This window comes from Zosterops lateralis (assembly GCF_965231275.1).
Source record: "Zosterops lateralis genome assembly, chromosome: 14".
Lineage (NCBI taxonomy): Eukaryota > Metazoa > Chordata > Aves > Passeriformes > Zosteropidae > Zosterops > Zosterops lateralis.
Genome location: NC_139774.1, coordinates 7,242,586 through 7,386,764, shown reverse-complemented (window position 1 = coordinate 7,386,764; position 144,179 = coordinate 7,242,586). Strand labels below are relative to the sequence as shown.

General features: G+C 40.1%; 1 protein-coding gene across 1 annotated transcript; it reads right to left on the bottom strand.

Moving 5' to 3' along the window:
• Window positions 1–44,574: 44,574 nt before the first annotated feature.
• On the bottom strand, window positions 44,575–92,844 carry ATP10B (ATPase phospholipid transporting 10B (putative); the record flags this gene model as incomplete). The annotated part of the gene is made up of 21 exons (XM_083871513.1): window positions 44,575–45,073; window positions 48,011–48,198; window positions 48,629–48,733; window positions 48,841–48,921; window positions 49,524–49,724; window positions 51,515–51,640; window positions 52,184–52,260; window positions 54,135–54,447; window positions 57,700–57,884; window positions 59,380–59,506; window positions 60,165–60,271; window positions 60,783–61,368; window positions 65,934–66,169; window positions 67,337–67,589; window positions 68,726–68,853; window positions 71,233–71,364; window positions 74,907–75,013; window positions 77,633–77,718; window positions 80,072–80,276; window positions 90,581–91,020; window positions 92,773–92,844. 21 exons carry the CDS (start codon window positions 92,842–92,844, stop codon window positions 44,575–44,577), a joined length of 4,254 nt encoding a protein of 1,417 aa, XP_083727639.1.
• Between the last annotated feature and the right edge of the window lie 51,335 nt (window positions 92,845–144,179).

The window sequence follows — 144,179 nt, the reverse complement described above, 5'->3', positions numbered from 1 at the left end:
TGGCAGGAAAAGGCAGGGCAGCTCCCCTCCCTTCACTAGCATGATTAGAGACAGGCAATTACTCTTTCATTTTTCTGATTACTTTGCTTACTGAAAAATGCAGTTTTGACTGAAGTGAAATTATTTGCAAAGCTCACCTGAGTACAGTAAATAATTTAAAAATTTTGTTTTAATATTTTGAGAATGAAACTTTCATTTTTTTCTTTTTAAAAAATACCTGTTTGCATTTTCTTAATTGCTCACATGGAAAAATAATAATGGCAAAAGAAGTAACATTTTTTTAGGCCAAAATATATTATGTAATATATCTTAAATGTATGTTTTATTTTCAGAAAATAATTTAAAAAATTATTCCAGATTTAGCCAAATTATTTTTTTTCATGATTTCTTATTCTTCCTTTTGGCTAGTGGATTAAAAAAATACGAATTGCCATAGCTTTGGTTGTGTTTCATCTTCATCTGGGAAATGTTGAAATGAATGTTTTTCTGTGGGAAACGGTGATGAAAATGTGAATTATTTTGATTATAATTTATTCTGGTCTTTTGAAAATGTCTTTTTATCAGTCAAAATGAACACATTATACATCTTTTCCCAAAAGAGAGGATGAACATCAGTTTTCATGATTGAAATTGATTTTGTGTATCATTGTTGAACCAATTCCCTAATTTCATGAGCAAATCCAGCTGCTCTTTCTTCTGCAGCTTTTCAATACCTGGACTCCATCGAAATTTGCTTTGGGCTTCACAGTTCTTAAAACAGTTGTTGAATAAGCAGGGTCTGGAGTTCCTGAGAAGAGGGAGTTTGAGGACTGCCAGCACAGCAGGACAAGGGCCCAGGGTTCTCTTTTGGGGACTCTTTGCAAGACAGAGGTCTCAAATATATCAGTGATTGCCTGGGATGGTCTTGGGGGATTCATCGAGGAGAAGCCTGAAAAAAATTGCTTCAAAGCTGTATTTAAACCTTTAATATGCACTGGGTATCCAAGTCCCTTTTGGCAACTCTAGTGATCTGAAGTTATTAATGGAATTATTGGTTGTTGACAACATACTTGCCTAAATATTCTGGATGCGATCATGTTGAATCTAAATAATACCTAAATTAATTTCTTTAAAATGAGATCTGATGAGTTCAAGGAGAACAAGATTTAAAGTTTTGACTAGGAGGTGAGTGTATCCCAGAGGAAAACCCTTGGTGCCCACAGGCTGCAGGGGAACATTCCTCAGCCTTTGCTAATGGACACCCTTCAAAACAGAAATCTTGTACCATTTCACATGCCCAAAAAGAAGCCATCTGTACCTGCAGGCAGTCCCTGGAAGCTTCCAGAAGCTTCCCAGTTTTTCATCTCGTAAACACAATGGCTCATGGGCTGGTTTCCAGGGTCTGGCAGCAGTGTTCTGAGCTCATAGGCTGAGCCATTCCATGGGAATAGAGTGCAGGGCTCAGGTGCCTTATCTGGGTCACAAACCATTGCTCTCAGACTGTCAGGTACCTCTGAACTAACCATGGCCAGTTCCACACTGCTCGAGCTGTTTCATTATTCTGATATTACACTAGTTTATTTCAGTGCATTAGTATTGCAACAAACCATGCATGTATTGAAAGGTTATTTGCTCTTCCTAGAATACTTTATTTTCAATAACTACAGTACAGTTACAATATAAATACAGCAACCTTTTGTATTTTAATTGTTTATATATAAAAAAAAAACTGTTTGAAGAAATCTCTGGCTTCTAATGGATTACTAACTTTACAGTTGTTTATTACAGTGTGCTTCCCCAGATAAATTCCTTGCTAGGTGATGATCACATTCTTTTTTTAAATAATGGAAGGGTTACAAAAAGGTGATTAAATTATGCTTGCCTGTTTGTTTTTTAACTGCTTATACAGAGTGTGACCATTTTTCTATTAGTAATATAGTCTAGTAGTTATGTAGTGACAAATACTGTAAATAACTGTGTGGTTTCAACAGAAGAAATATTGCCAGTACTCTTGAATTATTAAAAATGTGTAAATTGGGAAGGAATAAGGAATGGTCATTTTCTCTCTCCTGTTTATAGCTTCCTGTTTTGGATTATTTGGATTATTTCTGAAACATACTGATTGATCAGCCATTTTGAGCTCGCTTTGTTCCACTACATTTATCAGGAATTAGTTCATGAACACTCACCACCCTGCTGGAGATAGCTCTTATGTCACCTCCAGCATCTGCCCTGGGCACGGTTATCAGATATCCTGACCAAGGAAGGAAGTGTCACTGGGTTTGGGACAGCTCTGTATTCGAACAGTTGGCTCTTCTCCTTTGTCCTCAGTCAGCTGGTGTGAAACTTCTTGTTTACAGTAAAATTTTATTGCTGAAATTAGAAAGAATGGATAGAGGTTGAGCAGTTGTGAGGGCTTTTAACATCTCAGTTCTCATTGCCCTTGTTAGCAAACTGAAAATTGGCTTTACAGTTTTACATCTGGGCACTGTTAGTACAGCTCTTACTGCAGTTGTGTCAATGTGCAGAATGTGTGCTTTAGACTGCTACAGTCTTCTAGACTAAGTTTCATCCCGTCATCTGAAAGTATACACAAAAAAACCAGAGCATGGAGCCCACAGCAGTTTGTATTTTTCGATACGTAGATATTTCTCAAATTGTTTCCAGGGCTGTGACTTATTTTGGCTGAGTATAAATGAAACTATTCTATATTGTAACTACACTGTAAGTAAATTGTATAGTGATTACTAAAAATAATACTTAGTATTAGAAGTCCTTATTATGGCTGTTAGCCAGAACTTTTTGAAAATAGGAAATAACTTTTCATTATGTACTTCTGATACTTGTGTTTTTACTAGCTGTAATGTATATAGATGGCTGATGGTGTAAATTTTGTTTTTCTTAGTGATGTATTGCTAAGTGTGAATTTTGCCATGTATTCTTTCTCCGGTTTAGTGAAAAAATGCAGAAAAAAATCAGTAAGTTCTAGATCAAAAAATGAAATGGAATATGCAATCATTTTTATCTTCCACAAAGAAAAATGGTTTGTTGTACAAAGTACTGTGTTGAAAAATGTGATTAAAATGGAGACAAGAGAATTGAACCTCAATATAAGTAGAGTGGAATAATTCTTACAGCAGAAGAAATTGAATGTTTGTTATTTGTGGAACAGGCATTGGCAATAGAAATGTAACTGTCTCTTAAAATTAAAAATGTAGCCAGAAAAGAACTGGAAGTTCCAGAAAGCATTTTGGGCACAAATGCACTTGTTTCTGGAAAACCTAAAACACATGTTTGGGCTAATCTGATTCATCATGAGATGGGATTTTTTTTTTTTTTTTTTTAATATAAGAATTAACCAATCTAGATTATTAAAAAAAATAAATTCTCTGTGCTGTGGGAACAATGAAAGTGTCTGTGTAGTTGCAGGGCCAAAGGTGTTATGGAGTTGTTCCATTTTTCATCCTGAAGAGTTCAGGGAAAAGATTTACAGTTCCTCCTCTGGCATTGCCTGTGATCTTCACTGGTACAGGGAGAACCTGGGAGCAGGGCGTGCTTGACCCACTGTATCTGTGTCTGATACACTGGGTGAGCTGCTTGACTGGCAGGGCTCAAGACCAAAGCTTAGGTGTGACTTTTCTTTAAGCCTGAGCTGAAACTTTGGCCTTGGGTTTTCCGTGGGTGAACATGATCTTTACAGAGCACAGAAAGATCTGTGTGTGAGCACTCTGCCTGTAAACTTGCATATAGGCTCTACTGAGAGTATTTAAATATTTAAAGTTAGGATCTGGGCAGTGTTTGCCTTGCACCAGAGTAAAGACTTTCTTGTGGGTTACTAATCTGTGGCAGAGCTGCTCTGCTGACAAGAAGAATGATGGAGGAGACGTGGTCAGTGTAGGAGGGATGTGTGTGATTTGTTTTTGGTGTGAGGAAACCCTACGTGAGGGCAAGGCAGGCTCCTCACAGCCCAGCACAGCAGGCAGCTTCTGCAGGAATTGGAATTACTGTGGAGAGCAAATGAGGCTGCCTGTGCTGGGCTGAGGGGGAAAAGGTGGGCCAGGGTGAAATCAAAGAAATATGTAATTTTTAAATGGAGAAGACCAAACGTTTGGGTTTTAAAGGTTGAGCTCTGTGTTCATGACACTGGGCAGAGGTTTTCACAGTGTGATGCTCAAGGTCTGCCCAGTGAGCAGAACTGCCCTGCAGAGCTTTGCAGAACACACAGCCCATGGCCTGCACTGAATTTTCAGCTCTGCCCTGCAGCACAGCCAGCACGGCTGAACTGAGAGCTGCTGCTGGGCTCGAGGCTTTGCCTGCCTCTGGTGCCACTGTGCTTCTTCCTGCCTCACAGTTTTCCTCTTTTTAAAAAAATATCAAAATCTCTAGAATAACCTAATCTTCCATTTCACCCTCTTGTTTCAGCTACCCAGCTGTCAGTGTAGCTGTGAAACATGTATTTTTCTGCTAGATGCGGGGAAAATGGATTTAACAAAATGAGGGTGAAAAAGATGCTTTATACTCCTAATGAAATGTGACCATTTTCATATTTTATTTCAAGTTCCCTATCTGTGTTAATTAATTACCACCCATGATGAGCTCATTTGGGTAGTATCTGGATTTCATGTGAAGCTGCAGTAGATAATTGATTGGTTAAAAAGCATTAAAATCTCACTCTTTGGTTATAAGTTTGGATAAATGTAGATGTTTTACTAAAAAGAAAGGTTGTAATGGCAACATAGAGAATAAAATTAGGGAATGAAAGGAAAGTGCAGAGAATTTACACATTGCAGTAACTTGATGGCTTTAGGATCTTTATGTTCTTTTCCTGTTAAAACATATTTAATTAAAAATAAAACTTATGGAAGAATAATCTTCAGACAGTTAACATCATTCAATCACTCTAAAAAGGTTTGCCTTTTGATGTAGCAGTAAAACTTTATAAGATGATTGTCTATTAAGTATCTGTCCTGTAGGAATTGTTAAATCTGGTGTAATAAGATCTCCAAGCTATGAGGAACTAAGGGACCTTCCTGGAATAGAACAAAATAGTGTTTTTCCAAGTAGATTTATGGCCCATTGAAAAGACTCACCTCCTGACTGCTCTTGCAAAAGCAGAACGATATAATTTTATGGGCTGTCTTCTTGTTTGCAAATGCATGAGTTTAATCCTTGAGTAAATGGGTTCTCAGAGGGAGGGAATTATTCCCGGAAGGACAGTGAAAGGATAGAGAATGTCACATATGAAGTTCATAAAGGGTCAGAGCAGAATGTGGCTGGAACTAGCATCATTTTTTAAAGAGAGATAACTAATGCACTGCAATGATATTAAACTCTGCAGGCAAATTGAAAGAGAGAATGTGACCTTTTTTTGTACTTAGTTAAAAAACCTGTACAGCCAACTTACCTGCAATATGGCTGTGGGATTAGGAGGATGTGCCCTTCCATACCTTTCCTTAGGGATGTCACTAAAACATCAGGTGTGCTGCTAGAGACCTGGGCTGTTCTGTCCTCCATGGGGATATCCATGGGACAGATCCATCCTGGAGTTCTGAGAGGGGGAGGAGCAATCTTGGAGCATGTTCACCTGGCTCCCTGCCTTGGGGCTGGCTGCTCTCCAAGCAGAGGTGGCTCCAAGCCCATGTCCCTGGGAGGAGGCAGCTCTGCAGGACCTCACCCAGGCAGGGCCACAGGGGAGTTCAGGTTCCTGTGAGAACAGGGCTGGGGAGCACCCCAGTGCTCAGCTGCTCTTCTGGCCTGGGGTACCTTAGGGCTACTGCAGCTCTTTTACTGTGTTTCATGGAGGGGCATGTCATGTTTTCCCTTGGCATTATGTGCCTGATTGTGCAGTGGTGAGTGTCACAGCTGTCTGTCCCCAGCTGGGTGCTGCCCACGCCAAGGCCCAGGTAGTAACAACTCCTCTGTAGAAATGCCATGCACTTTTCATAGGATGGGGACTGTCCTAAGGGATAGACACTTCCACCCTTTCTTCTTCCATACCTTTTCTCTACTTTAAGATATGATGTTTTGTTGATGATTGTTAGAGGTTTTTCCTGCTTGGGGTTGGAAGAGGGATTGCCACAGAAGAGCCACGCTGCTCGTGAAGGTCTTTCTTAAACAAGTCAGCAGTGACCTTAGTAAGCAGTGTTCCAGTGAGAAATTAGAAATACCAGACAAGCAAAATTTATTGCTACAGTACCTTATTTTAAAGTTGCAGATGAAGTTTTGTCCTAATTGAGGGCCTTAGCAAAATGTTACTTTTGTTAATTTGATTTTTCTTTCCTGTCTCACAAAGCCAAGTGACAGATGGGCAGGACTGAGCTGGGCTGTGGGTACCACAAGGCAGTTACTGAGCAAATATGTTTGTTCAGAGGTTTCCCTCTCAGCAAGAGAAACAGTTAAAGAAGTATATTTTTAATTTCTGTTGTTTGGTTGACTGGTTCAGCAGCCTGAGAAGACAATTAGAGCTGTAAAGATGTGGGCACACTGTTCCCTTTTCTGCCAACACTGCTGGGGCTGCATATGAGGCTGATGTACTGGGAAAGTGGCATGGGGTGTTAGCAGTGGTTGTTCACTGAAAAAAATACTTATAACTTAATAAAATCAATGCTAAACCAAAATAAATTCTATTTGAACCATTCTGTTAAGTAAATTTCCTTAAATTTAGTTTTTAAAGCTAAAAGATTTAATCTAAAATCCATTATCTGAAATAACCCCTTGACATCCAAATATTTTATTTCAGACCAAATATTTCTTTAATTGAAACTGAAGAGATTTTTTTCTGAGACCTCATCTCACTGAAACAAAAAGAAGTATCATTAAAATGTTCAAAAAAAATCTGTTTTTTTATAACTTACCCAACACTGTTATATATAGTCCTATATGCATCTAACATCTAATTAACAGATCATCCAACATCTTATCTAACCTATTTCTACCTCAAAAATTCCCCATTTGGGGCACGTAGTTTAATGAAACTTGTGATTTCTCTTACATTTGTCAGAAGTGACGAGGTGTTTCCTTGTGGGAGATGTCAGCTTTGACCTCCAGCATGTCTGAGCAGTGTTTTTCTTTGGCCCAGGGTACCTTTGGGGGTGGGATTGTCACCCTGGGATGAGGTTGACAAAGTTGTGTCAGTGCACAACCATGCAGCTGTAATGCTGAAGGCTTCTCTTGCCTTTTTGCCACACGGACTCTGATGACTCTGCAGAGCTGCACCAGTGCCAGATTTCCTTCTTTTGAGTTTCTGGTTGGATTATTTTGTTAAGAAGATTGCTGAATGACTCTGGAAGATTCTACCTCTGTGTCTGTGTTGTTGTATTTAATAAAACAAAACCCAAAGAAACAAAGAAGTAAATTTATAACTCACCTCTTTAGAATTCTCAGAGGCTTCCAGAAAAGTAAGAAATGTTTTACTGTTATATTCCTTGGCTATACGTTTTGGGTTATTTTTGTTACTAGTAATTCTGCAACGTGTTAGGGCACATTGTGCCCATGTGTGTGGCCACTTCTGGTGTCAAAGGAATATATAAAATAGCTCATTTTTAAAATATATATCCTGAAGCCATTATTCTGCTTCTGACCTACAGTCTGCGTACAGCTGATTTGGCTGCAGTGAAGTTTTCACTCTTGTTTTACAGCTCCTGGAAGAAGGCCAGGCAACTGGAGAGAGGCAGCAGGAGTATGAGATACTGCCGTGTGCTGGGACAGCCTGAAAATGAATGTCATTTATTCTCAGCTTTGAGAACTGAATTCCATGGGTTGTAATTGAATCTGCTGTCAGACCCATGGGGCTCAGTTCTTCAGCTTGGATATTTCTGTCTTCACACACAGGAGATGAAAGAAGCACTTGATCATTCGCTGCCTCCTTGGGATGGTGATAGCAGCAAGCAGGAGAGGAAGCATGACTGATGTGAATCATTTCAACAGGGAGGGGTCACTGCAGAGGCCTGGCTCTCTCATGATAAACAGCTGTGGAGTGATTGAAGCTCTTCTGAGCTCAAAGGCTCTGTGTTGCTACTCACTGTTTGATTAGCTTGGTTCTTTCCTCTCATTGTTATCAAGGTGACATATAAATCCCTGAGATATTGTTGGTTGGATGATGGTTCCCAAACACTGCTGAGTGGTACAATTCTCCTATGGACACCTGTGGTGAGCTCCTTTAGACCATGGAAAACCTGCACCTCCCTTGGGCTGAACACTAAATTTGCCAGCTGATAATCCCCTGCTCTCTTGGTACCACTGCTAGGCACTTACTGCTTCATTTGCTTTGTCTTATGCCAAATACCCATTTTTGACAGAAGCTGTGACCATAAAGATTGTTTATTTGCACCAGCCAACCAGCCCACTTATATAAACACAGATTTCCTTTCCTGAGGTTAGTGATTTGCACCCAAAGTTTGGTTTAGGGAGTTTCCAGTGTAATTAGTGATGGCAATGTAAGTGCCATTTGAGGGCTTGGTAGCACAAACATCCCTCTGTAGGGGAATTAATTCAAGTCACAGGTTGATGGTTTTTTTCTTGGAGAACCTATGTTACATTTTTTCATTCACGGATCAGGAAAAGTAATTGTTGTCTTTAAGCAGGCAAAGAGTTATGATTACCAATGAGCTTTCCACCTCTTTCCTGCAATAATAACACCTAAATTACATTTTTCCAACTCAGTAAAGTGGATCATACACTGGTCTTATCCCTGTGTTACAAAGCTCTTAAAAGAATAGAAATGCTAAAATCCCACAGGTGCAGGAAGAGCACGTTCAGCTAAGTAGCTTAAAATGGCCATGTGCCTTTCATTCTGGATATGTGTTTACAGAAAAAAATCAGATGTTATCACTGTTGCCTGTGGATACAAGTGTACCTTCATACTGATATACTTTTCATATAAATTTTTGTCCTGGGGGTTGAATAGTTTCAGTTGTGGCTGTCTGAGATGCATTGTGCTCACCAGTTTAGAAATTACAGTTTGTGAAAGAGCTCACTGGTTCCACCAGCTCCTGCTGTGGGAATATCCATTAAACAAGATGGAGAAACAGAGCAAAGGATTGTACTGAAATTTTGCCTTTTATTTTCCTTTATTATCCCTGTCAGGAAGAGGAAATGAAATTTGAGGTCAGAGTTGGCAAAATCTTTAAAGGAAGAGAGACAAATGGAACAATTTACAGTATATCTGATACAGGCAGTGTGGTGGATATGAGATGCCTGAAGCTGCAAAACTTCATCCTCTTCCTTCACTGTGAAGCTCAGCCTCTGGGCAGGGATGCAGCAGAGAAACTGATGTGTGTATGGTGGTAACAAGGCCATGGATGAAATGAAGGAGACAGAAGTCTTTGCCGTCCCATCTATGTGACAGAACAAAAATGTGCTGTAAGTAATGCTTGTTTCTTTTTTTTTTTTTTTTTTTTTTTTTTCTTTTTTTTTTTTTTTTTTTTCTTTTTTTTTCCTCAAAAGCCCATAGTAAGTAATGGACTAATAATAGCACTGTTGATGTTGTCTCAAACTAAGCTTAAGGAGTTAAAACAGAGAGGGGTAAAGGAGTTACTGTCATGTAGGCAGGGAGCACATACAGGGCTATTGTTACTCTGGTGGTGGCTGGTGCTTGTGATTGTACTCACTGGAGGGGCCAGGGGGTACCCTGGGTGGGCCACAGCTGTGTGTGTACCCCCAGAGTGTGGTCTTCACCCCCTACAAACTCACACACCAGGTCACCAAGCCTTTGGCAAACTGCAAATGAAATGTCTCTACCAAAAACCTGCTGGCCACATCCGCATGGTGCTGAACCTTCCCAAGTGCAGGGAACTGGCTGTGTCCAGGTGAGAGTCAGGAAACCTCTGCCTAGCTTTGGGCTCCAGCTCTCCATGAATGATGGCCTTTAATGTAGAAAAACTGTCTCATAGTCTGTGTATAATGAAAAATTGGATGGTATTTGTGTCCTGAGCAAGTATATGTTCTGATCATAGTGTTCATGTGGAGAATGGTGAAGGGAAAAGCTGTTCTCAGAGTTCATTATTCTCAAGCCTTTTTCCTCTCACAACTGCCTGCATGTTTCTGTGCTCTCTACAGTTGCTGCTCAGTGAGAGAACAGATGAAAATGAACAGGTACAGAGCTGTTTTGAAAGCAGATGCAAGCCTGCCTTGCAGCCCCGCAGTGACCAACCATTCAGTGTGCTCCTCCTCAGGCCCAGGCTGCTGGAGCTGCCTTTGAGGTTTGCTTGCCCTTCATGACAAGGCATCTTCTTTTGGGATATTCTTGATATATTTAAACCAGATAACTTTTCAAGTCCCAGGCTGTCCTACTGACAGTGCTGTGCCTTTCCAGCAGAACAGAAAGTATTTTTAGTGTGCGGTTTCAAACCAATGTGACCTATTGTCTGTCTCATTTTGCTGCCTCACAAAATACCTGTTTATTCTGCTTCACTTTAACTGGGGCAGCCTCAGGAGGGCCAAGCCTGCATTTCACAGCCCCTAGGCTGCACATAGAAGCAATGCAGGGTCACAGTGCTGAAGGTAAGATGACTATGTTTCTGTCAGATGTACAACACATTAGGGTGTATTAATGGATCTAAATCTTTACTGAATCTACCAGCTCCGTGCACAGCCGCCAGAAGCTGAAGCATCACAACTCTGATGGCTGCATCTCTTCTGGAGGATGTTTTGGAGTGCCCCAAATATTTCATTCCAAAGTGAAATTCTGATTTTTCACTTTATTTTTCAATACAGAGGTATTCAGTTGACTTCACCTGATTTTTTTTAGTGCTGGTACAGATTAAAAGCTATTTTTTGGCACGAGTAAAGCTTTTCCTAAAAAGATATACTCTCTCCGTGTCTCTTTTAAGCTGATCTATGGCACCTTCTGGTGCTTATTCACAGATCTCACTCTTTTATTTTGTTCTGAATAAATCAGTGGGCTGAATCCCCCTGGCACAGCTCTGGCATACCAGCAGGGCTACCTACATTTTGCAGATGAACAACCTGAGAGACCAAACACTTAAAATGGAGAAGCCCTGAATTTTCTTGCATGCTTTTTGCTTTTGACTTGTGGTTTTCTGCTAACTATTCACAACAAACAAATGAGGACAAACAACTACATACTTCTTCTTCTTGTAGGAGCGTGCCCCAGTGTCACCACACTGCTTGTGTGGTTTGCTGCCTTCCCCTCCCTTGACTGATATTCTGTCCCCACTTTTTGGTCCTTGATCCCTCCCTGCCTCTCTCAGGGCATATCTCTTGAAGGTTTTTTTTTTTTGCTTTTCTCCCCTGTGTGTTATGTATTATCTCTCTCCATATTTAAAAAAAAAATATTTCCTTTTTTTAGCTTATTCCCCAAGATCCTCTTCTCCTTGCTTCAAGATAAGGCTTGAATCTGGTGGAAAAAGCAAACCTCCCATGCTGGAGGGCCTGATGAACTGCTTCAAAAGCAAAATGGGAACAGAGAGGAGCTGCAGCAGTAGCTGGTCTGTAGGTGCTGTTGTGTTTCACTTTGCAGGTAAGGGGAGAGGATGCCTTGTGGCATTGCCCACTGTTCCCTTTTGCTGCATCCCACCTACCATCCTCTTCTTAAGCCTTACCATCATTTCTTACTTATTTCTGCCTTCCTCTGTGCATGCTTTGCCTGGTGGATGCTGAGGAGAAGCTCAGTGCAGGCTGCAGGGAGATATTCTCAGTGCATCATGTCAGGCACCTCCAAACAGTGCCTGTGCACTGCACTGCTCTGGAGATGGCTCTGCACTGCTCTGGAGATGGCTCTGCACTGCCTGCTCATTGGTACTCCAGGACAGAGAAGCTCCTGCAGACCATGGTTCATCTTTTTGGCTAGCATCTCTTTTTCCTTCCAGGGAAATGATGAGTTTATGTCAGGTTCAGTAATCCTGATGTCTGCACAGTTGAGAGAAGCAGCACTTCACTGTGAGTGTGAGTGTGTCTCTACAGCTTTGACAAGCCTCTCACCTGCCCTAGGGAAGGAACAGCAGGGCTGAAAAGCTATGGAGTCACAATATGCTGACTAAGATCAGTGGTTTGCAATGACTCACAATCTGTTTTTCTGGCAGCCCAAACATACAGCAGGTTGTGCTTTATCTTCTGTTTCTTTCCTTGAAAAAAAACTACATCAGAAAAGTTAATGCCTAAAGATATACAGGGAGGTCTGACCCTTGGACAGGATACATGCACACCAGTAGAGAGTTCTGTTCATTGGCACCCCTTCCTTACTCTGTTGTGTTAGCCTGTTTTCATGCTGGCAAAGAGAAATTTTAATAACTTACATTATAAAATATATTTACTAGGTTGTCTTTCTGGTAGCCATTATTTTTTTCCACTTTCTGATCACTTACTGCCAATGTGGAGAGGAATGTTGCAGGCAAAGCTCAGGCACGGAAGAGTTTTTCCTGGGTACAGAAATCTGTGGCTCTTGGGGCATTTTTAGGTTCACTGCTGCCAGTCAAGCAGTTCATTCAGAAAGACCTTCAGAGAGAGCTGAGGCTGTGGCACATCCCTTGGTGCCTGGGGACTTGTACCAGGCTGGGGCTTAGCAGTGGAAATTTTTATATTTTCCAGCATGAAAACAAAGCTCTTCTCTTGACTGAGATCTCCAGCACTGCTGACACCATTTCCTGGGGTCTTGTCAAATAACAGAGTGGTACTTTCTCTAAAAACCAGAACCCACATTAAAAGTTTCAAAGCTGTGTTTATGAAAACCATGGAGTCATTTGATTGGGAACTTGAATTTGGTCAGACTCCTTCCAGCTCCCTCACTTCATCTTCATTCCTGTAGGATACTGCAGCTGCTCTGACAAAAAACAGTTATTTAAAAATTTGCTCGTAGCTATGGCAACCTCCATGCACTGTATTTCAATGGAAAATCTAAAACAGCGTCAGAAGTTTCTTAATGGGATATTTATGAAGATTTTAGTCTTTGTACATTTTAAAATTGAAATATTCCATTTTTAAAGGGAGAGGGGTTATCAAAATCTCATTAATTTTGGAAATGCATTGTTGTTGTAAGGGCTGCTGCTTAGAGGTTTTTGTTTTGTTTTGTTTATTTTGTTTTGTTTTTGTTTAAGATTCTTCTGGTTGCTTTAACTCTTCAGAGCTTAAGACCTGGAGCACTTTGCAAGTGCCAGCCCCTCCCTCCTGTTTGTGCCTGCCTCCCACTCTGTCTTGCACACCCTGGTTTTCACTGGAGGGACAGGAGGGACAGGGCAACCAGTTGTGCTGGCACAGGGCTGGAGCAGTGCCAAGGATCTCAGACTTCACCTTCCTGCAGTAAATAACTCAGGGGGTTCAGTTGCCCATTAATTGCCTGGTATTTGTCTGCTCTGAGAGAAACAAATAGATTTGTGCTTGTAGTTGGGTTATTTGGTACCTCCATGATATTTGTGTTCTTTCTCAAAGGCACAAACATTCACGGGGTACTCAGTTTGCCAAGGCACAGCCTCAGTAGTATTTAACCTGCCACAAAACTCACCTTGGAAAGGTTAAATTTGCAAATCTGCTAATTTTTTGGTTGTTTTCTTCCCTCTTCCTTTCCTCTCTGCCTTTACACCCTCAAAATCATGAGGACAAAATTAAGGAAGCCTTGCTGAAACACACAGTCTGCTGCTCTAAACCCCTCGAGCCAAGCTGATACCTTCTGGTGCCTCCAAAGTGTGGATTAGGTCTAATTAATACTGTTTCTTGATCAATGGTTTTGACACAAATGCATCAAAGGGATTTATATAATTACTGCTGTAACAGCTAGGGATTTTTGCTAGTGCTGCAGCAGAGAAGTTTGCTCCTATTAACAGGATTTTTGTCTGCTGTTGGTAACTGACTGCCCCATCACTCTCGACTTTTTGTTTGTTTTTCCTTTTTCTGGACAGGTTTGAAGCCGCTGGTTTGCACTGGAAGATGTCTAAGATGTGGGCAGACACTTTCCTCAGGTGCCACAGGTTTGTATAACTGAGCTTTGGCACCTTTTGTCTGATTACTCCTGACTCATGTGGTGAAATGTTCACTTTTGGAACTGCCTCACAGTAGGTTATAATAAGGAGGTGTTTTCAAGGTAGTCAAAGAGGATTTTTGTGTTTCTTTATTCTTGAATTGATCACATATCTCTCAGTACATCTGAGAGGAAACAGGCAAAGGATGTGGAACATTCTACAACCTGTCGCCCTCCCATTCTGTGTTTTGGAGGACTGGAATTGTCTCCACTCTCCTCTGGACTGCCAATGCTGGATCCATCTGCCTTGTCTATTGCTGTAATCAGATGAGGCGGTACAGGGACAGATAAGAAAATCTGCCTTAGACAGGGCTCTACAAGGGGAATTGCACTACTGCAAAGATGAGTAAATTAAATTATGGAACTTTGCAGACTGCACCAAACCAACTACACTTTATTTAGGGTTGTGAAGCTCTAATGGAACTCGGAAAAAGCTGCCAAAAGACCTGGAATTCTATATTGGAGTGGGAAGTTTCTGATATAATAAGAAATTAGAAGGACCAAAGAAAATAAGACTGTGTGGGATTTTAAGGAGTCCTCTAGTCTAGCCCATGCTATGTGATTAAAGCTATTAAGAGAGAATCAAGGAGATGCAGGGCTTGGGTTCAGAGTTGGATCTAAGTTTGAGCAGCTTCATGTTGTAAAATTTTCTTGTCATGGAAATCCATGCCACACATCAAAGCATATGTGGCAGGGGCAGCCCTGCATTCTTTTGGCACAGGGGTGATAGTTTAGGAAAGCTGAGAGCTGAGGCCACATAGTGCCAGTGAAGTCCTTTATAAGCCAGCACAGCATGGAAGAGGCTGGAGTGACAGGGCTGCAGAGACATCATCCAGTCATATCTGCCTCTCCTCCACTGATTTTATGCATAAAACCACTTGGTCAGTCTGGAGATTAAAGCTCTTCTGCCTTTTTTGGGAAGTGCCACAAGCAGTATGCACACACAGAGGCCTTCAGTGTGTTGTCATCCAGGTGCTGTGAGCATGGCAGATCAGTGCCAAACTGTGGACTAAAATAGCATTAGCACCATCTACTTTGGGACACTGTGCAGAGCAGTCAGACCATGAGCCAAAGCTTAAGAAGAAATATTATCTACAGTTTGCACAGAGGCAGCCAAGAAGCTGTGTTAGAAGCTCCAGCACACCTAGTTATGCTTTTCTGTTTTGCTTGTTGTTTTTAAAATCAAATTGGCTTCTTTCAGTAGTAGAAAAAATGGAGCACAATTAGCAGGCCAAAGATGGGGAATGATTTTGTGTTAATCTGCTTCAGGAGGATTTGTGCCCTATATAAATTAACTTGAAGATGGCAATAGACTTTAGTTTGGGTTTCATTTTCCTTGGAATTTTCTCAGTCACTTTTTAAGACAAGAAGAGATAAGTAGATCTAACTCTTTTAAGCAGGTCAGTGCATTTAGCTACAAAATTATAATGGAAAGAAAAATGCAGTTTGGAAAAGAACCAGCAATGTTTGGTTTGTTCTATGGTTTCCCACTAAAAAAAAACCAACTTCCCCCAACTACTCAAAACACGGAAACACATTCTAACAACATCTCAAAATTGGAAGTGATTAACATGAGCTACAATTTATGAAAGCTGTTTTCAAAAGCAAAGTTGGAAGGAACCATTGGATTGTTCCAAGTCCTCAGTGTTGCTGTTGCTGCCAGAGTGGCTTGTGGCTGCTCAGGTTACTCCTCCTGTTGCACTGGTGGGGTGGTGGAGCTGCCAGGACCGGCTCCTGCAGGATATCCCACACTGAAAAAATGTGCAAATATTTCTAGGAGCATTTAAAAGTCTGTCTGTTACCCATCTGGCTGCCTTTATTCAGATACAGCGTGACGTTTCCAACATACCTAATTAAATAGATTAAGAGTTTGAAGCCCCACTCCACTCTATCACTTCATAGGGTCTCTCCAGGAGAGGTGAATCTGGTGCTCTGGTAACTTTGAAATCTCTGTGCATTTCTCAGTGAGCGTTTAATGTTTCACTACTCCTCCCTAGTTAGACATATGACAAGCTCTGGTCTTTCCACCGTTTGGTTTTACTTTCCTTGACTGATTTTCCCCTTAATCTTGCAGCTCACACCCGCAGGGAAAAGGGAATAAAAACCCCGTGAGATCTCTGAGCTTCTGCTAAATAAAACCATCTCACATAAACCCAGTCTGAGGGCTGAGAAATCTTGTGCTAAAGCCAAGTTCTCTGATGCATGCTCTTCAAGAGAGCCTGCAAACGTGCATATTTACTGGAGCAAACCAAATGTTTATAGGCGCCTCTGCAGCCCCGTGTGTGCGTTTCCATCGGGGCGGTGTCGCTGCCGTGTCCCGGCGTGCGGGGGCGGGCAGGGCCTGCCGGGATGGGATTGTCGGGGATTGTCGGGGATTTTCCCCGGCTCCCGGAGTACAGGGCCGGTGCTGGGCTCCCTCAGCCCAGGAGAGGGCAGGAGAGTCGCGGCAAAGCCATCCCTGCGCTCCGGGAATGCGAGCCCGGGTTACTCAGCCTCCTGCTTTCTACAGGACAGGAGACATCCAGGGGGACAGGGGACATCCAGGGGAACAGGGGACATCCAGGGGAACAGGCTGCCGATGGTCTTCTCAGCTTTTTGGGGGATGGAAAACAGACATTGGCAGTAATTCCAACATTAGAATTTTTGAAGGAGATGTGGTGTTGTGGTGTGCATTTGAGTTTTCTGACGTTCTGTATGGTGTTATCTGTATTTTATTTTATTTTATTTTATTCTATTTTATTTTATTTTGTTATCTGTTTAAAATGGTTTATTCCTAACACCCCCATCCCCAAACCCCCTGATGTTTTTTCCCCGTGGGACCCTGTCAATCACCTTGTTAGCTCTGGAAGCTTCTGAGAAAAAAGCCCTGGGATTTGGTTGGAGTGAGGGGGCAACACCGTTTTCCTTTGTTCTGTCAAGTTCCCCTGTTCTGGGTCACACCCCCCCTCCCCTGGGGCTGGCTCTGGGTTCTCCCTTCCTGGGGGACATCCCCCGGGTTTTTAAGGGGAAGCCCAAAGCCCAGAGCTCACATTTGCACATGGCAGCTCCCGGGACAGGAATAAAGCCTGGTCAAACCCAAGCAAGTGTCCACTCTTTCTTCCACACCGCTGACCACACTCCAGCCTGGAGTCCAGACCTGCCAAAACCTCCATCATACCTGGCCAGAGCCAGCTGGCCGGTGAGCAGCTCTGAGGCTGTGACAGTGTGGCATCCTCAGGAGCCTGTCTGCACCTTGGTGCTGTTTCCCAGCTGTGTTAGGAACATGGGCAGTGGGATTGAGGGCACCCCCAGAGGGTCTCTGAGCTGTGTGGAGCTGTGCACAACCTGGAGGGAAGGGGTGCCAGCCAGAGGGAGCTGGGTAGGGTGGACAGGTGCTGTGAGAACCTCATGGACTTCATCAGGGCCAAGTGGAAGGTCCTGCATGTAGGTCAGAGAAATCCCAAGCATAAACACAGGCTGGGTGAAAGATGGATTGAGAGCTGAGGTGAAAGACTGGGCAGTGTGGTTTGATGAGCCTAACATGTCCCAGAAACGTTCACTTAGAGTCCAGAAAGCCAAATGTGTCCTGGGCTGTATCACAAGCACAGTGGTCAGCAGATGAGGGGGAATTCTGCCCCTTTGCTCCATTTTTGTGACACCCCACCTGGCATCCTGTATCCAGCTCTGGGGTCCTCATCAAAGAAGGACATGGACTTACTGGGGTCAGAGGAGGCCACAAAGATGCTCCAAGGCTTGGAGAACCTCGGCTATGGAGACAGGTTGGGAAAGCTGGGGATGTGCAACCTGGAGAGGAGAAGGCTCCAGGGAGACCTTAGATCACTTTTCACTACCTAAAAGGGCTTCAAGAGAGTTGGAGAGAGACTTTGGACAAGGGCATGGAGTGATAGAAAAAGGGGATGACTTTAGTCTGAAAGAGAGTAGGTTTAGATTAGATGTTAGGAAGAAATTTCTCCCTATGAAGGTGATGAGGCCCTGGCACAGGTTGCCCAGAGAAGCTGTGGCTGCCCCATCCCTGGGACTGTTCAAGGTCAGGCTGGATGGGGCTTGGAGCAACCTGGGATAGTGGAAGGTGTCCCTGCCCATGGCAGGGGGTTAGAACTGGGTGATCTTTAAGGTCCTTCCCAACACAAACCATTCTATGTTTTCATGATTTTACTTTTAAAATACTAAATTTAGCAAAGAATTTATGGGTGTAGTGGAACAAGGGGTAAAGTCAAAAAGGAGTGTTCTCAAAATGGTTACTTTCACCAGCTGGCACGGAGCATTTTTCCCATTCCTTTCTAGAACTCAGCAAGAAGAAAGATTCTGTGATCCCAGGCTTATTTAGTCAAAATAGCTCTATGGTTGCCTTTGCTGCAGGAATTATCTGTTTGCACAGAAGATTGCTGAGCTGAACCTGAGAAACATTTGCTTCATCTCCTTCCCTCTTCCCCGAAGACTCCTGGTGTGCAGGAGCGTGTCAGTCCCTTTTGTGAAGCTGCCTGCAGAGCTGCTTGGGAAGCCAAACACAACTCTTCAGATTTATCAAAATGCATGACTTGCTTTTTGTCAACACTGCTGGTGTCGGTACGAACAACAGGGCAGAAATATTAATATTAGGCAAGCCAAGTCTGTGTGTCTGTTTCACACACACACAGTTTGGGTTTGGCTTAGCTACTGCTGTACAGGCAGTGGTGGTATTAGTCTGTAATGGTGTTGGAATTAAGGGTAGAAGTCTAGGTGGCTGCTGGGCTTAATACTGAGCCAATTGTCTCCAGGGCTGAACCCTGACCCGGTGCTGAGCATCCCTACAAGTGCAGATCTTTGAGGCAGCACTGCAGCTAAGGAAAGCTTTTATCTGGCTCAGGCTGGACACAGAGTGAAAGACCCTGTCACCATGGAGTGCTGTGAGGGCTGGCCCTGTGTCTGCTACTCTCCAGACACAATGACAGTATAAAAGAGAAAGAGGCAGCTCTTCAGGTGCTGTGCTGGGAGAGTGTATTACAGAAATAGAAACAGTTGATCTAGCACTGCCCTCCTGTGGGTAGAGCTGCCTTTCCACAATGCACAGAAGCACCAAAACTGCTTCTTCACACAAGGAGGAGAGAGTAGTCTCCTCTTCTGCCATTACTGAAGAACTGCTCAAATTAGTAAGTAATTTTAATGGTAAAGCTATTTGTTTTTTCATCTGGAAAGCTATGGCTGCTGTCCAAATCATCAAGGTATTTTTTTATCTGAGTAAATACTACAGATACATGATAAAAAGGTAGAGTCTCACTGAATACTTTCACAAAGAGGCTGAAAGATAGCACTGAATTACTGGAATAAAATACATCAGTGGATGTAAATGGATCTCACCTGTGAGAATTGAAATTCCTTTTGTATGAATGTCTAGTTGTGACCAACCAGGGTTTGCAACTCATCTCAGGCAAGGTAGAGCTATTTGTTTAAAATGCTTTACCTTTGTATAGGAGTTGCTCCAGTAATGACTCAGGAGGAGATTGCAGTGAATTGAATCACTACTTAAATTGTCTAGTGCATGAGAAATTCAGCTGCAGAAAAAAGGTCAGTGAAAAGCCTCCAAAGTGTAAGGTGATCACAGCCCAAACTGCTCTGATCATTTTAACCTGGCAACTGCTGCAGTCTGGGCTGAGCCTCACTGCTGATGACATTTTTCACTGCAGGACTCTTCTCCTGCTTTTCTTTAGGTTATATTAGTATTGTCTAGTGTCCAAATACAGTTTCCATTCAGTGCTTTTTGTATGCAGAATGTGTTAATCTGCTCTAACCAGCAGAGCATCTTCTATAAATTGATATTTTAGCACTTCTTTTGGTCCATAGCTACTTCAATTTTCCTGAACTCTTTGAAGGGGAAGCATGTCTTGGCACAGAAAGCAGAGCTGCAGAGGTCCCACTGCTCAAAGGAACTGAGGCACCTTCAGCTGATGAAACTCTTCTGTCAAAGAAGTCCAGGTCTACACAGACATACTGAAACTGTGGTGAAAATATTGCAGATATGATTTCCTTTCTCAAAAGGAAGTGCTTTCTTCCTTTCAGGTCAGGAACTGTATCAGAAAGATGACACCTTTCTGTCTTTCCTTAGTCTTTAAGGAGAACAACTTCTATGGAGAAGATAAGGGTGGCAAAGGGATATTTGTGAGCAGTGTCACCAGAGGGTATCCAGGATTGTCAGGGACTCCAATCAGACATGGCCACTACTGCTCACTCATAAGCCAGTTCTCAGCTTTCTGCCCAGCAGAACTCACCCATCCTCCAGCACCTGCATTTGTACCCAAGGAGATGTACAGCCTTAGGGGCTGTGAGGATGGGAATCAGCAGCCAGCTCTGTCTGTGTGGACAGAGCTCCTGGTCCCTGCCCTGCAGCCCTGTCAGCCAGTGCCCACTGTGGCTGTGGGAGGGATCTGCACACAGGCAGGGCTGTCCTGCTCCTGTATTCCATGGGCTTCCCTCACCCACAGAAGTCAGCATTAGCCATCTAAACTTGTTCAAGCCAGGGCGAGCCTTACTGCTCCAAAATAATTTAATGCAGAGACCAAGCATTTTGTGGGAGTTTGAGTAACCTGTTGGATGGTGGGGGGTTGGAAAAACCTCATTTTCCCACAGTGAATAATGAAATAATTTCATCATAACAGACAAAGCTTCTGATTTTAAGGCGGTTCTGTTTCCCAAGGGTAATACTGAGCTGACAAGCTTTTCCCTCTGATGTGACACTTACTGCTCTTCTCTGGTGTGGTATTTTATAGTAGTTTCTATGGAGCAAGTGGCTACTTAGCAAAAGTAATATATCAGTATGAGAACTTTATATAGGGTCTGGGATATCATCACTGAGCTTTTCATGCATTTAAAAAAACATAATAATGTCACGAGAGATCATTTATCTATTGCTTGCTAGTTTACTTCTTAGGCCAAATGACAAAACTTTTATCCAGGGGTTCTTGCACTGCTCCCAGGAGTTATTGGCAGAAGCAGCTCCCTGGAGCTGAAGTGGAGAAGACAATTTAATGTGACTAAAGTTTAAAAGATGCTTCTCTCCTTTCTAATTCAAACTATATGTGATGAATTATCACTCCTCCTTGGGCTAAAATATAAGCCCAAAACCTTACACCTGGCAATATTTAATGGCTGTGTGTATGTAACCTGTTTGCTCTGTGACCCAGGAGAATGGCTTCTTAATATTTCTCTTAAAGAGTTAGTGTTTGTGTTGGCTTTCCTCTAAATTAATAGTATTTCATTAGCAGCTAAACTGCAACAAACCTCACATAACTATTGGGAAGTCTTGCACGTAGATAGGGAAAACGCAGTCCCAAGATTGTTAAACAGAAATTGCTCTGTCTTTAAATGATCATGGGCTGTCAGCTGTTCCTTTGTTCAGATTATTATAGACACACATAAAATATTTGATTGAATGCTCAAGTTTTCCCCAGCTAGGATCCAGACGGATGTCTGACAAAATAACAAACACACCCCACTCCACCCCTCCCCAAAATCCCCTTCCTGCTTCGCCTGCATTTCTCACTGTACTGAAGCCAGTATTTCAGGGACTAAATTGGACAAAGCAAGCAAACAACCTCCTTCCCATTGATTTCCAAATCAAATCATTGTTAATCACATCAATATTCCCAGCTGGTTCAACAGTTGGAGTCCAGTTTTCTGGCTCAAACAGGCTCCTCTGCATGGATGCCACAGAGCCCCCCTGTGTGTGTGTTGTCCAGGTTTGCTGTTAACTTTTGTTGGAAGCATTCAGGTCTGGGTCTTCCACCTCTTCAATTCTGCACAAGACATTAGATTTCAAATCTCTCTGTAAAGGGAAGGGGGCACCTGCCTTGTGCTACAATAGTGGTCCAGGGCACTATTGACTCACTTAGAAGGAACCACAATTCCTCAGTCACTGAGAAGTGTGACAAATGTTTCAGCACAGTGAGCTGCTAATTTCTGGGGCTAAACTCTGCTCTTTTGGAGTGCAGCTCTGTTGGTGAATGTGACATCTTAGGTGGTGTCAGTCTGCCTCCTTGGCTGTGCTGACTATGGGGCAAAAGCCTGCTCTTGCCAACATTTGTCCAATTTCAAACCCCTGTGCATCTCTTTATGTTCAGTGAGGTGCCTCCCATGGTTTAAATGAGGCGAGTGCCTGTGTTTGGGAGGATGGTGATCAGAGCAGAGACAGTGGAGCTGTGTGCTGATGCAGTGCTGTGGGAAGGGATGGACTCAGAATCAGCAGATCTGCCCGAGGTCAGGTTTCAAAAGAAGGAACAGAAGGGAAGAGAATGTGGGAGACACAAACATGACTGTTTCCAACAACAACAAGAAAGCACAGCTGTGTGCACACACAGGCAAACAGGCACACACAGAGCACACTCCAGTCCCACATAGAAATGCCTGTCAGGATTAATAAGACAGTCTGAATAGGAGAGGATGGGTCTTGGAGCTCTAAACGCCTTCTCCCAGTTTGACACAACTCACAGGAGCTCTGTCTGTTCACACCTGGGCACAGCTAGCTGGGAAAACATATGCTGCCATAAATTTACCCTGTCAGATAAGCAAGACTTGGGGACTATATCTGTAACATCCATTAGGAATGGCAAGGTATGAACTAATGAACCTTCTTGCTCTCTGCTGGTTCCTTTGGCAGTGCAGTAGGGCTCAGGCAGCCCTGGGTCTGTTGAGGGCCCTTGTGCTGCTCTCCTGATCAGGGGACTGAGGTGCCCTCTGCTTAATGAGGCCACTGGCAGTTTGATTCTGCTTTCTGTGCCAGTGTCACACTGAAATTGCCTGGGGGTGGGCTGACATGTGGCCTCAGGCTGGTGTGTGAGCTTTAGAGCAGGATCACCAGCGAGGCTGAGATTGGAATTGGGTTTGAAAGGGTCTCTGCCTTGGAAATGGAAACTGATGAGGTGACAATGTTCTAAAAGGAGACTTAAATGTCTCTTAAGATGGTTGAGGTGAACTTAGAGAGTTCAGCTAACATAGAGCCCTTTGAACATGCTTTAGCAGAGGCTAGATAGCCTCAAGGAAGCTTTCTTTAACCAAAGGGAAATTGAGGCTAATTTCAACCTTGCCACGGTAAACCTGGTAGAGACCACGGTGTCCTCTGCCAAGGCCTGCAGGAGCTGCTCAGCACTACAGGAGACTCTGCACCATCAGCCCACCTGTGGTGGGTTCACCCCCTCAGGGCTTGACTCTATTCTCTTGCTGTCACATTTCCATGTCTGTAAATCAAATTTCTGTGTTCTCTGCTGATAATGTTTTACTCCTCTGAAAATTGCTGTTTGCACAGTGGCGTCTGTAGAATCCTATTTTCCCCTCTGAATAATCATTTTCATTATCTGAAACCAAAAAGAAAACCCAAACATGGAAGAAAGGAAAACTCTCATGGAATAAATTTCCATAGTCTCAGTTAAATTTCCTTGTAAATGCATATTACTTCTGGATCTTTCCATGAAGGCAGCAACGAGTTTTGACTGTTTTTTTTACCACTGACCCAACAAAACAGTTTCCTCAGTTTAGTTATCAGCGTGGCTTCTGCCCTTTTTTCCTCCTGGTCTGGTCCCACACCAGCCCTTTCCTCAGGGTAACTGTATGTTCCTGTTCACATGCCCACAAATGTCTTCCTCAGTGTTTCCTCTGCTCAGAAAAAAGTCAGGAGGCTGGAAAAAAAAAATTGCTATTGCAACAGGAATCAGGGGGTTGCCCTGGATAGGACTCCCCTGTTGCATATGGGTAAAGCCTTATAAACAAGGGCCTTGTTACCCTTGTAGAGTCATGGCTCAGACCTGCTGCTTAGGCTGAGTAGAAGGGAACTAGGGGAGAGTGACTCAGCTGGAATAGGGGTGGAGAGACGTGAGAGATGTGAGAGATGTGCTGTGTGACTGCTCCATGTCCACATGGTGGGTCAGGGTGGTTGGTTGGCTTGGCCTTGTTGTGCCTTAAAACCTTCAACTGATAACTGGCTAACTGCTGAAAAAGGCCTGGGTTTTGGGATAAAGGGCTCTCCTTTGCACCTGCCTGGGGACTCTGAGTTGCTTTGCTTTGTACACTTCCCAGCAGCATACAGGGAAGATAGGGGACCTTTTAAGGAGGGAATATTTGAGAGTATTTCTGCAAAAAAGGAAAAATATTTTATTTTTAAAGCTTTGTTCACAAAATTTGGCTTTCTCTGAAATGGGAAATTGTCTCACAGCAATAAATGCTAATTCATTAGACAATTTTCATTCATGGAAATGGGAACTACAGAAATATCTTCCTACTTTTGTATGCCAATTGCAATTCAGCCCTAACTATGGCAATATTCCAATTACATGAGGCTGAAGAGTGACTATAATGTTTATTCTTGCCTTTAACTTTGTAAAAGCTTTTCTCCATGAGCTTCATCTGACCCACTTCCAGATTTGCACCAAGGTGTAACAGCACCACCAGGGCTGAAACTCTCCCAGACACCTGAGGGTCCAATTTGTGATTTACAGTTCCTGAGTTTTTTTGTTCCCAGGGCAATTGGGTCTGGCCAACTTGCAGCAGAGCAGGGGTCTCCTGAGACATAACCAATAGCTGTCTTATTCTCACTTTGGTTTAAATTACCACTTTTTGTGCTGCCTATCTCTGCAGGGACCATGCCACTGAAGACTCCTCCAGTCCTGGGAATGGGACATCTCCATGTCATGGGCATTTCTCCAGAGATGTGGGAAGAGGAAACCTCCCCCATGGGGCTGCAGTGATTGCTGGCAGAAGACAAACTATTCCTTTTTGGTTCCTTGTCACCCAAATTGAACTTCTGCCTTGTATCTTAGTTCAGGAAATGGGAAAATTTGCTTGCATTCTGATTTGTAGTTTGGATTATTAATTGTTCCACTATAAATAAACTCCCCAAATAATAATATATTTATAGCATCAGAACTTCTCTTTGGACTGCTTATAAAAATGCTGCATAAACTCCTTCACTGCTGAAGTCATGTTGAGCAGCACAACTACTGAAGGGAAAATTAGAAAGAGGGAGAGAGAGTGATGTTCACTTTCAGCCATACATTACATTGTTTCTTAAAAATCCTTTTGATAACTTTTCTCCTGCTCAGAGTAGTCTTGCCTGTGTATTTATGTGTCATTCTCTCTGTTTGAGGCTAATGACTGCCTGAAATCAGTCACTGAAAGCAATTGTTTTGACATCCCTCCGTGTACTTCAAAAGGTGATAAAGTGTGAGGGTTTCTTTATTGCTCAGCTCACACCTAGGTCAGCTCCAGCTCGTGGCTGGCACATCAAGTTCACAGCCCCACTCTATACTCCACTTGCATCTTTTCCTTCCCTGAGCTCATTCTGTCTGACTTGATCCTGCCAGGTGTGCAGTCCCAGAAGAAAGGATGTGCAGGGGGGTGCTCAGGTTTGGTGGTAGAAGATGGTGTGAAGAATCAAAGCTGATGTTGTGAAAGGGATGGTAACAAAAGCAGAAAACTCCCTCGTGCAGAAGGACAAACAATCAACTGAGGTATTCAAAGGTGATGTGATACCTATCAAACAGTGACTTTCACACTAATTTCCAAAGTGCAGTTAATGTCAGCCTCGATAAGAACTAGAAGCTTCTTCACCAAAGCTGCCTGGCAAGGTTGTTTCCCATGGATTTGTCCCCATCTGCACTTTAGCATACTGAACAAACAAAGAACAGTGAGGAGAAAACAAATCATAATGCCTTGCCCTACCATTCTGAGACCCTGGGGATTTACTGTGCCAGTTGTACATCATAAAGAAACCCAGCACCAGCTTCTCCATGGCAGAGACCATCAGAGCCATGCTCTGTCAGGCAGTGGGAGCTGCCTGCTGCACAAGGTGATTTCCCCACCTGTAACAGCATTGTCCCTGCAGCCTCTCACTGCAGCTGTCACCTGTCACCTCTCTCCAAAGGCTGTCATTGCCCAGCCTGTGGATGTTTGGTGTAAGCAAATATTTCAAGCTGAGAACTCTGCTATTGGTACCTTATAAGAGAATCCCTCAACCTTAAAACTGCTTATGGTAAAAAGCTCTAATTTGCAGGTATCAATGTCTGACAGTTCAAACAATCTCAGGCATTTAGGAATAAACCTGGCACACACTGGTGTGACTGTTTATGGAATAAGGCAAGAGAGGCATAAAATATAAAGACGCTGTATGAGAGGCTTCATTTTAATGAACAGTCTTAACCTTTAAGTATTTGTCACAGTGAAGCTTCCTACCATTATTAGAGCAATTAAAATCCAATTACTTTTTCATCTTTACTTCAGTTCTTGAATAATTAAAGCCACTCCACTTCAAAGGTGATCCAGAAAGCAGAGCATTTTGCATGTGAAAAGCTTCAGAGAGTGGGAGACTTTGGGGTTTGGGCACTCAGCTGCCAAGCTGGGGCTGCTGACTCTGCATCCAGCTGCCTCCTCTGCACATCCCTACAGGATGAAGGAAAGAGGCCAATTGCCACCATCACTGTGCTGGTGGTGTTTGCCTGGCTCCCCAGGCTGTGCTGGGTCACTTGTCACAGCCCAGGCTCCAGGTGAAGTCACCACCCCAGTGCTGTCAGGTCTCACTAAACAAGGTGAGCCCCTGTGGGGGGACACAGGCAGGAGGCTGGTTCAATAATGCTCCAAAATGAATGTGGGCAAGCTGCCTAAAACAAGGTGGGGGTTTGAAAAATACCTTGAAATGTGATTGTTCGGGGTGCAGCCATCTCTGGCACATTTCTTAAAGGAGAAACATCTTTTTTGCTGGGATAATCTATCATGCTTGAAACATTCTGAAAGGCTGTATCTTTCCCCTAACTATCTTTACCATTTTAATTTAAAAGCTTTTAAAAATTATCACCCAAATGAATGATAAGTAGTGAGAGGGTAAAATGCTCTGAGCTCTCCATTAGTGCAAACAATGCAAAGTGACTCTGCTCTATTTACAGAAAATTAATGAACTTAAAAAAGATGAACTGCATGTCATTCTAGTGATCATAAGTTGTTTTTCATGCAAGAAGGTTTGCAGCTTTATATGTTAAATGCTGGGACAAAAGAAACATCTGCAATATTAATAATTGTAATAGATGATTGTATGTTGAGGGAATAGAAATAATATTAATTTTCTTTAATGAAGACTAATGAAATTGTTCTGATCTTTCCATTACAATTTCAACAAGTTTTTCTAATCAAGAGGATCCTGCCTTTTGAAAGCTAATTTTTCATTTTTAACTCCTGAAATGTCAGTGGAACACTAAAATGTAAAGGCAATATTGTAGGATGTCAGTACATTTCCAGTTCTAATGGGAAATTTATGCATTTCAGGGGTTTTGTTTTGCTTTTGATTAAAGGAGAAAACCTCAGGCTATTATAGAAAAGTATGTTTTTTTGTCACAGTCCTTTATCTATAGACTGATATGGTAGATACTCTTCTCTGGGCTTATAAACAGCTGGATGGTCAAAGTGCCTTTTCCCTGAACCTGACTAGGGCAGGATACCACATACTTCAAGTTAAAGGATGCAGTCTTGAGGGGCAGGGAGAGGTAAAGAATTCACTGAAAGCCACAGATAGCACCACAGTCAGCACAGAGAGATCATCTTTGGGGAGTACCCCCAGCTCATTAAGCCTGGTTACAGACACTGGGTAAAAAGCAGAACCTGACTTTTCTGGAGGTGTTCATGTTCACATTCACAAAGGAGCATGGCTATAGGAGCTCACTTGTCTTTGGGATGAGACAATTCTGCCTTTTTTTGCCACTGACAGCTCTGCTCCCAGAACCCCTGTGGGACTGCCTGGGGGGGTCCTTACTGCTGACCAGGCTCTCTGTCCAGGTGGGCCTGGACCTGCCCCATATCCGCTCTGCCAGCTGCTGGGTACCAGCACTAATTCTGGAAGGAAAAAATTTGGGGTGTCTGCACAGGATTTTCTTAGTTTCTGTCATATATATCCTATACTGTGCAGGTGCTGCTACATAGATCTGTTGTCTAACACTTTTCATAGCATTAATATTGTTGAGCCGTCAGTATTTTTCACACCTGACAGTTTCCAAAATGCATCAATTATTTTCCTACCTGTGTTCACAGTTTTGTTGTCATTAAAAAAAAAAAAAAAAGGAAATGTAAGGATTTATTTTACTTTTTGTTTCAACAGGAGAACTGAATTTGTTCATAACCTTTATATAAGCCTGATAACTTCCAAAGGTATTGATGCAATCTGAAGTGCAGGTGAACTGCCATTTTCAGGCCAGTAGGTGTGAAGAAGAAATAGGATAAGAAAACACTCACAGATACAGAAAGTATTTCTCTCCTAAAATGTTTCATTTCTGTGGACAGGGAAAGGTTTCCTGGTATTATGCATCTTGGGCTGAGAAACAGCTGGCTTCTCCCCTTCCACTTTTCCTACCTTCCTCAGCAATTCAGGTTTGATTTGCCACTTGCCTTGTGCCCCAGTCCCTCTCCCCAGCCTTAGTTCATTGTCATTCCCCTGGTTTCACCATTAGACACCATGCCTTCCCCAGCTTAATGCTGGAATGATGCCCCAAAGTTTCCAGGTTGCTGAAACCTTCATGGCCCATTCTGCTGACTTGGGTGCTTCTGGAGCAACACCACAGCACCCAGTGAAGGCAGATTATTGACAGATGCAGGAGCTTTGATGACATACTCTCTTTTTATTAAAAAAACAAAAAGAACTTTTGTGTCTGTGTACTCTCTGTATCTCTCAGCTGTGTCATCCACACATTTACTTGACTTGTCCCTTTCCCTTACACGTATCAAACACCAAGATTGCAATTACAAGGAGTCTAGACCTTTCTGCCTAATTGAGATTAACACACACATTTAGAGCATTACCCAGGAGCTGGACCTTGGGGCCTTCCAGCAATTGCTTATCTACTTGCTGTGTCAGGTCCTGATCAGTTATTTCAATGGTTACATATTTGCAGCACTTTGCCAGGTGAGAGACCTGCCCAGGCCCTTCAGTGCAGCCAGAGCCCTCCCGGGTGTGCCTGCACACAGGTGTCCCTGCTGTGTCAGGCTGCCCCTGCTCCCAGTGATTTACTCTTTCTGCCACATCCTTGTTCTCAGCTGGCATCACAATCCTTGTGTGGGCAGCACACACCATCCTGCCCATGAGGAGCCCCAGCCTCTCCTCCTGCCTCTGTGTGTGACTCCAGATGCTGCTGCTCGTGCTGCTGTCTGGGTGAAATGGAGCCATAAAATGACAGCTGTGACATGAAATTTGCAGTGGTTGCAACCACCAGTAACCACTGGGCTAGTAGCCTTGAGCAAACACCTTCACCTGTGCTTTCCCCAGAAACAGTGTGGGTTCTGGAGGAGCCACTCTGTTGACTGTGAAGTCTGAAGTGGATTCTCCTAAGGTGTTTTGGTATTTCTGTGCTGTGCAGTAAATCAGGGTACTGACAGAGTTCTTGTGCACTCATCACACTGTCTCCAGCTTCACTGGGGGAAGCAGGGCAAAGGGCTGAGATTGCTCAGCCTGAGGCCACAGGGAAGAGCAGGGAGGGGACATTTCAGTTGCACCCCAAACCCTGCTCTCTGCTGGTTCCTGTTCTGCCTTGCTGGATTCTTCCTGCGGAAACCCAGTGTGGCAGGAGCCTTGAGCTTTTCCAGTGAGTGTCAGCCAGAGGTGGCTGAATGGTCCTCATCCTGCTGTGCCTGGCACTGCCTGGTGTAAATCCAGAAGGGGCCAAAACCTATCAAACCCTATATCCTATCAAACCCTACAGCCCTGCTGGGTTTCTCCAGAGGTTGCTCTGTCTCCAGCTATCCTCTTGCTTCTTTCTTATTTTCTCTCAGTTTTGGGTGTGTAGAGGTCTCTGCTCACTCTTCTCATCACAATTTATATAAAATAAGCCCATTTTGCAGTGAAAGCAATTAAGACATAGAAACCATCAGGAGCAGGATTCAGCACTTAGGAAATGGGGGCTCATCTGCAGCTCCAGCCAGCCTGGCTGCTTCCCTGGAGCTCACACAGCTGGGACTGCAGGAGCAGGAGAGGGGGGAAAAAAACCCAAGGCAGTTATTTATTTGACTTTTGTTTTCTGCACAAATCTCACCCTAAAAAGGGCACAGCTGTCACTCCGTTTGTCAACATCAGCAAGCAACTACGTAAAGAAAAACATCATTGTGCTCTGACTCAGGTGCTTGCTCTGTCGGGCAGAGCCCAATAGGTGGACCACTTGGATCGTGTGAGGAACGGCAGGGTGTGATGTGCAAAGCTGGAAGGGTTCCTCCAGCTCCGGCTAGGCTTGTTATTTTCCCCCCAATAATAGAGTGAGAATGGAGAAAAAAACAGAAAATCAGCAGTAGAAAAATCAGCTTCTCCTTGTTGAATAGAAAATGGAATTTTTTCCTGAGCACAATGTACCTCAAGAATGATAAGAAACAACTTTGATATGAAGCTAAATAAATAAAAAAGGATGTTATATAGCCTAATTTTCTGTGGGTCTTACAGCAGTCTCTAATTTATCAGCTTTCATTTAACCAGAGCAAAATTAATGAGAAAAGTAGAGCTATCTGTGATACAACAAGATTTCTTGAAAAGAAAAAGAAAATGTCTGTGAGCTAATTATTTTGTCTGCAATTACCTGTGTGGGAATTCAGCAGGGCTGACCTTCAGGTGAAGTTGATGGTGGGTGAATGGCAGTGAGGGCAGGGGCCCCTGGTCCCCAGGCTGGTGTTTGTTGGCAGAAAATTGGCTCCACACGAGGGAATTTGCAGCAGTGCTGGGGCTGGCTGGGCTTGGCACACAGCTGTCTGTGGCTTGGAGGTTGGGGAGCAGGGGAGGAGGGATGTCCATGTGTGCCTCAGTCACACTGACTGGAAGCTCAAGACTCTTTCTCCCATTTAAGTTTGTGGTTTTCTTTCTTTCTTTCTTTCTTTCTTTCTTTCTTTCTTTCTTTCTTTCTTTCTTTCTTTCTTTCTTTCTTTCTTTCTTTCTTTCTTTCTCTCTTTCTCTCTTTCTCTCTTTCTCTCTTTCTCTCTTTCTCTCTTTCTCTCTTTCTCTCTTTCTCTTTCTCTTTTTTTTTTTTTTTTTTTTTTTTTTTTTTTCCCTTTCCCCCACACTCAAACCTATTCCTCTTTTTCAGGCTCAAATTTGATTTAAATCATTGTAGACATCTTGGCTGTATTCTGGAATAGCCTGTTTAGACAAGCCTGCAGGCAGATCCCATTAGCACCTCTCTTTCCCCCACCTCGGAGCAGTCCCTCTGTGTGACCTGGAGGGTGACAAATGGCTGCAAGTACAAACCCAGAGAAAAGCAGAATGCAGGGGTGAGCTGCTGGGACCAGCTAATTCACCTGCAGACTCTGTGTGGGTGAACAGAAATCACAAGTAGCCAGACAATGCAATGCAATGTGCACCCACTCCTGTTTTTTTCTACAATTTCTGGTTCCCTTATTTTTAGCAAATGCCCTGGTGCATTACAAGTCTGAAAATTCTTAGGAAATTTCCCTTTTTTTTCTTCTCTGAAAGCTTTTAATAATTAAAATATAACCTAGAAAATCACTGCAAGGGACACATTTTATCATCAGCTGTGCAGAGGAATGCCTCCACCTGCTTCATGTAGAACTACTCAAAATACCCTACTAAAAATTATTATAAGCCTGAATTAATTTTAATAATTCTGGCTTTTCCTAGTTTAAGTTCGTAGACTGGATGGTTGACTTGATCCTTACCATAGCTGATCCATCAGCCAAAATCAGCCCAAGTTTTGCTGACCACCGTGCCTGTTCATTTTGGCTGTACTCTTCCACAGAGAGATTTATCTTCTCCATCAGTCTGGGCAGCACCAATGCCATGAGAAGTTAGTGGATTTTAACAGTACAGCCCACCATGGTGCTCCATGCCTTGATCTTCATGCTCAGAGCAGTTCATTATAGGCTTACTGAAAAATAAGAAATTGTACATATAAGGAAGTATTAAATACTTTGGACAAAACTTAACAAATGTGATCTGTCCTCTTTGTTAATATAAGTGGAAAAACATGGAACTTATCTAAAGTGATGTACAAAGATACATGCATGCATACATGTCTATAAATCTTCTGGGTGTGCGTGAGCACCTTTCAGAGGACACACTTTGGAAATACCCACCTTTACTTCCCAGGGTTACAGCATTTATGATTAGTGGTTCAACTCCTCCCACTGCATTACTGCTAGCAGGACAATTATTTTTTGATTCCTTTCCTCCTGTACAGGGTTAATTTTTTAATATCAAATGTGATGGTTTTGGAAAATTTATAAAAAGTATTAATTTGTAAATTAATGTATACAGGCTTTTCTGTGTAGTTCAGCACAGGCAAGTCTGAATACCCTTCAAAAGTTTCTAAGTGACACTGTCATACCTCAGTCTGTTGAACAAATGAGACCTCGTAGTGTTGATGCAGTGTGTTCAACCAAACATCCTGCTTTCATTTTGACAGAGGCTTTTTTCCTTTCTGCAAATCATTGTATATATTTTTTGAACTGCAAGCAAGTTCAGATTATATTTTTGCCAGTTGTGATTTAGTTCATAAAGCCAATGCAAGTCTTTCCATGTTGCTTTCATGGAAATCAGAGCACATTCATGTATTTGCATGAGCAACAACACAGAGTGATCCAGAAAATTTAACAATTTTCACAGCTTCGAACTTGAACTGCATTTATTCTTGTTTTGCTGCCTGCACTGAAATGCAGAACAGCTGAGCTGAAGTGCAACCTCCTCCACACTCAGAGCACTTGCAAACCCACACAAACCCAGTCTGTGTAACACCAACATATGTATGTGCATTATGTGCTTGTGCACCCAGGACAGATGAGTCAATGCTGAAAATATACACATACTAACCCTATATACATATAACCATATTAACCTTAACCAGAACAGGCATAGCTTTTTCTGGCTCCTTCCCAGTAGCTGGAACCATAATATGTAATACTAGAACTTTATGACAATGGAAAGGAGGAAAACGGAAAAGAGCAAAAGTTCTTTTAATTTTTCTCTTTGCTTTCTGTTATGAATAAAAATGGGCGGAGAAAATATTAATCTCCATAAACGCCTTTATTAATCAGCTCTTATTAATATTTGCCCGAGGGGTTTTTGGCTGCCCGTGGTCGCCGTGGAGGAGGAGGGCTTTATCAGCTCTGCTGCATGCAATTCAACAGAGCTGGAGGACCTGCCCTCGCTGGGAACAATCCCAGAGTCCTGACAGTTCTTTGTTTTCTCCTGTGGTCTCATCTCCGGTTTGGTCTTTTTAACTTACGGCTAGTAAGCAAAACCGGAGAAATTAGCTCTTCTGATTCCTCAGGGTCCACCCGGCTGAGTATTAGTTCTTATCCGTTTTAATTTTACTTGGTTTTTATTTGATAAGGGTTTTTTTGATGTTAAACTTTATCCCAAGATCTTCCCGGAGTCCTTAATTTGCATGCGGGATCAGCCGGGGCGGGCGCTTGGAGCTCTTTGCGGCCGCGTGCTGGTCCTGCCGCAGCAATGGCGTTTCGGGGTCTCATGCTGCTTCACAGCGGCGGCAACGTTTGCAGGGGTTTGGGCCGGGGCTTGTGCGGTGGGAGGTGGAACGTGGCGGGTGTGGGGTTTTTCTCTTGAAGCGGGGCAGCGGTCCGGCCGGCTCGGGGACGCTTCATCTGGCCGCGGCGGCTGACCGCGTGGCGGCTGCGGGCGGCCGGGCGGCCGGGGCTCTTTTCTCCGCTCCAGCACGGGGAACGGCTGGGGCTGGGGAGAGGCTGCTCCGCGGCTGCGGGCGGGGGCGGCCGGGGTTTCTCCGCGCTGAACCGGCGGCGGCTGACTGCAGTCAGGCTGCTCCTCGGCTGGAACTCTTTGTGCTGAGCCTGGGGGGGGGAAGCGGCCGGCTCCTCTCCCCTCCGCTCCGGCAGCGGCGGCGGGGGTCGGGACTTCCCCGTGCCAGACGGCTGACTGCTTTGCGGCTGGAGCTCCGTTGAGGCGGGCGGCTCCGCTGCGGCTCCCTCGCCCCATCTCTGACCTGGGGTGGGGGCGCGGTGCTTGAGAGTTCTTTGATGGGAACGGGTTCTTTGTTTTTAAGGTGGTCTGGGAGGAAAGGTGCCACGTGCCACTGAGGTGGCTTGTTATAGGATAAACATTTTAAATTTTATTTTTATCACTTTCCTTTTTTACTTTTCTTTTAAACAAATGTTTCCTGATTTATTTCTTCCCTGTTTTGAACTAGTAATCATGCTGCACTGACTCAGACTGTTCACAAGGTGGTTTCACTTACCTGGAATTGGTGAGAAAAGTGTTTCTAAAACACTTTTCCTCCAGGCAGGGACCTATGGAGCCAGGAAGTGTCTCTTAGTGGACTCCTCTGAAGCAAAATGGTGAGTTTGAAAAGAGAGTATCAATGGGCTTTCAAAGCTTTGGCCAGCATCATTTCAGTGACCCAAACTGGCATTAAGATGTGTTCCTGTGCAGGGTAAAGATAATAGCTTAAAGCAGCTGTTAATTAGCTCAGCTCTGTTCCATTCTTGCTTGTCATGTCTATGTATCTCCTTGAAAAATAAGAAACAAAAGGAAAACATCCAAGAAGAAGAAGCAAGAAGGCAAAGAAGTGGATGGGGATTGGAAATGGAAACTCATTTAATAAAACTTCACATAAACCTGGGCTGCAAAGAACAGTGACTTAGAAAGGGAAACCTGTTGATATCTGGAGCAAGGTGCAAAACTTGAGAACTCTTTACTTGTTTATGGCCATTGTGTGCTCACCTCTGAATTCTCTTCCTCATCTTCCCTCTCCTGCCTTAGTTGGGGCTGGAGAAGCCACAGGCACTCAGCACCCACTGGGAGGGTTGAGTCTGAGTGCAGAGAAAACACACTGTGGGCTCAGCAGGCATTATCTCACATTTATCTGGGGATAGCAAGCTGCCAAGCCCAGCCATTATCCTTCAATCCATTCTTCATATATAAATATGTATACCTTATATATGTGTGTATATATATATATACACACACATACACACATAAATGAATGCATTCAGCTTCTGGCCAAGAGGAAACTGTTTGTAGCACTGTTGTCCACTTGACTGCCTGGTAAGGATTGCCTTTCTGGGAGCCTTGGGATCATTCCCAGCATAAGTGAGCAGGTAAAAATTTGTGTTTGCAGGTGCAGCAGGTGTCTGCAGAAAGTCATTGCCACTGAAAAGAAAAGCAAAATAAAAAATGCTACCTGTATAGCACAAAAAAAAAAAAAAAAAAAAAAAAAAAAAGGGGAATGCTTATCATTATTTTACAATTCAAACTTTCAACTATTGGGTATTGCTTTGCATAGATATTCTCAAAAGAAAAAGATCTTTGGTACCTTGCACATCAGGGCTGAGATTCTCATCTTGAGTGCTCAGTACTTAAAACCTGAAAAACAAGACTCTTCACAGTCTCCCTAGCAGAGAGTGTGCTGGTTTGAATGCCACCTCTTGCTCACCTTGCCTGTTGCCCTAAGTGGAATTTCAGAATTACCTAAAATGAAAAATTTCATCTTCTGTATTAAGACCAACTCAGTAATACTGAGCAGCTCATGCTCTGCTGTTAACTGGTCTCCAGGTACTAACACAGTGCTTTTCTCTCCCATTTACTTCTCCAGCCAGTCTTTCCCTTAATGTTCAAATAAAGGGATTGAGGCATCACCTGGTATCCCATCACACAAACCTTCTCATATAGCATCACCTGTTAGCAGTCAGTCTAATTCAGTTGTTTCCAAACCAGAGAGGACAGCCCTCAGTCACCTCCCAGAATGGATTTAAAGGCTATAATCCAGAAATTTTCTCCATTAACCAGAGCAGTTGCTTATCACTCTTCAAAAGACAGTAAACTAGTCAATTTAGTCTAATGGACAGGTGCAGTCTGAGTATTTAGAGTCTTGTTAATATTGTCTGGAAAGACTTAAAGAAATTTGAATGTCATGGGTGTCAGCTGCTAGAGTGGGAGGACATGAAACTGTGCTGATGAATGTTTGTACTTGCACAAGAGGCTAATTCCAGCTTATTGTCCAAGGTGTTAACTGCTGATATTAGTGCTGTTTAAAATTTCCCCTTTGTGAATCTGTTCAGATTTCCCTCTGAAATTGAGTTCTCATGGAGTTAAAGACATTAGTAGGGATTTCTCCTGATAAATCTGATCCGTATTCTCTCCACATTTGCCACAAATATTTTCTGCCCAGCATCCCCCACTCCTGCCAGCATTCCAGTCACTACAACTTATCACTTGTTCCATGTAGAGGAAAGGATTATTATTTCCTCTTACAGCCTGGGAGGGCAACCATGGAGAGAGTGCTCCCATTTCCTGGCAGATATTTTTCCTCTGTCAGAATCCCTGAGTGGCACCTGTGACTGCTGAAACCCAAAGCAGGTCATTTATTTACCCCAGGGCCAGACCCTGATGGGGGATGTGAGCCTGCAAGGCAGCCTTACCTGGTGGTTTAAGGTATTAATGTATTTTGGTTTTGTTTGAACACTGTCGCAGAGGGAGAAACTACTAAAGCATTTGTTGCACAGATAGCTCTGGAAAAAGACATTTGCCAAGGCATATTTTGTTTCTGTTTTAGCAGCACAATTATCCATTTTGCTGCTGGCACCCACATCTTTCTGACCTGGGACCTCTGTGCTGAGGGAAGGCCATCCTTAGGGGGCTGGATAAGGAGCAAGTGACGTCTTAACTTCAAAATACTAATTAAAAATTGCTCTTGAGTCAGCTCCAAGTCAGGTAGCAAGACAAAAGGCCCTGGAGGGTGATGAATTTTCAGTAAATAGCAAGACAATAAAACCTTACTGTTGGTGACAGACATAGGGTTTCAATACATAGAGCTTAAAGTCTTACCAAAACATGGTTAAAAACTACTTATGTACAGTTTCTTTATCAGAAATTCAGTAAAATTATGTATTTTCCTCTTCCCAAAAGCCTGATTATTTAGCACAGTTAAGCCATTAGTGGTTTAACAAAGAAAGAACTATACACAAGCCAGTAACAATGTTTTTACAATAAATTATCTGCTTGCCTTTTGTGAGCTGAAACAATCTTTTCCATTGTGGCAGAGTATTGATTAGAGCAAGATAAAGACTATTAAGCAGACAACATATTTCTTGAAGGTGAGCACTTAGGGGATTCTGGATAATTTCCTATTTCTTGTCAACCTTTAGAAAGATTTTCATTTATCACTGAGCAGCAAGCAGATCTGAATGAATTGCAAAACAGATGTTTTCCCACAAAATGACGTTGGATATCTGCTTTTTATCAAACAAAAAAAGTTAAGTTTTAACTTTAACCTATTTTCTGCTTTTACTTAGGTAATTGTAACTTTCCAGTATGAGAATAAAATATTATTATGTGTAACAAATAGAACATATTTAAGGACATACTTTCAATGAAATAGTTTTCAAGTTTTGATGTTTGTGGTCATTATAATGAAGGTTAATGATGCTAGAAATAATAGCACTCAATAGGTGCTGAAACTCCTACAATCAAAGAGCAGCAAAGGGAATATGAACCTTTAATGTACTGGCATTTATGTGCATCAATTATTCTAATATTTGATTAACTCTGCAAATTCCATTTTCCTTTGAGGTTTCTGCATTTTTATGCTGAAAGTGCTGAATGGAAAGATGCTTTGAAAACAGACTGATGTCATATTAATTCTACTATGAGACAAGTATCTTTATTTCAGATGATTTAAAAAAAAAGCCCTCTCATTTTCAGTATATTGGTGTGACACAGAAATCCCAGAAATCTAGACTGTAGTTACAGAGATGAAACCACTGTAATCAGGAAAAAAGGTGAAGATCTGACACAAACTTTCCTGATTCTCAGGACATGCAGCCCTGTTTCTGTGCCACTGAAAGACCAGAGGCTTTGCCACTGACCCCACAGGGCACGGGGTTTTCCATCCAGCACAGCACCAACCCCTCCTTTCACCACTGTCTCTTCTAATCTGCCCTCAAGGCAGGCACATGCTAATGAAATTGCTCTAATAAATCAGAAATTACTGATCCAAATATAAAACTATATCTTCCCTCAGCGAAAACCAAAGATGATAAAGTCCTCCAATAAAAAAAATTCTATTTTTTCAAATACTGTGACTAAAAATCCAGTTTCAGAAACACATAACAAATGTAAGCCAGAGAGAGGCCTTATGATGGGCTATAGCTGATTTCCCTGTACAGCTTTTCCTGAAGTTTCTCTGGTTGCTAAGATACTACCATTATTATCTTTCACTATGTCTTTGCTATTTGAAATTTTATATTTTTTAACCCCTGTACAACTCTCCTCCATGTCTTTACCTGCACTTTTCCTTTTGGAATGAGCAGGTGGGGAGTGTAGGTGAGATTCTCCCCATGTATAAAACCCCAGACCTTTAGTGGAGCACTCCCACCTTCCAACCACTTACATCCTGGCCTGGAAAAGACAACTGCTTTATTTCAAAATCATCAGGTTTTAGGCTGTGTCCTACCAAATAATGTAGACTCTTCTAAAAATGCAGAAAATTTCACTGCCTAGAGGTGCCAGAAATTCAGAGAGGTCTGATTTTGAAAATTTATTTGCAAATTATATGCTCAAATCCCTGATTTCCTCTATCAAGTAATGTTTATTTCAAATGGTTTGCATTTTAGTGCTCTGCCATCGGCCTTGAACCATCAGAAAGCCTCCAGGCTGTGGAAGTTATTTTCAGGATTTTATAAATGATTTTCAGAACTGAAGATGGAATGATTGGAAGGAAACTCATTCCTTAAAGTTCATCACTCTCACTAAGCATGATTAAACACTATATAATTTAACATTATTTGCTGATAGAAAATCAAAGCATTTGCCCCCAGCATGCTGACATTTACAGCAGTGGGGAGCATTTGCACATTTTATGCTTACAATAACAGATGAGGTATGAAATAGATTCTGATAATGCTTTGAACACCATGGAAGTCTTGTCATTTATCACAGCATATGAGCTTGTTCTGGATCCCTACCATTATTGTGATATATTTCTACAAACTGGAAGTAAAGAAAAACTTTATTTTGATGACAGATAGTAGATAAATCTTCAAAACTCCCATAAGCAGGTTCTCAAGCATGCTCCACTGTAGGGCTAATCTCCTTTCTCACAGGGTTTAAGTTTGGGTTTTTTTGTTAATAAAGACTTGTGTAGACAAATAGGTGACTTGGATTCTTTTTCTCCTGAGAGACTGGACTGCTGTTTGATTCTGTGAAAATATATCACAAGTAACAACTTATGTTAAGTAATCTCCAAGAAACTGAAAATTATTTTAAATTTTAAAGAATGCAAGTCAAATGCACATGTGGTGCCAGAACAATCCTTTTAAATGATCTGCCTTCGAAATCAGTATTAGGACTTAAAATATGTATTTGGTGTGGAGCTTGGACTGCATTATTGAAGAGAGTTGGAGAGTTAGACTCCAATTGGCTCTAAATTTTACCTTTGGGTTTTTTTATTTAAGAACGGATAGCTGCAAGCACAATTCTGCCTCTTTGATGTCTGTGTACTATATTCCCTCCCTACCGTGATATTGAAGATTATGACATTGAGCAAAGGATCTTAAGAAAAGATGCCCAGTATTTATACATTTAAAATTTTTGAGAAATCCAATTTGAATCTTTATAGCATTACCTCCTCTCAAAACAGGATTAAAACCATGTTTATTTGAGCTACTGCAGGAGTGTGGCCATTCTTCACAGTCCTCTGCACTTAACCACAAACATGCATGAATGCACATTTTACTTGTTCTGCTCACAAAGCATGTTAGGTGGACACTTAAAGCCCTTAATGATGTCTGGACAATTATGGAAAGCAGTTCAAGAATTTGTTTGGAGAGCTCCAGAAGGTCTTGGATGCATTCATGTTCTTCCTTTATGATTACAGTGCACTCCTGGTACTAATAATCCACCTCTCATTCCATCCTGTGTACATGGGAACAGAATGAAGAGTCTCCTCTGCTCTTCTGATCTTGATTTAGACCATGAAATTACTGGCCACAGGCTGCCTAAACATTCACAGGATCTATTCAGATTGAGCTTATGTAGATGTTTGTCCTTCTTGGCAAAAGTCCTTAGAATTAAAGTATTAACAAAACAAGACAGGCACTAATAAAGCTCCAGTGGAAGCCAGCTGATTTCAAATGAGCTCGACTGACCTGCCTGCAGCCTATTGATTTCCATTTGTCCCTTTTTGAATAAAACCAATAAATGTCTGGAAGTTCCTAAATGATCTGTTTGAGGTTAAATAGAAAAACGTTAGTAAAATAGAGGGGAATACAAGCATACAAAAGGCAGGAACCATCTCTGTTTAGACTCTTCTTCCATTCTATTGTCTACTTACTGCAAATATTTTTACTGCTTCCCCTCCCAGTTTCATTAAATCTTTGACTCAGCTTTATGGTGTTGTACAGTAATGGGTACAAGAAAGCAGCAGCATGACGTGGTTTCTGTGAAGGTCAAAATTTAGTCTCTGTGAACCAAAACTTGACCCTTTTGTCATTTATCTTGATAATTCATAGAGCTCTGCTCTCCTGCTGAAGAACACAGTAAGCACACCAGTTCTCTGGGCACTAACATGGGAAGTATGGCTGGACATGGAATATATTTCAGTAACTGCACTGGGAATGTGGATGAATAACTTGCCTTCTCTACCTTCAGACAACAGATCCTCAGATCTCTTTTGAAAAATAGTGATTCAGGCTCTGTTCAGTCTCAATCTTTTTCATGTAAATGAGGATAAGCTGGTGTTATATTAAAGAGCCAGACAGCAAGTTCTGTTTGCAGTTGTCTCATGTACTGATAATTGCAGTAAGTTCCAGTCACTGGCAATGTCAAAAGTACTTTATAGCTCTTCAGTATTATTTGGTCATCTCTTTAAATCCCACCCTCTGTGATCATTATCTTCAAGAGCCTCTTGTCTCCACGTTTATATTTTTACTCATCAGTGCTGCTTACAAGTATCTAATCATGCCACATCCTGCCTGCAGTCACCTTACGACTAAAGATAATAGCTCTGTACTCATACACCACCTCAAACTACAACCAAACAAATGTATTAAACATTGCAGCATCAGCTAATGAAGAAGAAAGTATATCCAATTCATCTTCCAGAAAAGTAGCTGTTCACTGTGGTACAGCAGAGAACCCATGCCCACAGAGTATTAAAAGTGAGATATGTAAGGAAAGATAATAAACTGGAATTCTTCCTCTCTCACACCTGAATAGTTCTGGGTTTTACACTGCACAGTTTTTGCTGACTTGCAGCAGATAATCAGCAATAACTGTCAGAGACTTCTCCAACTGGCTGTATGGAGACAGGCATGAACAAAGGGTACATGTGTTTGCACTTCCTCCATCTCATGCCGAAAGAGCCCAGAATTTGAGTTTTGAGAACATGAGGGATGGCTCTTCACTGACCCTTGCAAGCAGCAGGGGACTGCATCTGTTAGCCAACAGACCTGGCAGGTCAGTTCTTGCCCACCTCTGTGTGAGATGTCACCTCCTCTATTTCATGTAGGTAAAGCTCTGTATAGCTCAAAGCACTGCTCCATATGCAGTATCATTAAAAACACATCATAGACAAGAATAAAAAGAATGCAGTCATTTCACACATCCCTCCATTAATTTTAATGTTTTATTGTCCAAGCATATGAAATATTGAATATCACCAGAGGATACATTAAAAATGAGACACCTGTTCTATTATGAAGCATTCACATTAGAACTAATGGAACATGGACCTTGACAGTATTATTAAATATGTCATGAAATAAATAAATAAAGCTACCTTGGAAATCCAGTTAGGTCTAAATAACCCATTTAGTAAAGACACTTCCCTTCTTCCCAAGAAATTCCTTAGGAGACTGTCTGTCTTGCTGTAGGCTTGTTTTCACTGGAAAAAAAAAGCTTTTTCTCTTGATCTTACATCCCCAAAGGATGGATAGTCTCAGCTAATTTACCTCATGATCAAAGGGATGTAAGTGCCTGTTCGACATTTTTTTACATGAGATAGTTCATGGTAAGTGCATAGCCAGGAGCAGAAGGAAGATCACACTGCTTAGCAGTTAATATGAGTCCAGAACAGCATCTGTTTCAGAGGACAGCTGGCAGCACTGACCCCCAGGAGGGGAGATATAGAAAGCTCTGGAGCCAGCTGGAATGCAGAGGTCAAGCCTTGCATGGTGCTGCCTTTTATTTCTGTTTATTTCAGCTTTCTCTTTCCTCAAGGATCAAGGAAAAGGAAGGGGTGGTTTTCCTCTATGTTGCAAACTCTCCAGCTAAATTTGTCCATTGGACCATTTGTGGTAATCTACCACACAATAGAATTATCAGTTTGTATGTTAAGTACAGGATTATTTAAGGCATCCATGCAAAATTGGATTATTTTTTTCTTTCTTTTAACCAACATAACTATTTTTGGTTAAAGCCTAGAAACTACTTAGAAAAGGACTCTTCCACTTCTTTTATTCCCAGACATAGCAGGAAATGCATCACTAAATAGCCTTTAGGGGTTATATGGAGTTTCTAATCCTGTTTTCCCTCACTTTATGAAAAGCACCCTCCCCTCTATGCTATTTCTCATCCAAAGCCAAGGCAAAATGCATGGTAGGACCTTTTTGCAGAGACTGATGAGAAAACATGAGATTAATTCTTGGCTTTCAATTCAGGAAAGGCATACAATTGGCATTCAATTCAGGAAGTCTTCCAGATTTGGTTAAACACAACCTGCCTAGCCCCTTGCACATTCAGATATATTTCTCATCTATTTCTTGTGATAAGCATTCCTACTATGCAGAGGAGCAGCCTCTGGAAACATGAGCTTGCTGCTCATGGGTGACAGTAGGAAAAGCACTCCTTCACCTCTGTTTTTGTCCTCTCAACAACAGCAAGGCATGAGCTCATCACACTTATTTCTATGAGACACTTCACATTTTGTAGTACAATGTGTAAGGAATTGACATCTTCTTTAAGTTCAAAGGAAATGGACCACTTAATGTAAAAAAAGAGCTGTGAATGGTAAAGGACTGATCTTTAGTCTTGTTGCCCCAGGTCCATTCCCAGCTAGTAAGCAAACATCTGAGCAATCACCCTCCATTAACAATAATCTCATCTATACCTAATTTCTTTCATTTTGTTCATCAAGAAAAAAAGATGTCTTACTGAATTGTTTAACTGCTGACAATTAACACTCTGACAAAAGGAGTTCTTATATATCATCATGCTCTGGCCATCAGAAATCCCAGTGGGAGATATGGTACTCAATTTTGCCTGAGTTGTTTTAAGGTAGCAACTTCAAGACTCTAGCTACAGTAATTATTATAACATACACAGGTTAAATTAGCATTTGCTAAATAGGTTATTAGAAAGGTCACATGTCATAGGCAGTAAATAGCTAAAAACAGCATGTATAAAAAAGGCTTAAAAACCTATTAAATCAGAAACAGTGGTAGATTCACAGAAGTACAGATGGTTTGAATTTTAAACTAGGTAAGATTTCATCCCACATTGTGAAGAAAAACTTGGGAAATGGTCTTACTAGTCAACATTTCTATAAGAAATACCAAAGTCACCTTTCATTGCATTGCAATAAGTAGTTATGATGGTGGCAGCTTACATCCTGCATCTTTTTGCCCTGAGATACTAAAAAGGGTTAACACATTATGCATGTTTTGGTCATTTTACACCATGTACTTACTACAATGTGATTAGTGACCTTCATATATGGCTTGTCAAAATCTCCATTATTGAGATCCATCAACTAATGAATGTGACCAACTGTGTGGAGGAGCATGATTCATAGTTGATTGAATGCAGCAGCACCACATAACAATATAGAGAATTGAAATAAGAAACTGAATTTCTAGTGTAAAAATCAGGGACAACTTTAGAATTCTAAGACCTAAATCCTTGAATGTGACTTGTTATATTTGTCTAGTTTCATAAGTATGAAGAAGTAGACTCCACTTATCAAGTTGTCTTGGCAGTTCACGTAGTTCAGTGTTTGTATTCTTCATCTTTATAAGCTCATTTGTTCTTTTCTTAACAATATCAGGTCAAACTACTATCTGCATAAAAACCCTAAGCTTACTCTTTTGGCAAAACAGGCTGTAGGGCTGATATTGTTGTATGTGTAAAGTACATATATTAAAACCTGGAACATTCTCTAATGTCTCTCCATTGTTGTTATTCTGCAAGTACCTTTAGTATCTGCAGGTAATAATTTTTCATGCAGAATTATAATTTTTAAGTTAGTAAGCTCTCTTTAAGATTTTGACAGTAAAAATCTAGAGTGGGATATGTTTCTTTAAGACTTGGTTTAGTAAAGAATAGATTATCTTTCTATTGACTCAATTGCATAATAACAACAACATTGAAACTTCACAAGTATTCCCTATTAATATGATATAAAAATATTTGTTGAAAGAAAGTAATTGTGCAATTCTCAGCAACTGCATGATGCTCATGCAATGTTCCTGTAACATGACCAAACCAGGAAGATCAAAAAGTCATGTAATGATAAACCCAGGTGATGCATTCGGCTAAAGTTGTGTATTGGAGTTGCTACTGCACTACTCCAGTCACCTCCCTCTCCATTTCTAGTGAGCATAATGGCTAAGCATGAACATTTTTGAGTCCTTCTCCACATGGGCTGTGGGTTCCATGTCTGAATGTTTCTTCAGAGTGTCACTGAGCTCACTGACCGCCGGTGGCTTCCGTAGTTAAAGTTGTTGGGATAACCTTTAGTCAGTTTGGCTCCATCCTGCCCAGGGGCTGTTTCTCCACTGGGTACAAAGGAATGATTTCCAGAGAAAGGCCCTGCTGAAGAATCAGCAGCAGCAGATTCTTCCTCTGCCCACCTATTAAAGAAGAAATAGCCTTCCTCATATGTCCTTCTCCCGAGAGGACCAGAGGCAGAAGCTCCCTGATTTTCTGTGTCCCTCTGAGACAAGGCTGCTGCTGGATATAGAAATGGTGATACACATAAGTGGCTGATGCTTTGGTCGAGGTCATCATTAGATGCAGGTGATGCCACAGGTGCACGAGAAGTAGCTTCTTTTCTTGATCTTAGTTTCTGGATTTCAAGGTCCTGTTGCTCCTTAGGAAGTTTATCTATTTGCTGAGCTTTCAGAATAAGAGATGTTCCGAAGGTTCCTCGTAGAACAGAAATAAGGAACCTGATGAAGGAGGAAGAGAATGGATTTTTTTACCAGTAGTTTCATTCTATAATCTACATCACACATCCCAAATACAGATACTGATTTTCCATTGCTCTACACCTTATACCTGGCAGATGAAAGTTGACTCCTGGATCTTAACACAACATGTTGTTATATATTTAGATTGAAGTGTATAAAGTCAACTATATGTATATATGATCATTCTTTTTAGTATTTATAGCTCCTTGTTTGCTGAACAGTGAAGAAAAATACAAAAAATCTCAAGAGATGCAATATTTGAAAATATGGAAGTTGTATTTATACTGCTAAAACAGGCTAAAGAAGAGATCTTAATTTGTTAGATTAAAAAACCTCAGAAGTTAAAAACCTCAGCTTTTGGATTTTTCAGAAAGCAGCAACGAGAGTGTCCTATCTGCCCTTTGCAGGACAGAGAACTTTTGTAACTAAATATTATTAATATCCTCTCTCCATCTCATGTCAGCTCTGTGTGAAAATCAAAGTCTCTTTCAAAGCATCTTTTAATTAGGATTTGACCTTTACATAGGTGTCTTCAACATGTATTTTAAAATAAACATGTGTACTATGTAAAATTGTACTTAAAAAGGTGCCATCCTCATGTCCTGCTGCTTTATGTATGTATGAACAAGAATTACAAGATTAAAAAGACTAACAAGCAACACTCAGTACAGAAAGAGCTTTTAAGGCAATGGATTTCTTGGGCTTGCACAAGCAGAAGTGGATAAAGTTTATTTGCTGTGCCTGTGCTAAGGGTGGTCAATCCCAATGGAATCTCAGGTCTGGTCAGGAGGTTAAGGGCATGGGAGAGCCCAACACTTTCGGTGTAGATCTGCTGTGGATCACATTGTCCTGTCTCTTTCCCCTCAGCTCCTTCTCTGTATCTTTTGTGCAAGTTCCAGGTAAACCAGACAGAAGGACAGAGAAGGGATGGGAAACTGTGTCTCCTGTCCTATAAAATGCTCTCACTGGCTGCTGCCCTTCCCACAGCCCTGCAGGGTGTGAGGCCCTGTTAGGTCTCTGCAGGGTGTGAGACTCAGTCACCTCAGGGTCTCTGCAGGTGTCCTGGCAGAGCACAGTCTGCCTTCCACAGCTGAGGAAATAATCAGGTTCATATGTGGGAAAACTCCAAGAAACACTGCCTTCCCTTGCCAGTGGATAACATGAAATTCAGACCCCTTTCTTCTGTTCAGACTTGAGGGCTTTTGTACTTAATGCTGTGTAGTTTGTGTCCCAAAACATAGTGCAGAGGAAGTTTGGAGATGCAGATGTGCAAAGCACTGCCAGATGGTGCTCCAGGGAAAGCCTGAAGCAGGCAGGGCTCAGGCCAAGCCTCCCCCTGAGTGCTGCAACTCAAACAAAAGGCAGTACTGAGGGGAAGAACTCAGGAGAGCAATTATTTTGAAAAAAGCTTTTAGAAGAAAACCAGAACCTCCAGACACCAAGTGAGGAGATGGGGAGCAGGCAGCACAGTGCAATGGACCATGGAACGGAACTTAAAATTTAGTGCACTTTAGCCAATGCTAAAAAACCTATATAAAAAACTGCTGTGATCTGCTGGCACAGCTCAGTTGTAGTGGAAACAGGTCCTGGATATTCTGCAGATGAAGGACTGGGCAGAAAATAATCTGGGGTACCTCTACGAAGGAACAGCAGTTATCCAGATTTTGAAGATATGAATATATAACTCTTAACTTCAGTAACCTGCTGAGGCAGCAAGGATCGTAACTGTGCTAAATTCCCAAGATGGGGACACGAGTTCTCTAACCACGTGTTTGGTGCAGCTCTCAGTAGAAAGCTCAGGGTCAAAAATGACACTGTGAATGAGGGCTGAAAGGAAAACAAAAGTGACGTGGGAGCAAAACAGACTGCAAAAGGATGCCCTGCCTAGAAGATATGAGACCTTGCTGAATTGTGTTGTTTATTCTGATCTGAACTTATATAATATAACATAAAATCACAAGAGCATCTCAACTCAAACGGGAAAGTAATAGTAGTTTGAAGAAAAACACCATCTATTCTTGGAAAGTTCCTTTTCACTCAAAGATAAGGCTCAGATTCTAATGCCTTAAAGCATTTAAAAAATCAGATACTAAAAATATTGTCCTGAATTTTGTAATATCAGTGTGCTGCATTACCTATGGGAATTAGGATGAGAAGGAAACTAGCAAGGCAGTCAAACCAATCCATTTCTTTCAATGTCCAAGCAAATAAATTAAAAAAATTGAAACAAATGGTGCAACTCAAAACATATCGGCTTTAAGAATAAGTAATGTATTGAAAACCAAAAGTATTAATGTTTCCATATTTTTATATAGCAACAGAATCATTGCATTTTAAAAACTGTTCTTTTCAGCAACACATCATAATAATTATCCCTCTCCAAATATTATCCAGTCTCAATTAAAGTTATCTTTAACATATCAAATTTTTTGTAATACAAAGTAAAACTAAAATTCTGGATGCAATGATATTTTTCATATAGAAATGCTGTTAAATTCAGCTTAGCAATGCACCATAATATACTTAAAACCAGGAATATATTTAGTAACTCTCAAATATATAGGAATATTTCAAAGATTTGCTTATAGTCTTGATCTGCTCAACAACTTTGTGGCTATGACAGTGAACAATTACGTAGCAGATCTGTACTGGTAAACTTTGATGCACCCCAAAAAGAAAGGTTTTCCTGAAGGGAAAGGAAGAAGATATATAGTGACTGATCTAGGGTTATGTAACTGAATAAATGAATGGTTCATGAAGTGGAAGGTTGAACTCAGGCATCTGACTTCCACACTGATCATTTATCCCTGTGCAGCATGTGTCTGACACATCACATATCTGTACACATCATTGCTGTTTCTTCACTCACATGTCTACAAACCCACAAAAGGAAAAGTGAGAGGAAAATGTTCAAACCTTGGTAAGAGTGCGATGACAGGGGTAATAAGGCACAGAAAATAGAAGATGGGGTCCGTGAGCTGTCTCTCCATGATCTGGTAAGGGTTGGTGGGAGGGTTGCAGGTCAGGCAGGTGGCATTGTAGATTAATGAGAAGGTGAAGTATAAAGCCACACTGCAGATCATTGTCACCAGCTGCACCACGGTCTGCAAGCACAAATGATACCTGTGACACCCTGACTGGTGTAAGACAGGGGGAGACAAAGCTGGTTGGAAAGAATGCATCTAATAGTACATTTTACTGAAATCTTCAGTAGGAGAAATAGCCAGAAATGAATTTAGAAAACAGCAGTGAATATAGTTCTCCAAGTAACACTTCCTCATATATTGAGGTATGTAAATATTTTGTACTGTCCTGTCCAAAGGCACGATAGAAAAAAATTCTCACTGTGCACATGAAGGTATTAACCTGGGGCTAATAACAAATTCTGGCACTTTGTGAAATCCTAATGCACCTGTTACTTTTTGTGACCCAGAATTCAGGTAAATTACTCTGAAAGAGAATTCCATGCCTAGACAAGATGCAACATTCACAAAAGAAAAACAGAGCTGTGAAGAGGACAGGTCAAACACATACCCATGTTTTCATTTCTAGAGCCTGGTGCAAGAGAATGGTCAGGAGGGAGATGGTGTTGATGGGGTTTCCAAAGGAAAACACATCTATGTCAGAGTCTTTGTACGTCTGCAAAACAGGCAGAGAGACTGTGGTGAATCCTGACTATTCAGAACTGAATTTACTACTTCTAAGGAGGACAGGAGAGTGAGAATATTAATAAGCCTGTTACTTACCAAATAGGGGATAAAAAAGCAAATGAGGCTTTGATAGAAGGCATCCAACATTGTAATAATAAAAGTTGACAAGTTGTATATCTGCAGGAGTTTATAGATAAACAGTCATTATGATGGGATATACATCTCTAGCCTGTCCTGTGAATATAATTGCTGTCTGTTTTTCTTCCATTCAGACTGCTAATTATTGCTAACTGGTCTCCTTCAATAAGTAAATGCCTCCTGAGCAGCTGATTAAACTAAAGGCTTATCTTTAAACAGACATTTTATCTGTGTTAAGTAAAGATAGACATTAGGAGTATTGCCAAGTCAACCAAGAGTCTTAAAAGCTGAATTTTGCCAATGTCTCATCCCTTCATAAGAGATCTTATTCCTCAAATTCTTTTTCCAAGCTCTTTCTAGAGTTATAAAATTGGTCAAAAACCCCTTCTTCTAATGAAACATTTATTTTGTGCCACTTTAATTTGACTGTTTGTCATATTTAAACTTGTCTAGTTACCTGTGGTGTCACAGCTCCCATGGAGAATGGGAGAATGCATTACTGGAGAGACAAAAGATTGGGCTCCTGTTGTTTCAATGCTTCAAGTAAGTCTAAACTCTTTTCTTCCTTCCCTCATTCCTAAACAAAAAAACCCTGTAATAATTTGGATTATCATGCAGTTATTTCAGCAATCATTACAAACCTCTGAATTTTGTCCATTCTTGTACAGCTCAGGCAGACGTAGGAGTGTTTCTGCAGAAACGTCTTTATCAAGGATTCCAAAGAGAAGAGGGGGCAGTGAGGTGAAGAAGAGGTTGAAAAAAATCATCTGCCAGTAATCTACCATGGAGCTGCCTGAGAACCCACAGAAGAACTGGTACCAGAAGAGCAGGTTGACGTAGCACTGGGGAGAAGCAAATACAAACACGTAATTCCTCCTGTGACCTTCATGTGAGACACTGGTTATTAACAGAGTCTCCTGAGAGGATTTTGGTTAAAGGCACTGTGTCAGAGTCCAGGGCATTCCTCTGGGCACCCTGGAAGATCACAGAACTCGGCAGAGAGGCCTGGGACCTGAGAAAGAGGGTCTGGGGTCTGTGCAGGGGGGTTTGAGACCCTGACACAGAGCCCAGGAATACACAGGCTTTGATTTTAGTCTTTGAGAAAAACTTCCAACACAGAGAATTACAAGTCGCAAATGTGTAACCGACAGTAGTGTAGCAAATCACAGGGTGGAGAATTTGGTAGTTTTGGGGTTTTTAGGATGTAGGTGCAGGGGAACAAGATGGAGGATTTAGGGTGCTGCCCTGAGTTCCTCTCCTTCATCCTCCATCTTCTGAGGCAGTGATGACACAAAGTAGTTTAATGGGATTGGATCAAAGTAGAAATGACCCTTCTAGTATAGGCACTAGGCATTGGTATGAAATTGTAAATAATAGATACATAATTATCTGTATAAGAGGTAGTGACCTCACATCGTGGGGGGAGTCACATCATGTCAGAGAAGCTGTGAACACCTTGGCCAGGCACAGAAACTTGTAAGATAATAAATAATAAACAACACGAGAAACCAGAGAAGAAATAAGACCTTGAAGACTCCAATTCATTCTCACACCAAGCACAGACTCAAAGCCTTCAGAGGGAAAAAGACCCACTAGAAGCACCACCTGAATCTCGGGCAGAGAAAAACAAACCCGAGAGCACTGCACTTCATTCCATAAAGCAATATACCTTCAGGGTCTGTCTCACAGTGATCCAATGTGATACAGCTTTCTAAAAGCCATTATAGTTCTTTAAGAACATATCAGAGAATAATTAAGTAAACTGTTCACAGTCCTGAGCACCAGATTTTAGAATCCTTTAGAATCTCCATGTGGAATCAAAGGCGTGCTGCTCCCTAATGCTATGGGGGAGATTAAAGAACAGTAGCATCCTAGTCTGGAGAACTATTTCACATTGCAAATAGCCTTTGAATCCTAAAAGGATGTCCAGTCATAAAGGGGAAAGTGTTAATTTCTACTACAAATTTTAACAGTGATAAGAAGTAATCCTTATTGAAAATTATTAAAAACTCCACAAAGAACAGATAACTTGAATTCTAAGGCTTTCAAGCTCAGAGTGTATTTCATGTCAAATGGACTTGTTTGCCCAGTCTTGTACAAACTAAATTACTTCATTTTTTCCACTTTATATCATACTTCAATGCACAGCTCATTTGTATACACATTAAATTTTAAATAAAAATGACACATATGACTGCATCATTACTTGCAGTGGTTCCTATAAAAATTCAGAGTTTTCACAGGCAGGCAATTCTTAGTGCACACTCATCTACATTTGAGTGCTAATAATCTGATTTCCCTTATGCAAATTTTATTTTGAGGCTCGTGGGTATTATTAATAAAGTTTTTTTGTGCTACCATATAAAGTTACTAAGGCTTGAGTCTTTTTTGTCTCTGGAATAATGATATTTCAAAATATATTTAGAACCTGTATTTTCCTCAATGCTCTATGCAGCACCTTCCTAAGAAGGAAGGGGCATACTATAAACTTGTGAAGAAACACAAAGTGTAGCTTCATAAAAAGTGAGTCTAACCTGCAAAAACCAAAACCAAACAACCAAGAAAATCCCCAAACCTGGAATTGGAATTAACTTTTTCTAGGATGAAAACTTCATAATCTTAATCATCTTACCACATTTTTGTAGAAAAAGTAAATCACCATCTTTGCCAGGCGAGTATAGCACCAATGTCCATGGACAAGAAGGAGCTTTTTGAGATGCTTAAATCGGGATATTGCAAAGTCACTGGCCATCACAGCCTTTGGGAAAAGGGATAGAAAGTCATTTACAACACACCCTTTTCACATGCTGTATGAAATTTGAACATAGACATTGAAATAATTTCCTACTATTGAATATCGTAGAAGAAACAAACCAACAAATGAACCCTCAAGAACATAGTTGGAACTTTCTATCTCTGCAGATCTCTCCATTTAAGGGGAACAAGGTAGGGGGATATGTGGGAGAGGATTCAGGGCAGAAGACAGTGGAAGAGAATCCACAAAACCTGGAAACCTAGAAATGCAGCAGCTGAGAAGATTCAGAAACCAGATGTTCACCTAACACTGGGCAGACATCTGCTAATTTTCCAGTCTCATGAGCAAACATGGGTTTGTCCTCACATGCTAATTTTTGGCTCAAAATGCATATTTTTTTTTCCTGGCTTACAATTACAAACTGTATATTAATTTGTGATGCCAAATTACATTTTTAAGATGACACTTGAGAGTGTAGGGCTGCTATGAAACTTATTAAGCCTCAAGGGACTACCTGAAAAAAGAGGAAAGAAACCGAGAGATTACCTGCATGCCGTCTTGACCAGATATTCCAATTCCAACATCAGCTGCTTGAATCATGCTTACATCGTTTGCACCATCCCCTGGAGTGGGAAGACAGGAGGGAACATTAACAGTGTAATAAAGGGTGCCTCCATCAGAAGAAGGAAACAATCTCAGTTGATTATTTCAAATATTCTGTATTACCGGGCATCTTGATCAGGAGAACTGACACATGGCATCAAGCATGACATCAAGGCTCTGATCTTGATCTCCCTCTTTCCCAGGAGACCTGGCTCCACTAGGGCAAAATCCAGCATTGGGACCAGCTGGGTGGTGACACAGCAATCCCAACACCATTTACATCACCATCATTTTGTGTTTCTGCATGGCCAAATCCATATGCTCAGGAACATGTTTTGCAGCACCCTATTTCACTGAATTCTCTGAATGTATGACAAACTTGATTGCAGGTGACAATGTAACAAGCCGGTTTCAAGAATTCTTTTGCTCATTTCAACTCACAGGAATATGTTAAATATGTTCTTTCTGGGGAAAGAACAGCCATGCTTACTCCTTGCAATGTGGAGATTGTAAATTAGGTTAGCTGGTAAAGTAAATGAAGCAGAAGGCTGAAATCTTATGGTTTGAAGGCAAAGTAATATTTCAAAAATACAATAGACCCTTCCTTTTATGTTTTGTGCACAGAGGTGTATTTTTTTAGTTTGGAGTCATCTAAATCAATTAATGAAGGATTTCAGTGGCATCACTTACCAAAAGTGTGGAAGAAAACTCAAAGCATTTCACATTATTTGGAGGTAAAAGGCAAATGAGTCAGTGCTTAATACCAATATGGAGATAATTCTGTTTTCATCAGCTAGGAAAATCTGACAGGAAAAGGGCTTTATGAAAAAATAAAATAGTGACTAATCTTGAGTGATTTCCAGGCTCAAAACAAGGACATTTTGGAGGTAATATGTACATGTGTTCGTACTGATGTGCATGAAAGGGACTGCTGGGAGATTCTGAATTTGGAGTGCCCTCATCTTGTTTAAAGGAGGGCAAGATTTGCTAAGTGAAAGCTGAAGAAGGACTTTTATATGGGTTTTGATCCGGAAAGATTAATCAATGCTGTTTCCTCCCTGTGTCTACCTGAGGCAAAAAATCCTCCCCTTACAACACATCCCATACATTTCTCCTAAAGAAAGTGTTGGAGTCCATGGCATCCCTCTGGGTGCCCTGGAAAGTCACAGACCTCGGTAGAGAGGCCTGGGACATGAGAAAGGGGGTCTGGGGTCTGTGCGGGGGGGTTTGCCTGGCACAGAGCCCAGGAAGACACAGTCTTTGATTTTGGTCCATGAGAAAAACATCCAATAGAGAGAGGAATTACAAAGCACAAATGTGTAACAGAGAGTAGTGTAGTAATCATCGTGTAGAAGATTTTGTAGTTTTGGGATTTTTAAAATGTAGATGCAAGGAGACAAGATGGTGGAATTAGGGTGGTACCCTGAGTCCTTCTCTTTCTCCCTTGGCATCCATCTTTTGTAGTGACATGGGCACAAGGTAGGTTGAGGGGATTGGGTCAAAGTAGAAATGACCCTTCTTGTATAGGAGTTAGACATTGGCACAGAATTGTAAATAAGAGACACATAGTTATCTGTATAAAAGCAGAGTGACCTCCAATCACGGGGGGAATCACATCCTGTCTGAGCTGCTGTGAACACCTTGGCTGGACACAAAGAATTTGTAAGACAAGAATTAATAAACAACGCAAGAAACCAAGAAAACCCAGGCCTTGAGACTCCATTCTCGCACCGTGTCAGACACAGACTTAAAACCTTCAGAGGTCACAGAGAGAACAGAGACAGAAAAACACCCACATAAACCACCAGCCTGAAATCTTGGGTAAAAAGAAACATAAAATCCGAGAGAAAGAACCCGCTTCCCCTGTCTCCTGTGAGATGCAGGGTGGAGGTACCTATGGAGAGGGTCATGACTTTGAGCTGTCTCCGCACCAGTTTGACCACCATGCTCTTGTGCAGCGGCGTGGTGCGGCAGCACAGCACCGAGCGGCAGTGCTGCGCCAGCGCCAGCAGCTTCTCCTCCAGCCCGCCCTGGAAGATGATGTTCAGGGTCTGCCCATCAATCACCAGCCCAAACTCGGGGCTGGGGGCCTCAGGGGCTGAGGGGGATGTTGGGATGATGCCAAAAAGTTTCCTCTTCGGTTTGTCGCGCTCATAGTTCTTCTTCACCTCTTCCAGGGTTAAATTCAAGAGAGATTCACAGGTTTCCTGTGAGAAAACAGACGTGGTTCTAGAAATAGTTATCTCCATCTCCCTCTACAGCACAGCTCCTTGCCAAATATATGTTTGTATAATCACGCCAGTGGGTTCAAGACTATCAGATAAACATTAGGGGAAATTTACTGAGAAATGCACTGATTCATCTGATTGGAGATTATTTCACTATGACACCATCCAATTCCTCAGTGAAAACACTGCACGTTTTATCAGCCAGTTAACTGAGGTAAGGAATTATTTTAAAAGAAAATATAGTAACCTTTACATCAGGAAGACATATGTGTGTTTATGCTGAGAGTTCAGGAATTAAAAAGGAAATATTTTCTTTTAAAGAGACTGAAAAATCTAGTTCTGATATGAATGATGTGAGCCATTGCAGCACCGGCTTCCATGAAAAATAAACTGTGGTAAGAGAAACAAAAGGTCAGATTTTCAAAATCATCCATAACTTTCAGTGTTCAACCTTTTCTAAGTCACATATCAGGAGTATGTCACAATTAGGAACAAAAATAAAACTTCATATTTTCCAGCACTGTGCCTCAAACACAAAGCCCTGTCTTACCAAATCCACTTCACGTTGGATCAAGTCCCCTTTTAGATGCCAACAATTGACTTCGTAATAGATAGAAATAGATTTAAAGGAAAGCTATTACCTCTCTCATCCTGATCTCCTAAATTGGCACAAGACTATCAGAGAAAATCCAAAATGATATCAAAAGTTATTTTGCTCCCTCTTACTCAAAGTCCTCCTTCTGTGGCATTGCCCTGAATATCTGAGGAGCTAATCACTCCTTTTTCTGCCTTTTCTGTCAGCTTTATTGAGTGGTGATTCAGTTCTATAATGTTATTTTCACTTTATGTAGCATAAGGTACATGTGTAGGATGTTTGCAAGATTTAAATTACACTTAAGTGGGAGGTTCTGGAATCAAATGTACCTCTGACATCTAATAAAAACCTGCACCTAGCCTTCACACTTGAAACCCCTAAAAATATTGAAAAATATCATCTTTCTGTGAACAAACCAAAAACAGTAGTGGAAATTCCTGGTTTGCCTTAACTTGCCTTTTGAAACAAATCCGCCAAGCTACCTAATTATGTTGCATCTTCTTGGAAGACATTTAATTTTCAGTGTTTGAATAATCTGCTGGGCTCAGGGGTAAGGAGAGGCCCTTCTCAGTGATGCCACTTCAAGACCTAACTTTGGCAAAATTAACAGGTTAAATGCTTTGTATATATTACTTGTGTTCCTCACTGCTGCTATTGGGAGCCTCTTTCGGAAGTTTGTCTTTGGTTTAATTTTGAAAGTGAGGGAACTAAATCTTATTGTGGAGAATCTCCACTGTCCCCTGGACCATGGGGATTCCCACAAGTCCCCATGTGTATGCAGGGTTGCTTCTGAGCCTGGATCCAGGGCCACAGAGGCTGCTGTGGGTGAGCACCCAGGCCAGCATTTCCTGGAGCCAGGGTGGTCCTGCCTGTAGCATCTCTGCCCTGGCAGAAACCACCTTATCATTCCCATCCTAAATGTATTCATTCTGCTTCCTGTTAAAGCAGAGATGCGTTTCAAATGAAATTTCACATGGGAATGTTTTCCGTGCCAGATTCCACATCATCTTCCCCTGTTTCTCTATTTCCATTACATTAAAGGAGACAGATATTTGCATAGGATGTTTTTCTCATTTGGAGAGCTACTAGCTGCAGACAAAAGCAGTTAGAAAGTGGGCCATCTCACTGCTCCATGCAGTTGCCTACCATAAGGAAAACAGCCAGTATTTTAGCAATATTTACTTACACAATTATTGAGGATTATTTCTTAATTTATAATTTATTGAGAAAAGCAAGCTTGTATTGGTAACTCTGGTTCTCCAGGGAGAAAAGGTGAGACAACCCAGTTGGGTGACTTTTCTGGTGACATAAGGAAGCCCTGCTTGCCCTCTACAGCCTCTACAGCCAGCCCTTGGAAGAGCTGAACTCACTGTGCCTCTTGTTGCTGCTGAGTGAGGGCCATGAGTGATGCTGCAAAAAAAGGAGCAGAGAAAAGGCAGCAGCTGCTCTGAAGGCACCTCAGGGGCTTTCAGGTCTCAGTGGGAATTAAGATGTCACCAGCAAGAAAATAGGGCATCAGAATGGCATTTTGGACCTTTTTGTGTTTAGAAATGGTCAAGGCTGACCTTCCTTAGGAAATGGGTCTGGTTTAACCTCAATGCCTGGACACAGTGTCCCCATAATCCATCCACTGGGCAGCCTGTCCCACCCAGGTGCCTGAAGGGGTGAGGGGCTGTGCATAGTGATGGCCAATCCACTTCCTGACATTAAGGCATGATTTTCCTGGTACCTTGCTTATTTTGCTCCACATCCAGCAAAAGCCAAGCTGGCTTGTCTAAAGCTTTTTCCTTTCACCATCCATAATGGCATTCACCCTCTTTGGAAGCTGGGACTCTATTTTCTCTCTTCAGTTCAGATGTTGTCAGGAATGGCCACAGATTGCACCACAGATTGCTCACTGTGTTTTAGTGACTCACAGGAACTGACAGACTTGCCCTTGAAGTGCTTATCCTTATTTTGGACCATGTTACCTTTGCCTACAGCCTGCCCTTCTTTTTGCCCATAGAAATGCAGGGAATTTTTGAACACATCAGCAACTGTGTTTGCCACCATGGAATGCCAAGAAAGTGACTATGTTTTTAACTGCCCCCTTCTTAAGCAAAGATATACTGGATTAAATTTTTTGCTAATAAATTTCTGATTAAGGCTAATCCTATTAGGGAATATGCAGTTAGAAAGTTCTGAATTTACTTAAATCTACACCTTCATACGTTTTCTTGGCTGACTCATACAGCACTTTCCAAATATCTTCTAACAGATCTCACTTAGGGTTAAACTGAAATTTCCATTGTAAGGTGGAAATCCAGATATCCATATTATTAAGGAATTAGGCACTTAAATTGCATATTAATTTCTCCCTAAAGATACTAATTCAGGTAATATCTAGCAATGCAGGCAATTTTTGAAAACAGTATTTTCATTTGGAAAAATCAGTTCTAATTGAATGAAATTCTACGTTATTGTCTTATATTTCAATTAATTCTATTATGTGTTGTCAACAGAGTTTCTGGCCTAATGCTGTTTGGGGTTTTTTGACTGTTTGTTGAGTGAGGTCTGAAGCAAAGGAATGCCAAACTGCAAGACACAAAGAAAGGGTAAGACAGCAAGTTCTGTGCATTTTGTCTTTCTTTACTCACCTTATTTTCAGTGTTAATGGTGAAGACAGTGTCCCTTTGGTTCAGAAGTTTACAGGAGTATGCAATGTTAATTGCTGTCTCCTGTTTGTCTCCTGTCAACACCCAAATTTTTATCCCAGCTTCTCGGAGAGACACAATAGTGTCAGGAACTCCATCCTGCAGACGATCTTCAATCCCTGTTGCTCCTGGGCAAACAGGAAAAGAAAAGAAAAATTTTTATTTTTCTTGGAAATCAAGTTACTGTTTCCTTGTTTAAAAAAGCTCTTTGCTTTCCAGTTGTGCTCCTGAACTTATTGAAAATTGAACCAAGGTTTTGTCCAAGAAATAAACACACAAGCACATGATCTGCATTTGGATTAAGGTCTGAATGTGTCAACAATCAAGTTCTGCCTCTTCATTTTACTCATTGCAAGAACAATGCATTTCATTTCTTCCTAATAATCCAAAGTGACAATGTGCTGGCAGAGGAATCACACCACATGCATTTTAAAAATGCTGCATTAAGTCCCATCAAAACAACCAGAAAAGATGAACTTTGACTGTTTAAATGAATGCTGTCCCCATTGTCAAGTCAGGTGCTTCAGCCATCAAAGGCAGAAGAAACAGTACAGTACATTTTCTTTTTGAACATGTACAAACTTAGGAGCAGATGCCAACACTCATCCTGATGATGCTGGGAAATCACCATCTGAATGTTACAATACTCCTTATCCCTTCCACTAGAGGTCAGTTTGAAGATGCTGTAACTGTGGCACATTAAAGATAGATATTGATTTAGGCTAAGGGAACACTTTTTGCAAATTAAAGTGTGAAAGCACATAGAGCCTTAGTAATTGGCAAAGGTAACAGATTCTGACAAGATCTACATTACCTCTTATGTGGTCTGCTTATGGCATTTACCATTATTATTCTAATTTTTTAAATCACTGCAGAGATTATGAGAAGCCATAATGCAAGTTATTACTTGCAATTGCAGAAATTTAACCAAGTACAATTGGGCACAAATTATAGTCAGAAGAAATTGAGACTGAGACAACTCCAAAAATCAGAGTCGTAAAGAACAAAATGTTTGCAAACAGAACGGAAAGCACTGAAGTGCTCCATAATTTAACAGGATGATGTTGTTAGATATGACAGTAATGAATGATGCAGAAATGTCAATCAATGTAAGTTTTAATGCTAAATGTCTTTTTACGAAGTGCACAAAGCAAGCACAACAATGCAACAACAGCAGGAACTCAGTAGCAAAACACCTACATGTTTAAGTTACTGGATTTTATAATACAGTTCAAATACCAAAATTCCCTTGGAATTTGTGCTCAAAACTGAAGTTAATTTATAGTATTTTATAAGTTTATCTAAGGATGTGGACACAATTGAATTGTAGGAACTTCATTATCTACTATGTCAGCTGAGCCACAGTAAGAGCTGATGTGCATGTCCTTTGCTTGGGTCACACAATAGTTCCAGTACACTTTTCAAAGATACTGCTGCCCAAAGTACATGAGAACTTGTATAGTCACTATCATTGGATTTTATCTCCCTAGTCTGGAGATTTCCAAACCACAGAGGAAGTCTTTTAGATATAAATTAGTATAAGCTGTTGTCTGTCTCCCTGCCAAGACTATCACAGGAGAGCAAGTGATACTTCATGCAATGACAATTCTTATTTTTAGCTACCCAGCAGGGTGAGTTTGGTCTCCAGATGCTGTGCTGTCTCTATTAACAGCTCCTCTCTGTTGTCAATAGCAGCTTCTGCCTCCCGACGAAAATTGGCCCATTTTTGAAAGTCATCTTCATTCAAGACCTGCATAACACAATTTAAACAGCACTTATTTGAAATTTAAATAAGAGAGAAATCCAACATTCTGGATCACAGAGACTTAACTCCTATCCACACTGGTAAAGTACTGTGTCATCTTTAAAATAATGCTGACTTTTCCAAGAGAAAACTGCAAAAACAAATAGTTTGTACAAAAAGATGACGCAGAGAAACTCTTGCTCACACAACTCTTGCTTAGCTGAGAGCACACAGGTTCTGAGGGCTGATCTACATTTCTACAGAGCTTGAATATGATCTATTTGTTGCACATTGACAACCTCTGTATGAAAGTATGACACTAAGATACACTAACTCAGGCTGAGAGCAAGATTTTTGAAAGCTGAATGCCAAGCAAAAGAGAAGAAGGTTGGCTGCTCTGCAGACTCTTTGTTTCTTTCTTGGGAGCCCTGTAGAGTAGGCCAGCTAGAGTTACTATAGGAGAAACAGAAATAAATGTTTTGAGACTGACTAGCAATCCATCATTTGGTCACATTGAGGAAAAAGAGGGAAAAAAGACTCCAGACAAGGCAAATAGAGGGACAAAAAGATGGGCTATATCTGGCTGGCTGTCTGAAGCAGAATTATAACCACTATATTTTTCTAGTAATTCTGTTGACATGTACAGGAGCTGGTGCTCTCCCACCTTCTTAGCTATGCACAGAGTTCTCAGTCCATCACGGGAATAGTAATCCAAATGCTTCTGTGTTCTTTCTTTTATTCTTTTCAGTCTCCTCTCTGTGCTAATGTCACCTGTGAAACACAAGGAAAAGATTCCATATTTTAAGCACAGATAATTTTCTATCTAACGGCCTAAGATTAAAATAGAGTGGGCATTAGAGAAAAGTGGATTCCATTATAATACCAACTTCTTTGAAAGATCAAAAATGTTGGCCATGCAGAAGCTGAAATCTTGCTAAAAATTCTTTTTTCCTTTATGATAACTACTTGTGTTTTTGTTTGTTAATATAATAGCAAGCTTGCTGACAACCTGGAAAACAATTGTCAGGCCCTTATTGACAGTATTATTGCAGAATACTCAATCCACATGAGTTAGTGTTATCACTGAATTTTACTTCTCCCATTCCATATTCCATAAGTTAAATAAATACCTCAGTTCTGCAAGATCAGATCAAAAACTAGAGAAAGCTTATTCTTTTTTTTTTTTATACTTCTAATACCTAGATATAATATTTCCTGCATAAAAGACTACTGCAAACTTCTTTGTGAGGAAACACAACAGAAACACTCCCTGGCTAATTACCTTTGCCAGAGTCATCCAGCAGGTCCATTATCACAGAGTCAGCACCTTTTGTGTAGACAACAATCTCCTTGGTTAGAGGGTGTCTCACCACTACAGACATCCTTTTCCTGACTGAGTCAAACCCCAGAGTGCAGAGGATGTCAAAGGTCAGGAGTGTCCCCTGTGGCAGCTGCACTGTGACCTGCTCGGGTGTCCGGGACACGAGGATGAAGCTGTAGGCCTGGGCAGCATAGACAAGGGCTGCCTCATCTGGGCTCTCAGCCTCGTAACAAAAGTCTGTTGGCAGAGAACTGTTAGCTGCAGACCTAAAAACTTCCTCCAAGGAGGCAGTGCCAATATCTGTGCTGGCCTTGTCCTGGAGTTCCTGGCCTCTGCTGCTGGCAGAGCAGTCATTCTCATCATCACAGCCCTCCAGCACTGCAAGAGGCTCCTCGGTGTTCTTTGCACTGAAACTGGCACCAAGCTGTGAACTAGACTGAGACGATGAAAAAGATTGGCTAAGGCTTGCTAATTTTAGCCTTTGAAATATCTGATGAATTTTCTCCAGGGTGATTCCTGAAGGTTTCATTGGTGGTGGGATTGTGACCTAGAAAAATGAGAAAAAACGAGGTTAAAAATAAACAAATCTGAACTTCAAGAACCTTCTCAAAACCTCCCTCAACTCTTCTGCATCTAAATGACAATAATAATAACAACTGCAACTTCCCCTTTTCCCCTTTCCTGCCATTTAACTGTGGTGGAAGGATTCATATTCATAGAGATGTCATATTCGAGATGGAATCCAAAATTGATGGTGATTTGTATCTCTACCTCTGAAGCAAAGATGTAATTAAGCCCCAGTAGTTCTGTCAATTGCCTGGCAGATCAGAGAAAACCCAGTGTGTTCAACAAACTTCTTCCAGCATATATAATACAAAATCTAAAAGAACAACTGCAGACCCTGTGGTAGCCTTAGCTATTTATCAAACATAAGAAGACAAGCTAAGAAGGGACACACAGGCAGACACACAGGCAGTAGATATTACAGAAAAGGTAAAGGAACTAGAGGACAACTCTCAAACAAACAATTTTTCACCACTTCAGTTTTCACTGAGCACTACTCTATGTTGTTAAATGGAAGCATGATCCATTTTCCTCACGTATTTAAAGTTACATTACCCTTTGTCTTGGCTCAGTAGCTGTGGAGACCAGAACTGTATTGCAAATGGCAAGAGCAAGAAAAAAGTCAGTAAAGGATGAGGAAGTCTTCATATGTATAAAAGGAGAAAGACTTTCAGTCTGGAGGGCAGCTTCTCGCACTCGCCACAACAGCCTGCTGTCAGGAGTCACGTCCTTTTCCTAGAGAAATAGAGAAATTAGGATTATTTTAATTTACCCTTGTTCTCACGGAATAACTGGTGACTTCATAGACTTCTTGAATTTAGACCTAGAAAATTCCCTTTGTACTTAACATCTATGGGAAAAAAGATACTTTTCAAAGAGCTGCACTACTAGATAATTAGAAAGAAACACATCTTCAGAAGGAAGATGATCTCAGAATTTTATTTCTTTTAAGATCTACTAAAAGTCAGAAAAATCTGTACTGTATCCCTTAACTTTGAAACTGCTGAACCCTGAATTAAAGGGCATTCTAGAAAAATGTATAGTTGGGATCTCCCAGTTCATTGTGGGAGTTGATAGTTATTTCAACAGAGAACATTTTGGCTTGATGGTTTAGTTGCAGCAGTGTCACTTTTTGTTTCCAGAGCAGTTTCATTTTGCACCCAGAAAGGGAAGCACTCTCAAACTTTTCTTCTTCAGTTTTTGCAATAAATAAATAAATACAGATGTACTTGTTCCTGAAATGTTTCTCTACTTTTCTGCCACTCTCTTTCTAATCAAACCTAAATTTGCAAGCCAAACTACTTAACAATGTCACTTCCCTACAATTTTAATTTGATGTAGAGCTATGGGTGTATTACTTTTAATAGAAATTTCATGTTATTAGAATCTGGTTTGGATTAAATTCAGGGCCACATTTAACAAGGAATTCCAAATTTAAAAGACGTCTTTGCATGTGCCAACAGTTTTGCATGGCTTCTTTAAGGAACTGCCAAAGTTATTTAGCTGTTTCTAGTTCATCTCAGCTCCTACCCTCACCCCATTCAATCTGGCACAGTTTTCCCAAGTTCAGTAAACATGCAACAGAAGTCACCCAAGCACCTTTTTGGCTGAACTGTGCAGAGCTGAATGTTACATTCCAACTCCTGCTTGCTAAAGTGACAAGCAGTTGTTAAATAATCCTAATAATTGCAAATGAATCTACTGCTCATTTTGCAGCCCAACTGAAATCCAAAGCTGGAACAAGGCTTTTTGCACTTTCCCTGCTGCAGAAAGCTCTGGTTCTTCTAGCTCAGTGTTTTAATGTTTTTTTACTTCCCATACAGGGATGTGTTTGCAGTATTGATGCAGTCCTTTCTCTCAAAAACAAAAACATGCTAAGGATAAGCCAGAATTTTAGTTATCTTCTCAGGTCTCAAAAAGAAGCAGAGGCTGAAAAATTAAAGCTGCTGATTTTAAGAAACCATTTCCCAATGTTGCACTGCAGTGGTTCTGTGGGTGATGGGACTATGCCAATGCTATGCTTTGTACATAGAACAATCCCAAACAGCTTAACAGGACAATTCCAATGAAGAAAACATATGTACAGATACACCTGTCCAAACAGCTGTGTCCAACAGTTATGTTGGGAATTCTATTAAATTTGAAACATGAAAGATTAAAATCTCACCAACACCTTGCACAATTTTTCATCCAGTTTCTTCATGCATTGCCACAATTAGAATGGACATCACAAACACCAAATTATTACATGTGTATCTCAGTCTCTCCTATCTGTCATCATGCCCCTCAATTTCCTTTTCATTTGTCCTCAATGTCTGCTGCAAGTTCTTGTCAAAAGGACAGTACATTCCTGGGCATTTCACTTCAGCAGCAACTTTCTGAACTCAAAAAGTTTCCTCTGGAAATATTGAAAATTGTCAGGCTAATTGTGGCCTCAGAGACAGGTTTTAAAAACAAAACAATAAAAAAATCAATATTTATCAGAACAATTTTTTCGTCTTTTTTTCACATTAAGTTAAAACAGTGCTGACCTGAGTTTTCAGCCTGAACATATATTAAAAACCCTAACCAAGCAAAAAAGAAAACTGAATAAAACAGCACAAATGATAATAATCACTTAAATTTGCCACCTTTTCAATGTTAACAATTTTGCTAGTGAAAATGCTGATATAAAATGGCTACTGCCATTCATTTAAGGTTTTCTCATTAACTCAATTGCATTTCTGCTACTTGATGGCATGAAAACCTGATGACCATGGGACAATGAAAACCTTCATTAAATGTTTCTAATAGCAAGGCACTACTTATTGGAACTATTAAATCTAGAAGGAAATGTACTGTCACTCTCTTAATTCATAAGAACACCTAAAGGTAGAGAGAATAAATGTTAATTTTCTATTGTGTTCCACTGTTGAAAGATGGATTTCTCTTACAAAGCTCTGTCTGCTGAGATACACACAGGTCTGTAAACACACTGTGTATACCAGGAGTACTCAGGATGCTGCAGATTTGTAGCAGAGTAAAAATGCATCAGATAAGGAGATGTAAGTTCCAAAGGGCAGGAACCATAGAGACACTGAAAAAATTTATTATTCCCATTTTATTAATAAGAAATTGGCTCAGGTGGCAAAGAAGGATACTACTATGTCTAATTTAAAGGTCATACAGGGCAGGCTCTGTGCAATATCTAAATGTCTCTTATTTTTACAACATTTTCACAATTGTCACAGGGCATTAAAAAAATTTATCCAGATAGACTGACACATGTGAGCAGCTGAGGCTGGCTATGTCCATAAAAGCAGCTTAATCTTCTTCTACAAAAGAGGCATTTGGTAGTAGTTCCTCAAATATTGCTTTCCAGTTGATTAAAAAAAAATTATAAAAGAAAAAGAAAAGGCCTGGCAGTAAAATGTAATTGGAAAATATAATGGCTAGAAATTTCTTTATCATCCTTCAATAGTCATGACCTAAAAGAAATTTTCAGAAGTCATGACTAATGGGTTCTTAAGAATCCATGGAGATGTACTCAGTAACTCATGAGGTTTGGGCTGGAAAATTCTAGGATAAAAACTTACAGAACTCCCATATTCTAAGAACAGTAGGAGCTCTGAGTGGTACTTTCTACTTACTTGAGGTAAGTAAGGATCTTATAACAACTGCAGGAAATAAAGTTCTGAGAATTCTGCATTTATTAAACTTTTTTTTTTTTTTTTTAAAAAGAAGATTTGGATGGGTTTTCAGGCCTTTAATTTTAATTGGAATTCTAATTTTGAAAGTGAATTATGCTCTTTTAGTGTTCACAAGAGCCTTGTCTGAAATGTCTGTTAAATAACTTTCAAGAAGAGCAGAACAGTCTGATTTAATTAGGCTGTGTGCGAATTTGGGAAGTTTCAGACCCAAATTACAACAGATTCTGCTCCCCCCTGACTGCAGCCTGCATGCTCCAGTCAAGGACTCTGATTCTTTGTCTCTCCCTTCCCCCTCTGTTGCAATAGGACACGAAATAAAGAGGTTTGACTCCAGTCAGAAGGCAGTAGGAATCAGAAGGTTTATTTGCAATCCATTCAGCCCTTTTATAACACACTGTGCTAAAGGCACGTTATTGGTCCATAGGGCTGACACCTCTCCATTGGCTCAGTAACAGAAATAGCAAACAACACCTGCTGGTATGGGAAAGGAATATTGTTTACACAAGGTTGTTTTGGGAGAAAGAAAACTGTTGAAAAGTTTCTCTTGAGAGGAGCTAGAGCTAGCTCAGAAAATATTAAGCCCACAAAACGTCTGATAAATAACTTTCAAGAAAAGCAGAACAGTCTGACTTTAATTAGGCTGTGTGTGAATTTGTGAAGTTTCAGACCTAAATTGCAACAAATTCTGCTCCCCCTGACTGCAGCCTGCATGCTCCAATTGACGACTCCAATTCTTTGTCTCCTCCTTCCCTCCATTAGCTCCAACAAGGCTTGGATTTCTCCTCTCTAGCTATTGGCTTTCCACCACAAAATGCATCAGAAAGGGTAGCTTAGGAGGTGTTAGTCTGCAGGTACTCACGATGGGGCTGCTGAAGGCCACCTGGGACTGGTTGCTGTCACGTCGGCCGACTGACCTGCTCCTCTTGTGGCCCTGGAAACGCGCCCGGGCGCTCTGGCACCTCCTCAGAGGCCTCACGGTGCTGTGCTGGTAAGTGCCAGGTCTCTCAAGGTTCATGGGAGGAAGAGTGAAGTGCTGAAGTTTTGCAAAGTCCTCGTGGTCTAAATCCAGCTCTTTCTGTATTTTCAGTCGCCTGTCTGTAAGAGAAAAATGAAATCTTGTGTCTGATACTTTTTTTTTTTCTCTCATTGTTTGGGAGGAATTCCTTGATCAGTTAAAAAATACCAATCTGGAGACAATTCTATTTTCATCAGCTGGGAAAATCTGACAGGAAAAGAGCTTTATGAAAAGATAAAATAGTGACTAATCTTGAGTGATTTCCAGGCCCAAAACAAGGACATTTTGGAGGTAATATGTACGTGTGTTCGTACTGATGTGCATGAAAGGGACTGCTGGGAGATTCTGAATTTGGAGTGCCTTCATCTTGTTTAAAGGAGGGCAAGATTTGTCTAGTGAAAGCTGAAGAAGGACTTTTATATGAAGATGGACTGAAACAAACTAAACCAAAGCCAAAACATTTCAAAAGCCGTCACCAGAAAAATTTCATTGTCCACAGCAGTTTATGGCAATTGCCACTGTTACCATTGCAAGAAAATAAAAATGAGTTTTCAAAGTGATCTGTCACTTTCATGGGCTTCTCTTAATGTTTTGTCTCTTCAGCTGCTTTTTGCAGTTGGAACAGGAGAGCGAAATATGGTAATTCACAAATTTGCTAATTTTCAGTCACAGAACACAAACATCTTTTTGGCAGCTGCTTGCCAGCTTAACAGGATCCTTTCTGTTACATAGAGCATGAAAGTAATGACGAAGAAGGGGCTGAGTCAACACCATCAATTCGGAGCACCGAGTGCCAAGATCCTTCAGATCCAGACTGCAGCCAGGATCCACTACAGAATCCTGTATTTTTCTTATCAGTCAGAAGTGTACATTTACATATTCACAGAAATGACTTTTGGACCCACTGAGTTTAACTAATATCAGTTTGTGAGCTTATAAAAGGTTGTGTGGTGTTCATTCAGAAATGAAAGAGAAAATGTTCTCTTTGCGTGCTCTTTGAATTCAGGGCAAATCCTGGAGGTGCCTGCAGAGGGATCTGGAAAAGCTTTCCCATCTGACTTCTGAATAATTTAAAATGCCTTCACTTTTGTGACTCTCTGTAACAGCAGTCCCTCACAAAATAGTGACTATTCCACAAAACTCTACATTCAATCAGAGGGCTCAGTATTTTTAGGGTATTAATATTTAAATTAATTAACATTTAATTGTTCAGACAAAAAAAGCAAGTATAAAAAAGTGTCTCTCACCATTTTCCTGATGGGAAAACTCAATTCCATCAACAGTACAGCGTCGGAATACCATTTTGTTTTCTGTGAGTGTCCCAGTTTTGTCTGAGAAGATATACTGGATTTGTCCAAGGTCTTCAGTAATAGTGAGGGCACGGCACTCAATGGGCAAATCTGCTTCTTCATCATACAGGTCAATGTCGTTGTGAATTAAGAAGACTTGGCCCAGCTTGACCAACTCAATTGACACATAAAGAGATACGGGGATTAAAATCTGAAAGAGAATTTAAATTCTCAGTGAGGGGTGAGATAAATTTCACTGCTTTCTACTGGCAATGTCCAGGCACACGTATACTAATGATTTCCAAAGAAATAGTTCTTCCTGTAGAGAAGATTCTTCCAATGGACACATATTGTGGGACTGATGAATAAGTCAGGGGTGAAAAGAAATCTGGTTAACAATAGCAATGGAGAAACAGGGATAATAAGTGGCCAACTTCAGACTAAATTCCTAGAGTAATAAATTCAAAGGTGGGTCTTTCAGAGCATGCCGTTACAAGGCACATTTTCTGGACATAGGATCATGCTTGCTCTTACCCTTCTGAAATGCTGAAAGGATGGACTAGCACAGAGTAACTCTTAGTGCAGAAAAGTTTCACAAACTATTACTTTGCACACAACAAGCTTCCTTGCCCTGAAATAATAATGAACTCATAAGATGCACAAATATTCTGTTTCAGTAATGAAGAATAATCCCCCAAGGAATCTCTGAGCAGCTCTGAAAGTTATATTCAGATTTTTTCCTAATAAAGAAATTCTGTCCACTTAAATCTCAGCACTGACATCAAGAAATTGGAAAAGTAAATGTAACTTTTTCCTCACCCAATAAAATATTCTTTCCCAATTAGGCTTAATCACACTCAGGTATACAGGTATCCTACTTCTAATTTAGCTTCTTTCCTAGACCAGATGAACCATACCTAGTTATTATTCCCCACTGGCAAATTGGCCATTTTTGTTTCACTGTTTTTCTAAGATGTTAAGTGGCCTTCTTATTTTGGAATTCTGGATATTGGAAGGAAAAAAACCCAAAAACCCCCTGACATTTGGATGTAACTATCTTCTTTATTGCATCTGCTAGATATTCTGAATTAACGATATTATCCATGTGACTCCTATCTATACCCTTGTGGGGTGTCAGTAGCAAGAAAAAAATCTGCAGTTAGAAAGAAAAGAAAAAAGAAGCATTATTTCACACTTGGATGATTTAAAACACTCCTAGCAATATTTTCAAATAGGATTAAGAAGGCTCTGCACAGCTATTAGTTGATATTAATTGTTCATTAGTGATTATACTCAATTTTGAGTAGCTTCTTCCTTAGAGGTAACAGAGAGGGTTTTGTCTTTTACCTGCAACAGGATTATCATCGTCAGGAACATGTAGAAACCAGCAAGAACTGGAGAGGGAAAATTGCCATTGCTATCTGGAACATCATAAGGTGGGTGCTCTGAGAAGTTTCCTGTCCAAATGCCATGCCCTGGGAATGAGATACAAGATTGAAATCAGCTGAGCAGTGAAGTGAGTGACAAAGCTTCTGAAATGTGCAGACGTGCACTGCTCTGCTAATAAAACAGAGAGAGCATTTCCAAAATAATGCTGCAAATCTTTTGGAGAATGCAAAGCACCTGCAGAGCTCTGTAGCACATGCACAGAATTGACATCCTAGTGAGAAATAAGTATTCAGGGATATTTTCATTGACCTCTGCTTCATCAGGTGTTTCCCATGGCTCTTTTCTCTGCACAGATCTTTTCTCATTTTGTGTTTCCCTGCTGGAAGACTCTATCACCTATCCATAAAAATCCTCAGTGCTGAAGATTCTCCTTCACAGAAATAAACTTTAGAATATTTGTCTATATAGAACCTAAAATATTATTTCTTATTCTCCCTGACCATTCTTGATTTCAATCTATCTTTGTTAGGAGTTGAAAAACCCCCTAAATTCAGTCTGGGCAACTCATCTTTACATTCCTTCAATTAAATAATATCTCAAACTGCTTCTTTCTCTGTGTTTTACATACCAGTAGATATCATTGCACTGCTGCAACAAAGCCTCTGTTCCAGGACTTAACAACATCCCATCACAACTGCTTTACCACTTTCCATACTGTCCTTATTGAAATAAACTTTTGTCAAAGAGGTTACTAAATTTACAGCATCAGAAGCTCCCCACTGAGCTAAGGCAAACAATCTGGTTTCCCTCATTGCATTATTTGTCCAGATGTTAAAAACCTCTATCAATCCACTTCAGAGCTCAAATAAAACTTCCATTAACACTAGTTAACCAAGCAGTTATTTTGCAGCATCTGCCTACTAAAATGCTGCCAAAAATATTCAAATTATTTCAGCAATGCTCTTTGGCTGCTTCAGACCACAGTCACTTCTGAACAAGGGCAACTCTACTCTATAGGTCACTTCTTACCCCAGTTTATCACTGTGTGCAAGAACAGTCCTGATAACTGATCTACCAGTGATACTTTATTCCTAGAACTCTACATTCAGACAAGGCTGCAAAGCAAGAACTCATGGCAGAGCCTCTGGACATTTTGGATGGATGAAAGATAATGGACTTTTCACTCTTTTATATGTTTCACTTAGACTATGAATTTTTTTTTAACCTGAGCAGATAAATTATTTTTAAATGCTGATTTTTTAAATCTGATACTTCTTTTAATCTTAAATTGAAGGACTTTATTACTCAAGAGCCCCTACACACCAGATAAGGCAAGTCTCTAAATCCACATGACAGCAGCCAGGGAACAAGGAAAATAAAATCTCTCCCTCACACAGAGCTCAGTTGTGAAACTGAAATCCCATTTCGGTGCTGAAAAGGCCCCCACTGCAACATGAAGCAGTAAAACTAAAGAAGTGATCAAGTCAGTTCAATTGTTCACCTCTTTTGGATGGTCCTTACTTCCCATGGTATTACACTTGATGACTGACTGGAGTGCCACATCACATATCTCCAGGGCAGGCTCAGGAAAACCTGATTTGACTGTCCCTTAATCAGAGCAGTAGCACTAAGCAAGTTCTCACTGAAACAAAATCCATTAAAAGAAAAAGGGGCTCTTGGGAGCCCCTGTTATCTCTTTAAAGCATTGCCCCCTTCAAAAGTCAGTAGACTTAAAATTTGGTCCTTTGCTCCAAATGATGAGATCCTATTCTGGATCCCTGCCTGGGACAGATTGCAGTGGGAGCTGGAAGGAAGCAGGTGCTTACATGCAGTGAAATGACCTTTTTGAGATTATCAATCCAGTAAACTCCACTCAGTTAACAAACACCAGCTACTAAATTCGCATGTGCTCACCTGCAAGGACGCCAGAAAAATGCAGGCTATTCCAATGTAAGCAATTATTCCATTTCACAGCCTGATATAAAGGGGCTTTTGAGAAGGAAGGAAGCCGTGGAGGATGTAAACTGAATGAATTAGTTACGAGCAGCTCATGGGTTCTAAATTGTGTGTCTCTGTTTAAGATAACTCCCAAACATATTAGAGGAAGACACCAGTGAAATGAAAGTAAAGCAAAATCATTTTACTTTTGCTCTTATGCACCAGGAACAAACACCCCCTCAGGAAGGAAGGAAGAGCTCAGCTGACAAATATCAATTCTTACAATGCAGTCACAGAATGGCTTTCTCTAGTTTTACATGTATTATGCCATGGTGGGGATGAATCCTATCTCATTTATAGCCATGTTTCCTTCATCTGAATTACTCAGATTTGCCATTTTAACTCACCTATTGGAAAGACCAAGGAGCATGAAGACCTCAAGAGCATTCAGTTGTAGATCTCACTCATGTCAATAACATCAATTTTAATCACCATTTAGGAAAAAGATTTTTGTCAACGCTTCATACCTACAGCTCCAACAAGGCACATCACAAACAGGAGTCCCACACATAAGAAAATATCCATATTCATCCTCTGCTCAATCCTGCTGCGCTTGTAACGGGGACCTCTGTTATTTAGCATGGCCTTTGTTTCGTGACCTTCAAAACACAAATGAATATTATCATGTTTATGTAATAATTTGGTTTGGTTTTTTAAAAAGTATTCTTTCCTTAGATGAGAGCAGGATGACTGATGTTGACATTCAGAACTTTTCTTGTCCATCTTCCTATTTGACTGACTATATCTGAGACTAAATCTTGAAGTTAACCAAAAACCTCCATTATATCACAGGTTTCAGCTCTCATATACATTTTTCTGTCTCAATAACAGCAGATTTAGTAGGATCATAAGGTTTGTATAAATTATCAAAAGCCAAATATCCATGAGAAGAAAAAGAAAATGAACAATAGTATTATAGTTTTGCATTTTATGAACAAATTGTTTAGGTGATATACAGATTCCTGAAAATAACATTTGAATATTTTTCAGAAGCAATTCGAAAGCCACTAGATACATTTTGTATATTAAATAGAATTCAACAAGTCAGTGAAAACCAATAATATTTAGCTTTTCACTATTTGGTTGTAAAGTGCTGACAAAACAGTAGGATGAGAAATAAAAAACCCCCAATCCTTAAACTTAGTGAGTTAGAATTGAGCTGCTATACTACTAATGAAAAAAGAGGAGTGCTACAAGAAGTCAAGAAGCAGAAATTACTTTTTCAATTCCATTAATGTTATCTAAAATGTGGCTCCACAACAGGGATATCTGGACACCATCTGTTGTTATACTGAATGGTATCTTTTATGTTTATTTCTACAGTCCCTTTCCCTGAAAATACAGACCCTTCAGACTTGTATTTAGCTTTCATTTGTATGTGCATGATGTGTGCAACAAGGACTGTTTTCCAAGCTGCGTTTTAGCTTTCTCTAGGGAAGTGATTTAACCCAAAAATGGAGTCAGGTGCAGTTCAATCACACCTGCTGGATTCATTCCAGGTGTACATCAGCAGTTATTAATTAAGAAGAGAGCTAGAGAGAAAATTACTCTCCAGCCTTATGTTCAGGACATTCACTCAAGAGCTGCAGCTCCTGGCTTACTATTCCAATGAATACCTAATTATTTGCACAACCTGTAGCTGTGTCAGAGGGACCAATTTATACCACCAGTGCTCCTGCCTTTCCAACTCACTCATAAGTACAAACCCTCTTGTTCCACTTAGGCAGGTGTTCAGTGTACAGCTTGTGGAGCAGGAGATGTGTGTTCACTCCCATATAGGCAGAGCTGGGAACAAACCCTAATCCTTCCCTTTGGAGAACAAAAATCTCTTAACCATCAGTCTCCACTGAAGGTGAGGGCACCGCTGTTTGCATTTCTGTTCCTCCAGCAGCTGCATGAATCTTATTCCTCAATTTTCTTTCATGTCAGGCGTAATGGAATGCTTTGTATTTAAATAAAAACAAGCCAAAGCCCTCGAATCCCTCCCAGAAAACCCTCAAGGAAATGTTGATGAATTTATTTCAGGAAGAAATTGTGATGAAATTCTTTCAAATATCAGTTCTACCATTCCTTTCCACTTCAGGTGATCATCAGGAAAAGGACACTTCTACAACACAGTTATCACTGTGTAAGGAACACAAAATCAGAAATATGAAGAATGAACTGCTTTGTTCTCCTCTAATCCTCACACTTTCCTGTGCTGTGAAACACAGCACCTCACCTACTACCCCATTGGTACCTTGTCTCTCTATTTCTAGATACTGATGGATTCCTCTAAAACTTCTTTCTGGTACTTTATGAAAAGCATATAGATCTTACTGCTGTCCCAATCACAAGGAGAAAACCACATTGGCTGTCACTCTGTAATGAGGTTTCTGTGTTTTAGTGCTATTGCTTTGTGTAGAACAATTTGGGTAGCCATGAAGAGTATAACTGTCCTCGGGTCAGATGAGAACTGCACAGACCAAGCAATTGCACTAAGTGATGCCTGTACTCCTCACAAAGGCTTCCATCAGAAAGAAAGTTTGAGGAGTAATAGAGCCATAAAAATGGAAAGTGTGCCATCTTATTATGTGACTGATCTTGATTGTTCAGAAAAGGTCACAGACCATGATTAAAAGCCAGAGCATAATCAATGTCAAAGAACCCTAGAAATGAAATTGATACTGACTGAAGCCAGTCTAGTTTTAGGAAAAAAAAAATTAAACTTTTATGCTGACATTAACAATAAGAACTCAGTTGGAAATTGATTTGAAGACCTACTCATATGAAAACGACCATGTCTTGGGAATAACTTTAAAACTCCAACCTTTGCTCTTGGCAGCTTAAGCAACATAAACAGAGATCCACATTAGGATCTGTGTTGGTGGTCAAGGGAACATACTGGGAAATCTGAGCTAAACAGAAGAAAATTAGGAACTGCAGCAGCAGAAGGGAAGATAAATTACTCCAATTATATCAGGAGTGGTCCCTACTGAGATTTTTATACAGTAGTTACTTCAAAAAAAGAAGGTTGTTGAGTTTGGCTCTGGCTCTCCTCCTCTGCCTGGTGGGCACCACCCTTGTATGCGGTGAAAGACCCACAAAGGCAAAGGTACCTGGGGCACATTTGGGAGCTACAGACATTTAGGGCCCAGCTGTGTAGTAGTGAAATGGACAGTCTGTTGTCAGGTAAATTGTTCCAGGCTGTGGAGATTAATGGAAGCTAAATAGCTCTTGTAAAAATGTGACTTCTCTTTTCTCTTAGGTGGCTCAACTCTGAACTCCTTGCTGCTGATCAGACATAAAACATTTAATATAAGTCAACTGGAAAGATAATAATAGCTCATAGGATTAATTGTTGGGTTTGAATTGATTTTTATTTAATCTCCAAAGAAGAGGGTAGCTGATACACTCTGTCTGATGCAGAAGAGGGCACAGCTGGCAGAGGCAATGATAAATCATGCTCACTGAGTAAAAGCAGTGGTAACACTCCAAAGGCAAAAAATGCTGAGAAACAGATGAATTGACCCACTGCTAAACCTGGCACTGCTGCATTTGATCTGGGCACCAACACAGTCTTTCTTTATCCATGTGTCTCCTGCAGGAAGTTCATGGTTGCACAGACACACTATGTCTATGTCAGCACAAACCTGTGCTGCTGCTGCCTTTTCTGTCACCTCCAGCTGCTGCCTCACTGCCTCCTGTGTGCTGGCACTGGCACAGACTGAATGGATGAATGAAATTCACTGATGACTTTTTTTTCCCCCTAATTAGGTCTTCAGCTGCTCCAGTTTTTACCCTGAGGACCAGTGAGACCTCTCTTAGGGCAGCTGTGTAGATTTTATGACAGATGGAATTAGTAGTATAGCCAGAGCTGAGGGTTAAATGCACCTGAGCAATTTTTTACTTGTCTGGATATTTTTATAAGATATTTGACATGCACAAGGATCCTGTCACTTGCCAAAGACCCTGTGCAAGACTTACTGGCTTTGGAGATGGATGAGTCATACCTCCACTTAAAAAAAAATATACTTTTTCTATGCACTACCAGTTTTAAAGCGAAATGTCAAATTATATTGCAATATGAAACTGTACTTAATTTTTTAAAGGATATTTACAGGGAAATTCTCAGTTTACCTAAATAAAAAGTACGTCTTACCTGCATATATAACAATTCCTACTACGGCCTCAGTATTTCTGATGGTACATCCACGAAGCAAGAGGTTTTCAATGTTGAAACCTACGTGTTCATGGTTTGGCTGCTCCCTAGAAGAAATAAAGTCAAATAGAGCAATTAATTTTTCTGTTCTAATGGAGTGTTAAAGAAAATTTCTGTGTGAGTGTTGGAACCCTGGGCAACATGTCTGTTTCAAGTGGAAATCAAGTAATTTTGTCGGCCCTATTTTGCTTTTATTTCTCTCAGTTTCAAGGAAGATTTAAGCAAAAAGTTACAGAGAAATCCAAGTCTTTTAGACTACTTGCACAGTGTGTGTCGTGATGCCAATACAAAGCAAGTTTGGCTTTCACGTGAAACTTTATCTGGCAGATTCAATATCTTATGAAAGAAAACGAGTCATTTTGCAATTTCTTGCAGACAAATTTATTTTAGAAAGATGAGCAGAGATTCAGACAAATACATCTGCACTCTGCAAGAGCCTCTGTCACCATGTCAGCCACCAAAGGTGTTTGTTCAGTCAAGCAGTCCTCAGGCTGAGGAGCGCTTCCTCATTCTCATCCTGGACAGGAGATTTTCATCCTGGCTAAAGATGCCCCATCACATACCAGATCCTTCTGCTTGCAGAACAAACTGGTGACAACCATAAGGTTGGTGCTCCATCAGTCAGGCAATTTGTTACTTGCCTCTGAAAATTCATGGCACACACCTACCCCTACCCACAGCTTTTATTTTACACTGGCAGGTTTCTCCTGAGATCTTTACAAAGCTGAGAGCTTCTATTTCAGGTACTTTGTCTTGTTTTGTTATGTAAAGGTCAGGGTGGGAAAAGACTTTTTTTCCTAGAATAATAATTTCTCTCTACTTTCTATTTGGTATTTTGCATTTCATTTACCAGTAAATAATCTCATCTCTCAAATGAAGGGCAAGGCAAGGTGTTATATCAGAGCTCAGTGCAGTCCTATGCCTAACTGCAGCTGCACATGGTTACATAACTTAAACCAGACAAGGGAAAAGGTGTAGGTGCCAACAACCTAGAGCTGGTGGAATTGTAAAAACATCATGCCAGAAATCTGTTTTTCTTGGAATCTAAATTCAGCCTTGGGGAACTCATTTAATAGGAGCCTTCTTGCATCCCCTTGAACAGAATTTTCTGTGATCAGGCATGTCAGATGGATGTCTCTAAGTTATTTCTCATCATTTTTAACAGAGTGTATTTCTGCTACTTTATGGCAGGCAATAGAGCCTCAATAATTTATTAAGGGTTCTTGGAGAAAACGGTAGCTTGCTTCAAGTAATTTGTGTTTACAAAATAACTCAAATCTCAGCAGACCAAAGACAGAAACTCCACTAACTCTTAGCAAGTAATTTTCCCCAGCAAATTCTTTCTTCTGCCCCTGTAGAGGGGAGAGGAAGGCAGCTAATTGCATGTTCCATCAAGTGAGATAATAAGCATTCACTGAAGAGATTTCTGTAACAGACTTTCAGTTGAGAGTTGAATATTTTGAAGTCAGTCCTGTGTCCTAAGGGTGTGTATTTGTGTGTGTTTTCTTGTGGCATGTCTCCTACATTTCTATAATCTCAGTGCTCTTTGCTAATTGGAGGGATTGCTTCAATTTAGATTCTACCCAGTGGTCCTTGAAGCCAACAACCACAGCCAGCAATCAATACAAACTTGACCTCTTTTTCCCTTGTAAGATACTGCAGCAGAGGAGAAATGGCATTGCCATTAGAGGCACCATTCTCACAGGGCACAGCCTCAAAAACAGATCAGGCACGGTCAGTGCTGATGGGAGAGAACAGAATGGTTCACCCTGTCAGAGAGCTGGCCTTCTGCAGCTCCTCCAGGTGCAACACTCACTGCTCCTTGCAGAGCCATTAACTCCTAGTGTAGCTCCTGGCAAGCTTAGCAAAGCTGGGGCATGGATGGGGATGCCGGAACATTTGTGCAGTTAAATTATTTGCATAATAATGGGGCAGGCATGTGGTCTGGGGCAGCAGGGATTTTGGACAATTCTCTGCTGTGCTGTGGGAATGAGCATGGACTGATGACTGCTCTGAAGAGGGCCTTGGGAAAGGCTGCTCTGAGGTGGAGGGTAAGAGAATTTTAAGACATGAGCCATGACAGAAATTTGCCTTATAATTCATAAATGGGGTTAAATCTGCTGATTTTGCTGTTATGCCTGTGCTGGAATTATTTAATGAAGAAAGACAAAAAAAGAAACATATCCTACTTTTTTTATACTAGTCTAGCGCATTGGTTCAATAGCATTTTACATGCATGTTTGTTTTTTCTACCTTTCTAATAAGAAGAAACTCTGGATTGTTTATTAGATCTTGGAGACCTTTTCCCTGTGGGTGTAAATGTGAAGAAACTAGAACTGGATGAAACATGCAGCTGGATTCCTTTAAACAAATGGAAGGATTTATTTAAAATCTAGCTTAGCCTAATCACCAGGTAAATGTAAATGGGCTTATGTCTAAGTTTTGAAGAGACTTGAAGCTTTGTGAAAATAGTTTTTATGAAATAAATGCAAATGCCTTGCTACAAAACAGAGTCCAAGTCTACATTTTATATTGACTTCTGAATCTGGGAATAGATAATAGTGACAACCATAAATTTCCTCAAAATATGTTACTTCCATCCAATTCCTCCAAGAGTAATATCCAAGTACAGATCCCAAATGTATTTATGGAGAACAAGTACTTACATATAACCTTTGAATTTATTGAGATCATTGTTTGGCATTTCACAGACAATGGTGTTTTGGAAAAATTCCGGTTCAAACACAGTATCCTACAAGAGAAAATACACATATTCTTTTTTTTACTATATACATATATATAAGTACAAAAAAGTAGAGATTATGATTAAAAAATGGTTGGAAAAAATATAAAAGCTTCAGGTATTTTTGCACATTTTGTATACCTTCCAACCCATCTGGCTGAGTATTTTTAGAATGTCTGTTAAGAGAGAATTTTCACCTCTGCTGAATCTTGTTCAACTCTGTGAACTCAACAGGAAAATCAGTTCATATTTAGTTTAGCTAGAAGTATTTGTACAACAGGAGAACAGGAAGATACAAAGGTCACCTGGATTGTTCATTGCTGAAAAAGAAAACTACAAGGCTTCTAGATAGAAAGGGGTACAGAAGAATGGTTCTTCTCTCAAATTTTGTCTCTTTTGATGACAAGAATTTTATGTTTGAAAATTCAAATTGGAAAATGTCATAAAAGGAAAAAAAAATCCTTTCTTCCAGTCTTTTACAGAGAATTGTATTCAATATTCCTAAGCATATCACAGAATCACAGAATGGTTTGGGTTGGAAAGGACCTTAAAGATCAACATGTTACAACCCCTCCCATGGGCAGGGACACCTTCCACTAGACCAGGTTGATTCAGAGCCCAGTTTAACCTGGCCTTGGACACTTCCAGGGACAGGGCACCCAAAATTTCTCTGGATAACCTGTGCCAGAGCCTTGCCCCCCTCAAAGGGAAGAATTGCTTCCTAATATCTCATTTAAACCTACTCTCTGTGAGTTTGGAGCCATTCCCCCTTGTCCTGTCCTTCTATGCTCTTGCAAATAGTCTCTCTCCACCTTTCTTGCATCCTAAACTGAAGAACCAACCCCAGTTCATTTGTATTTCCTCCCTGTTTAAAGAATCACTTTATAGACAGAATTACATCTGAGGGGGTTTTATGCAGTTCATAAATCACATAAGCAAAGCTCAAAGAACAAGGAAGAAGTTGGCACACTAAAACCTGCACTGTTTACACAAACACACTACAATAGAGGTGGTTTTGCCAGCTCTGACTGTCACTATGGCCAGAATTGCATCCCACCCTGTTAATTAACAGGAGTTCTTAGGAACAGGCATTCTTAGGAATACAGTTTATCTCAATATCAACTCAAAGTCTAAAGAAAATTACCAGGAATAGGCAATCTGGGGCATCATTTAGCACGTAGGCATTTTCTGATATAATGGGAGACTTCCTCATGTTAGGAACAACTGAGGTAAAAGTTTGCATTTTGTGTAATGGTAGAGAACCCTGTTCTCCTCTAAAAAAAAGAGAAATAGATAGAAAACCTAACATGTAAACTAGAACTACGAGACAAAAATGCAACATTTAAAAAGATGTTAAGTTGCCACTTTACTGTTTTTCTGCTAAATCTCTACATATTAAAATTCCCAGTGTTTCTCAGGAACAAAACCTGTCCCTGATTGTCACTGGAAGGCACTGGAAAAGGCCTGTGCTGTGTGCTATGGCATCCACAATAAGAGAAAGCCTATAATTGTTTTTGCAAAGTGATTTCCATTTGAACAACAAGAAAATAACACTGGAGCTAACAGGAGTACAGCACCTGATCTCAACCGGCCACGGAAATGGTGAGCTTTTATTTAATGTCTGGTTGCTTCCTGGCAGCTGTGACCCACACACCAGTAACCCCAGAAGATCTTCCTACTGGCACTGGTACTAATTGCTAAATAAATTAATGTAATTCCTAGAATTATCAGTGAGGCTTTATTTCCTGTCTGCTGGAGTGATTCCAATGGAACAAAGGTTTCCTACTCACATGCTACCACTCCTTAAACTTGTTCTGGGTTGTTTGAAAAACTACCCTGCTGTATTTTTAAAGATACTTGGAAATGTAACAACTCTTCCTAAATCATATTTTCTAGTTTACTTCAGGTTTATCCAACATGAGCCAAGTGAATATAGCAGTAAAGTGTAAAAAGGAAACAATACTATCTATGAAAAAGAAATGGTGATTTTAAGAATTCAAACTGAATCACAAACTGATGCCAAACATAATTTATTTTAAATTTGAATTTACCTTGAGTTCCTATTAAACTGTTCAATATAGACCTACACAGGATTCCATTCTTTAATTTTTTCCCACCCAGTGTGCCTTAGAGCAGCTCCCAGTTGAGCCACCACACCTCCACCTGTCTGAGAAGTGAGTGTGGTGTGTCGGCCACAACGGAGACACAGAATCCATAAGGAAACCTGTGGATGCTTTGGCAGGGGACCATGAGCTTCCTTCCAGCTGCCATGCAGAAATAAATCCCTCAGTGTAGTGGCTTTGCTGGGGCACAATGGCCATAGCTGGAGACAAACTGCCCATGGGCTGCATTTCAGGCTCACCTGGCTGCTGAAGCCCATCACCACCTGCCGCTGTTTGAGGTTGGTCTCCCCATCGAGGTTGGCAGTCTCCAGGTGACAGATCCCCTTCTGATCAGAGGAGTAGAGCAGCAGGATGTCTGCTGGGATGATCTCGTTACACTGCAGCTGCACAAAGTCCCCCACTCTGACATCTTTCCAGCACTTCTCCACGTAAGCATGTTCCTCCCTGTTGCATTAAAAGCAGATCAAAGGTGGTGAGATGAGTGACTTTAGGAAGGCAGGACTGCTGGGTTGTGGGGCTTCAAAAAGAGAAAATCAGGGATGGGGACACACTGACCGTTTTTTAAAGGACACAGCACAGAGGCTAGAAATTAATGGTTCAGGCATTTCCATAGCAGCACTCCACCATATGTCACATTCAAACTAAATATTTACATGGAATAAAAAATTTACAGCAGTTCTCTTTCATTCTAGCACTGGTCCTATAAACTGCACAGCAAAATATAGAAGGCAGTTCAGACTAACAGAGGTATTTTTGAGTATCTTACTGAAGAAATTTAGACTATTGTTTTTGTCTCTGACTGTTTCCTAGATACTTTCCATCATCATCATATAGATCCTGAAAGAAGCAAATTGATACCTCAGCCACACTTGCTTCAGGTCTCTCCAGTTTGTAATTCTCCAGAGGTAGTTACAAATCTTGAGCTTAGTGCACAGAAACAACTTCAAAAGGTAGATGAGTTGACAAATGATCCCTTAGTATTAAGCAAAAAAAAACCCCCAACCAACAAATACAAGAGCCGAAGTTTAATAGAAAAGTTAAAGTGAGAAACAAAGAGCTCCTAACTAAAAAAAAAAATTAAAAAAAAAAAAAAAAAAAAAGGAAAAGAGCCTATGGGGTTCAAGGAAAAGAAATTGCTATTTCATCAACAAACTAAATTCAGCAAATAGCAGACTTTTTTTGACATTGCATTTTCAGTAATTAATCCTTCAACTGCTCTTAACCATCTAAGCAGACCAGAAACTGCTCAAAAAGCTTTAAAATAAGTTAATTAGAAAAATGCACTGCAACAATGGCTTGGTTCCTCTAACTCCTTGAAAAGAAATTATTTTTTCAGCATGAATAACTGAATCATCTTATGCCTTGCTCTTTGAGAGAGAAAATGCTCATGATAAACAATAAAAGTCCTTTTGTAATGACTCAGAGTCTCATTTTTAGTTAAGTTTTTAATCATCCCCATCTATTGCATGGAGAATAGTGTCTTTCATTGAAGTGTTTGCATCATGAGAAGGGGAGAAGTGATAGAAGAGATAAAGCGTTTTGCTACAGTTCAAAGCACATATCCAAGCACTGCTTCACAGCCAGGCCAAGGGCTGCCTCCTGATAACCTACTTTCCTGGCTTTCTGCAGAGCAGAGCCAGCCACTGCTGCCAGGCAAACCCTCACACTTGGCTTGTGCCCTCATCTGCAACACAGCATCAACTAACAATTACCTGTACAGGTTATGCAAGAAGTTAAATTCTGCCCATTTCCCAGGAGTACTCACTTTTTAGTCAAAAAAAGAACCTCCCAACCTCATTATTTGAATCCCTTTACTGCTGCTTTTGAAGAACTTACTACATGATGGGGGTTGTAGCAATATTTTTTCATCTTGAATTAATTTTTCTTTCCTGAATTTTTCATTCTTATTTTGTCTAGCTCTACTTACCTGCATGTCCTTTTTCTTTTCCACAACAACAGACATAAAAGACCACACTGAAGAACAGAGGTTTGTTGTAAATTAACTAGATGCTGCTATGCATTTAAAAAAATAATAATCTAAAAGTATTTTAGGGAGTGTATGCTGAGTATTTAATCCTCTACAAAGCAGATCCTAAGTTAATATAACAAATCAACTATGTAACTAGCAATCCTTTCCATGCCAAACACCTTCTGGATAGGATTTCTTAATTTGTTTGTTTAAAACATGAAAGAAAGAGTTCAAGATCAGTTTAGAGGAAGTAGATGTCTTGTCTTGACATCCTAGACATTTGGATGCCATTTATAGTTTGCATATAATATTTGCTGTGGCTTCTGCAGGGCAATCCTACCTCTCTGTACGTCATCTCTTGCACAATTCAGAAGTTTACAGAGCATATTTCAGATTTGGCCCACTCATAAAATGCTATAGAAGGGGCTTGTCCACCTGCCTGTGTTCTACATCAGCTGAAAGAAACCAGATTAGCCCAAATAATCCACAGAAATCACAGATTTGTAATACTTTTTCAAAAACTCCCTATGAAACCTACGTTACACGTAAAGCTTCAGGGTTCTATCCAATCACTAATTACAGAAGAGACAGTGAGTCAGAAAAGCCAAATGACCTCTTTCAGATCAGGGGAAAAGCCTTAGCACAGGGACTGCAGTTCAGGCATTGCTGGAATCCCAAACCTGCATTCAGGGGAACTGTCACTCTGTCCCAGTGAGTATTCAAAGAACACACATTTTCTGCCCCTGAACAAAACTCTTCATCTGGACCCATAAGATTAAAAATTTGTTATAGTACAAAGCTTTTCTACAACTTTGTAGGGAATTGCCAGGGGATGAAAGGAAGAAAAGTACTTCACGATGGAACTGGTGCACCCCACGGCAGCTCTGTCCTAGTTGTCTAACAAGATTTTTCAGATGAAGCAGTTTCCTTTAGCAATTCCTGTAACTGGGAACACTGCCCATTTTCTGCTCAGTGATTAAAGTTAATAGCACAAGCTCTGGTTGCTAAATAAACAGAGGAGCCTAATAAACCCAGAATGGTCTGATGGGAAACATATAAAAAGGGCAAATGTGTTGAACCAATAAAATAAACAAGATGTGGTGATTTCCAATAGGTGAGAATCTGGATACTTGGTTCTCATAGCATGGGGTATCAGGGCTGTGGAACACTGAAGACAAGATGTAAAAGTTCCTCAATCTCTTCTCTCTTTCACCAGGCAATTTATCAAAAACACATTCAAAAAGTGTTCCCTTGCTAATAGATGTCATGATGATGCCCATCAGAGGATACTGCCAATGAAAAGAGGCCTTGAACAGTCAAAATGATGTCTGCCAGAACTGTAATTGAACTCATCAAATCTGAGCAGAAGGCCTGAACTAAACAGATTTTATGAAGTCATTTCTGGGAAAAATAAAAAGGCCATAAAAAAAGTCCTGCTGCAGTTGGAGACCATGGGGGAACTTGAATAAATTATTGACTTTGTGTCAACAATTTGATTTCACTTTCTTGAATTCAATAATGATAAATTTCAAACAAAAACTGGATCAAAATGCATGATGAATGGAGGGAAATAAAAAATATTGTTCTGCTATACAGAAAAGATTAAATAAAAGTATTTTTTCACATGCACTCCACAGCATGTGTGTCTCCTAGATTGTCTTAGGGAAAGATCTTCAGAAATCTTTGTCATCTACAAACATTTTGTCAGACAATTAGTCCAGTGAATCTTATTCCCTAGAATTACTGCAAGCTCCATCTTGGGGTGCTTTGCAGTTCAAAATAAAGATATTGTTTGCCCTGCATTATACACCCCCAAAACTGTCACAGGTCATGGCACCTAGAAAAATGTATCAGTGTCATCAGCAGAGAAACCTACATGTTTATATTTTGTTGTATATAAATTTGTGGGAATATTATATTTGAAAATGGCCTCCTTCAAGCACCACCTATTTTATAGAAAACACCAATATTCTGGGATCCTGGTTCTACATGGGCAATGGCTTGAATCACACAGCTGCTTACCCTTCACAGTATTTTTTTGAAAATAAAAATCTTGCACAGTTTTATGCTATCAAAGATTATATCAGCTTTTATATGCAAGGCCCTCACAAAGTATTTTCAAAGATCACTTCATGTCCAGAACCTCACCATTAGGAGTTACTGCCACAGAACAAAAAAAAAGACAACAAAGGAGCAGATTTAGGACTCAAGGAAGGCAGGAACTAGATCAGACAGGAACTGATTGTGAACACTGTCCATAGGTCAGAGTACAGCACAGGTGGCTGATAATGTTGGGCTGCAGATACTTCCTGAGCATGGCCAGGTGCCACGGTGTGCCTGTGGGTTTGTCATTGGCCCCTGCCACGGCCCCATCCCACCCAGGAGGGTTTTTGTGCCAGCACATCAGCCCAGCATCACCAACCATGGCACTGAGCAGCGGCCAGTCCTGTACCAGCCCCAGCCTCCCTCCACAGCACCAAACTCTCAGGATTTGAGGACTATGTTAAGATAGTAAAAGATTCTTTTAAAAATAACTGGAATGAAATCTTTCTAAAGTCTAATAAAGTACATACACTTATATCACGCTGGCATTCCAAATTCCTCAATGCTAATAACAGATCCTATCTTCTTCTGTGCTTAAACTGCCCATAGCATCATAACAAATAACTTATTTTCTCAATGATACAAGCCTTTACTCAACTTCTGTAACCAATTGAAGTTTACATAAACTATAAGTAAGTACAAGAATTTTATAAATGTATTACTTGTTCATATAAATGGTTTTGGATTTCTTTTAAATTGGCATTGAAGAAATAAAATAAAATATAAACAGCATGATGCTTAGACTTTACAAGGTTAATTTTGTAAATTGTAGATTCTTGTATTTAGGAAAATTTGGGTTTTTTTTTTTTACTGCCTTGAACAAAATACTATTGTTACAATTCTTCCTAGCACCAGCTGGAAGGAACAGATAATTCCAAGGTCACTCAGCTAATGTCTCCTAATCATTAGCATTAGTTTCTAGGGGCTCTTATTAACTTGTGAAGTTTCTGGAAAGCACAGCCTACATCAGCTTTTTTATATCCATATCCTTATATGACCACGTAGCTCTTGAGGTCACATTGTAGAAATCTGCCACTCTGGGTTTTAACAGCATTTTAAAAGTTTAGGCAGTTAATATGAGTCTTAATTCCATGAAACCATGATTCTGCAAGTCTTTGAGCCAAAGCCAGAGATTCTTATTTATTTGATCTTAATGTTTAGTCATTAGCTCCTGCTGCTGTCAGCTAAGCCATTGCACCTTTTCTGTGAAGCAGCTTTAAATGCCTTGGCAGGTAATAGATCTTGAAGAAAGCTCTGATAAAGCAATACACGAACCAGTGGTAGCTTTACTAATGTATTTAATGGATTTTCTTCCACAGAGACCAAGGATCCTCACTGTAGTGATACACCCTGACTGACAACAATTACTAGCTCACAGCTCTTCCATTTTCAAGTGGGGCTGCCTGGACCAGCTGAGAGTTGGTTTGCATTTAGTCAGTTCAGTATGCCCCATAATTCTTCACAACTGAATCATCATATCCCACATAAGGTGTTTAATTTTCTTCATGATTTTGGTACCCCTGGTTTCAAGCAGTGTCATGGTGACATAGCACACCTGAGTGTACTGTTGGTTAAGGACATTTTCTCAGCTCACTGGGAGGTTGATGAATATCTCAAGCAGAAGGCACTGTTTGTGCCTTCAGTCAAACTCACTGCTTATTCAGGTATCCACAAATTGGCACAAAATTTCCATAGTACATGAAATACAGACAAAAATTATAGGGATGACAGAGTAGGGGGTGCCCATTGCCAGAGAACAGCACACTCATGTTTGATGTTAGGCAGGGGGGTAGCAGTTGGCAGCTGCTCTGAGTAGGTGCTTTGTGGCTGTCACAGAAATGCACCTGCTCAGGAGGTCTTCAGCCTCCAACTGATGACATTCCTGCACTGTTCAGGGAAGGTACCACTGAGGTGTAGAAGCCTTGATTTTGCTATGTCCAAGAAAACCAATTGCAATTTTGCCTGTGGTGAGCTTTTGAGTGGGAAACAGGCTTTAGACTTTTTCTTTTTGTGTATAAAATGAACCCATTAAAGCCTCCAGCAGGCTCCTGGTCTTTAAAGTTACACTTTGTCAGAAAACAAAAATAATAAAGCAGAAAGAAAAGGCTCTTTAACAAGTGAAAACTCAGTGCTGCTGACCAACACTTTAATTCAAAGTGTTGGCAAGAAATCTTTCTGCTCACTGTGCCCTTGGCAGAATGGGATTTTCCTCACATCTTGCTTTCTACTGTACAAAGTTTTGGGTTCACCTTGGGCTGAATGACTTGCATATGATATTTCCTGATCCAGAGAAAAACTGTTTTTCTTTACACTCTGAGATGTGATAGTAAGTCAATTCCTGTCTTCAAGCATGCCTCTCACCCTTTTCTCTGCTTTCTTCCAGGTGCCCCATACCTCTGTTGGTCACTGCATCCCTGGCCAGTCCCAGGGACTATCCCAGACGGGGAACATCCACAGGAGGCACAATCTCTCCTCTGTTCAGAAATCCAGATTAACAGAGGATATGAAGGAGGTTCAAACTGAAGGGCAACCTTTGCCTTTGCTGCCCAGCTTCCCACAGAAAACATAAAGTAGCCTGTATATATGGACAGCTGTAGGCAAGCAAACCTCCATTGCTGTCAGAGAGAAAATTGCAGCACAGAATTACTTCAATCAGCTGAAAAAAAATTAAGTCTCTTTCAAAACAGTGGGTCCAGATTAAGCCACTTTCAGCTTTCCAGCTGTTGGCAGTTCTGATTTCATGCAACACAGCTATGAGCACTTTGTGTTTTCTTTCTTTCATACCTCTGCTCTAGGGCTAACCCAGTGTTAGTGCTGGTGCAAAAATCTTTAAATGTTCTAAACCCTTCCACTAAGCAGACAAAGAGTCAGAGTGAAGGCCAGGCTAAATCTTTTGTACCACAGACATTTGAGAGGAGGAGATTGATGCTTGTAGGAACTACCTGAAAACCACAGGGCACGAAAGCATTACAGAGGAACTTGTTATGGAAAGAATAATCAGACTACCTCATTTATTGGCTTACCTACTTCTCCAAAAGGCCCACAGGATGATTCAAGACATATAAACAAGGTTTCTCTGAGTCACTGTCTCAGATATCTGAATTTGGGTTCTTAAAATTAAGAAATAGGCATAGCTTAAATAGTGTTAATGTTTTTGTGGCTGCTGCCCTGCCATAGTGAATTGTGCACAGCCCTTGTATTTTTATTTTACTGTCTACTAAAATGCTGAGGAAAGAGTAGATTTAATCTTCCAAAAACTTGAAAACGATGCAAAAATCTGTCTGGATGCTATGGAGTATTTACAGAACTTGATATAACCCTTGGGGTATATTACAGTCAAGCTATATAATAATTACCTATCAGTTAATTCCTTGAACATTATAGAACTTTAAGAAAATTGAATAATAACTTCTAGCACCTGTTGCATTGGCATTCACTTTCAGGTTTGTGTACCATATTCAGTGCTGGCCCCTGTTAGTAAGTTGATGACAAACTGAAGAGAGTTTAGAGAAAGATAACCAGGGGAGGTTTGGAGGGACTGACTGACACGAAAGACAAAAAGAAAAATCTATGCCAGTCCTGACTAAAAGGTCTCTGGGTCTTGTATATAGGGAAAGCCTTATAAAATAAGGCTTTAAAAAAAAGCTGTGAAGAATCATGGCTCAGGCTGCTGCTTCAGTAGAAGAGGATTATGGGAAAGAGACTCAGCTGAATTAGAGGTAGAAAAACAAATAATGTAACCATTGTCTGTTCACATCGTGGTGTTTGGTCATTGGTTGAATTATGTTTGTTATGATTTAAAACTGTGTAACTCATAATGGACTAACTGCTTAAAAAGGCCTGGTTTTTGCAATAAAGGGCTCTCATTTGCACCTGCCTGGGGACTCTGCATCACTACAGACCCACACCCACATCTGGGTACAACAAAACGAATATGATAAAAATCACACATATTCGAAGATTTTAATTAACTGTTATGGATAGAGTCTAACTAATTAGGATTCCATGAAATCAGGCGACTTGAGAAATTTAAATGTAATTAAAGAGGGATACTGAAGTTTAGTATCCTAGAAAATGCTTTTGCATTTTGTAGTAATGGAACTCCACCTTGCTTGGAAAATTTTAAAGTGGACAAAGTATACTTCAAAGAACACCATGAGAAAGCAGGCATTTTCACATAGGTCTGTACCATCTGCAACTCAAGTTTTTGTTCTCTCCTTTTGGTGTTGTGTGATTTGTTCCAACAGCACAGCAGTTTGTCTACAGAGTATGATTCCAAAAGATTTGGTTCCAAAAGTACAAACTCCTCAATCAAACATCCAGGTTATTGCATCTCCTCAAGACACTTTAATGCCTATTAATTGTTTCTCATTTTTTCAATTAAACATTCTCTAAATACACTACTGGAAGTGTCTTTTCTTTCATTTAACCAGAACACTAGATTTCCCATTTCAGCTGATCTCTGTGAAAAGAAAATTAGAACAAATATGTTTACAGGCCAGCCTATTTAATTTTAATTTGCTCTCTGTTGAAAGAAGACAAGTTATTGCGCTTCCCTTGGTCTTCAAGAAAGTTTTGGAGAACATTCAGCATCTGGAAAAGTTTGGTTTGCCTTTCTATTTATTTTGGAACAGGTGCCAGAGTTCTTATTAAAATCTGAAATAAAGACAACAAATACTCCAAGATTACCTCTTAAAATCTAAGTAATATTTCATCTAGGATGGAAGACCAGTTGTTGTATTAGAAACAACTTTTCGCTGCCAGAAGATCAACAAAATTTGCAGTGTCTCAAAAAGACTTTCACCTGTGTTAAAACAATTACCTATTTTCATGATTCATATGGAAGAACATTAGAAAACATCATGCCCTTCCATGACTTTGCAGCTAGCAAGAAGAACAAGAAATATCAGCTTCCTGAAGCACCAGAGAAGCCTGATGAAATTATTCATAATATAATGAGCTGTAGTGACTGGTCTGATGGCAATTGTTATTACCCACAGTTTTCCCAGACAGGATGAATGCTGTAGTCTAAAGCCTTTTTCATTTTCCTTTCCCTTACATCACCTTTTAGGGCCATAAAACTTTGGTGAAAGACAAGATCCTAGACAAGACTGATTCATAGATCAAAATCTTTTTTATGGGATGGAATAACCAATTTTAAGGCAGGCCCATCTCGTGTTTTTGCATAACAACCTTGACTCTGGATCTGAATATATGTTGTAATTTCATGGTGGACATTTTCCCCTTAAACAAAATAAATTCTAATGTATTCCCTACTTCTCATGTTCCCACAGTAAAAGGCTTTCAGATCTAAACTGACATGTTTTCTGTGGGTAAAGAGGAAATAAATAAGATCCCTCTGCAGATTTATTCATTAGCCCCTACTGCCCCACTTATTCTGTCCTGTACTGGTTTTAACAAGTATTAACAAATAATCCATTACTCAAAGGCTAATGCAACACTGGGAAAGCTAGAAAATTCAACCAGACTGAAATTTCAAAGATAGGCAGTAGAGGCAGTTTGTCACCCTACCCAAAGAGCTGCAATTCTGGACATTATTTACCACGGAAGAGATCTTAAATCCACAATATTAAGAAAATTGTAAAATGCCAGCTTTTTAAAAAAAGTTGGCAAGGAGAGGACTGCAGTTTTTTTTCCTGACAAATCATTATCTATATGTGAGCTTAAGTTTAGCCCCTAAACAAGCAAACTTACTGCTTTCCTGTTTAACATAAAAATAAAAAATAAAAATAAAAAATAACATAAAAATAAAAATCTGACAAACATACGCAGGGGAGACAAACAGAAATGACAGCCCCATGTGATAAAAGCCAGAGTTCTGCAAGATCTCGCTCATGAAAGGACATGTTAAATAAAGTGCTGTTGATTAATTTGAGGGATGACAGGCACATTCACGGAGATGGAAAGTTTTGCACTTCTGACTCTCAGATGTGATATTTTATCAGGGAGAAGTAATTTGCTATTTTGCTGAAAGAACAGTTTTGATACAATAAAACATAATTTTCCATCTTCTGAATGTCTTAAAAGCAAGAAGTCATGAAACACTTTGAAGAAGTGAGCACAGACACTTGTAGTTAATTCATTTAAAGGTGACTAAACAGAGGCATATATTACTATCCTTCATTTCTAGACTGTTTTTACAGATGCATTTTACATACTACCTAAGAAAGAAAAATAACTCAAAGCTAGTGAACAATGTGGAGTATAAAATAAAATGTAGTTCAAAGGGCCAGGTTTTAAAGTGATTTCTTAGCATCTAAGAATGCAAACAAATCCCATGACAGATCTTGTTCTGTGCCACCTTATGTTGATAGAAATAAACTCTCTTGAAAATGTCTTAGAAATTCAGCTTCTTGTAGCTCTTTAAGCACCTATTTTCAGTGCATGGCATGTCTAAGAGGCTGACAGACACACCAATATAATGAAACTCAAATTCCCAGTACAAATATGCTTAAAAAACCCCCCAAACCAAGCAACTCTCCCTGTATGAGAACAAACACCAGGTGATATATAGTGGTCATGACTTTGCCCTATTTCACCTAACGACTGCAGTTTTCCAGCAGTTATTTATTAATTTTTTTAAAACAAAAAGCCTCACCATTGCTAAAGGATCTTGAGCCAATGTTTTTGGTAATCAAAGCTATATGAATCTTACCTGCTGTAAATGTAGCATCCCATATGATTGATTTCTTTGTCCAATTTATAGCGCCGGAAGTCCTCCCAAGCATCTTTAATGGCTGTAATGGCCATTATCACACAAATTGGGATCACAGACACCTCTGGCTGGAAAGCATTCAGCACTGGCACAAAATTCAGCAGTGCAATGAACACAAAATAAATATTTGCAAAGCGGTGAAACTGCTCATAGATATTTTTAGGGAGGAAGGTTAAGATGGTATATTTTGTGGTCTCAATTTCATTGGAGTCGTAGTATCTGTTTGGATTTTCCTTCCACCTCTTGCTTCCAAAGGTCAAATTGGAGACAATCACACGCTTATTTTCATTTTTCTTCTTTCTTTTCCTTACTTTCCCTCTCTTCTCCAGCTCCTCATTTTGGATTTCCACATCTGAACCACCACATTGGCAGCAGGATTCCTTGAAAAAATGTTTTTTCCATATCATTGAAGAGAAGCAGCCTGGAACAATCCTCCTTGACATCTTGTTTTTCTTTCAAAAAAAGTTGAAAAAAAAAAAAAAAAGCTTCAAGTTGAAACCCTATAAAGTTAGAAGAGTTCAATAGTCCAAATGAATCCCAAATGGTGGAGAGAAGGCTTGAGACGTCTGAAGCCCAGGGCTGCCTCCTCCACTCCAACCTTTTCCTACCCAGGGACAGGGTAGGGAATCCTGACTCAGCTGCACCAGGTCCTAGAGCCTGCTGGGGCGGCTGCAGCTCCCCTATGCCAAAACCATCCTGAATGTTTTGTTCTTCCCGTCAGCAGATGCCTCCAGGCCCTGTTTAGACCATTTCCCTGGCAGTAGCTCTCTGCTCTCATGAAGTGTCTCTGCTCTAACACAGAGCAGTGGCAAAGCTGAGAATATACACACGACGTTCACAGGTCACTCCAGGAGCTTCAGAATCACTTTATAACCCTGGGAGTTGCCAGGAAGCTCAAAGGTAATGGGCAGAGCTTCATGTCCCAGATGTCAACAGAAGATTGCTACAAGCCTCAGTATAGACAGTATTTCTCTTTTATTTCCTCTACCTGTTGTTTGTTTACATGACCATAACATGGATTATTATTAAACAAACAACCAACCCCCATTCTCCCAAGCTGAGTAAACCGATGATTTTGTAGTCAGAGGAATCATACAGACATAAGCAAGTGAAGTGAAATGTACCTGGATTGCCCCTCAGCCTGATCCTTCTCCCCAGGAGACCCCAAACCTTCCTCTCTCACTCAGATACCCCTTCCCCTTTGATCCTTCTTCCTCTGACACATAAGTATGTCAGCACAGATGAGGGCTAATTGCCAGAAGAGCTAATCACATGCATGTAAACCATAGCATTCTTTATCTCTGTGGCCTGGGCTTAAGGGCAGGTGAAAAAAGGAAAGCACACAAATATTTAAACTTATTTTAAATGAAAACTCCGATCTGCTTCATGATGTAGAGACAAGTTAAACAGCCTCAAGTGAGTACTTGGACAAGATTATTATGGGCTCAATCTTTTCCCTTGAGAAGATCTACCTCTTCTCAAGCTCCAAAAACATTGAGCCCACAGACTACTACTTGGACTCTGATGAAATTGAAATGTTGCAATAAGAATTGCAGGGAAAACATTTCCTCCTTCTGAGTCAGTATTGAGCAAACAGTTTCCTGCAGGTGTTGCTCCAGCTCCAAAGCCAAGCCGGCTGTATTGATCTCTCTGCTTACTGAAAGTCCTACAACTTTTTTCGTCTCCTGATTATGATTCACCTTGATTGTAGTTGATCATTAATTTCTGTCTTACTGGTTTTAGCGTGAAACATCTGAAAGACACTGTTCCAATTTTCTGTACAGCCCCAGTTTTCTGTTCCAGACTTGACTAAGTTCCATTTATCCTCCAGATCCTTCTGCTGCCAGTAGAGGATGTTGTGTGTGTTGGCAAGCTGCTCTGAAAACTTGGAATGAAAACCTGTATGTATCAGCACACACTGTTGTGATATGAAACAATGCCTCAGTGATATTGAGATGATTTAAGTGAAATAAATAAGGCATATTTAAAGGTAGAAAAAATATTTTGTAATGGTTTTTCCAAACTTACAGTATTCTGAAAGGTCAGTGAGGGAGTTACTGTAAAATAAGATGAGCAACATAACAGAAGCAAGGAAGCAAATATTTGATTTAGTTTACTTACTTGTCATATACCCTGGTTTTAGTGAAGTTTATTGTCTTATCATACTGGTATTTTCTGTAGTCTTCAATAGCATCCTTCATCATGCTGGTAAGCAGCACCACAACCAGAGGCAGCATGGTAATCTCCCTGTGGAAGACTTCCACTTGTGGGAAACAGTTCAGAACCGCCAGAAACAAAAAGTAAAGATTACCCAGCCTGAAAAGGTATAAAATAAATTACAAGTAGTCAGAAATTAGAATGTATCCTTTCCTTAATGAACAACTTCCATTCTCTGTCAAAGGAACATTAATAATTTCACTCCTCTACCCCCTTTCCTTTTCTCCAGAATGAATTAGTCAGCTGCTTAACCAAGATGCTAATTTTTCCTTTAGAAGGAATTTAAATTTTCCTTTAGAAGAGCCTGTGACATACATTTTCATACTATTATAGCTAGTTTCAGTTTTCTCACATGTTAGAAACATTATTTGTTGCTGGGATCTTCAAGGTCTTTAATGGCCCCTCACCACTTCAGTCTTGAAAATAAGAACAAAATTAAGCAAATGCCAAACAAGCCTTTAAAAAATAACAAATTAATTACAGAAATGTTTCCATCAGGAGTCCATGAAGGGTTCTGCCAGTGGCAGTTTGAACTAGGAATGGGCCAATCTAGTATAAAGAATGTAAATTTCAAAGCTAGAGACAGATATACAACTTCCATTTCTCTTTATTATGATGATGGTTCCCTGGGCATCTTTTTGACTTGATTCTTTACGGTGAGGGGTTTACATAATTTTAAACCAGCACTTGGAAAGAAAACTACCTTGCACTAGCACATACATATATAATATCTCTACATTAATAGACAGTCACTTTGTGACATTAAAAATATATCAGAACTGAGCTGCTGAAATCCACAGAATTTCATCAGTGTCTCAACACATCCAATGAATTGTTTTTGTGCTCTAAAAATCAGAGGTTTATGCAACACAAAACCAGAAGGATTTTTAAATAAAAACTTGAGTTTTTTACAGAGAACTGTGGCAGCATTCAATTAAAAAACCTGGTCACAGCAGAGCTGAGCACTCCCTGTGCTTGTTTTAATTTGCCATTTCATTGTCAACTGAATGTCATTTTGTTACAAATTATGATCATCTAAGTTTTAGTACTATTGCATCACAAAAACAGCCCTTCTCCATCACACTCAAATATCACTGTTTCAGAGAGAGTTCTTGAATCTGACAGGATATTGAATGACTGTTTTTACCTGTGAAACTGTCTCAAAAGACTTTGGGGCAGAAACGTGAACCATGTGTATTTTGTGGTCTGTATCCTGTTTCTAGAATAAAATGTAGAAACTTGTTTCCAGTCTTCCCAGTGTCTCCCGTTGTCAGGCAGCACAATCCTCCACTTGTTTAGATGGAGCCTTGGTTTGTCTCTGACAGAAGGCAGCAGTGGTGTTGATTCTGATGGAGCCTGGGAGGGACCATGGGCTCCCCGGCGCTGCCAGCGGGGCAAAGCCGAGTCCACGGACAAAGCCATTCACAGCAGGCTGAAAGACAAACGTGTGACAAGTGCTGAAATCCAGTTCCATCCTGGGAGAAAATTCCCTTCGTGTTTTGCGAGCAGAGGTTTAACACAAAGACAATTCTCCTGCTCAGAGCATTGCATGTTTTTTGATTTCAGAACTTCTGCAGAGAATGCACAATAAAAGAATGCAGAATAAAAGACACAACAAAATCTTCAATATGAGAAAATCTATTACTATCTCTAGGGACAAAAAAAAATAAATCTAAAATCTATTTTCTGTGTCTTATAACAGAAAATTGACATAGATAAAGCAAATTTAACAGTGGTAAACATTGGCTTTTCCACCACAAATCCTGTATAATATTTTTCAAATTATAAAGTGCCACCAAATCTATTCAGACACTTTTCTTAAAACGTCTGACTTTGTTACAATACTTTTCCTGTTCGTTCTTATACAGGGACTGGTTCAAGTCTTGAATCTTAATAGCTCAGATAATAGAGAACTGCAGCATCAGCTTAATCACATTTACACACAGGTAACTGTTTTCTGAAGTCTTCAAAGAAATCTAATTTGAAAGGAAAATGCCAGCCAGCACTAAAACAATGGATGTTTTATGGGTTGCAGAGATAAAGGAATTAAATCTCCCAATACTAATCCTTCAATTATCATTGAAAGCTTGTGTTCTGATTTGTTCACACACTCACTGCAGGTGTGATCCAGCCTGCCAGAGCTCGGGCTCCAGCCACACAAGAGTAGGTGCTGTAATGCTCAGTCTGAACACAGCAAAATCTCACTCAAACAGTGTGGGTTTGAGAACTGGAAGCTGCCATACAATACAAGGCACTAAATATGCAAAAGCAAATTAAAAATAAATGTCGCTGGCCTTGTGCAGCTTCAAGGTTCCACTGAACAAAACATGTGAACTGAATCCACCTAATTTAAACTGGGGGAAATACAGAGTATCCAATTTCTTTAGGAAAAAGAACAAAACCCTTAATCATATTCAAAAATATGTTTGAGTCTTGGAGGAAGAGAAAAATACTCTGCCAGTGTGCAAATTAATGAATATTTGACTGAAATCAAAGTTATATTCAACATACACTAACTTAGAGCAATGCCCACAGTGTAATCTTTAAACTGTGGTGCTGAAGGATTTTATAATGAAAAGGAAGAAATTCCATTGTTGGTGGTTACCAAAAAACAAACAGTGAGCACTCAGTGAAAATGTAGTGAAATGATGAAGCTCATATTTTCTAGGTTAAAGGCTGGAAACCTGGAGAATTTTGCCACCTTGTTCTGAGCAATTAACTTCCCAGTTGATTTCAGCTTAAATTAAGATCTGAACAGTGACCCAGATACATGTTGTACTACACACATATTTAACCACATTATACATACATACATACATACATATATATATATATGTAAGTTGCAGGTGATAGAGTTACACACTACCTATCAGAGCACTTCATTCTGTATCTGAGATACATCAAGGTAGGCTAAAATACCTTAGAATTTATAAATTAAAAACCTCCAATAATTTCAGGCATACTGCTAAAAATAAAAGCAGACAAGATTAATTAAGGCAGCTTTACACATAATAGAACCATGTCTTCCACAACTTCCCCTGAGAAACTCTTTCTAAAGCTTCACAAATCACAATTAGGCAAGCCTGCTTGACATTCAAGAGAGGGTCTCTCTGCACTCCATCTCAACAAATTTCCTACTATATAAATGAACTAATGAAATGACTTAGTCAGTTTGGAAATCAGCCCTCCTCCCGACTGTGTTTGAAAGGCAGTAGTCAAATGGTGTCATACTCATGATGAGAGAGGCCAATTGCTGCCATCAGGCACCTGAATGTGTTGCAGGAAATGTAGAGCTGTTCCTCATAAACCACACGGAACTCAGCAAGTGCTCTGTGCTCTCTATGGGGGAATTAAATAACTGCATGCATAATTAAAGCAGCAAGATAATGCCTTTCTTGACTTGTGAACTTCAGTGCTGAGAGTGAAAAAGTAGCAGAAGCAAACAAAACTTTTTTATTTCAGATCACTAAAAACATAAAGGATGCTAAATGTGCCATCAATGTTAGCAGATGACCTAACAGGAAAGAAGAAAGAACTCAAAGATACGTCCTTCTGTAAAATGACAATTTTCTATATTTCAGACGTCTTCTTGCAAGAATATCCCAACTTGCTGTAAGTTTGATGTGTTATATCATCTTCTGTATGGCAGGAAATCTACAAAAAAATTTGCACTCAATTGGTAATATATTTAATGTGTTTGCCCCTTTTGAAACTCTTTCTGAAAGAGCTTCATAAAATCCACTTTCTGCAATTCTAGAATATTTTACACGCTTATTTGATTTATATTTTCACAGAGATATCCTTGAAAGAACCCGTGAAGTGTGGATTTTTTCAACATATTTTTACTAAAGTAGCTGGCTTGCTTTCATCTGGTTAGTGAAGCTTCAGCACCACAATTTATATTCTGAAAGAGAAAGATCAAGGTGATGCAGACTTTTCCAACACCATTATGTTTGGGATTTGCCATCTATTCCACTTCAGCATAGTGATTACAACAAGTACTTTTCCCAGTGCTGGCACACTTAGAACTATTGAAGCCTTGCCTGAGCTCCCCTTTGTCAGCCACTTCTGAAATACTGCCTTCAAAAGGAATCAGTAAGCCCCTGCTTGATTCCTGAGTGGGATTTTGAGACTTTCCATGGGACAAGGTCAGAAACAGCAGAAAGGTCAGGACTGCAGAAAGCTGCTTTGTGCTCATCACTCTGTCCCTGTGCAACAGGATGAGAAATATATGGACAGCCCTTGGCTGAGCTGCAGCTCAGCACCTGTCAGACTTGGAAAGGAGGGGACAGAAAGAAGTCATCTGTGTTCTTAAACTCACAAAAGCTGATAAGTAGGAGGCAGCCAATTCAGGTAAACCGTGCAGGGGAACATTCATGACAATTCCCCCTCTATTGCTATATAATCACACAGCATTAGCTTTTAGTGTCTCATTGTCCACTCTTTGGTAAAGTTCCAGTCAATTAATGTTATCATCATTCTCTAATTGAAAACGTGAAAAGTTTCCGTTTCAAGAAATTGTTTACCCTTCTTTCTTTCTATTCTATTGCTGATGGAGGCACTGTGGGCAGTTTTCAACAGGGCAGACACAGTTTCCCCATCTGTAACTCCCACGTGATTTTCTAGGAGGGCAATCTAGCCTAGGACAAGTCCCCTCCCCTCTTGTGTAGGTGCTCCTCATAATTTCTAGACCCACAGAGATATATTCATTATATACAATTATAATGGATCATTACCTTTTTATTCTTCCTCTTAGAAAAAGCACTCCTCCCCATAGTCCAATTTTTTGTCACTCTTCTCTGTGCTTCCAGGGGAAATACTACAGACTCCAGAGATGACAAAAATCTAAAACATGTCTAGGTATTTCAATTCCTGAACTTCTACATTTGGAATGAGCCAGACAATGAACATAGAAGTGATTAAACTACTATCTGTTTATAGCAAAGGTGACTTACCCATACAGGAGTATGTCAGCCAGACACACAGTTACACTAAGATGTGAGATGATAATTGTGTAAGATGGTGTTAGTGCAGGAGGGTAGATGCAGTACTCACATTATTTCACAAGCTGCATCAAAATGTCTGAAATGTGAAGCAATAACCAAAGTGTGAAAACCTTTGCACCTCTCCCAAAAAGCCATGGAAGAAAGCATGTCCCAGAAAGTTTTCAAGATTTCTATTTGAAGGAAGAATGAAGTGAACAATATGCTGTAAATTAAAATGGTATCATTCACAATGTCATCAGGCAGCTATTGAAAAAAGAAAATTTCTTTGCAACAAAAGGAGCACTGGCATACTTTTTCTGTAGAGTATGGGGTGCCATTTGGTAACTTGTGTCATCAGGCAGTTCAGAGGAACAATGTAAAGAACAATTTTTCTTTGCCATTTGCATGGGGATTAAAATATCCATCTTCTATTAACTAAAAAAAGTGCATCGTGCTATTCCTGGAAGAGGCACTTTTTGCCTAACGGTTTTGTACTCTGGAAAACTTCCTGTTTGTGAAATGCTATTGACAAGCCTGTCTCCTAAGGGGGATTTTGCATATGGAATAAACACGACAGCAATGTAATCACTGCAATAAGCAGCTGTTAACTCTACCTTATAAAAACCAAGGCCTACATTCATGTTTTGAAAGCCTCTTTTATTTTCTTCTTCCTGTATTTAATCAATGAATGAAACTTTCAGCATTGGTAAGGTTGTGCTACATTTCCTACACATCTGTGAAGTCACTCTGTTCATGATTTAGCCTGCACTGTGATAAACTTTCACAGATAGCCCCTGCCTGTATCCATCACATAAAGTATCCAGGGAACATGAACACATTTGAAAAAAAGAGAGAACCAGGATAATTATTTATTCCTTTTGTTAGAAGAGCTGAAAGGCACACTGGGTTGGCAGAGACACAGGGGTCATAGTGGCAAGTTCTTTCCAAGTGTGGTTTATAACATGTACAGATGGATCTGCATATCACAGAACTACATTATACTTGCCTGTCTCAAGCCTTCTCAGGCAGGCCTATGCTTATTTTTAAATTATTTTATATATGTCATATTATAATGGGAAGTTGTAGGCATTTTAATGCAACTTGTGAACTTTCTTTTTAAGGGCTTAACAAGAAAGAAACCAGAAGGAAGATAGCATTATACACCCTGGCATGCAGTAGACACCATTTGGCATTTTTATCCCCAAATGCTTTATCTTCCAGTTGTGAGCACTGCAATTGTAAGCCAGCAAAAACTATTCAGAAATATTTTCCTTTGTTGGAAAAGGGATGCTACAACAGAGCACTGATGGTGTTTTCCTTTTGCATCCTTGTGTTAACACTGGAAAGAGCCCTTCTCAATTTTTTATAGCTAGCCTACATAATTAGCATTCTCCCTGTGATTGCTTCATCTCATCCAACACTAGAGAAAACTTCTCTCTTATAGGATAGGAGCAGACTGCATGAGAGAGCTATGCTGGTGCTATTGGCAAGGAAGGAGAGGTTGTGACATATAATTTACAAATATTTTTTCAAATGCTATCTCTTTTTTGAAGACTATTTTATAGAAAAAAGGTATTATTAACTGTAGCAGAAAGCTCACCAGAAAGTCAGCAATAAGAAAAAAAAAAAAAAATCTCTCTTTTGGGGTTGCCTCATTCCTGCCAAACAGCAGGCTCAGCTGCAGATCTCTGCATCCTAGACACAAAAGGCAGGAGGAAGGAGTCCTGTCTCTCCTGCATATGTAAAAAAAGTTTTACACAATCATGCCTCATGTGCTGTTTATTAAAGGAATCCACATTAAGGATCCACATTAAATGAAAAACAACCTTGTTCATAGGCATATGTAAAAACAAATTTAGAAGGTAGAGATACAAACCAGTCATTTTCAGAGCTATCAAAGAAAGACAAGATCAGCACCTTGTTTTCAAAACTTGTTTTTGGAACTTCAGGGCAAAATTTCAGACATGGTGGAGCTCATTTTTGAAAATCAGTGCAAAAGTGCAGTGGTAGCACTTGCTTTCAGGAGTGCACATTATCAAGACTTATAGCTAAGTAAATTATTCCACATTTTCACTTGATATTTTCACTTCTACATTACCTGTAAATCAAGAAGGTCTCAAATAACACAAATCCCCTCTAAGGCTTAATTCCATTTTCCCAAAATTTTAATATTATTTCCTAATTGAAAGCAGCAGCAGCTTTTCTTCTTCTTGCCCCATATGGATGATGCAGCACCCATTCAAAAGAGCCATTCTGGGGAAGGTTTGACCAGGGAGATAAACGTTACCAAGTGAACTGAGTATTACAGGAATTTCAGCCACAAGCTTTATCTGCTTTGCAATTATCTGCTAGAAAGCTCTTTCACTTCTTGTTGACACTATATAGAATTCTTCCTTAGTCACAGTTCAGAGAAAGTATCATGTAGTTAAGACTAATGGAAAAAGGAGATTGGGGAGAATGAAGAATGCAGTTGTATTGATTAGCAGGACACAGACCACAGCCTAAAATTATCCTGTAGCATTCTATAGTAGAGCTATAATACTTGCAGTGTTAAAGGAACTGCTGGAGTGAAAAAAGAGCTCAAAAAAACTACTTCATTCAAAAATCTTGGTCAGTGCAGACTGTTGTCATTCAATTCACAAGAGAAATGTATTATGGATTAACAATTATATAATGGTTTTGAGTCCAAAGTTTGTGCTTGTGGGGAATAAATAGAAAAGAGCTTTTCATAAATCTATTACGTCATCAGACCACAGACCTTCACTGTTCTATTACTGTATTATATCAACACGTTTTTCATGCCTTGCTTAGATGCTCTTTTCTTGGGGAATAAACAAAAAAAATCTTACAATAATAGGTTAATTATAGGGCTCTTTCCTGAGGCCAGAGCAGATTTCAGGGCTTGATGCAGAACTTTGCTGTAGCTGAGCAGTGCAGAGGCATGTTCAGGCAGCTCTCCCTTCTGCAGGGCTGCAGCTCTGTTATTAAGACTGGTTTCAAAATAGATGTGCTGTCAGCATATGCTGACATACAGGTCATGCAGACAAGGATGATTATCAAATATTATTCAAGAAAGAAGTTTCCAGCTTGCAAACAGTAATGCTGGATGCTGTGTTAATTTCGTTCTGTGAATAAGGAGCTTGCTCTGGTCTCCCACATTATATGCTGATTTAAATAGAGAGTTAGACTAAAATTATCTGGCTTGCTGTAAGGAATATCATTGCTGCCAGCATGCCCAGAAACTGTAGTGGGCTATTATTACATTTGGGCCCACTGTACTTTTCACAAGTGTGGGCAGAGGCAGCTTTCAACGTAGGGATTTTAGGCTGTGTGACCTTTTTGATTTATGGGTAATGTCGAAGTGAAAATATCTTGACAGTGTTCTGCATCTGTGGAACCTGCCTTATCTATAAAAACACTTCAGACACCAATAATCAGAGAAAACACCAGCAACCAGCACCATCAGGGTTCTACAATTCTTACCATCTCTCCATGGCTGAGAAAAGTTCATTTTTAAGGATTTAAAAAGTATTAAAGAATTTTGGGCCCAATTAATTCTGGGAGTAGTGGAGTAACAGACTGCAATAAGCCCTCCTAAACATTAATTAAGCCCGACTACAGTAACTCAGCTTGAGCAAAGTAACCTCTGGGACAGACACAGTCCTGGCCAGCAGCACAACACTGTAAGAAGCCATCTCCACCCAGATCCTGGGAAAGGGAAGCACAGAGAGACAGATTGGGGAGGAAAATGAAGATAATGGTAGGGCAAAGTGAGGCAACTGGAAGTCCATTTAATCAGAAAAAGTTTACTTAGTAAACTGCAAATACACAATTCTGGCCCAATATCTATGTCTGGATGGGGCTTTTTGCACAGCTGTTTCCTGTTTTTCTAAATAAATCACATTTTCTGCTGCAGGATGGGGAAATGTTCCCTTGTGCTCTCATCTGCCGATTTAGAAGTCCTTTGAGTTTGCAATTAGAAAAGAAACCAATACCTGTTATCCAATGTATGCCTCTGTCTCCAGCTCTCTGAGTGATCCTGCACACTTCTTAATTAGAAGACCATGTATTTCAAACACCACCAGCAGCAGAATTCAGTTACATTTTAGCCCAGAAATGAGGACACCAAAATTAGAGCAATTGTCTGAATAATATTTTTTTTGTTTGTTCCACTTAATATTCAAAATCAAAGTGAAGTGGCCTCTAAAAGACAATCTAATATTTATAGTGTGTATGATTATAAAACACTTAGGCTGAAATTACGTTGCAGATGTTCATGTGGGAACTCAGCAATGCTGAAAAATTCCAAATGGAAGCAGAAAAAAATGAAAATAAACTGGAAACTGACCAGAAGATCCTTTATATGTAAAAACCTTTTATGCATCTATGTTTTTGTCAGAATGTGCTGACGCTAATTTCAGCTCTCCAAATCTGAATATTAAAGTGCCTCAAAGAGAAGAGTTACTTATTTACATGAAATGGAAAGAAAAACCAGAGAGGCTAAAAAGACTGCCAATTCACTAGGGCACAGTTGCATGTCAATCAAAGATCAAGGGAAAGCTGAATCAGGACCTAATCATGCAGCATTGTGGAAGGAATGGCCAGTGGCACCTGGGCTGGTGGCACAAGTGTGTACAATGTGTACACAGCACAAACTTGTTCTGGTTCTCTCCAGAGAAATTCTTTTCAGGCATTTTTGAAAGAATGACATGAAAATCACTTCAGTCCAGAAATACACTCCTGGCAGTCCTGCAGCACATGGAGAACACCTGGAGGCCTGAGAGGACCGTGTCAGCTACTGGAGGATAGACACAGGTTAAACTGGGCACAGGAAACTGATCTCAACTTCCTGCTCACAGGTTTCCTCAGCCTTGAAGACTACCACAAATTTCTATATAAGAATCTGAGAATAAAATGCATAATAATAAGAACTATTATCAAATGCCCCTTGGAAGCATTAATTCCCTTTTAATAATATTAGTAAAATTCCTTTAGATCCTGTCTCTCCTTCTATACTGCCATCCTCTCCCAGACTAGGTTAACCAGGATACACATTTTTGCATTTAAAAACTAGATAGATAAAATAGGATAATATAACAGAAACTGTTAGACCACAAAAGAGTATAATACAAAACTCCACTTGTTGGCAAGATGTTTCTCCCCAGACCCTTGTTAATAAAATCTAAAATCTTGACAGTATGCCCAGTCAAGCCTGGTTTTCCCAGAAAGGTTTCTAACTATGTTATTTTACCCATAGCTTTGATCTTTCTTGCTCCTTCATCTGTCAGGCCACAGAGCTATAACATTAACCTTAGGAAATGTCACCTTCTTCCAGAGCAAATGAGTCACTTGACAGGCAGCCAGTGGCAGGGGGAGTGGGAGAGGACAGGGGTAGGAGGTAAATGCTGATGCACTCACACTGCAAATTACTGCAGGTGCCTAAAACTGGCCCAGCTATTCTGGATCTTTCTAAAGCAAGAAGTCAGCGAGAAGTGGCCTACAGGCAATGTTCCATGAAGACAAAAAGGGCTTATGTTTGTACTGCAAGGTGACTCAAGACAGACCTTTTGCAAGGAAACAGGGATTATTAAGTAATTCTGGGAAACGTCACATCTTATCCCCATAGAAAAATATATAACTGAAGCAAGAGAAATTAACCCAGTCATGCCAGAAACCACATCTTTGCAGCATATCAGATGTACTGCAGTGAGGCAGCATAAACAGAGACCCAAAAGGACAGTAAAAATTTGAGATCTAGAAAAATTTTAGAAAAATTATTTCAGTCCATTCACTCAGGCTGCATTTAGAGAACATAGTGGTGATATGCAAATACCAGAATTAGGAAGCAGAACTGGGTCAGACCTGGTGAAGCACCTCTTTGTTATTCAGCAGTGTAATTATTTTATAAAATTAGGCAAGGCCAAGAAAAATGGGCTGGAAGCAAATGCTCCAAGCTGTAACTATTTCAGGCCTAACAGACTGTTATCCCAAGAGAGCACCTCCTCAGGCTGGGTACAGACACTTCCTTGTCACCATCTCTGGCAAATTCAAACTTCCTCTCCCAATCTATGTTCCAGCTCTATGTTTCGAGTAAAGTTTATCACAAAAATTCTGATAAGGAAATGAAGAGCAAACATTGGCAGATTTTTATTTCTGGTCTGAAATCTCATATGAAACCTAAAGGTAAAAAGCAAATACATGGCTATCCTGAAGATTCCCTAGGCTTACTTTTTTGTTACTTTGCAACAAAGGACTTGTGAAGTAATTTTTGTGAATGCAAAATAATCATGACAATGGGCAAACAGTTGACTGATCCCAGAAATGAGTGGCAGACTAGAGTGCAAGTGATACCAGAACAGCAACTGTTAAGGCTGAACCCAAAATGAATTTAGTAACTCTAATTTCAAACCTGATCTTCACTTTCATCTGGTTGCAACATTTGAGACAATATTATCATATTATGTGTTGTTAATTACTACATAACCAATGGAAATTAAGAAATTTTAATTTTGCCTAAGATTGCTCAAGTCTGAAATATGTCTTTAAAGCAGAATGATAAGTATCAGACTGTGAAAACATTCTGAAGATTTGCATAAAATGACGAAAGCCCAAACAAACCAATCCAAACGTTTTCTGCTATTATTCTCTCAATTTCAAAATTTTAAGAGTTTAAATTCTAACTTATAAAAACCTGTCTTGTTCTTCTGTTTTGCGAGATATTTGCTTGGTTGTAGAACTTTATACCATCATAAACACTGGCAAAAATTTCAGCTTTTAATTAGTATGTATTTAAAGAGCAGAAGATGAAGCATACAGTCACTCTGATGATTTGTAGCCAAGGTTGGTTTGAAGAAAAACAGAAAATATTTTTCACTTGCCTTTAAAGTTTGAGGGTGGCTGATTTCTGTTACAAGCTACAAGACTTGTTATTCAAAGTACTCAATTCATTTAATTATAATCAAAACCAGAAGACATTCAAAGTCAAACACAACAAAAAGCATTAGTAACATAAATGCTCTTTGAGTCTGATGTATAAATGACTTCAATTCCAGGCTGACTTTTTACATAGAGTAATTTCCACCAAAATTGCATTAGGTCATGAATCTGATCTTGAGTCAAAGGAAAAAAATTCTTATCATCCTCTTTTTGCTTCTACTGCTGACACAAAAGAGACTTGCAGCCAAGTCTTCCTCACAAATTCTGAAGTGTTACACTGGTCCTAGAGTGTGTGAAAGAGGTTCTGAACCACTGCCAAAGGCTGTGTTTTTGCCAGAGCAGTCTACTTGGGCATTACCACAGTGATTGCAAGCTGACTTTTCTTGTTTTTAAAAGCACTGGATTGTAATTTACACAGAAGTTGATTACAGCCTGCTGTTACACGTGGCACTTGACTCAGTCATCTTCTCCAGCAATTAAGTGAGCTGGGTTTACTTATAACCCTGAAGTGGATGATAGAAACCATCATTTTTTTACAGCTTAGCTTTGAGCAGGGAGTTCTGTGAGCCTGGAAAGCTGTTAGTGTAACTTCCTGGAATTTCACTCATTTGTTAGTTATCTTATGTAAGCCCAGCTGACCTGCTGTAAACAGTGGAACTTCTTATCATCTAAATTCAGAGACAGTTTCAACAACTTAAATTGTGCTCTTTCTTCTCTTCCATTCCTTAATTATTTTCTCTAACTTGAGTGTTGTGGGTGTTGATCTCTGTGTCCTTTCTCATTACATGAGCAAACAGTGAAGTTATAAACACCACAGGGTGCTGGGAGTTACATTACCTGCAATAAGAGGTGTGGCATTTGCAAGCTTCTTCTAATAACATTAACTGTCATTACTGCTTGAGTGGCTGACGTGCTGCAATAGCAATCTGCACTTACTATTACACCAGTCTAAACTAGAAGTTACTGCATGGTGATTTTACTGCTTTTCTTGGCAGTTAGAAGACAAAGTCTCTTGGCAAAATCATCTATTTCTGTACCCAGTACACCATGTTTTCATTCATCAGTGCACTGCAGTGCCTCAAGATATGGTTTGTTACTGTACCATGTGAGTTCTACAAAAGAAATTATTTTCAGAAGTAAGTTCCCCTTGGACAAAACCCACAGGTCACACTGGTCAGCCTCACCATTACACAACAGTCCAGCACATCTGTAATATCTAACAACTTTTTCATGGTACACTGGCATGAAAGGCAATACAGACACTTCAGGAACCTTGTTCACAAGGGCTTATTGGGACATCCTCACCAAGGGGCTCTGCTTCCACTGGTAAGAGAAAAGTGAGCTGTTTTTAAAAATGGACTGTCAATATTCCTGGTTTTGCAGCTGTCTGAGGCATGAGATTGCATAGCCTGATTTCCTGTTAACACTCCTCAGTACTTTCCCTTTGACACACTTGCCAGTACTTTTATGTAATTGTTCCTATATAAAGTATGTCCTTGATGGAATTCTTGATTTGACAACACTAATAAATAAAGCAGAGATCTCTCCTAAAACAAATTTTCCTTAATCACATAAAATGCAGGTTTATATAGACACAGCAGGGCAGTTTCCTCAGAAATCTGAAAGGAACAAAAACAATTTCAAGACTATTGTATAGCAAGTTCACTTTTTGCCGACATTTCCAAGAGGTGATGATGGTTCTTGGGATTAGTGGTACCACATGAGACAATTCTCCTCCAGGTCTGTCATATAAAATGCTGCAAATAGGTGGTTACTCAATCCACCAGATGTTAAGGTTAAAAAAGAAATGCCTTCTAGAGATTTTTTTTCAGTGCAGAAGCATGACAGGGAGGTTGCACAACCCCAGCTAATCACCCAGGACACAGCTGAACTGGTAACTAGTGACAGCATGAGAAAACAGGCAGAGAGCTCAAAAATAAATGATGCCACATCAAATGATTCTGGATCTAATCGAGATAAGAGTAGGATAAGAAAGAATTTACCAATTATTTTAAAGCCCTCTGTCTGTTTTGCAATCATTAACCAGGTAGTCATTGTAAAGAGTTGATGATGTAAATGAACCACCCATTTTGCAAATAGAAAAATGACTGTTAGTGTCACAGGCAAGGACAAAAATTCAGAAACAACTGTCTCAGTTTTACACTCATCCCAACAGGATTTCACATAAAACTATTGGTTGTAAAAATGTAGAACCGTGAAGAATATGTTGGGTTAACCCACATCAGCTGAATATTTTACAAGTCTCCAAGCTTGGCAAATTCACAGCCATAATTTTAACTGCAAAATATTTAAAGGCAACCAGCAGGCAGACAATGTGGATTCAGGGCTCCATTTCCTATTTTTTCCCCCTATGTTTACGTGTTTTAGCTTTGCAGGATACTCTCATATTTAAAGAAAGATTAACACATCATTTTGCCCCAATTACACATGTAACAGCACTAAAGTAGGCCAGTGCCATTTATTAGAAATGAGTGTTTTAGTGCAAAAAATATATTTATCTTGTTGCTCTTAGAGGAAAAAATATCTACTGATTTTGATAGAAAAAAAGACACTTTTCTACTAGATTAGATTTTGAACATGCATTTATTAAAAACTTTCCCTTTTTTTCTTAATGAACCTAGAAGGTGTCCTTCTTGAACCATAGAAACGAAACAAACTTCCTCCCTGAGCTATATGGTGTTAAGAAACAAACTAAAAATAGTAGCAATCTTTCCTTTTATACTGTGTGCAAGGTATAAGTAGAATTAGATGTGTGGCTTTTATAAACTTATGAGTTGCTCCCAGCCCAAACTCAGGGTTTTTTTCCCTGTTCAGCACAGCAGAGATTACCAGGACAGGCACAGAGGCAGTAGGTGACTGACAGGGCACATTGAAGATGAGCAGAACTGCCTAAAACTCAGAGACACCTCTACTGAAAATATTTCCACTCAGTCTGTATCAGGCAGCAAGTGAGGTATAACCAGAGCAAAGACAACACTTAAAGTAGCAATGCATTTATTTTACAGCCTGCCCACCCTGCCTGCTCCATTAGAGCACTTTGCTGTGCTCCAGGAACTCTCCTGAAGGTAGTTACATTTATGAACTGTTTGCTCTCTGCTCTCGCCTTGCAGCCAGCCTGGCACAACCATCACTCACTGCAAGGGAAAGGGAACCTGGTGAAGAAAAACAGCTCTCCCCAAATGCTCTCATAAATTCACAAGGAGAAATAACTGTGCAGCACTACCCAAACCCTTTAGTTTTATTAATGGCAGGAAGGCAGTATTTCTTTCCAATAAATCTCAGCTTCACCCACTGGTTGAAATGGAAGATGCTCCATGTTGGCCAGTCCTACTTTGCCTTGTTATTACAACTCCTGCAAAATATTAAATCATGTAATCTGGTTCACAGGACTGCCTGTGGCAGAAATACACTCTCGGAGAACAAATAAGCAATGTGGGAGTTTGAGCACCAGCAGTCTTCCTTGAAAGAAGGGCTACAAATGTATGTGTACCTATGATATTCTGTAGGGGCTGATACTCCTGCCCTAAACCAGGCTTTAGAACTTGCACTGCTTAAGTATTTGTTTGTTTTGTTGTTTTTTCAAAGCCTCAGAGCATAAACAGGTTACTGAAACATGGGATGTGATGTTATTAGCAAGAACATCACAGTTGCCTTTTTTTTTTTTTTTTTTTTTTTTTTTTTTTTTTTTTTTTTTACTACAGATCTCTAAGTGGGAGGTTCATTGTGATGTTTTTTGCAAAACCTGAGAACAAGTTTGCAACTCTCCATTGTGCTGCACATATTTTGTTCTGCTTTCTTCTCTTCCCCAGTGAGGAACACACTCTCCTACAACAAGTCTTTTTTTTTTTTTTTCCTTTTTACAGGAGGCTGCAGGAGACAGGATGGAAATGGCATCAAAACACATTTTCCACAAGAATTAATGTGAAGTCCACCCTGCACAGCATAACATTTTTAATCACTCCCAGGCACATACCTTATGTGAGGAATAGAGCTAAAATGATGTGTTTACTGAATGGTGGCAAGCCTAAAAAAGCACAAACCGGATGAACAGATACTCAAATATCTGCTTAATTACAGTTAAATATAGGAGAACTTGTGTAATTTCAGCCTTCAACACCCGCACCTGGCACTACTCACTTCAGAGCTTTGTGTGATAAGCACTCCAAGATCAGCTTTCACTGGAAATGGGAAAATGGAATTCATGAACCATGTGGATGGACCAGTCACTGGGATAACAAAATGTCCTACAACAGTGAGGGTGCTGAATTGATCCACCTACTTTTGTACTACTTCATTATATCTGATTAAATGTTATGACATTTTTAACATAGTTATATTATTTATATTTATATAAATATATTTAACATATTTATATTATAAATATGACATATTTAATATAATAACATTACACTGGCATTATGGCCAGATTCTGGATGCATGGAAGCTTCTGCAGGGGGTGTCCACATTTGGAATGATCTCTTTCTTATGACTGAATTTCAGGTCACTTTAAATACAGGGGATACAGGCCAGTGATGTTTTGTATATGGTGAAAAATATTATAAAAAACAAGAAAAAGTAAAAAATACTTATTGCAAAAACAGCAGAAAGTAACTGCATGATAGAAGAACTTTGAAAAATTAATTTTTAGGTAAACTAGAGGCAACTACTTTACAAGTACATAGTACGAGAAACCTGTACTTGGGGAGGTGGCAGCTGGGATGAAGCATGAAGGAAAATTTACTTTTTTTATATGGATTTGCAATTGATGATGGGGGCACTACAATGCATACGAGGTCACCTCACTTGGCACTGAAATGGAGTTGCCTGTAGACTGGAAGGTAGTTACCAATTAAGAGCAGATAGCAACGTTATAAAAACAACTTTGAACAACGGATTTCAAAAAGCTGTAAGGGGGAATTTTAGGTAGGCAGAATGTAATTATCCATTTGGAACTCAGTCAGATACACATAACTCTGAACCCTGCATTTGCTGCCAATCTAAATAGCACCACATCCCCACCATTTGCAGTGGCAGGACTGCTAGCTAGGCAGCTCACAGATTAAGCACTGTGGTCTATTTTCAGGATGGCTATAGCAAACCCTACTGTCTGGAAAGGAAAAAAGCCAGCAAAAAAGCCAGAAAAGTATCAGGCAGCGTGACAAACACTCTGTTACTTTGAAGTCAAGGGCCGATCCCTTTTCACACATTAGAGATGTAAAAATTTATTTGGCACATCAACCTTCTTGCAAGCAACTGCAGCCATCTGGCTTTCCTTCAAACCTCCCACCCAGACAGCTCCTTTATGTGGACAGCCCCTGGGGAACCTCACATGTTGCTGACAGCTCCAGCAGATGGGTGCTTTTTCCTCCCTGTTCCTATCTGCCTAAATCCCTGCTTTGACTCACAGTAGCTTTCTGTTTCCAGACATGCTGCTGAAGCTGGAAACAAGTGCCAACTGAATCAGATCTTTTCAACAAGACACACTCTAAACTATGTTCTCAGCACTTAACAGGCCATCTTACAATCCTCTTGGCACATGCTCTGAGTCTGTTTTCCTGCAACTACTGGATTCTCCACACTGTGCTATTCATCAGAAGAGACAGGCATATTATCCACGTTAGCCACATGAGCTGGAAAGCAGCCCTTGGAGCCCATCCAGATCACTTTACCTACTTAGTGCTGTATCCAGGGTGCTCTTTTCATCCAGCATATTCAAGCACCATTTCAGAGAGCAACAGAATAGACCTAGAGCAAGTAAAACCCACCCCAGATCCTGAACTGTTTTTCCTCCTGACTTACTAGATAGAGCATAAATGATTTTTGCTGGTTTATGAGCACTTTGTCTTTCAAGGAATGGTTAGAGCTTGAAGAACAGCAGGAAAGCCCAGAAATTCATAAGGGAAAGCACACGATACACTGGGAGCCTGTTTCTTGCTATCCACATTAGAATTGTAGTTGTATCATTTATAAACATATAAGATTTATGTTTATTTATGTTTATTCTCCTTCTTTTCCTGCTTCAGGGGATGAACCTGTTGTGAATTGAGAGCTTGAAAGGAAACTCTTGCAAGGTTATGCCCTGAGCTGTTGAATTCAGGGGCACAGAATAATTTACACTAGCCAGGACCAATAAAGATCCAATGTCCCACACAAGAGCAGGGCAAACTTCAGAGGCAGATCAGGTTGCTCTGGGCCTTGTCTACTCAAGTTCTGCATCTCTCCAAGGAGAGAGGCACTGCAGATACTTCTTAAAGAAATTCAGAGACATGCAGACCAGAGGTCTCATAAGGGTACAAATTCTGCTGTGTGATGATAAGGGTCTAGGGAGATACTCACTGTCAAAATACCCATATTTATATCTTAATCTTCCTTCAGGTAAAAGGAAAGGTGAGAGACTTGCAAAGAATGATTTGAGAGAATCTGAGATAATACAAGGAACCTGTCTCTTGTAAATATGTAAACCGTCTAGGGAAATAAGTGTATGAGGTCAATGCTTTAAATTAAGTACCTACACATAGGAGATGCAAGTATCCAACAAAGAATAAATAAAAATTTCTTAAATATCCAGAAAACTTGGAAAAATAGCATCATCCACTATTACTGTAGCAGTATGGATGTCCAGAGTTTAGACTGATGAACACATTTAGAAATCTCCACGATTTCAGACTGCCCTCTTGGTTCCACACAACTGAGCCAGTCTGACACAATATAAAATGCAGATGTTTTAGAAGAGGTGAGCATGACCTGAAAGCTACAGCCTTTTACTCAAGCAGCGTTTTGGGTTTTTTTAGAGCCACTTGAAATTGTACTAGAATAGTAGAAAAAGGGCAGGGGAAGGAATAATGTATTCTTTCTTCTCTCTGCATTGTAAAATCCACTCATGCTCCAGAGAGGTACAGAATAAAGGGCAAACTTTCCTGCAGCCAGATATGTCTCTAGTTTGTTATGGGTAGTGTGGCCTAAATTTTAATTACAGTCTAACACATGTTTAGGGCTGTTAACCTAATTAGCTGCTGCATCAGAAGTGGGACACTTACATTATTTCCAACACAAAGTAGTTAAGCTATAGTAGAATGATCCAGAGTTTTGTTGGAGTCAAGGATTTAATCAAAATTAATATTCATGAAAGTATGACACCTGTTTTCATTCAGAATTTAGCTGCAATGCCTTTAACACAGCTCCTTTGACAACACCTTCATTTAACTAAACACAGCCTTTTTGAAATTGACTGCTAAATTTTTAAATCTGAGTTTAATTGGAAGCTCAGTTAATGGACAAAACTAATCTGGAATCATATATTCAGATCAGGATATGACAAAAAAAATGGTCAGCAAAATCAAAACTATGAATTTTTCATTAAAGCCATAGCAGATAGGTGAAAACTCTGTGCAATGGCTTTGAGGTAGATCCATCTTCTATTGAAACACGTTTCTGTGGCACTGCAGCAAGGATTGATGACCCCGACCTGATGAGAGAAGGCTGTGAGAGATCCAGGCAGCCCAACCCTCCCCACCTCTGGCAGACAGCAGAGTGTGCATGGCAATACAGAAGTGAAGCTCCAAAGGGAGCTCAGACCACAGTGTTTCTGAGCTGCATCACAGAGGGTGAGTTGTTCCTGCAGGAGTGGTAGTAAGGGTAAGGATTAGAGGGGATGCTAACTTTCCACACCCCAATAAGTGCCAAATAAATAGTTCAGGGGTTATAGGCTGTTATTTGACTGTCAGCAAATGAGCCACAGCTACACTCAAGCATATTGGATAAATTATTCAAACTATAGCAGTACAACTCTCATCATTTCCTGGCAGAAATATTTTCCCCTGCTCCTTGACCAACCCCAGTTAGTCAAGCAGAAACCAGACATGGCCATCTTGGTGTCTCCTGTGCTTTGCCTCCTCACTGCTCACCATACCACTGATGGAAATGAATTAATCTTTTTTAGAGAGTGCATGTTGAACAACTGTGATGGCAAAGTTAGGCTAAGGATAGCGAGAAGCCATAATGAAGTTATGTTACATAGTTCACTTGGGAGAACTGCTATCAAGTCCACTAAAACTAACAATGTCCATGTCACTGAAAAACAAACAATAAATACAGAATGCTGTGTTCTGTGATTTTTCTGCATCAATTATTCCAGCTGCCATTTATGAGTAGATTTTTTTTGAAGGATGGCACAAATGTTTGAACAGGCTAAGGAGCAAGGAAGCAAAGCATTACAGGACATTTTCATTTTCAGACTCCTGGTTGTAAAGCAAGATATTCTTTCAGCATCCAACACTGCCAGAGAAGTTGATTTAGGTTTTTATGTGAGCTTTCAAATGCAAAGAAAGATTTGTAGCCAAGCAACACATTTGAACAAAAAATTGCTAGTGGCACTGCAAGAGAAAACTCCTAAAGCACTCTATTTGCATTTGCCATCCAGAGCCCCAGAAGTTCAGCCTTGCTTAGGTCACTCTGTGAACGTAGCTGGACAGGAGCTGCTGTTTAAATACCCAGGAACAGGAGTGTCTGCCAGAGTGGCAGCAGCATTTGGCACAGTTGTCAATCTGTGCTGGGGATGAGCTCCAGGTGTTACAGGTCAGGCTCAGAGCTGTGTGGGAGCTCACAGGGCACCTGCAGGGCTGTCCCTGGCTGCGGCACAGGTGGTGGTGTCAGCAGAGCTCACTGCCAGACATTTCAGGCTATCAGGAAACTATAACTGAAGCCTTCTTTTCAAGTGTTCTTGGCAATGTTTGGCTGTTGCTGGGAAACTCTGAGGCAGATTTGCAACAGAGTCCAGGATGGAGTCTCAGTTCCTGACAATCTGCCACCTTCCAAAGGAAGATTTTGCTGAAGAAATCTGTCCTACCTTAGCCATTTACCGTCATTCACATGACAGCAGCCCAAGCATGATTAGAAAAAAGTTAAAGCAAAGCAGTTGAGTTTTCAGCAGTGTTTCTAAGTCACAGGTGGTAGAAAACTAATGCCCTGTTAGGAATCACTCAAAATACTCCCCCTGCCGTTTTCCATAAAGAGAACAGAAAACTAAATATATATATCAGAAAATATGCTACAGAATGGCTACAGCAGCTTTCCTGACCTTTTCCTGCTTTTCCTATGAAACCTGTGCTCCCTAAGAGCCTGTCCAATTCTCAAGTCTCCAGATGCAGAGGAGCAGAGGAAAAAGGTGGTTCTGAGCACTGAAAGTGAACTTGCAAGCAAGCTAATCTTAGGAGCTGCTGCCACTTCATTTTCCTGGGTATCTGTTGATGCATTCATCCATCCTACCCTGATGCACAGAACTCCCTTGCTCTGAAATGTGTTAACACAAGGCTCAGAAATGGCCCTCTTAAGCAAGAATTCCATTGCAAGTGGTGTATGAAGGAAGATGACAACAGTGACACCCATTTGGTTTTCTGACATGAAGATTTGTGTCTCAGTGGATTTATATCATACGTGGACTCTGTTCATCCTCGGAAAAAAAAAATAAATCTTTTTTCATGTTATCCAGTATGACTTTATTCATGCTTTCTGATTGAAATAACTTGAAAAACACAATCACAGTTTTACAGATACAGATGGAAAATGGCACTTAGGAAAAATTCCAGGCGGGAGAGACAAATCTGATTTTTATTTATGCCTTAACATATGTTATACATTAGGTGAAAGATTCCTATTAAGGCTTGCAGCCCTGACCCAGGGGAGACTTGTGGCAGTGAATTAGGCCAGAGGAAGGCTCCAGGGTTGGACTGTAAGTGATTCCCCTCACCGCTGGTGGGGCAAATGCTGGGATGCAAAGAATGCACGGGAAATCCAGTGTGGGAGGAACCGTAGCACATGAGAGCAGCTAAATGCTCACAACAGGAGCCAGTTTTGCTTTGGGTTTTGTTATAAATTATTAGAAGCCAATCCAATTTAAAAGAATTTATTTAGCAATTTTCCAAGATCAAATTAAAGGGCCACAATAAAATCGGACAACATCGATGGAATGCTGGGTGGACAGGCTAACAGGAGCAAGGGTGCCATCCAACCTTGCCCACGAATGCTGGGTCTGGGCGTGCAGCTTTTATACAGTTTTTCTGCCCAGAGGCTAAGGCTATTGAAAGTCCGAATATTCATGTATTTCTTTATTCCCGAGTAAGGTTTTGAAAGGGTTTCTCATAAGTATAAAAGACGTCCCAAGAGTCTTCCCGGACTCCTCCTTTGGGGTGCTGATTTGATCATCCTCCTGATCCTCCACCAAGATTGATATCAGGTCTTGAGTAGATGCAAAGTAGAAGTCGATCCTTGATGAATGGGCCATCTCCAGCCTGGCCCTGTCGTTTCTGTTGCAAATTTTGTGGTTTCACAGCTACACAATGAGCCTTGGAATCCCAGAGAGAGCCCAAATAGCTTTTAATAGTCCAAACTTTTAATACAATATTTTTATATGTGAATTTATACACTACATCTATCACAGTTTCTTGGAGGGATGAGAGGCTCGCTTGGATGATCATCCTGGCCTTTCTCCCCCTCACCTTTTCTTTCCCTGTGGTCCTGCTTCCCTGCCTGTTCCCGCTTTGCCCTTCTTCACCATTCCCGGGAACCATCTCAGCAACAGGACCATCTCGTGCTCCGCTGCCTTCCTGACGGAGCGGGTGCCGCTGCAGCCAGCCGGGCCTGCCGCGCTTCCCGGGCACAGACCCCCCCTCATCTTGGGTTTTGGTTTTCTCTCTCCTGAGATTCCAGGCTGGTGGTTCGAGTGGGTCTTTTTTTTCCTCTGTGACCTCTGAAGGCTTTGAGTTGGCACAAGAATGAACTGGAGTCTCAAGGTCTTGTTTTCTTGGTTTCTCATGTTGTTTATTAAATCTTATCTTACAAGTTCTTTGTGTCCGGCCAAGGCGTTCACCGCAGCTCGGACATGATGTGACTCTCCCCGTGATGGGAGGTTGCTCTGCTTTTATTCAGATAACTACGTGCCTCTTATTTACAATTCTGTGCCAGTGCCTAACACCTATACAAGAAGAGTCATTTCTACTTTGACCCAATCCACTCAAACTACCTTGTGCCCACATCATTGCAGAAGATGGATGCCAAGGGAGGAGAAGGACTCAGGGTTCCACCCTAATTCCACCATCTTGTTCCCCTATACCTACATTCTAAAAATCCCCAAACTACAAAATCTTCCACACGGTGATAAACCACACTACTGTCTGTTACACCTTTGTGACTTCTAATTCTTCTCTGTGTTGGATGTTTTTCACATGGACCAAAATCAAAGACTGTGTCCTCCTGGGCTCTGTGCCAGGCAATCCTCCTGCATAGACCCCAGACCCTCTTTCTCGGGTCCCAGGCCTCTCTACCAAGGTCTGTGACCTTCCCAGGTTGCCCAAGGGATGCCCTGGACTCCTTCATGCTTCCTGGGTACCGCCGCCACCAGCCTGCACCCAGCCTGTACCCAGCTGAACCCGTGATTCAAGGAGCTGGGAGAGCCAGCAGATAAGAATGTTTTGGAGTAGCAGTTCTCTTGGCCTCTTTAGAGAAATAGGGATTTTATTCTTAAGTGGCAAATTGAAATCTTAAATGAGGAGAAAGATCTCAGGCTCCCTGTTCAGTTCTTGAACAGTTTAAAAAATAAAGGATTTAAAAATCCATTTCATATTCTCATTCCTCGTCTCTGAAACCCCCTGTGAGACAGACTGCAGCAGAAAGAGGCAGCAATAACTTCAGGGCCTTGTGTCTGTTTGGCAGCCAGTGAACTTGTCAACAAAGAGAGATTTACCATTAAGCTCTAGCAGTATAGCCTATTCTGGCATAATTATTGCATAATGATCTTCTTTCACCATTCTACAGGAAGAAAACAGCATGCTTATAGCTAATAATACTCTAGCCTTTATTTCAGTCACAAATGCCAAGTTAGGAACAAGCTAAAATAAAATTTAAATTAATATTTCTTAAAATGCTTACCCTTCTTTTCCACCTCCTGGTAGAAGTGTGATTTTTTATAATCTCCCCTCTGCATCATCACTTACTTCTCTGTATTGTACAAGCCATCTGCAGTATAATACATCTCAACATTAAGGATTGGGTTGCCTTCCCTATTTACCATACCTAGGATCTACCAATAATGTTCCATTTTCACCTTTAAATCTGCCCCCTTTTCCAAGCATAAAACAGCCTTGCAGAATGCTCTAAAGCCACTAAACATTGGTTCTCTCTACTTAGCTGTACCAGTAGGAGGAATGTAGTCTCTAAGCTTACTAGGATGTGGCATATAGATAAAATCTTACAAAAGAAAGACCTCACAAAATCATGGTCAGGCTTTGCTGCTTCAGCTGGGTACAGCTAACGGCTAGCCTGGTAAATTCCCTGAGAAAGGGATTGTAACAGTGAGAATCAGCTTGCATATCAAGCTATTCCTTTGGGAACCAATTTGCACCTGTGAGGAGAAAGACTACCTGTGTGAAATATCTTCCCAGGAGACATGAACGTAAACATACCTAGAGAGGAAAGTTTTTGATGGACACATACACTGGCTGTTATTGACCAATGAACTGAGTTACTGGGTTAGTGACCAATTAGAACTAAACATGATGCTTTTAGAAAACCCTATAACTATGAGCTGTGGAGAATAAAGCTGGGCCATTCTGCATGAGTAAACAGGTGTCTTTGTCTGTCTTTACTGTGACACTAGGACACAAGTAATTCAGAAATTTCAAGCAGCTTATTGAATTGCGCAGAGAGGATGTGTTCCTTGCAGGAAACAACAATGCTCAGGCAGATAGACATTGTCTACACTGACACATTTCTCAGTGCTCTGCAGAGCCAGCCTTGCCCAGCAACCCAGGCTGGAGCCTCAGGGACCAGGATCCCACAGGAACAGGTTCCTGCAGACCTCCTGACTGTGTGGATAAAAAACACTTTGCAGTCCCCATGTTTGGGGTTCAGAGCTGCTTCTCAAAGTCCAATCAGACTCAGAGCAGACACCCACAATGCCTCCTTGTGCCTGTCATCACAGGACAGAATTTGCAATTAGATGCAGAAGTGAAGGGAACCAACTCCTTTCCATTCCAGTCACACACAGCTCTCCTGTGAAAGGGATCAAATGCTTGATCGTTGTCCCAGATGCATGCAGGAAGGGCAGGCTTAAAGATGTTTTTTTGACCTTTCCTATCTCCATAAAATACTTTAGGGTAAAGCCCAAACATCAGAATTAGTGTATATTCCTCCACTGGTACAAGAAAGAGCCAGGTAAAGGTCTCATCTCAGTTACCCAGGCAACTGCAAACTGCAGAGCCTGCTCATGCTCATTAGAAATTTTTTTTAAAAAGCATTCAATCCTGGACTCTGCAATGCTTCCAAGTGATTATATTCATATGGTGCATATATGCTACAAAAATAGCTTCTTCATTTTCTGCCAGACAAATTAACCATGAAAATGGACCAGTTTAAGAATGTAATTATTGTAGACTAATTTGGCAAACTAGACAGGCAGTGTTTCCTCAGCCTGGGCAGCTCTGTCTCCTGGGATTTCACTTGCCTGAGGGTTTTGTCAAAGAGCAAAGGCAGCTGGAAGCATGCACTGTGCAGGGAGGGCAGGTAGGCAAGGAGAGCTGTGCTGGAAGGGGCTCTTTGAGCTTCATGTCTGCAAACAGACTGCTGCAAATCTTCAGCAAAACTCAGACAACTGTCATTAGTGCAGTGGGGAGGGGATAACCACCCCCACACTGGGAGCTGGGATTCAGAGCATAAACAACTATTGAAAGGATCCAGACAGACCCATCTGAACCAGCTTTGAGGAGGAGGAATCTACAAATGCCAGATTGCAGAGTCAGTGGGTGTAAGGCACCACACCCGGGAAGTGTGTGAGGAAAAAAAGGTGTTTGGTTCCAGAGTGGAAACATATTTGCTGTTCTGGACCCCAAGACACCTGAGTTGCAATAGGCAGGACTCAGCTGGGGTAGGCTCAGTTTAAGCACTCAGCTGCTGTGAATAGCCCTGCTGAGCCACCCATGAGCAGGACTGGAGCTAAATGTAAAGAAAAATGAGGTTGGAGGAGTTTGGTTTTTTTTTTTTTTTTTTTTTTTTTTTTGTCTCTCTGCTAATGGCAGGTATGGAAAGAAGGCCACATTATGCATGCTGCTCAAGTACTGCAGATGAATTTCTGTAAAAAGTACAGCATTCTGGAAAAGCACAGAGAGACTTCCACATTCCTGCCCTGGCCAGATAACAGCACATACATCTCAGCAAGTGAAAAATCAATCAAAAGACCCCCACTATTGCACCACATTATAATAGTGATACACTCCTGAAGACCACTTCTATAACCTGAGGGTGACCGTTATGAAAAGAATGGATGTAATTAGAAAAGATTTTTTTAAAGTTAGATGTTGATAAGGCATTTCATTTCCTCTACCATAAAAAGAAGTAATAAACATTAAGGCACAATGAGATCTAGGAGCATGAGTTCGTTCTTTAGATGAGGCTTAAAAGATAGCAACATAGAAAGCTTATAAAGACTATTTTGGATGGCACAAAACCAAGGGCAATTTTGGATTTTTTACCATTTGGAGAAAAAAAAGAAGACACCTCAAGAGATATAGTGGCAATAAGTCAAAGTGGGAAAACAAGAATAGATGAAGCAGACAGAAAAAGTGAATAATAGCTGTGGGGAATGTTAGCCAGGGCACTGCCAACTAAGCCTTCACTTTTTGTCTGTCATCTGGAGTGATTGTCACAGAAGCTGGTCACTATTATCTTTACAACAGACATTTTCTCTGCAGGAGATTTATCAAGCTGGACATTTTAATGAAATACCTTTGGAAACAAAAAAGATCTTTTTTGTTATTTTTCATAAAGAGATGATAACTTGATAAGGATCTTTCAAAGTGTCTGACTGTTTTCTGATGCAACACACGTATTGGCTGCAAAATTTTTAATATAAGAACAATTTGTTAAAGAGATTAGTATAAATCTATATGAAAACCTTTGTGAGTTTTTTTTTTTAATGGAAAAAACCTGTCATTTCCTGTCAAATATTCTCTGTTGGCAATTATTGTACCAATATATTTTCTTTTGTCTTTCATGTATTATGAGCTAGGTGGGGGAAAAAAGTCACTTACATCAAAGTACAAATATAAAGTAGGTTGGAAAAGCCTTACAAAGGGGATGCTTTAGAAAATACATCAGATGACATTCTCATGTCCAAGCACGGTAGGAGTTATTAAACCTTACATCTGGAGTTAGAAAAGAATGTCTCACTTTGCAGGAAGAAGATGAAAGCCCCAGCAGTTTACAAAGACAAATAATAAGTATCTGTTATTGCCTGTGTGGACATGAGCAGCTACAAGTGAGTGGCTGTAACAGTGACTGTGCACTGGCCAAAAATGGCAGATTGTGTCATGTTTGCCATCTCTTTTCTATCAGCCCCTCAATGCTTTTCCTGTTGATGTCAATTCCACTGACTATTTGCACAGAACAGCTCTGCGTAAACACTTCTGAGATAGCAACTTTCATGATTCAGAGAATCCTCTGACTTCACTTCTGGGAAAAGCTGACTCACATTCCTCTCGGTGTGCTGACTGCACCTTCTCCCAGGCCAATTCCACTCACTTCTGGGGTGGCTTTATCTATACAAACTCAATATCCTCAGGAACCTGAGGGGTGAATTGCAGCTGCTTTTCTGCAGAGCAGGAGCATTCACCATCTGGTGCACTGTTTCTCTGTGGTTAGATTGGACATATGGATCTAGCCATTTGTTTATACATTTAACTTCTGCTAATATTGGAGGGATTTCTGCCCATTCAAAAGAAGAAGAAATCTTTGACATAATTAATACTCTTTTTACTTTTAAATTAAATGTAGACTTTCACTCAAATGAAAAATAGAACTCTAAAATTGATTGGTGGGGTTATCTGAGTAATTCTTCCAACAGCAGAAAAGGATCACTATATAAATACATTTGTTCCAATTCAAGAACTAATGTACAGACAGACCTTATATTTACAACTGTATACAGCATAACTCATTCTACAAGAAACTAAACAGCTTGTTTTTTAATCACATCCAGCTTCTGGGATTTTTACACTCAAAGCCAAAAGCTGCACAGCACACAGTACCATTTACATTCTTGTATGTCTTCAAGTCAGATACTTTAGCCAAAGAAACTGTACTATGATCTTTATGAACACTTCAATTTATTTATTAAATATTTGAATTGATTTAGAACCCCAGAAAATAAGAGCCTACTGGACTTTCAATTTATTCCAGTCTAGATTTGACCCATTGCTTTGTGTGACAAAAGCAATTCATCTTGCTGAAACTCCTGTTCAAAGGTTATGACAGTTTGCACAGGACACGAGAGAACTTGCAATGTCATTACTGACAAGGCTGCAACCTTCACTTGTTGACATCTTATCAAATACTCTCATTCTTGTTTAAATCTTGGCCTGAGTTACTTCAAATGACACTTTTTCCATTGCCAGTGACTGAGCCAGCCAGTAATTGCTGCTCAAAATAATATAAATTCATAAATGTAAATGATAGGAGATAGTTATTTTTAACGTGTTTGACTTGGTTCCTGAAATATCACTCAGTGACACAGAATAACAAGTCATGGAAGGGTGAACCAGCTGGAAAACTGGAGTGGATTTACTCATGGGATTGACAGCACTGCAAGTAACAACACAAGAGGCTCTGCTGCCTCCTGCTTCCTTCCCCCATTGCTGCATCCAGATTTACACAGGACCTATCAAAACACTCACTGCGCAGGTCAGGTAGGTGCCAAAATCTGTTCTAACATCTGGAGACCTTGAACTGCTTTGTGAGTGACATATGATATGAAATAGCAAATTTCTGGGGCTGGTCATGCTAATTTTCATTTTTCCATTTAACCAGAATTTTTAAACAAGCTTCCAGACAAGAGAGAGTTAAACATTTTAACTTTCAAGTATCTTCTCTCCAAAGCACAAGCTCGCAGATACACAGACACACCCCTAATAACACTCAGATGTAGCAGAAGAATAAGAGAGAAAAGCTGAATTTCTATGTCAGAAAGACCATGATCCCAAACCAAACTGAGCTTTGTAGTTTTCCAGAGCCTGCTGGCCAATTACCTAAATGAACTTTCCATTAGTGGTAGCTAAAGTTTTAGCATGTTCTCACACGATCATACAGCTCAGGTCAGTGCTCCTGTGGAGAAATCTCTGTGCCTCAGGCACTTTGGCTGCCTGATCTCTTGTTTTATTCCAACTGTGACTCTTCTGAGCTACCACTGACCCCGAGGGTGAAAGCAGTGCAGCCTTACAGGAGCTGAGGGGAACCAGATACCAATGATGCTGCCAATGATGCTGAAGCTGACACCAGTGACAAGTCTGCATTTAGTCTGGGAAAGGCAGACTCCCTCAGGGGAGCTACAGTGACACAGAAGTGTTGCAAACTGGTTTAAACACAGAAGAGCAAAGAAAACTAAGTCTGCAATTCCACCATCAATTATCTTCAATTAGTATAGGCAGTATTATGTTGCAATATCCAGAGACCACTGAGTGCTTCCTTTTTTTTCTCAGTAGCCCATTTACCTGCTTTGGAAAAGGTATTCTGCATTTCTAGGTCAAAGAACAGCTGTTTCTCTATGTTAATCAATTATTTAATCAATAAGTAGGTGTTATGCCAAGAAGGAGTTCCAGCTCTGCAAGGTGGACACAACGTGCACATTTGTCACTTGTGCCTGTGTGGTTCTGTTTTTCAGACCTTGGTTTGACTGACACTGAGCCCAATTCTGTATTAGCAGATAAGTCAAGGACTAAAGCCAACAGAATCAGACATATTTCAGTTTGCACTTGTACATCTACCTCTGCTCTTGACAGACATACAGAGAATGAGCTGACTGGCCTAGTTAAAATTGCCCAATTAGCTGAGTGAATGACACAGTCTGAAGAAAGTGAAAAAGAGCAATATTCTAGGGAGGGAACTAGCAGGGACTCTGCTGAGAGTAGGGAAAATCTCCCTACTTATGATGAGACCAAACTCAAGTTTCTAGTCCTGTTATTTCTACTATTTTCTACAGGAAATTTAACAATGCAAGTGAAAAGATCTGCAGTAAAAGGTGCTTTAATTCCCTGTGTATGAGACAGTTTGTACCTGTCCTCAAAGAACAATACTTCTTTCTGGTGCTTTCTGGTAATAAACCACATTAACTGGAAAACAAAACAGCAAAACATTAACCAAGCTCATATAGATTTAAACAAAATATTTATTTGACTAACAAAATACTAACTTTCTCAGCCATATGCTTAAAAGTATATTTGCCATATGGTGTCACATTCTGTGTTACGTGGAAAACAAAAACATTTATCTTTTGTTTTCCACTATTAGCATTAAGAACATAAAGGTGTGACTTGAAGACAACAGAGGAAAAAATAGTGAAAATACATAAATAATAACAATACACTGGTTCAAGAGACTGGACCAAATTTAATGATACTGATTTTCTTGGACAGAAGCTCTACAAAGGCAGCAGAACACTGTGGACTTAGCAGAACATATTAAAGCACAGGCTCTCTCATCACATCAGCCAGGTTTCCCTTCTCTGTTGCTGTAACTGCTTTTGTGCTCCTCAAGATTTACAGGCCCCCTAGAAAAGACCTGAGCAAGACATATTAATTAATACATTCAGAACAATATTTGTATCTCATTCTCTTGGTGAAATGGCCAGAAACTGCAAAGGAATATTTACTCTTCAGGATCTGGGCAAAATGACAGAGACTGCACAGGGGACAAAACAAACAAAAAAACCCCCTCAGCTTAAAATATCCCACAACATCTGGTGGAGCCCCTTTTTTCTGCTATTAGAATTCTGTAGCCAAAGCAAATTAGAAGCACCAGTGCCATGACACTCAGTCCTGTCTGGTCAAAGAGCATGACAGGATTTCCTTATTATCAGGCTCTAATGTTGCAGCACTTATGCCTGTGATTAACTATTAATATAATGAAAGGTTGTACAATGTCTCCCTCTGATACTGTTGCCAAATAAGCAATTAAGAAGCAAGGTTTAGAGTTATTGCTTTTGAACAGCTGTAAAAGTAGATCATAGCTAGTGGGATGATAATTCTTCAGCAAGGGACATGTTCTGGTCCCTCCAAAACTTTCCTTCATTTTTTGCACAGAAGTGATGCTGCTCAGGTAAAGCATTTTCTTCTATTCCAATATCTCTTTAAAAAAAATTATCTAACCCATAGAAATTTGTATATGCTAATGGCAAGTTCATTTTTTGATTTGCCATATTTGCCTAGCCAAATTATTAATTATTTTTGGTCAAACTAATGACACTACTGCAGTGTGTGCTATATGGGTTGTTTTGGGTTTATCTCAAGCAAGTAAGAGTCTGTGAGTGGAATGGATTTTTTCTGATAGAGATTCTGAAAACAAGAGGACTGGAAAGCAGGTATAAATCACATGCATAATATCTTCCAGATGCTACAAACCTATAAAATAGACTATACATCTGATATCCAGACAGATGCCTTGGTGCCTTGCAAGTCCTTATATGAGATGCCCATAGGTGAACAAAAGCTAAAAAGATTTGCATTCCAGACCATATATAAGACCTAAATAAGCCTCTAGAGCAGCAAAACTTCAGGCTTCCCCTCCCAGAGCAATGTGTCCGATTCTGCATACAAAAGGAAAGGGCCTTGCAGTATAAATAACACAGTTCCAGCATTTGCTGCAGCTTACAGGGATGAATCCCTTCCTCATGTGTTGCTGGAGTAGCTGAGGGGGTGACTTTAGTGACTTTGTGCTGCATCCTTGGGATTAGAACATGCAAAACTGAAGCAATTCCCTGCAAGGACAGTCAGGACCTCAAAAGCGATGGATAGTTTAAAAAGCAAAGCACGTAACATTTCTGGTAATAAGTTTTTCTCCTTCTTCCCTATATATAATTAAATCCTCTCTTACATTTTTTTCTTTTCTTCCCCAGCCTTTTCCTCTGCCTGAAAGCAGCAGAAAAATGAGAAAAATAAGAACACCTATAACTTTAAATGGGAGAAGTGTTTAATACAAAACATGGGTCTTGTCTCCAGTTCTCATTTCTTGAGAGGAATTTCTGAAAAAACAGAGCAGAGGAGAATGACTCTGGAATGTGAAATTTCAAAATTGCTGTAGGAAATTGGTAAATGTGATCCTTAATTTCAAGGTTCTGCAGTGTTGTGGTTGATTCAGTACTTACAGGTAGGACAAATCAGTAATTTTACAAAGGTTTAGGAATGTTTTTAAGTATGAAGCCTGTGACTAAACTCCAGAACAAACAAGGTCATTAAAATAATTATGACTGTTGAGTGAACTTTACTGTCCTCTGACTGCTTGATGTGAGATTCCTCAGGCACAACTTAGCCCAAATGAGTTTGCTGTACAATGTATTTTCTTCATGGATATCCACTTCAGTCTGTTGTGTTACATGTTATTAAAAATCAAAGTGGCTTTCAACAAAACCTTTTCTACTCTCGAAGATTGTAACATTGTCAAGATTATCCCTTTGTCTTTCTATCAATTATGAAAATCGACAGAAGGGGAAAGTGTTATTTATGAACTGAACAGCTTTTAAGTACCTAAGAACCTATGTGGCATACAAATTTTACAATACTTATACATTCAATGCATTCTTCACAATTACTATATTGAATTAAAGCACTAGACTCCATCTGCAGGCAAATTCCTCAGGTATTTGGGATTTCTTCATATCAAACAGCCTGCAGGTGTGAAAATAAGCATTCACAGTCCATACCAGATGTCAATGTCTAATTAAAATTAAAATTTTAAAGGGCATGCTCTTGATTTTTGATTTTCTGTACAGCACATTGCTGCTCTTCACTGCCGGTGTGGAACAAAAAGACCTATTGACAGAAACTGGTGAAACACACACATATTTATGTAGTTCCAGGAAAAAAAAATCCACATCAATGAGAAATTATTTTCAAAATAATTTTCACCATTACAAAAGTAAAATTCTGTTCTGGAGGTAAAAGAAGTGACAAACACAGGAGCCTGTTCATTTTTCTTACAAGGTAGCCATTTCAAAGTTTGCTCCATCAATATAAAATACCAAAGAGACACATTCAATAAAAATGCAGTTATGGTGTTAAGTTTTGTATAGCAGCTGCTCCAGTGTGCAGTAAACACAATTATGGTATTAATTAATGAGGCATTAATACCATTTGCAATGTTTTATGAGACTAAAAGCAATTCATTAAAAGGCAATATGGTGGCACATAATGGATTCTGGCTACTTGCCACCCTGAGCAAGAATGAATTTCATTTAAATAATACTAATAATTGCACAGGTGTGGGTTTTTTTTTTTTTTTTTTTTTTTTTTTTTTTTTTTTTTTTTTTTTTTTTCAAATCTAAAACTAAAGGACAGATTTCATGTCAGACAAAAATGAATAGAAATATTTCTGCTCTCTTCTGCTTATAAGAGTAATAATTCTAGGCATTGTATTTCTACTGCATAAACAAACAAATAGTGCCAAGTGCTATCAGAAAATGCCACCATGATTTGACTGGCAGAAGGTCTAGGCAGGCAAATCTAGAGTGTGGTCTGCAGACAGCCTTTTAATAAAACTAATTTCTTGTTTATAAATTAGAATCATGGGTCATTAAGCTTTCTGTGACAAACATAATACTACCCAACTAGTCAACTAAAGCAATGAGCCATGAAGGACAGGTGAGATTATATATTTTCCTGATTTCAGTTTGGAAATCTGAAAAGAAACCTTGTCGAGTGGCAGTGATTTTGTCCTGTATAGATCTGTGGCCATGTAATCCAGCCATGACATTCAAGATTATGTTGCCAAATTACTTGGAAAAAAAAAATATCCTCCACATTCTCTGTGCAAACCACTTTATATCTGTTTTCACCTTGTCCTCATTATTTCATAGCACTTATGTGCTTTACTGAAATACTGTAGATCTGCCTGAAGGACTGCAAAGCATTCCAGGAAACAGAATGTGTATGAGAAAAAAGTCTCTAGCCTTATCCGAACCGTTCTGCAACTTTGTCTTTCTTCCCTGTTACATTGTCTTCCACCACTTTGTCTTGGGTTACAATGAAAGGTGCAACCAAAAGTATGTGCTCTATTACCATCTACATAGGATGTTAAAAAAGGTGAAGTGCATGATTCAGCTCTGTATCTCCCTCCAGGGGCTGTCTCCTCTAATGGGCCATCAAGGTCTCACAGCATGACTCACAGCATCACATCATCCCATTGTGAGGGAGGGAGGAATCAACCAAGCCAGAGGGAGAAATCAAACATTCCTGCCTAGACATACTCTGAGGTTTGGAACACCATGAGAGCACTACCACTGGATTCCCAGGGGTCAAAAGCTTGGTAACCACCACTGGACCTCCAGAGAAGGACTAGATCTTTCTACAGGATCACTGCTTCCACAAAACCATGTTCATCATTCCAGCAGGACTGCAGAGCCACCATTTAATGGGACTGCTGCCACCACCCTCACCAACAGGGTGTCAGGCTGTATTCTGACTTTTGTCAGTTTAAACCAATGTTTCTGTACTATTGCCTTCATTTTAATTTTCCTATTAAATTGTAGTTCTGACTTGGAACCTCTCACAAGATATTTGTGTGGAGTTAATTCCTCCTGCTGGTCTGACCTCAAACCAGCACACATTTATATAGCTTACAACTGCCCTGAACTTCCTTTCTATGCAACCTTTGTTAAGTCAAGCTTTGCTTACAGCTTTTCAGCAGTTCTTTTCCTTTTAATTGCTTTCCTCATCTTGACATGATGACCTCATTCCTATTCTCTTACTCGAGGGACATGCCCTCAGTGTCTTTCAAAAAGACTCGAGCTCTTCTATTGCATGTTGTGGTAAAAAATGCTTTACTGTCCAGTGATGCTTAAAACACATTTTGCAATTTTCTAGAATCCCCTATCTCTCCTCACTTTCTGTAAATGGAATTCACAAGAGCACTATGAAATGGTTTTTAAGGGACAAGTGTAATGATAGATTTTTATTTTGCCCCAGGGCTTCCCGACATATTTATGCTTTTAGTGATCATCATCATTATTTTCCTCTTTCCTGGCAATATATTAATCTTTATTTAAAATATAATAGTTTCAAAATATATTACATTATTGATTTCTTTTTCAAAAATACCTTTCTGGATACATTCAATAATAATGCTCCAAGTTCTACCCAGTCAGGTAATTTAAATGAGGACATCTGGACTGAGTATACAAGGCTTGCCAATTCTCTTCATTCTTCATCAATTCATGCAAAATTCTTAAAAATCAGCACAAACCCCTCCTGTGACAGAGGGCTATGGCAGAAATTCCTTGCTGTGGTAATTCACTTGAACAAGACAATGACTAGAATTTTTTTTCAGATAGTGTTTTTATGTACAAGGTGTTCCAAAGTGATTTACAAAGTACCAAGTTATGAAGCAGCCTGGCAGAGCAGATACTGTGAACTGAAAGATACATTATAAGCTTCTAAAGGCTCCAGCATATTTTTAGAATTGAAAATGGGAAACTAGCCTCCCAACTGGAAATGCTTAGGGCTAGTTGGAAAATGACTTAAAATAGCAGAGAACGTTACCAAAGGACTACAGCAAGGTCTGGTGGATGAAGGATCATCCAAATGTCAGGAGAAGAATACAAGAGGAACTCTTAGTTTTACTATTTGCCCAGTTATCACATTATGTTGACTGATAATCTATATTCTACTGAACCATCAGTCCCTGAATAAATGCCATTCAAACGGTAATGTGAGCCTTGCAGTAACGCCAAGGGGTTCATCATTCTCAGCTTGTCCTGGGAGACCAGGAGAGACTCCTAACTCCATCCTGACTGCAGAGAAGTCCTCCCAGTGACACTGCACAGAACTCTGTGCCTAACTCTCAGAGAACTTACTCTTGCCAGAGAATACTCTATAGAAATAAATAACAGTGATGATAAAATGCTTGTCTCCAACCAAAACTGAACTTCCTTAGAACTCTTCTCAGACCTGCCATAATGAGAAAGCAGTTGATACATCTCGGTCCATATGCACGCACACAATCTCTCACACTGTTTTTAATCATACTTCAATCATTTTTCCTGTCTAGACCTTGAAACATGAAAACAAGAGCGTGCAGCCACACATTTGAGATTTGGAACCACCATAGGTGGTGGTTCCAAGCCTCTCTGTCTTTTGACTTACCAGTCACAGAGATTTCCCCATGTCAGAGATCAGCTACTCTCAAGTTTAATATTCCTTGAAGTTCATACAGTGGCAGGCATGGAGCAAACAGGAGGAATGTTCAGCAACCAGACAACTCCTGGTGACCCCTGGATCTTTCTGAAGTGCCTTTCCCCAGGCAGGAGCCAAGCACACCTCTTGGACTGCTACCCATATCTGGATGTCAAGGGGCTCTGCCCTCCCAGCCCACCCCACACTGTGGGAAGTCCCTATTTCTAGGAAAACTGAGGCTGAAAAGTCATTACTAAAATGGACATCATACAGCAACAGGTTAAAAAAATTCTGAAAATATTTTTTTTTTTTGATTTTCGGTAACCATTCCCAAATGCATGCTGTACTATAGGAAAAAAAAAAAAATCAGCTAAAATAAAGAAGGAATAAAATAAGGACATGTGATAAAACAGATGAATGCCCATTTATTAAAGTCCATTTTTGTAAAGGAAAAGAAATTTGTCTCATCTCCCATAAATTGTACTTTCAGCATTTAAAAAAAACCCCTTTCTTTGCTTATAATAAAGACATACAATAAGACTGGAAATGGAAAACTTTTCACAGGAGGGGAAATTTCTATTTTGATCCAAGTGGTTGAAAAAGTGATTAAAACCTGCAGAGTTCCACAGCTGTAGCTGAAACAAACTCTCAAATGTGAAGATTATTTTATGAAGAGTAATGAATAATCTAAGTGGATGTGCAGGTCTCTCACTTCTTGATCTTTTTCATAAGAAATCAGTAATGAAAAGAGCATCACTAGTATCTTTTGTTCCAAGGTATTCTTCCCTTCTTGCAATCATCTATCATTCAGATGAAATAACTGCAGGGGGTTTTATCACGTCAAAGAGCAAATAAGTAAATTTGAAAAAAGCATTGCAGCTGTATGAGGAGCTTGTTAGAAACAGCCATTGCAACAACTTTTTACTTAAAGATCAAGTTATCAATCCAGAAATGTTTCTTTCGTAACATAATTCTTTTTCCATTAATATAGTTTTGCTAAGTGCAAATTAAGCATATAGTAATGGAGATATTTAAAATATATGTTTCTATTTACTGAATCTAAACATCAAATGCAAACTGTATTCACAGAATTCACAGTAGTCATCAGTACAAAGACAAAACCCTGCTGAATTCCCCAGACAAACATAGTATTAAAATTTATTAAAAGAAAATGTTTATTTTTTTCCTTAAAAAAATCCCAAAACTTATGAGTGCATTGCTCATGGTTGAGCCTACAGAAATAAATAGGATATTGAACTCAAATTGAAAAATATTGGATTTTCTAAGGAAAAAAATGTCAATGTTAAGTTTCTAACCAGCATCTCAGGCTCTCCAGTGTTGCAGAAGAAGAGATGAAAAAAAATTTTAAAAAGACACTAGAAAAGTTTGAATCTTTAACATTCCTAGTTGGGATCTTATTACTATGGTCTGAGAGAATGACGATTTTTGGAACATAATCTCAGAAAGTTATTATTTTCCTAGCTAAAAAGCCAAGAAGCACCAGCCTGTGTGATTTGAGTACTCTTCATGCTGGGAGATACAAGGAAACACCTGAAATAGTCACTGCCTTGTAGGTTGGACAGGTGGCAGCAGTGAATTATCAGATGGTTATGGCAGCCTGGCCCAGTCATTTGGTAATTTATTTTCAGTTCTAAATATTCCTCATACACGGGTATAATTTCAAAGGCATGATTTCACTTTTTCTTAGTTACCGGAGTCAGCAGAGCATCCCAGTCCCAATGAAGATCACCACCACATATGCCAGTGTGACTCTGAGGTTGGACTGCTTGTTATTTTGTCTGCAGACAGGAGCTCTCTCAGCCTGTCTGATGAGCTCAGAAGATGTGACTGCTCCGAAGCAGAAAGCTGTGGAGCTGTGGTTAAAAGCACTGAGCCCAAGCTAATGAGCCCCTTGGAGACACGGGATTTAATGGCTTGGCCTCTGCCTCTGCCTCACACAGCACTTGTGTTGAGTAGGTGGAGCAAAGCCTGCCAGCAAAAGTGTATCTGCATCCCCCTATGAGCCTGTGCTGCTGTTTCCACAGGGAAATGAACTCACAAAGCATGCAGGTATTCCTGGGAACTCTGCTTGTGTTTCCCAGCTTGGGAGCACTGATAAATCTGACAGCTTGGAAGGTCATCCCTGAGCCCTCTGCCCAAGTCCTCTGCCAGAGGTCACCACTCCTGGTCCCAGCAGATGAGCCTGGGCACACACCTCCTGCTCTGATGGCACAGCTCACACTCAGCTGAGCCAGGACACTGCTCTGGGCCACTGACCTGAACCTTCCTGCTGGCTGCTCTGCATGGCAGTGGCCCAGGGCTGAGCTGGGCAGCTTCTAAAACCCCTGCAGCAAGACCCACTTGCACTCACCTGGCAAGAACAACTGCAAAACTGTTCAAGCAAAGGGATAAATAAGGGATAAATTTGTGTACAGCAAAGGGATAAATAAGCTGTGTGCTTGAATTACGTCCAAGCTGGTTGCTGTGGACAGCACTGAGAATCCAAACTGGACCTTCAGAAACCCACACACTCCTTGAAGAGCATCTCAAGTAGCAAATGCAGATGCTACCCTTGTGCACCAACCACAGCTACTTCAAAACTCACATTCCCTTAAGACAGAGTAAAAAAAAAAAATAGAATTGCTGCTAACTAAAACAGAAAAGAAAATAAACCACAGAGTACCAGGGCTTTAGCTATTTGGTATTTTAGTCTTGGAGGTACATAAACCTACTAATCAGCTCATGAAACAGTAGTGCCTACAAAAGTTCAAGATGTAAAGGCTGCTCTTCTAGTAAAGTCAAGTCCTGCAATAAACCTCTGAGTCAGATTACACTACTGAAGACATCTTTAATACTTCATTAAATGAATCAGTTTGCTTGCTATTGCTTTGACCACTCTCAACAACGTGCAGGCAATAAACACTGACAAAAGCTCAGGACTAGACCACTGCTACAATACTGCTTTTCCTCATGTAGTCACAACATGCAATTTCTTCATACAGATCCTGTGTCTCCTGAGATTAGCAGAACACAGTTATAAGAAGAGAAAACATGGTTCTTTTCCCAACTGGTTTTACTTTGACAGCATTTTCTACTTAGTCAGTATTAGTACTTTTCTCATATTCTCATGTTTTGTGTCTACATCAACTTATTTAATTTCCTGGCACTATCACACCACTGGTGGGAGTAACAGAGTTGTCACATCAGCTACGCTTTTTCTGAAATTTGAGGATAATGGTGACCATGCCAGCTGCCAGTCAACCACAGCAGATGCAGCACAGAGGGTGGATGAAGAAAGGACCACTGCAGGGAAGACCTTCATCTGCCAGTTTCTGTCCTGGACAGGTCTCAGACAGGAACAGAGAAAAGATAACCACTCAAAAAGACACCAAAGAGGAGCAATTTTGAAGCACATACAGCACCTGAACTGACCTAGCAGTAGATGAACAGTTTCATTAGTATTTGTAAATGAGTAAGAGTTTCTGATAAGACACCACGTAAGAACAAAGAACAAATGATGAATACAAAGCCAAACAATAAAATCTGTGATCCTGCAAAATGACAATAACACGTAGAACATCTCTGTCTATATGATTTATGTACTTTAAGAACTCCTTAAGGTCAAGTTGCCAGCTCTGAGTACTACAGCTGTTCCCCAAAGGTGCTTGAAGGCAGTGATTCACGTCCTCAGGTGCTTTGATAGAAGCTTACACAGTGTGCCAATAGATTAATTAAGAGGGGAGAGGTGTGTGTGTATCTAACAGGATATTTGGCCTTAGTATCTGTAAAACCTGGCACTCTCTTCTTTCCAACCAGAAAGAGAACACCTGACCAGACTGAAGTCAGAGGGTCGTTTGGCCTGAAAGCATCCACACACACACAGTCTACTGACCATGCTGCTCAGAAAGTCTCAGAGCTCCCCAAATCTCTCTGGCTAATTAAACTCCAGACAAAGTGGAAAATTACAGTATTAGTTCTCTACTCGCTGTGCTGGCTGGTTTTATAAGCAATTCCTAGCAGACCTTCCTGAAAAGCCTTTTGGTAAAAATAAGATAATGAGTTAGAAAAAGGAATAAAAGAGAACGCCTGGTGTGGAAAGGCCACTTCTGAGGATCTCAATTCCTTATCTTCCAGAGGATGTTAATGAAGAAGGACTTCACTGCACACAAAAGAAGGAGGAAAGGCAGGCAGATGAAGCATGGGGGGGGATGGCTTGGGGGAAACATCCCTGTTCTCTAAAAACATCTTCTGTAAATCCTGATGGATTGCTGTCCAATCCAGAACAGACTATTTACAAGTTCTCTGCAAGACTCAAATCCACAAATTAATTTTAAATAAGAGGCTGTAAAATTTTTTTGATGTGACGGGAACATTAACACTGCCCAGGATATGCAAGTACTAACTTCCCAAATTTCTGCTTTTCAAATGTACTTTTAACTCTCCTAGGCTAAAATATGTATGCTGCATGCTCAGGCAAACCTCCAGCTGCATAGAAATGAAATATTACTGAAAGAGGTTGTTTACAAGAGCCAGCTGGAGCAGCTAATACATATTATAATATGCTAAGCTCTGATAGTCCCATATCAGTTGCAATTACTTAAAAATGCAGTAGCTCTAAGATTGAGGCAAATTAAATTCTCTTTATTCATGAAGTAACTAAAACAATGGGCAGGGAAATAAAAGAATATCTGTGTGGTAAAAGGTAGCAATTGGTAAACAGACAGGCTGCAGGCAGCAAAATATGGTTGTTGACAGCACCCTGGAGAATGCTAAAGAAAACACCCAGATTTCTTTAATTGGTTCTTATTACGTAATTTGATCTAGGCACATAAACTCTGTTAAAACAATGAAAATAGCCTCCTTGGGTTTACTCATTACATAAATTTTATTCTAAAATGAGACCCTGGGTGCCTAGCAGACTCTCCTCTCTTAAAAAGAATTTTTCTAAGCATGGTACAGGCAGGCACAAGCCCAGCCTGCACGCAGAGAGGCAGCCCCAGGTCTGCCCCTCTGAACAACTGGGCTCACTCCATCAAGATAGCTGCTCAAATAATTACAAAGCTCACTAAAAGCAAGAATAGGAAGAAAACATTGTGTTGACTGGTTTATTCAGACTGATGCTGCACATAGCTCAATGCAGGAATAAAAGTGGCACAGCCAAAGAACAAACATAGCACATGAGTTATTGTGTAAATGTAAAGGTTGTATTCTTTATTTACCTGTGCAGAGTACCTGCAAAATCTCACCTACCTCTGCTAGCCCTTGTCAACTGAGAATGTTGGATTATTGTCAGTTTTACAGTTGATGGAAGAACTACTAAAAGCATGTTTCCAGAGTGACTGAGAACATGTGGAATTGGATAACCTCAAATTAGGGCACTTGCCTGGAGGGTTCTGCCTGCAATACCACAAGGGAGAAAAATCTGCCCAAGTGCAGTGTAACTCAAGGGTGTTTGTAATCAGAGGCGTGGAAGAGCAGGAGAGTGAGTGCTGGCTGCTGAACCTGAGGTTGGCACAAGCTGGGGAAACAGGCAATCCCAGAACAATGCTATTTAACCATAGGTGCATTTCTGAAACAGGGAGGAGTTAAAAAAAAAAAAAAAGCACAAAACCGTAAGTATGCATGGTTGTTAATGAACAGATAGAACTTTTCAATAGAACCTGGAGGTCACTATTGTACAATGTAATAACAGCAATCTGCCAAAATTAGATCTGTTTCTGAACAGCAATTCAGAAAGGGACAATGGGGTGGAAGGGCTTGGTCTGTAAAATACAGGGAACACAGAGAGACTTACAAGAGGATATGGCTATAAGAAACAATTAAATAATTTAGAAAATGGCCCTCAGGGTCAGGAAGTTTGGTAGCCTCTGCCCTACAGCTTCACAGTCAGGAGCTAAAATGCGTGCAAGATTTGCAGAATACTTTATCCACAAAAGGTGGATGGAATAAGCAGCTGAGCTGGTCGTTCAAATTAAGCCTCATAAATGCAATAGAATTCAAATATTGGTATGTGTTCCTAGTCTACACCTTCCCAATCCTGAAATTACTATATCAATAAAGTGTCTCTGTGGATTTAGTCAGTTAGTGATCACTTGCAGGTAAATCTCATTACTGGTCACCCTAATGGGAAGATTGTAAACAGATAAGAAAAATAAAGAGAATGGAATTTCCAAATATTTTGTAAACAGGGTATTTAAAATGAAAACCTTTCAGAAATCTTATCTGAATGACAATATTATTGTACATATGGACTCAATATAGCAATAATGTTCTCACCTTTCTGAAAGAAATTACTGTTAGCCATTACAACCATCCCCTTCCCACACAGCCAATACTTAGACATGACTCTGACAGAGATTGATTCCTCAGCTTGACTAATTGGTCTGAGGATACAGAAAAATAACTGGATCCTGCTCTGCCTGAGTGAGCAGCCTTTCTCTTTGCTAGGAACAGAAAAAAAGAAAGATTACACAGTAGTTATTGTTATGTCTTTCTCACTAGAAAAAATTAGAAGTAGTTTTCTCTGCCAGGGTAATTATTTCTTTTGCATAGAAGCTTATAATTTTTGTTTTGTTTGCTTGATAATTGTTTGTTTTCCTGATGCTTGTTTTAATTATTTAATTTCTAAAAGCTTTTTTAAAAGCCTGGAATTAAGGATATTACTGCTTTGAAATAGGGAATAGGGAAGGATGACTCAGAATGCTCACAGAAGTAAATGCAAACACATCTTTGCTTGTGTCAAAGTTCACAAAACAGCCCTGCCATGAAATTGCTGAGGACAGAAACATCCAGGGCAGTGATGCACCAGCACTACCAACATGCTTCTCATCTTTTAGAACTCTTTAGACTCTGTAGGATTCCATCTTTGCATTGTTTTTTTCCCCTCATCTATCTTTCAGTACACAAACCAGAATCAACAGGGAACCTCAGAAATGTTGCTCTGAGCAGCACCACCACTGTTTCCTGTGGCTGCCTCCCAGTTAGAATTTTCAGCAGCCAACACTGGGGCTGAAGTTACTCTGCAGTCTTTGCATTAGTGGGGTCACTTTACACAAAACATGACAAATCTACTTGAAGCTATGACATAAATTACCCCAGGACAGGTCCCCAGAGGACAAACATTTTCTCTGGGGCAGAAGTTTCCCTCCCTAACTGCTCCCCAAACCAGGCTTGCTTTAAAATATGAACCAGACATAAAGCTCACAAAAGTTCCCAATGCATCATTCTATTATTTTTGTTAACAAAAGGATTACTTTTTTATTCCTGTCTCCTTGAGAGTTCTTTAATTTTTCATATTTAAACTTCTATATTTCTTCCCTGAATCTCCCTGGAAGAGTTCTGCAGTCTCCTGTGAAGTACTATCAATATTAGTATTCTGCTGCTAATGCAGCTCCTCTGCTCTCCAGCCACAGCAGAGTCCCCTAATGTAATCATATTGTCTGCCATCCACAGCAATAAAGATAATCTTTTCTGAACCCCTTCATATATTGGCAATCTGTGGTTTAATGGATTACTCTTCGGAGGAATTTGAGGATGTATCTAAATTGTAAAATAAAACTTTACCAGAAACAGCTTCAAAAGTCAACAGGACCACTACTTTATGTTAAACCAAAAAGTTTTTATTTTGTGCTCCATTTCTTTCCAATATAGATTATTTGTTACTGGCAAAGTCTCTATTTGGTCTTTTCTAAAACCTGTGTGTTTTCAAAGACCCTGGTAAAATTAAAAAGTCAAATAAGCAATTCATATCAATGATGATTTTTTTTGGTATTACTGAATTCTGCAGTTATGTTTACTGTTTCAAGGGGAGTTTATAATTATGCAAATTGCTAAGTAGTCTGCATAATGTACAACATGTTTGGGTTCACTGACTGGAAGCTGAAATACATTTCTTTAATGCTGCTTGTATGCTATGCAATTCAGTTTGCATTTCTTATGCTCTACTGCACTGTACCTGTCTCCAGCAGTATCCTTGTGTTTCTGAATTTACATGCAGCCTCAGTACCTTTGCAGACATTTGGCTTTCAAGAATTACTTAAATAATTCATGTGTGCCAGCTTAACATTTTTGCAAAGCAAAGCAACATTTTGATAGCCCTGTGCTTGCTGAAACCTAGTGAAGAGGCTTTCACCCTTTTCATTATAAGCTCAGTTGTTATCATCATAGTTAAACACTGTTCTAAGCTGTGTATATGACATTTAAGTGGGTGTTTTATTTTCCAAATCAGATTTTCTTATATGCACTCCATTGCTTTAAACACTGCATCCCTCCTTCCTACCATAAATATCCTGTCTGTAGTCACTAATAGACTGTAGTGTTAGACTATAATATTTCATTGTTGCTTGTGCAAGGCAGTCCTGAGACTGGCTCTGTCCCAGCCTTGTGAATCCTCTGTTCAGTAGTGCTGCTCATCAGTCAGGTTTCCTTGGCTTTGAGACAAAATTATCTCCTGGCTCTTGCCTGAGGCCTGGATGAATGCCCCAAACTGGTGTGGTCAGCCCTGACCCACTCACTGTGTCCTGGGGCTATCACACAGGAAGGGGCTGGGGAGGAAAACTACAAAAGCAGCATCGAGCTAAGCATGAAAGCAGTTGGAAAGTTTTATTCTCTTCAATATCTGCTGCTCACTGTGGTGGCAAGACAGCACTCACCCTGCCTTGGGATTCCCCAGGTCTGACCAGTGAGTGGTGTTTTCTGTTTTCACATTATCAACAGCCTCTCAGAATCACAGTCAACACTGGCTTGTGCCCCTTCTGCACACATCTCCCTTGTGCTACAATGGCACAATTTCAGTAGGTGATTAATTAGACCAATTATTAACTCCAGCCCATCCTTAGAGTGTGGGATGCTCTGCAAGCTGACAGACTCAAAACTGCAAAAGGTCTTGACTCAGCTCTGGTTATGCTTTTGTACAGTCTCTGTGGGACAGTGATGCTCAATTAACTTATATCACTGTCAACAATCTTAATAGAGTTTTACAGCTGGATGTATCTGTGACATTTTTTCACGCTCTCATATGTGAGATCAGCTGAAAATTGTTTTTGTTCTGTTGGTGCAGGTCTGTAGTGGGTTAGACCCAGCAAGCCTAGGATTAGGCATGGGAGAGGCTGTGCAATGCCAGACTTGATTTTTCCACTCTACCCAAAAGTCAGTATGAAATTCACTTTTATTAACCATTTCTGAAAGAGAAAGTATTCAATTAACCTCCACCCTTCAAAATAAAAGAAAATATTCTGGAAGATTTTTTTACACCTTGTGTCTGCTTTCCATGTTAGTTATTTTCTGTCTAAGCTGAAAATGGATTTTATAATTTTCTAATATCCACTTATTTTAAAAAAGGAATTTGTTTCAGCACTTTCTAAGCTCCCTTGTGTAATTATATGAGAAATATAAAACATTCTTCCTCCAGGGAATAAGCCAGCTCACACAGTTAAGAAGAAATTTTCCTTAGAGACAGATAATTTCATAATTAGCCACTACAGGATTTCTGGTGGCTTCCAGCTATTACGGGGGGGAAGATATTTCACCAGCCTGACTCATTGGCCTCAAATAACATCACCATAATTGTGTTTGGACTGGATAGGAGTGGGGAGGACAAAAGCTCTGGTAAAAATGCCAAAAACAAACCCAGCCTGCCATTATCAGCAATGCCTCCTGCTTCCATTTTTTTCTTTTCTTTCATGTTTTAATTGAGATTATTCTCAATTTACCCACTGAGTTTATGCTTAATAAATAAAACATTTTTGTTAGTCAGAACAAGCACTTTCTACATGTACTAACTGGAAGATGCTGAGTTTATCTGTGTGATCAGATGACACTTCTGCTACAGATTTGCCAAGTCGAATAGTGACCATACATGTGCAAGATCCAATACCACAGTGCCTGATGTCATTACAACACCTGCTGTTTCTTTGTAAGACCTCAAATCTGCTTTAAACCAATCAGGTCTTGTGCCAAGAAGCATAGCTTGTCAAAACTTAATTATATAACTTATGCAAAAGCTCCTTCTTGAAGGAATATCCATTTCACTGTCATATTGAAATCTTATTAGAGAGATGGGAAGTATCACAAGCAAAAAGAAAATAAGAAATTCTGGGTTGTATAATAGGTAATCCCAAGTTCTCTAAGACAAACAGTACAAAAGTAACACCGACAATTTTTTTTCTAGAAACAGATTTTAAATAGAAATGGACTCTAACTTTTAATAAATATTTATAAAAGAAAATTACCAGAGAATACTAATCTTTTTATGAATCAATCTGCTCAGATTTTTCATCACAAAAAAGTCTGAGAAGCAGATCAAACAAAAGCATGACTACAAAAGCAACAGACATTTTTCATTAAACCTGCAGAACACAATATCTATTTTATCTCTGCATACATTTCTATATTAGCTTTTGATTGCTTGATGTTATTCATAATGATTTGCAATTCTAATATTTTTTGGGGGGAGGAGAATCTGTAACTGTTTCAAGGGGCGAATGGCTCATTCACATGCTATTTATTGTGACTTTGAGGGCACCAAAATATGAAGGACTGATCTTGAACCAGGTGCAGCTCTTACACAGCAGAGCTCCTGAAAGCATCCCTTGTAGTTTATACCCATCACAGAAATACTCATGGATACCCATCACAGAAATCATCTCACTGAATTTAGAGAACTATTTAAATAATAATTTTAATAATTTTGTATTGATAAGAGCCTGGCAGAACACATGCAGGGCTGGCCAGCTGTTTCCTTGGTCTCCATGGAGAGAAATGAGCTCCTCTGGAATCAAAGTCCCTTTCAGCTGTGGTGGGGTGGGCAAGGTCTGAGCCAGGCAGCTCCATCCTGAATGGACAAAGAGAAACCACAGGAAGCTCTCCCATTTCCACATGTAAACTCCCTTCTCACCTCTGATAGAAAATTCTCACTGACTGATTTCACCATTTTACATGTGCCCTTTTTCCATCTAAAATCTGAACCTGTGTGTCCCAGGGTGTCTTTCTGTCCTGTGAAAACCTATGGCAGGTCACATCTATGCATGGATGAGCTCACAGCACAAGCCCATGGCTTACAGTGATTTATCAACTTGCCTGACATTGGGAATGGAAGATCTTTACTTCTGGAGGAATAAATTCACCTTCCTAGTGCCAATACCTGCTGTTGGAATCAGAAAAAAAAAACTCTCCATAAGACATGGGCACCTGAAGTAAATTTTAGTCCAGAAGAATGACAGGATATTACTAGTGTATAGAATGAAGCCAATGATAGAATATTCTTTATCAACATAAAGAAGTTGCTTCCAATTCACTTGGATGTAAAATTTACCTTTTATACTAAGTAAACATAATTTTCCTTGGATAGAAGATCTGCAAAACTCATTTGTCTATATTCCTGCACGATGTACACACTGCAATGAAACAATAGTCATATGTGCAATATTAAATATTGCTACAAAATGATGCTTGATCAAAAGAAGTTTTGTAAGTTTTGACCAGGAGAAAGAGAAACACACAGTGGGGAAAAAGAAAGAAAGAAAAAAAAAAAATCCAATAAACCAAACCCAACGAGAATCACTTTCATCATGCTTGAGAGCAAAGCTTTCAGCACAATTTAGCAATTTTGAGTATCTTTTTAGATCTTGTGTAATCTCGTTAGACAGGAGTATAAACTAGAAACAAAAGCACATGAGCAATGGCTAATCAAGACAGTAAACATATTTATTGGAGAAATATATGTGTTTGCAAAACTGTAGAGAAGCAAAGTTTCTGTATGCACAGGTCTAAAGGCATATTAACAACCCTACCTGACATAATTCCTCATCTCCTAGTCAAAGTTTTAAATTTTTACTCTGAATTTCAAAGATTGAGACTATACTGAGCACAAAGAAACAGCCACCTGACCACAGAAAAGGGGACCTCAGCAAGTTTTGTGGACATCTGTTGATCTTCTGTGTTTGTGAAGAAAAAAGAGGCAATAATAAGAAATCTAAAATACAGGGAAAATATGTTTCCCTATAAAGCTCCAGGAATAAAATTATTCCAATCACCTGCGGTCACATCCCATCACATCACAGATTTTGGCTGTGGGGTGTTCTGCAGCTCCTCTGGAACCCTCTGGCAGCTGGGGCCTGATCTCCACCGTTTCCATGGCTGGAGTTGTGCTGGTGCTCCCAGCTGGAGGAGGGCTGAGCTCTCCTGTCTGGCTGCTGCATGCTGGGGACAGACACCCTAAAGAAAAGGCTCTTCAAACAGCGGTTAAGGCTGCTTGGCTTACAAGGAACTTCTTCATATTTTTGGTAGAAGACAGACAGAACAGAAAAATCAATAGTGGAACGTGAGAAAGAATCAATCATGGGGGTGCAATGGAGCAGTAAATAAACATGCAGCCTGACACTCTGCTTGGGGCTATCAGGCTGCAATGCTGAAAGAAGCTTTCAGTGTAGCAGTTCATTTTACTTAAGAAGTGAATAGATCTAAAATCAATGCATCTCTTAAGAAGGTACTTCTACCATTCATTATATATATTTAAGTTATTTTGCAGACACCTAGAGCAGGAAGGGGAGCACACTCAGCCTGCTTACACTGCCACCCTCAATGCTAAAAGCTATGGACAATGTGTTCTGCAAGCTCTGGGGGCTTTCTCCTATAAGACATGACATTTTTTTGTATTCAAATGTGTCCTGCACATGTTATTTCTAAACAAATCCCCAGAGATATAAAATAATTTCTTGAATAGTTTTCCTTTCTCCTTGTTTCATTAAGGTCACTTTGACAATTTGTGTAGGAGAAGTGCAGGGGCACCTTCTCCAAGTGAGTTTTTTTTCCCCCAGGTGAATCAGACTCTGTGGTAAGAAGCTCATTTGTGTCAGCTCTTTAAACAGCTTCCAGCAGAACAGTGGGAGGAAGAGCACAGACTCTCTGTGTTTACTCCCTGCACTTCCTACCCCAGTCGGCTCCAATACTGAACACAATAATTCAGAACTGTGCAAAAGCTGAGGTTCTTAGCATCATTATAAAATACTTAATGCTATTATGACATTAGACAGGAAGTTATTTCTTTGAGAAAAAAAAAAAAAAGACTAAAAGGAAAATTTTGGAAGAAGACAATGTTTCTCTCACTTGGGAACTCCACAGTTACAAGTGATACTCAAAGACTCTCTGATACCACTGGGCTACCAAAGTGCAATATCCCAGAACAAGGACACTAGATGGCAATGTTAGATTTTATTTAGTCATGTGGTTGCAGCAATGATTGAGTGGGCTCTTCTAAGGGAGGAAAACCTTATTCTGAGTTATGAAGAAAGAGAGGATTCTTTGATCTGGCTAAGAATCATGATCTGAGTCTTCACAACTAATTCATATATAATCATGGAAAAAGCAGCAGAATACTTTTCCATGAGATACAAAATGTAGGTGATGTGGATGTGATCACTAAGTAGACAAATAAAAAGAATATATTGTTGTAAGAGGACAATGTGCAGTAAAACAATAAGAATTTATTACTATGTCTTAAAAAACATTTTATGTTACAGTTTCATTACTTCACAGTAAGAAACAAAAGAAATGTAAATTTAATAGTCTTTTACCAAACTCTTCCCTTCTCTCTATTCCAGGTATTGAGACATCTGAGGACATCAAGTTTCCCCAGACATCATGAATCTCAGCTTAAATTTCTCTACAGTCTGGAGAACGGAGAAGCAATATTTGCACCTAACACATACAACTGCAAAGAATAAATATTTTTAGGGCTATTCCTGGGAGAAATGCTGTTAGGAGAGAGTTGAAGGAGAGATAATGCAGTTTTATGATATGCAGAAAGCCTAGATTTTTGCCAAGACTGTCTTTTCAAATCTATTTCACAGAGACTATAGGCGTGAGCCTGTCTCCCTACACAACAGAAAATGTGTGAAATAAGAGGTAATTTCTTTTAGCTTGCCAGTCTACCAGCAGCAACGACCATTTTTGCTTTGTCTCTCTCTCAAGTAAGAGCAAGATTCAGACCAAAGTACAGAGATCAGTTCCATTGCTTGGCTTTTTAATCTGCCCTTGCTGCAAAGCACCTTTTTCTTCAAACCCCTTTCCTGTTGAACGTTCAAAAGCTTCTTAAAATTTTGTATATATGTCTCTCTACATTAGAAATCCTTACCTACAGTAATGAACAGGCAAATGAATAATATTTTATAGATAAAATCAACTGATTTAATTGTGCTGCCTCGCAGTCAAACCCTCCTTACTCTGTGCTGCATGGGGAGCATTAAACACGAGACCCCTCATGCTCTCTTTGGGAAACATACACCAATCCTGTAGGCAAACAGACTTCAAAAATGCTCCCACTAATTCAGCAATTGCTTTTGCCTATCATCAGATATGGGGAGAATCCCACTATTTAAAGAACATCTAAACCAAACCCAATAAAAAGCTGTTTTCCTTCAGCTGCAGTAGTTTTTCTCTTCACTTAGATAAAACCAGATATGCAAGGCATATTTAATGAACCAGCGAATTCAGTCTTGTGACTAAGCAACATCAATGATTATTTGAGTGATTCTGACATCAGAGATAATTTTCTCAGAGAAAAAGAAGCTCAAGGTTAAACAATTTCAGAAAGAGGACAGGAGTCCTGATTTAAATATTACAACAAACCTCCCAGCTTTCCCGTCTCGTGGTTTGCTGCTCTCTAATATAAGAATAGCACTCAAATCCAATCTGTCTGGTGGGATGCTATGCTGCTTCTTTTTCAAAAGGCATGGAAAAAAATTGGGATGTTAATCTAATTATCTCATGGGAACACCTTAGGCAATGTGGTTAAAAAGAGGAAAACACAGGAGGAGTTGAAATACAATTGCACCACTGATCACAGATGTTTTCTACCTAGGCCAAATTAATCTGTCATCCCTCCTTCCAATAGCTCTGTGATGGTTCTGATTTTGACTCATTTCCCTAACTTCAACTATAAAAGAAACATAACAGAAAGAGAAGGAAACAAAAATTATATAGTTTTATAATAAAATGGAATTTGTCTGAGATTCAAGAAATGGCAGATGGACACTTTACATTCAGGGCAACTTGGCTTTGGAAATGCAACTAAGTCACAACGTATGTAGACTGCAGGAGTCCCTACATAGTGGTTAAAGGAGATAAAGCTGAGAAGTACATTTCTATCAGCAGTTATGAGGCATGACTCTCCCATCTGATTAT